This window comes from Phasianus colchicus, chromosome 20 (assembly GCF_987193195.1).
Source record: "Phasianus colchicus chromosome 20, bPhaCol1.hap1.1, whole genome shotgun sequence".
NCBI classification, from domain to species: Eukaryota; Metazoa; Chordata; class Aves; order Galliformes; family Phasianidae; genus Phasianus; species Phasianus colchicus.
In genome coordinates, this window is record NC_143455.1 from 4159183 (window position 1) to 4293058 (window position 133876).

At 47.9% G+C, this 133876-nt stretch overlaps 2 long non-coding RNA genes across 9 annotated transcripts; one reads left to right on the forward strand and one right to left on the reverse strand.

Moving 5' to 3' along the window:
• Positions 1-549: 549 nt before the first annotated feature.
• LOC149915357 (uncharacterized) lies at positions 550-93241 on the forward strand. Its single transcript, XR_016459125.1, has 3 exons — positions 550-1651; positions 9508-9580; positions 93115-93241. It is a non-coding gene; the product is annotated as an uncharacterized LOC149915357 (long non-coding RNA).
• LOC116232631 (uncharacterized) lies at positions 49412-59866 on the reverse strand. 8 transcript variants are annotated; one of them, XR_016459109.1, is made up of 4 exons: positions 59732-59866; positions 57591-57684; positions 56388-56595; positions 54482-54633 (listed from the first exon to the last, which is right to left on the reverse strand). It is a non-coding gene; the product is annotated as an uncharacterized LOC116232631 (long non-coding RNA). The 8 variants fall into 8 exon arrangements; XR_004167729.2 differs by lacking the exons at positions 54482-54633; positions 56388-56595 and adding an exon at positions 49412-49821 and having other exon boundaries at positions 59732-59848; XR_016459108.1 differs by lacking the exons at positions 54482-54633; positions 56388-56595 and adding an exon at positions 54195-54470 and having other exon boundaries at positions 59732-59850.
• Positions 93242-133876: the final 40635 nt, after the last annotated feature.

Genomic DNA, 133876 nt, shown 5'->3' on the forward strand with positions numbered 1-133876 from the left:
ATAAGCCAAAGCTAACAGACATTAATTAGCCGGAGGACTGGGACTGTAATGAGGGCAGTCACTCACACAGGTTGGCATTTTTATTTTAGATGCAAGTAATTAAAGAAAAGGGAAAAAAAAGTGTTGAAAAAGTCAGTGTTGAAAGATATATAAATAATGTGCCTTGAGTGAGAGCTGGGAGAAGAGCCACGAACTGCCCTTGTGCTCAGCTGTGGGGGATTATCACTGCAGTGGGAGGAAAGAAGAGTGGGTTTAACACAATGGCAGAGGGAAGGATGGTGTGAGTTGGAAGAGCTTTGCCATTGAATTTGGAACTGCTGTGTCCGTGTGCCTGCAATAGGAGGAGGCGATGGGCACGTGCTGGAGGTGGGTGCAGAATGCAAATCAAAGCAACGCGCCGCGCTTTGCCTTCTTCATCATTTTATTTAAGCCGAACGCTGTAGCTCATCACACGTGTGAACAGCCTCCATCCTCAAACCCAAGCAGCGAAGTCCCCGCGGTGCCATCTGCTCTGAGCTCCTCCGCTGACCCCTCCCGTGCGGCCATTTCGGGGTGTGCAAAATCGATTTTCTATTCAGTCTCTGTGCCAAGAGAAGATGGCGGCACGGAGCTGTTCCTGCCAGGTCCCCGTCTCCCACTGCTGCCACTCGCCCCGATGCCTCCTGCTGAGCAAAGCCAACGAGCAATGAGGGTAGGGTGACCCCTCCTTGGGCACCAGGATCCCCGCCCCTTTCGTGCGCATTTTCTTTTAATTAATTAATACCGCATTCATTGTCGCTTAATTCCCGTTTCCGTAGCACCCGGGGAGGGGGGGCTGCTGGTGAAGCGGGTGCCGAGGTGCCCACATCTCCTCCCTGCAGAGCTCAATGAGCCCCCAGCACAGTTTGGGACCGTTCCCTGCAGCTCCATAACAACTGATTCCAAGCTGGTTTCCCACGTGCCGGTGCAGAGCCCGTGCTGAGTAAACCTCCTCCTGTCTCCACTGTGATCTGGGGATCTCGGAGCAGGACATGGACTGCAGCCCTCCGTGCTCACAGCTTCCTCTATGTGCAACGCAGGGATCTCCTCTCCTTTCTTTTTGCTCCTTAAGCACGACCTGTAGGCACCTTTGGTGCCCTGCACTGTGGCCCTGATGGGGACGAGGCCAAGGAAGTGTCCAAGGGGCTGGGGCAGAGCAGCCAGGAAACCAGCATGTGTGAGCTACCCTAGTGCTTCTGGGGGCAAAATGGAGCACCAGGCAAATGTGTCTGCATATGTCCTATAGCAGACTGAACCAACGTGACTTAGGGAGGCTGCAATGGCAGCCAGTGCACTTGTCAGCATGGCTCTGTGGTGTGCACTGGACTATGGAGACATCTCCCTATTTTTTAGGGAGTTTCCCCCCACTGTTGGATGGGGACACATCCAAACCCCATCCACTGCGCACCACTACTGAGCTAAGGCAGATTCACTCAAACCCATGCCTGGGGAGGGCAGAAGGGAGGGAGAAAGAACGGGAACAAAAGCTGCAGACCCTCTGTTGGGGACCCCCATGGCGTGGTGTCCCCACGGTGCCGCCGTGCCTTTCCCACTGCCAGCCAGCACTGCAGCATCACCAACATGCGCCCGGCCCGCGTGACTCGCATACGCAATGCAGCCATGCTTAACAAGCGTGAGTAATTATGCCATGTGGAGGGCTGGGGTGTGGGGGGCGGTCGGGGTTGTGTGTGTTTTATGTGTTGATTTCTTTTTTCTTTTTTTTCTTTTCTTTTTTTTTTTTTTTTGGTTGCATTTTCTCCGGTTGTGTTTTTTTGGTTGTTTCTTTTTTTTTTTTTTCTTTCCTCCCCCTACCTTTCTCTCCCAACCCTTACCCCGTGTTGTTGAACCTTGGCCAGCTCCTCGGCGGTGGCTTTGGGAGGGCCAGGGACGTGGGGGTCAGTTGGCACAGCAACTGCTGGTCGGGGACAAAAGGAGGCTTTCGTGGCGGCGGTAGCAGCTGCCAGCCCGAATAGCAAATCCACACGGCTTGGCACCACTCCAGCTTCCTTGAGGGTTGCAGAGGGATGGTGTGTTGGAGGGTAAGACTAGCTAATTAATCTTCCGGCAGGGAACAATGTAATATCAGACAATTACAAAGACAGAATGAAATTACTATAGTGGGAAGGCTGGCATACGAATTTCTCAAAGGATCCATCCCTCACCCGCTGCCGTGTTACTTTATATGTGGGGAAAGCATTGGCTGTACATGTGCTCCTCTGTTGTGTTTTCGTATGAATTGAATGATATGCTTGAGAAAGGGGAGGGGGAATCCAGTCTTGAACGAGGGAGCAAAAGGCATAAAGAGTCGTTCCAGGCAGGAGGGTTCCCACCAACCTGTCGGTGTGTCGCTGATGCTGTGGTCTCATGGGACTGAGTATTTTTCCCGTTTTATCTCTGATCACACCATCGTGCTCACTAGGGAGAGATTTGGGAGGAGAATCTGGCTGCTGTGCAGAGGCAGAGTCACTGCCGTCCTCCTTCCCGCATGGAGGAGCCCTCAAAGAGCTTTGGGAGCTGCTGAAAGTTATTGGGGAAACACACCTACCAGCTCAGTGGTGGTAATTGCCAATAATTAGCTGTAATCACTGCTACCTACAGTCGGGATGCTGTGATGAATAGGGCACTACAAGCCGCATGGTGTAGGCTCCCCGTCTGTTTATTTGCAGTGGGGAAAGAATTAGGGAAGTCTCATTTATCCTGGAGCACAGGAAAGTATTGGTGGGAGCTCAGCCTGTGCAGTATTGCCACTGGAAACCACTCCTCCTCCTCCTTGCATGGCACCCGGGCTGAGCTAATGACTCTCCTCCCCCTGCATCCCTCTCCCAGGATGAGGCTTAATGTGATGGGATCTCTGTGGCTGTCATTAAGAGCCAACGTGTGACCGTTCCAGTTCTCTGCAGCATTGTGCATAGGGATGACTCTGAGACAGGTTTGGAGCAGCTCCAGCTCTGTCTGTGCCTCCCGAGGAACTTGGGTAGGTTTTGTTTGGTGCCTCCATCCAGCTGCTGGTGCAGGGTTGATGTGTAAGCACTGCTGTGAGCCCCTTTCGCCTTTCTCTTGGCACTGAAGCTATTGCAAAGCTTGGGCTGAACTAGCTTTTATTTCTTTAAGGGCATCATAATGCCAAGTGTTGAGCTGGTAAGCTGGGGTCCCTGTCCCAAGATGTAGATGAGCAGCAAGTCCAGTCCATGTCCTGCACCCTGAAAGGCATCCTGGTGGGCACCCACCACGGGTATTGATTATAACAAAACCACATTTCAGCATATTGGATATTGGTCTTAGAATCAGAGTCATTCTGGTTGGAAAAGACCACTAAGATAATCTAGTCCAACCATCAACCCATCACCACCATAATTGGAAATGGAATTGGTAGTTGGGAATGGTGATGTTCCTACTGGGACTGCATGAGGGCCCTCCCCTGCCCTGTCCAGCTCCCTCATCCATACCCAGCTCTGCTTTTGGTTCCAGTTACGTCTGTCCCAGTCCTGAGTGGTCTGAAATGTGCCATATTCAATGATTGACACCAGAGATGTTTCCGTAAAATAATGACTGCATCTTCTTGGTTTTACTTCAAAGTTTCCACTTTATGAATTTTTTATGGGATTTCTTTTGCGCAGAAAGCCCGTAGCACTGAAATTTTACCTTTTAAAGCTAATACAATATGTATTAAAAAAAAAATAATAATAATAACAACTTTCACAAGCAGTTGTCTGAATGGCAGTCACCCAATGTGGTCATGCTCTCTTGCCTGCTCGTGGTCATGCTGTAGGGTACATCCAAACTCTTGTGCTAACAATGGCCCACAGACACGAGCCCTGAAGCAGCAGAAGCTCCTTCATACAACAGGGTGCACGTCCCCTCAGGTCCTGCTGAGCCTCTCCAACTTTGAGTTAGGAAATTTAATTTGTAATAAATCTGCATTACAGTACGAGTAAATCTGCTTCAGTGGCTATAAAAATTAATTTCTTTACCCTAAACATTGTTATATAGCTTTCAAAATGAATTGACTGTGGTTGGTACCCTAGTATGTGCCATTATTGGTAATTAGTGTAACAAAATAACGTAGTTGTAATATTTCCTGTCTACCCCTCCCCCAGCTGGGAGCCATTTCCTATTAGAACATCAGAATTGCAAATGCAAGGCTTGTATGCAAAGCACTCACTTTGATTTCTTTTTGTGTGTTGGGAGGGCGATCCGTCCCTTTCTGTGTCATGGATTCTGGTTTTCCTGGCAGCTTTTCTTTCTGAAAAAGCTTAGGCACAGAGCACTGCCGGAGCCCAGTGCTGGAGGTCACAGCCCTCACGTCCCTGGGGCTCTTCCAAGTTATGGACTTCACCAATGGATCTCCTCTAAACCATCCCAACTGATTTTTTTCTTCCTGAGGTCCGAAGCCTTATCTTCCTCTGCAGCACAAAGGTTAGAAATTTGGTTCTAAGTGAACAAAAGCTGAAATTCTCCTGTGATCTTCTCGCTCTGGGATCCAGGATCCAATTCAAAAGTTGGATCAAAAGCCCAAGAACAAAGAAATGGAGAGCCAAGGGGAACAGTTCTCATGTATCCCCAGTATACGTGTTATTATTTCCTATGTTTCAATGACATGGCAGCTTCAGAAATCTGGATATATGCCCTTGACTTGGTCACCCTATTTATTAGAGCTGAAAAATGCAGGAACTAAGCAATAAAACTGAGTGAGAGATATCTTTGCCACCCTGGAAAACATTCAAGACTGAGCTACAGTAATAATAATAATATCGGCACTGTTCTTGGCCCAGATGTGGATGTTAAATCATAATTTGAAATTCCAGCGAGTCACAAAGGGAAGGGGCTGTGCCAGCTGAAGCCTTTGGTTTGGTCCAAGCTGGCTTTGGTGGCTGAGCCTGGGGTTTTGTGTTTCGGTTTGCAGTTAGCTTAAGCCTGAGGACATGAATTCCCTCCAAGCTGTGTGTGTATATGGGAGAACTCCATGCTGGAAGATGATACGTGGTGACTTCAGAGCTTTCTCCAGTGGTTTCTTTGTCAAGTGATACTGAAGTGGTTCAAAACAGGATTTTGCTGGGAATTAACAGAAGTGGCGTGGCATGTTTTTATGTAAAAACCCTATGGCCATGTCAGGTAGTACCCAGCAGTGCTGTGAAGCCATTGTCCCCATCTGCCCTGTAGGATGAGAACAGCTCTCTGTGTTTCCCTACGACCTTTGCAGTGATGGCTCCTAGCCATGGTGAAAATGGCCCTAGTCCCGGCCAGGAAAAAATGGGATATTTTCTGCTTTTCAGTTTCCTGATTGAAAGCTCTATATCTCAAGAATCTGTTCTGTTCGGAATTAAACATTTTGAAGCCCTTTGACTGCTTTTTCCCATCCTCTTTTTATTGAGAAAAATGTGACTTTTCTGCGATGCCGAACATGTCTTTCCAGCTGGAAGTTTATTTTTCCTTAGCTGCCTCTTCTCATGTCACTGGCAGTAAATTTTGCTGTAGTCTTTGTGCATAGACTTCAAAATGCTCGGATTTTTTCATCAAAGCAGAAAGTTTCTGTTTTTCTTCATACGCATATTTCTGCATTTCTTCTGGGCTCCTCTCCTCCCAACCCAAACCTCTGCATTGCTGCCAGTGCTCTCATCACTCAGCTCTTTCAAAGGACCCATCAAAGTAATTCAGCTTCCTCCTTGGGGTGAGCCTGGTTTGCCTGTCTTTTAATGAATGCTATCACTTTGCAGGAGAAAAATTATGACAACAAAAGCCATTGAAAGTCACTATGGTGAATAAGTTGGTATCGAAGCTGGGCAGGATTCAGATCTGCTGTATGCATGAAAAGCTCAGCAATGTTTGATTTCTGAAATGAAACCAGTCTTGGAGATCCAATAAAACTGAAAAAGCATTTTGGGTCAAATTAAATATTTTATTTCAATAAAATCAAAGTATTTCCAACACATTTCTTTGTTCATTTAATATTTCATGAGATAAGCCTAAAATTAATCACAAAGTTGTTTCTCAGTGGGGAAAACGTTGTGGGTTTGTTGCTTTTTTTTATTTTTTTTTAATAAAAAGCATCTGATAAAAGTACTTTCTTTTTCCTTTTCCAAGCATAACATTTCCCCACACTGAGAATTCGTACGCAAAGCTGTGTCACAACCTTCTCATAGAGGTGGTGCCTCCCTGGCACTGATCCCCAGTGCTGTAGGGATAAAGATGAGTTCTTTCTGTGATACAGAGAATCGTAGAATAGAATCATCAAATGTTGGAAAAGACCTGTAAGATCCCCAACCCAACCCACCATGCCTGCTGACCATCCCTCAGTGCCCCATCTCCATCGTTCTGGAACACCACCAGGGATGGTGACTCCATCACTCCCTGGGCAGCTGCATCACCATTCTTTTGGAGAAGAAATTGTCCCAAATATCCAATATGAGCCACCCCTTCCCTCCCTAGAGAAATAGGTCGATGTCATCTTTTCCTTTTCCCGTGCTCTTACTGCAGTAGTGCTGGATAAATAAATTAGATCAAGGCATGGTGATCACTGCAGCACCTCCTATTGCCCTGAGGACATGTAGTTGCCCATGGCTCTTTGAGTCTTTTACTTCTCATCCTACTTGCTTAAGGGACATTGCCCCATACAACAAGGAGCCGACCAACTGCTCCAGTTGTGCAAATGTATGATTTCCTTACTCTTCATGCTTACATTGAGAGATGTCCTAGGAACTCCAGGAGACAGCGAGGCAAGGTTTGGAGGATCATGTTGGAATTTGTGAATGCCTCTACCCATGGCCTGGGTGTATGTGTGCATTGTTTGTTCGGTTTCATTTTTAAAACGAGGAGATTGCACTTTGTTATTATCATTATTACATAGGCTGCTTCTAAAGCCATGTTTGTTTGTGGCACAACCCCCAATCTCTTGTCCAGACCTTTATTGTGGTAAGTAAAAGGCTTGGCTGTTTGCAGCGATAATAATCGGGCAGTGCAGGCAGGACTGATACAACACAGATCAATTCTCTTTAATGTGGGTCATTTATGCATGTGCTTGCCTGGCTGTATTTCTCCCCTGATGTTAGGCAGATGTGCTATTTATCTGCTTTCTTTGACCCTAAATCACTCTTTGCGGCAAGTTTCCACTTCACCAGGAGTTATGCAGAGGGAAACCAGCTTTGCTTAACCTCTCTGTTTGCACACTGTATTTCTGACAATATAAGTAGTTCACTGGTCAGTGGTCAGACTGGTCAGGCATTGGCACAGGCTGCCCAGGGAGCTGGTGGAGTCACAATCCCTGGAGGTGCTCAAGAAAAGGGTGGATATCACAATGAGGGATGTGATTAGTGGTGTGATGAGACGGGTTGATGGTTGGAATGGATGACCTTAGCAGTCTTTCCAACGTTGATGATTCTATGATGGTTGCACTGGCAAAAATCACCCTGACTGTCATGGTTATGTGGGTTTTTTTTTGCTGCTCATTGCTAGAATGGATGCAGACCTCCCAGGGAAGCAACAGGAGCCAATGCAGGTGCACTCATTGCACGTCCAAGCACAACAGCAATGGGATATTCCCCTTATTCCAGCTGATGCAGAGCTAGCACCACTTCCTCAGGCTGCAACCAGCGCTGTCTGAATGAGGGCAGGAGCAATGCAAACAATTTACTGCCCTGCTGCAAGGATGCCACAGCGAGGCCCATAAACGACCACATAAAGGGAATCTGGGTGGGAGCTGGGAATACACTGACAAACACAATTCTGCCTTAATTTAATCGAACGGTCCATTCAGCAGAGAATATATTGTAAAGCACTCTCAGGTTGGATGGCCTCCTATTGTGCCTGGCCTTTGAAGTGCTGATTAGCTGGGCTGGGAACACGCTGATAAAAAGTTAATTTCTATTTGCTGTTGCTTTGTAATTGGATGAACACGAAAGCAATTAAATATTAAAACATACAAACAAATAACGAAGTCACTGTAATTAGCCAAAGTTTGATCACTGTCATATTTATTTAGAAGAAGATGATACGTCTCAGCAGGTGACATTTTAAATACCCTTGGCTGCTTTGGTGTTGTCTTCAGAGAATGCTGAATAATGTACAGAGGATTTAATTAAACCCCATTGTAAATCAGCTGTGATGACAGGGAAGTGACAGCCACATGTTGAAAAGAGAATTAGGCCACGGCAAGAGAGATTAATTAACTATTTTCTACAGAGTTCAACCTAGGTAGTGTGCCCTGACCTTGTCTGAGAAGGGGAACTTCCCTTCTGATTTGCTCCACTCGAGGTCGGAGGCTGAGCTGCACCCAAAGGTGTCACAGCCCCTCCAAAGTGTGGCTGTGCTGTCTTGTGATAGGGAAACTGAGGCACACAGTCCCAGCTCCCAGCACCTCTGATGTCCACCAGGAGAATGGTGCCAGGACAACAAGCCAAAACCAACTGGGAACCTTCAGAACGCCGTGCAGGGGTCTGCAGGAGAAAGGCTGTCCAAAGAACTGGGATGTGTTTGTAGGGATCTCTGTGAAAGCAGAGATCAGGAAGCCAAGTCCCTTGGATTGGGATCCAAGCCCCCTGGGACACAGCTGGGAGATGGGGGTTGTGATGTGATGTAGGAAGTACGATTTGGGGTGGAAAAAGGCAATAGCAAAAAGGGAACGGCCAACATGTGAGGTTAACAAGCAGCGTTCACAGCTGAAAGTCATCCAGCCCATAATGATCTGTACTGATTTGGTCACTACAAGAGTCATTGTTGGCTGTGGGCAGAGGAGAGGTGTTTGTTTGTGTTAGGTGAGGGCTGATTGCTCCTAGGAGGAGGAACTGGGGTATGTTGGTTTTGGTTTGCTTATTTTTTATCTCTTGATAAGAGAAGCAGTGCTTTGGAAAAGAGGAGACCTCACTACTCTCTATAACTTCCTGAAGGAGGTTGTGGTGAGATGGGGGTTGGCCTCTGCTCCTGGGTGATGGTGATAGGATGAGAGGTGAGAGCCTCAGGTTGTGTTGGGAGAGGTTCAGGTGGGATATTGGGAGGAATTTCAGAAGGTGTGATGAGACTTCAGCACAGCTGCATGGGGAGGTGGTGGAGTCACCATCCCAGGAGGAGTTCAGGAGATGTGGCACTGAGGGATATGGTCTGTGGGCATGGTGGGGCTGGACTGGGGTTGGTTGGCAGTCATGTTTCATGATATGAGAGAGAAAACGTGTGGCAGCATAGCCAGGAACACCTTCAGTCAATGAAAGTACTGCTGCTGGGGGATGGGGCTTAACAGAGGATAAAACACAACTCTGAATGTTGCAGCAGTGCAGGGGGAAGTTGGGCTGGAGATCCTCAACTCAGCAAAATGCTTCCCAGACCTGCAGGCAGCCCCTGCCCTGAGTCTCACCTTACAGTGAGGTGTTGTGAAGCATCTTGCAGCCTCCAGCTGTGAGATAGAAGCTTAAAACACGGACAGATGCTGGATGGTGGGGCTGGCCTGATGCTCGGATGTGGGGTGATTTGGTCTCATTGAGCATTCCATTGAATATTCCACAGGGCCATTGCTGAGCACTGTGGACCCACAGGGAGGATGAGCAGAGCAGATTGGTGCTGCGGTCCCCCTGCCCAGGTAAGGTGTGCCCACCTGGGATGGCAGCACACAGCTCTCGCTGCAGGAGATGATGATTTACACACATGACTTTGCACTTCAAAGCCTGCTTCTCCCCCTCTCTTACCAAAGAAAACTGGGAGGGATTGTACACATTGCAGGGGAAAAAAAAATCATCTTATTCCCAGAGGTGCAAATTAATTGATTCAGCCCAGGAAAAAGACCTGGGCACTGTTACAGCCATCTCCCTGCAGGCATCTCCTCGGTGCTCGGGTCTGATCAAAAATGCAAATAAGATCTGAAGAGGTGGAAGGGATGGAAAGTAATGAGGAAATGTAATATTGTCATGATGCAAACGAGCAGTGCTGCTGTCTCTGAATACAAAAAAAAAAAAAAAAAAAAAAAAATTTTTGAACCTTGAAATGGTCTTGCAGTTCTGCTGGGTGTATGAAGCAGAATGGAAATAGTGATTGTGAGATGGGAAATTTCCCATTAGGGCAGAATGAATGGCTGCACCAGCCCTGGAATGGGGGGTTCAAGCCTTATCCCTATTGAAAAACTGCACCCCAAACTCTGGGGTGCATTGAACCCTTCTGGCTTCACTGTGGCCATCCCTCGGTCTTCCATCTGCAGGAGAATAATTCCACCCTTCCTCACGGGGCTGTTGTAAGGCAAATTAATGTTTGCAAACCACTCGGATGCTACAATAATAAATGCTGGGAAAGCCCAGGAGAAAATTAATAGCTCATTATTTAGAGCAGGACTTCAATTGCATGCCATGCACAGGACGTGGAGCTACGTGTTGAGTGATGAGGATAAAGAAAAATATTGAATAGCTGCTCATTAGGAGAGCACTATCCATCTGGTGTGCGGATGGGGCTTTTTCATGCAGAAAGTGGTGCGTGGCCATTGTTAGGCAATGTGTTCTGATGGATCTGTGTGAGGGGATGGGGTCAGGATTGGGTGCACAGCCCAGATTTTGGCATTTTTCTACTCCCAAGTGCTTGACTGCAACCTGACTGCTCTTTCAACACTGGGGTTGGGTTTAATATATAGCAAAGAGATAAAAATGCCAGTAGATGGCACTCAAGAATATGAAGCATCATTCTCGGGTGTGTGAGAGCAATAAAATGTGTTGTTGTGTACCACAAATGGCTTCCTCTGCACTGCTCCTTTCTGCCTTTACCTGGCCTGTGAGCTCAATGATCAGAGCAGAGAAGAAGCAAGGATGGAAGCACTTGTGAGGAGCTCTGTGCTCTTCTCTGATCTCAATTTTCTTTTTACCCTTTGGGTTTAAATCAAGTCTGGAAATCCTGGCTGTGTTCTCCTCAGCTGACCCCCCTTTCCCCTCCTCCCCCCCTTTTTTTTTCTCCTGCTTTGCTCACAGCTTGTCTGTAAAATGAGATGAGAACTTAATTTGAAAGCTGAAGTTAATTGACCTAAATAAACTAAGAGCCTTCTGTTGGCTTTATGGGTGGGGAAACCTGCATAACCCTAACTCTCCTTAGCCAGAATGGTTTTCATAGTTCAAGCTGCTGCTGTTTACTAACAGCTTTTATGGCACAGCACTGTTTCTGCCATCCCAAAATGAGTAGGGCTGTGTCCATATAGCCAGTCATTGTGGTGACTTAAAGTGCTCTTTGCACTGATGCCATTTTTCTCGACCACCCCCCCCTGGGCTAGGCTGAAGGATGCTCAGCTCACAGTGATGCAGTGAGAGGGGCTCACAAGCTTAGATCCAACACAAAGGGTGTTGGGGTGTGCCAAATAAGAACGCTTTTCTCAGCCAAACCTCTCTGTGGGCAAAGTAGGAACCAGGGGTGGGAGGAGGGGTGGGAGCCCTCTGGTGGTGAGGATTTCATGGTGTGTGTTAGGGAAGATAAAACTGAATTAAACGCACGTGTACACTTCTATACCATATATTCATGTGTTTTGTGTGGATGTGGCTGGGAATGACCAGTGACTTTCTGCTTCCAAAGCCCTAATGTGGTGCTGTAGCATCAGATGACACAGCATTTGCCTTTCCTCAAGTGAATCAGCAGGTGGAGAATTACCAATGTACTTCTAAACCTGGTTTGGTGTGACTTCCCTGGCACGTTAGCCCAGTGCTGACAGGCCACCAAAATCTGTTCAGTAGGGGATGGCAGAGCAGCCCAGCAGGAGGACGAGTCCCTCTGTGTTGGGTGTGGAGGTGTTTTGCAGGAAAATCGTGGCACTTGGTTTTGTTGAACACCAGTAGATTCTCACGTGCCTACTCTTCAAGCCTGTCCAGATCTCTCTGGATGCCATCCTTTCTCTTGTGTCAATGCACCACTCTGCTTGGTGCCATCAGTAAATCACTGAGGGTGCACTCGATCCCACTGTCTGTGTCATTGCTGAACAGCATCGATCCAACATAGACCCCTGGGGGACACCTCTTGTGACCCCCCTCCACCAGGTTGCAGAGCTGTTAACCACAGCCCTCTGGCTGCAGCCATCCAACCAATTCCTTATCCAGCAAATACTCCAGCCTTCACATCCATGTTTTTCCAATTTAGAGATAAGGATGTGGTGCAAGACCGTGTTAAAGGCCTTGTAAAATTCTGAGTAGACAACATCAGTTGCATTTTCTTTGTCAAACATGTTGGAGCAAGGGGATGTTGGGAACCATCAGAGTGATCTCAGCTTTGGTTTGGATGGGAAACACTTCTGCAGTAACTATTTCTACAAGCAGAGAGTAGGAAGGGAGGAGCCGGGCTGCAAGATGCTCAGCCAGGAGACTGGGGATGGCTTTCCTTGGTCACTGCTGCTTGTTTTTAGTAGGTACTGGGAGAGAGGGCACTGATGGCAGGATTGGCCTGGGATGTCAACTTTGTTCAGATGGAGCTCTGGGCTGTTCTTCAGTTGTAGTTTTATGGCAGGACTTAATGTGACCTCAAATTTGACTAATTACTGGTTACGTGAGAAAAGGGCAAATAATTGGAGCTAAGGAAGATGCCTTGCAGGAGGTAAAAGATCTATTGTGCAGCGTGACCTGGAGACCTGATGGCACCCTCAAGATCCTTGCATCCTGCTGGGTCTCCTGAGAAAAACATGAACTGCCCCAAATCTCCTTCTATGTCAATGAATGTAGAAACCCCTTGGCTGTGGGGTACGAAGTCCCAGGTGTGGGTGCTGCTGAGCAATGTGCTTCCTGGGCTGATGATGGCACCTCCATGCAAAGCAGAGGCAACATCTGCTTCAGGACTTTCATTTCTTCCATGTGTTATTGCAGTGAGTGAAATAAAAAGGAGCAGAGCTAGGCAATGTCATCTGCTTGAAAAGCTGGGCCAGGCCTTGTACCTGTTGCTGCAGGGACGTTGCTCTGTGACAGTAATTGCAATAATTAAAGCCCATTGTAATGGAGGTAAAATCACTGGCCGGGGATTGTCACATCAGATAGCAGTGGAAAACAGATGTTCCCCACTACATTTGCTCTCTAAGTGGAAGCACAACAGATGCAAAACAGCATTAAAATGGTATCATGGCTGTAAATACAGCTTCTAATTATTGCACCAGGTAATGTCAATTGCAACATCCAGATTTCTCCCAAGGATGCTCTGCAAGCAGGTGGGATATACAAAGTCCTTAAAAAGATGGATTTGTTGGGTTTTTTTCCCCCTCTCCCTTTAATTCAGTATATGCAAACTTGCCCACTTTGAGCAGCAGAGGAGGGTGCCACAGCCTTTTGTCTAGGGTTTCTTTGGTACATGGTACTGAGAATTACAGCACAGAACTTTGGGGATGGGGAGAGGTGAGTGGAGAAGGAATGGGGATAGCATGAGCAGGAAGGGAAAAAGGGTGCAGAAAGACTACAAGAGACCCATAGCCAGCCCCATAACTCCCAAGGGGTCAGCTAAGGGCACCCCAGTGCTATTTTATCCCTCCATCCCTGGGATGTCTTCAGCTGACCCCTGGGAAGTTATGGGGCTGGCTATGGATCAGAGGGACTTGGGATCCTCCTGGCTGTAGCAAGTTTAAAATTTCTGCTTGGTTCTATTGCTGGAATGCAACAGGGTGTGCATGCAGCCTGGTGGAGACAGATGAGGAGCAGGGATGGGTTTGCTGTTTGCACACACCGTGAGAGCTGCAGCATGCAAATGGAGCCCTCCCACTTCCCTCCTGATCAAATTAGGAGAGAACAACAACAAGTGCACTAACTAATCAAACCCTGGTTTCAAAGTGATTATTGTAAATTGCAACCATAATTCTACTAATGGCAGCCATCTAAAAAGAAAATTTCAAAATGAATAGAGCCTCCTTTAGGCAAAATAATAAGACAAAGAAATAGGTGCTGTTCCACCCCGTCCTCCTTAGTGGGCAAGAGAGTAAGGGGTGAGCACTGAACCTGGCAGTGGTGGAGCAGCTGCTTGTCTCACTGCTGCCTGCATTGCATCCTGGCCTGGGGCAGCTTCTGTGGGTGCTCCTGGTGCCAGCAGGCACTTCCCTGCCTTGCTGTGGGCAGCAGCCCTGTGCACCTTTGCAGCAGTTTCCCTGGCAACAGAGTCCTCCTGCCAGCAGGCTGCAATGTCAAAAAATAAAGCAAGATGACACCACAGCTCCTTAAAAAAAAAAAAAAAGAGAGAGAGAGAGACGATGTGCTGTGCCCTTTTTCCAGCTCCTGTGGTGTTCTTATGGGATGCCTGGGCATCCTTTTGTGCAGGGAGGAGCAGCAAGTACTGTGCTATAGAGATTCCCCACTGCCACACGTGTGACAAAAGCTTTCATCTCACTGAGGGTTTTCTGGTATCCTGGTCATCCTTATGGAGCTTCTGTGCTACCTGCAGTAGGGGCTGTGGACCCATGGCCTCACCCCAAGGCTTGTGCTGAAGGCTCTTACTGCTGTGGGGAGATGCTTGCTGTGTGTTTCTTGGAATTGCGTGGTGTTGTTTGGTGGTGGCTTAATGAGGAGCATCTCTCTAGAAGGTCTGGTGTGAAGTTAACCCTGCTTGCTGCCCGTAGCAACAGAGCTTAACTTGTTTTTGTCTTGTCCATTTGCTATTTTTTGGGGGCCGTGAGTAGATCTTGTTGGATGGATTTCCCATTCATCTTCCTGCTTTGTCTCCACTTCTTCCTCGGTGCAGTGTTTTCCTCCAAGAGTGTCGGCTCGATCTCCAGAGCTGACCACCTGTTTCTCTCCTGCTTTTTGGTAGTTCTCCCACGTGTATGAGTTCCTGCAGTGCGTGAGAAGTAGCTGGAGATTGGATGTAACTGCTAACAAGGCACTGAATCAGTTAAAGGCATTTACACCTTTCAAAGAAAATGCAGCTCATTTCTTTGACTGATGCTCCTTAGCTTCTACTTTGAGCAACTCACAGGCAAGGCAGAAGTGGTTTTTGGGTCTGTCTGATGGCCATCAGGAGGATTTCTCATCTGATTTAAGAACTCACTAACTAACCAAAACAAACCTGGAACATGTAGGGACTAGAGAGCTTAGGCAGCACAGCAGAAAGCTCTCAAGTATCTGCTGCTCCTTGAAAGCTAGACACAGGTGTAGACACTCACAGAGATTATTTGTACAGGTTAATCCCAGTGGTGCTGGGGACTCTTGTTTCCCATGCCATGCTGTCTTTTTCTGTAAGTCTATGAAGTCTGTCATGCTAAGACTTTTTATTCTGATGACTTTGACCAGCCCTGAACTCCTTTTTGGAGCTGCTTTGGGTAAATCCTGCAGATTTTACAAGGTATCTTTGCACCTGTGCCTTGTTTTCCAGTGAAACAGGGCAAGACTTTCCTTATGTTAAAAGCAGTTTGTTTAACTTTGCTTTCCAGTATACAAAACCTGGTTTCTCATTGCTGTGTTTCCTCTCAGGCATCTGGCCTCCCAAACTTAGCATTGTGCATGAGCAAAAGTCATGGCTGCCCCTTCTCCACACGTGGGGTGAAAGTGGAAACCTTCAGCTGCACACACTGGGATGTGTTGAGTAAACCACACGTTTCCCAAACACATTTCTCCTCCGAAGCAGTTCTGCTTCTTCCAACTTTCAGGTTAAGTTCACTCAGTGGGTAGAGTAGGAGCAGAGCTCCTACTTTCATTTGCTGCTGATACCTCTGTTTGTATCTAATCTGTTTTATTAAGCCAGGTACTCATAATAATAAGTATTTGGGCCCATGTTGTTTGATATTCATGCTAACCCATCGGGGTTGAATGCATTCACCTGCTCTTTTGATTACCATAAATATTTGATAACCTGGCTGTTGCTGGCTGTAGGAGAGGTCTTATCTCTGTTCTTGGGGGAATTTGTTCCTCTGGCTCAGGGATACCTCCCTAATGTGAAGAAGATAATTTCTATGGAGAGGCTTATCCTGTGTACTGGGCAAGTCTTGGGACTATAGAGTTACCAGGTAGGCACTGTTTTTTGTTTCTGTGCAAGACAAACATTTCTTAGCTAGCTAATCCACTGCTGCTGTCTTCATGTGCTTACTTGGAGGGATCCTCCTTTCCTTGGGGTCTGTTAGTGCTCCCACGACTTAAAGATCTTGTTGCCCTCCTCTGTCAGGAAGGAAAAAGGCAAGGGAAGGCAAACGAGCTAATCAGAAGGAGAAAAATAAAGGGAAAGAGAAAAGATGTGATAGAAAATTGGAACTTCTCTCAATGAGTGAGGAAACACAGAAAATACTGAGGAGAAATAATTCCTAATGGTGGTTTATTGTGTGTACAGAAAACCAAACCCAGCTTCTTTGTATGACGTGCTACTTTCTTTGTTTTTCTCCCAGATCCATTAAAACCTCAGAAATATACAGGAGTCTATTAAAGTTTCCAGGAGAAAGCCAAGTTGGGTCATTATCACTAAATGGCTCTTTTGTGGGCTGTGTTAGAAGAGTAAAGCTCTTACGTTGGTTCTTAGTGCAAACATTCCCAAAGTGCAAAACCAAGCCTTACATCAAGGCTAACATGCTGCTGAGGGGGAGTTTTTGACTCCTGCTCTGTGCTAACGCCCCATTTCCAAGACTGGTTGTGCCCCAGACACTTAGAAGGCAGCATCTCTGGAGCCCTGTTTGACTTTCTACTGATTGAGGAGACCCTAAAAGAATGTAGAGCACTGATTCTCTCTGATTGAGAAGTTTTGTAATGTTGTGCAAGACCAGCTCCTCTGTCACGTTGCCTTTCGAGAAGATGAGGGAAGCAGATCCAGACCCTTGTCCCACGGGATGGCAGCACAACCAGCTCTGTCTCTTGGAAATGAAGAGCAGGGGCAGTCAAGAAAGAGATTTGCTGGGATCTGGTAGTTTTTACTGTCATATTTCTTGGTCTGTTGCCAAGCAGATACAGTCTGTGCTTGGGGAAAACAATGGGATGAGTCAGTCTTCTCTGCTCAGGTTGTTACAGGCACCTCTTGCAGGCTCTTATATGGGCTCTTCTTAGTGGATCTGAGTGCTTGGTTCCAAGTTGTCCTGCTGCTTGTGGTAGGACAGCTCTGTAGCCACAGGGTCTGGCCATCTTTACCCATCAAATCCAGTCTTAGATACTTAGCAGACATAGGAAATTAAAACCTCTTCAGCCTCTGGGAGAACTGCTCATCTCTGAGTCAGAGGCAGACAATTCTTGGAGGCTTTTGCTCAAAAAATTGATCCAGTATTGGATCAGCAGCAGAGGAACATCATGCCTATGTGGTTTGTACAACACTTGGCTTCTCTTGCAAGGAGTGCAGGGGTCAAGGTGCACAGGGTGGTACACCTGCTGGCTCAGCTGGGTTTGGGTTTGCAAGTAGAAAGAACTGCATGGAACTGCATCGGGGGGGGGTCAGCCTGGGTATCAGGAAAAGGTTCTGCCCCAGAGGGTGGTGGGCATGGAGCAGCTCCCCAGTGGGCACAGCCCTGAGCTGCCAGGGCTCAGAGTGTGTTGGGACACCACTCTCAGCCATAGGATTTGGGTTGTGGATGCTCTTCTGGGTCACCCCCCATGCTCTAGGTGTTCAGTTTTGTGGATGGGAATGATGCCCAGGCATGCACTGACAGCTGTCGCAGCATCTTTGGTGTTGCAGCTGATTCTTGCTGAGAACAAAGCACAATGCTTTTCTAATGCTGTATTATATTTTAATGGCAACCAGCTGGTGAGTGGTATAACCTGGACCCACAAGGGTGCTGGCTGCCTGTATAACCCACACCTGTCTGCTCGTCCTTATGAGAAGCTGAGTGAATAAATATCCTGAAAATGTGAGGAGCGTGGGAAGGTCTGGGCACGGCAGCAGTGTGTGCCCAGACTGCCTGGCTCTCCTGTTTGCAGAAGAGCTGCTCCATGGCAGAAAAATAAGGCAAGCCTGAGGCTTGGTCTGCGTGGAAATTTCCCAGTCTTTTTAATCTATTGCTCATAAAGATTTGATGAATGCATTGTGATCCAGAGAGCTGCTATTCTCTGGATCATGCAGTCAGCCTGTGTAATGAGAACAAAGTTCTTGAGTGGCTTACCTGCCTAGAAAATGCACCCATTGCTTTTAAGAGGGTAGCATGCCTACCAAAAATAGAAGCTCAGGGCTTCTGTTTTTCATATATACCATCATGGTTGCTTGAGGTTGGAGATGGGACTTATCAGAACTGGAAGCTGTATCTTGCATATGGAGTTGCAAATAGCAAATCCAATGGAGCTATTAATTTATTTTTTTTTCCTAAGCCTATTTTCTGCTAAAAAAGTGAGTTTGAATGCAAGTTGTTACCTGGTTGTTAATTACCTGGTGGTTTGTAATCAATTCTACCCTAGTGGGCATGAAAACAGCCAGTTCAGTGTCATAACTGAGAAAATACAAGCAGGGAAATGTCTCTGTACTCAGACAAAAGGAGTCTCAAGCACTCACATCCATAGCTATTTTCAGTGCTAAACGTGAAAGATATTAAGATTTTCTAGATGTTTTACTCCTGCTTGGAAAGCCTGTGCTGTTTAACTCTGTAACTACCTGTTTGTTATTTGGATGAATTAAACACCGCTGCACTCGTTAGCATTTACAAGAGCTTAGTAACACAATCAGGCACTAATGCATTCATTTTCTACTTGACTGCTCATTCATTGAGATGTTAGTACATAGGAAGAATATGATCAGGGTGACTGTGGGATGAACTAATCAATTCATAATGAATAACCCGAAAATACAGATGTCTGAAGGAGACTTCCTTTGCACTGAGCGAACTCAGCAGAACTGAAGCAGGGAGGCTGGAGGTGACCCTAACAAAGAGCTCCATCTGGAGCAGGGGTCCCTGTTTCTGTTCCCTGTGGTGCTCCAGGGTTCTGGTTGCTCCTCCCTTGGGGAAGGTGTACATCACTGCTGTAAGGCTGGACGTGTTGTGCATGTAGACATGCAAGGCTCAAACATCCCCTCCTCATCCAGCCTTATTGATACTGCTGGGATGTGCTTTCTTACACTTGGACAAGGAAATGCTCCTCCTCTCTTCCTTTTGGGACCTCTTTGGTTCCTACAGACTAGAATGCCATCCGGATCATGCTGATTAGCATTGCGAGTGAAACCATTTCTGTTCACATCCTATATTTCTTATGTATGAGTAGGATCAGGGCTTCTGCCTTAGAGAAAGCTCCCACCTCCTGAAACTGGGAGTGGTGCATAAAATCCTAGAATCATAGAATGGCTTGGGTTGGAAGGGACCTCCTGGGAAGGAGTCCAGTGTTGTCCAGGAGCACTTAAATGATCCCATCACTATGATGATTCCCATGTCTTTTGCTGTGAGTGATGGCAGGGTGATTCTTGTCATAGGATCGTTAAGGTTGGAAAAGACTGCTGATATCATCCAGTCCAGGGAGAGGGCAGAGAGATTTAGTATGGGCAGGGGATGTTCAGCCTGAGCAGTGCGTGGCTGCGTGCTTCTCTCTGTGTGGGATTTTGCTTCCCCCTTCTTTCACCCCCTGGCGTTCTTTATTGTCTCTTGCAGGTAGATCACTCATTGCTATAAATTTTCTTATCTCCAGTGCTTTTCCAATTATGGATAACAACAGGAAAGCAGTCATTGGTTTCTAAAAGGTCATCAAGATATAGGGCCCGATTGGGAAGGGGATGACTTATGGAGTTAGCTTGTGTAAATCTGGGGAAGTTTTATGCACAAGTCAGGCACGAAATGTAAGTGAGATTCATAAAAGACAGAGATTTACGCTGGTTTCAGTTAGAAGGAATCAAAATGGTTATGAAAATTTCCTCTCTCTATGCCTGTGCACGCGAAGAATGAGATTCAATTGTGGTTTTCAAGTGCTGGAAAAGGGTCGTCCTGGATTGTGTACAAATGTCTGTCCAGAAGATGCGATGATTTGGTTGGTACTGAGGTGTCTGGCAGCAAAGAAAGGTGTTGGGAGCTGCCATGAGCTCCTTAACCTTCTGACTAATGCACGAAGTCACTTCTGTCACAGCTGTCTGAACAATACATTTGCCAATTAAGTTAATTCAATCAGATCCCATGTAGCCAGCAGAAAGGGCAGAGCAAATCCAGGTGAGGGAGAGAGCAGAGTCCAACTTCTCCTCTTTGTCACACGCAGGCAGAACAAAGAGTGCGCGTGTGTGTGTATAAATATTTATGAATAATTGTGGTGTCCAGTCACAGTATAATTGGTGACTCCAGAGCCTGTGTCCTCTCTACCTGCATGAATGGTGACTCCCAAGATTTTCCCCAAATCTTGGAAAAATAGCAATTCTTGGTTGGAATGCAGCATGTGAGGATCCAGGCTCCTCTCTGATCAGTTTCACCCCACCAGGCGACCCAAGTTCTGCCAAGAGGAGGACATGATTCTGCCTGAGAAAAGATGGAGCCATGGGAGCTGCCCTGTGGCTGGTGTGATGAGAACTCCATTGTGCTTTGTCCGGTTTTGTTGTGTTATGTTGAGATCTGGCTTGCTGCCTATCTCTCTTGCCTCTGTAAATATATCCATAGCCTCCAGAAGGTCATGGTCAAATCCAGGAGATTCCAGATTATCTTCCTTATATTAAACCTTTGGATGTGGTTTAGTGGGCAGTATTGGTGGTAGGTGGATGGTTGGACTGGATGATCTCAGAGGTCGTTTCCAACCATAATGACTCCATGATTATCCCACAGTATCTCAAAAGATTGTAAGAATGCTCATGGCTGCAACATCCCCTCTCCAGTATGGGGCTTGGGTAGAGCCCAGACCTGGTAATAGCTCTCTCCTCCAGACAGGAGGAGGTAAGAGCAAAATTTCTATTATTAGTTACACTTTTTTTACCCCTTTTTTCCTTGCCCTGTTGGCAGGACAAAGAATGGCAACAGCTTCCAAGTGCCGGCTTCCAGATTGACACCGAGTGAATGCGGCCACTCGTAATCACTGCCTGCGAGCATTTATCACTTCCACAGATTAGAACGTGGGGAGCAGGTGTCTGACCTGCGATGACAACAACGTGAAGTGGTGGTAGGGAGGAAGGAAATAGATAAGATGTCATTTTTCAGCACAGTTTTTTTTCCCTTTAATGCGCCCCTAGATTATGGGAAACAATCACGGGATGCAGAGCGCCGGTGTTTTATGGTGTTAGTAGGGTTTAAGGTTTTAGGTGAAGAAAAAAAAAAAAGTGGTGTTGGATTCTCTATATTATGGAGTATTTATAGCACACACTAAGTTTTTTTTTTTTTAATTTATTTACTTGGGACAAGACAGATAAATGGGATTCTATATCCTAGCGTTTTTATCCAGAGGAAATTAAAAGGAGTAGAGTCCTCTTGAACTTGGCCTCCACTTAGGGCAGAGAAATGACACAGAAATGACCCTCCTTAGATTAAAGACCTGCTCATGCCTTGAAGGAGGTGGTAGAAATCAGTCTGTGAAAAGAAAGCGTTTCCTCCTTTTGTATTTTCCTCTTCTCCTTAACTCTGTATTTTTCTCACTAAAAGTACCACAAAGAAAATAAGAAACAAAACAATTTTTCTTTGGTATCTTCTACTCTTAAACACTCCTTTTGTGACCTACGGGTGCTGCTTCAAAGCTGACTTCAGTTTTTCATCACTGAGCATATTTTAAGATGGATGCTGAAAGCAGCTTTAAGTTTCCCAATCTGCAGTTTGGAGTTTAAAACCTCATCTCTCATCTTAATAACGGTAATTCTGCTCTGAACTGCTTTGCTTGGCAAACATCCTGTGCATTTAAACATCACAACGTCACGGGGTCAATGAGTAAAAACTGCTGGAACTCAGATCCAGTTCTTAAATATTGCATGGATCCAAGCTTTGAAACCTCATTGGAGATCCAGTGTTGCAATTTGGGGGTGGGAAAAGAAGCTGAGGGGAGAGGGAGGGATGCAGGGCATCACACTGAATATGAGAGAGATGCTCATCCTCGCACCTTCAGCTTCTCTGCTCTGCCTGCTGGGCAGTGCTTTGTTGGTTAATGCAGCAGATAAGCACTCAAAGATTCTTCTTCCAAATGATCTGAGTGTTGGAAAAACATGATAGCAGGAGGGAAGGGTTTCCCTACCACCCAGCACTTGAGAACAGCTTCTGCAAGGATTGATTTCTCCCCTCTCTGTTTGATTTGGTTGACTGGTACTATGTAACCCTAGGTAAGATTTGGAGCCAGAAGCCACTTACAATGGGTCTCTATCTTCTTGTTAAGTGGAATCAAACTAGATTTTTCTTCTCTGCAAATTTCCAAGCAGTGCACCTGTAGCACATCTTGACTCTTGAATCATTAAGGTTGGAAAGAATGCTGTCGTCAAGTCCAACCATCCATCCTCCACCACCATACCACTAAACTGTGTCACTCGATGCAACATCCACCCTTTTCTTGTGCTTCTCCAGGGACAGTGCCTCTGCCACCTCCCTGGGCAGCCTGTGCCAGTGCATCGCTGCTCTTTCTGAGAAGAAATCCAACTTGAACCTCCCTTTGTGCAACCTCAGGCCATTCCCTCTCCTCCTATTGCTGCTTTTTGGGAGCAGAGACCAACCTCCACCTCATCAGAACCTCTTTTCAGAGAGTTGTAGAGAGCAATGAAGTCTCCCCTGCTCCTCCTCATCTTGTCCAGACTGAGCCATCCCAGTTCCCTCAGTCACTGCCCATAAGACTTGTGCTCCAGAACCCTCCACCAGTCACAGTGTCCAAGGCCAAGTGCCAGCATCCCCAGTGCAAAACAGGCCTCATCCTTGCCAGCCCTCCAAGCATCCTTTATGTGTTAAGGAACAGCCTGTGGGGAAAGTAGTTTGCAGCTGAGAGAGGGAGGAGCAGCGTCTCAGGAATGCAAGCCTTCCCTGAACAGAAGAAAAATCCAATGAGCCCCTACAGCAATGGAGGGTGTGGGGAGGGGAAAAGAAGTCCTGCACTACAACGATGTGCAGGGATTGCCTCTGTGTGCACCCATTTCTCTCTTGTGCAAGCAGAAGCACGGTGTGTGCAACAGCACAGCCCCTCTGGTCCTCGATGTGCTGCGTTGCACCTCGGTGCCAGCAGGTGATCTCTGCAGGGTCAGACCAGCCCACAGAGCACAGCTCTTGGTCGTTGAAGGTCGAGCTGTCAGAAGTGACAAGGGGGAAGAATTTAGAAGCACACCTCTTGTCCTTGCTGGGGTGATCTTTGATAGAAATGCTATGGGAGGTTTTTCATATCTAAATACGAGTAAGGGTAAAATTTTGGAGGTAGCGGCAATGAAACCAAGGATTTTGTTTGTCTCTGCCTATACCAACCTTCTGGCTAGCAATCTGAATAGAAATAATAACTCAAAAGGGAAGATAATTGAATTAAACAGGTAACAAAACTGGGGGAAAAAGGCTTCTGATGAAAGAGAGTGGCTTGGGAAAAAGTAGAGGAGGTGGCAGGGAAAAGCAGCGCCTCTCTTTAAATTGTCAATCTCTCAGGGCAAGGTTGCTGCAGACATAATGAGTGTCCTAGTGAATTATCTCCCACTTTTATTGTCTGTTGCTACCATGGAAAGATGGGGAGGTGGGGAAACTAACTTTTTTTTTTTTTTTTTTTTTTTGAATTTGGACAGACTTAAAGAAGTGGCATCAAATTTGAAGGGCACCCAATCAATCTGTTGTCCTAGCTGCATGAAATTGTATTTCCCTGCCACTTCATATCTTATTTGCAGCAGCTGGGCTGTAAGTCATTGGTGATAACATTCTTTATTATGCAGCCGTGTTTATGAACTGTGCCTGGAAAGAGATGATAGAAATATGCAGCAATATGCAAAGGGGGGGCTGCTGGGGGAGGGGGAATAAATGCTAGTTGCTAGGGCAACCGTGGGGCTATTTTGGGCATCAAATTTTACAGATGATGAAAAGCATTTTCATGTGATGGTTGGTCTCTCTGGGAAGAGAAGGGGAGAGAGGGCACACAATAAACCAGGAAGATAATAGTCAAGAAGGCAGTCATTTAATTTTTTTTTTTTTAATATAAATACATGTATAGTTTCAGCTATCCCAAAAGCACATTAAAACCAAAGGAGTTGGCACCTCCCAGCAAAGGAGAGGGGTTTGGGATAACCACATAGGCAATGGCATGCTGGTGGGTTGGAGGCTCTCCCAAAGGGGCCGCTGGCCCCAGGCGAAAGTCTCCAACCTGGAGCAGCCAAGGTGTTTCCCACCATGTATATGGGATGGCTGCTCTTTCTCTAGCTCCGTTGTGGTGATGCTTCTTTTAATTAGGTTTTGCTGGAATTGTGTTGGCTCTGAAGAATAACCAAAGTAGGAGCGCTGTTTGTTGTTTGAGTCACACTTAAAATCCCTGGGACTCTGCATACGTTGGGCATTGAGCTGGGTAAAATGAACAGCAACTGCTTTCAGCCTGAAACCTCTTTCAACTCCAACATAACGTGACTCCCTTATTGCTCTGAAGTTGTGTTTTTAATTAAGCCGTTATCAGGAGCGGTGAGATTCTTCTCGAATAATTAAATCAAGGTAGTTTAGTGACTAATTGTGAAGCGAATTGCTGAGACCATAAGGCTGCTGTTGAGACAGCCTGTTTTCTTTCAGAAAATTAATCCAAGTGATGTGTGCAGCTCAGAAAGTAGAGCACCCTGCTGGATACCGGGCATGCTTTGTTTCTTAGAACTGCATCTTTCAAATTCTGCCTCCCTGCCTTTCGGTTTGCTTCTCCACAAACGTGCTTTGCTGCTTTGTTGTTCTTTTTCACCTGTTGCCCTGCAAAGCTCAGTGCAGAAGGCTGCAAAGGGAGCCTGCAGCAACCTGGTTACCAAACAACATCACCACGGTCCTGATGTGATGAGATCGTGTGTGTGCATGGAGCAGGACTTTATAGTTGGGATTTCCCAGCTTCTGGCCCAGGCAGCTCTGAGCCAGCCCTGTTCCTTGCATCCCAGTATTGAATGCAGTGGTTTTGTTGTTTGCATGCCAAACTGGGACGTAGATTGCTTGCTTGGCATGTAGTGATTCTCTTGCTGTTGTACATCTCAGATATAAATAGCCAGTGGATCTCTGCTGTCCTATTAATTTGTATTTGTCAGGAAAGCAAGGGGAAATCCCATGCACATCCCCAAGTGTGTGCAGGCGTACAGCCCCATCTGTGACATCAGATCCATCCACGTGCCTTACTGCTCAGCCTTATTGAAACACAGCAGGGTAGTGTTGGATGTCCCCTTCATGACTCTGTTACACCTCACAAGCCTGCAGCCCACCATGGGGATGTTATTTCTTGTTCTAGGTAACGGTGTGAAACTCTGGCTTTAGCACCATCCTGGCTCTCTGCTGGGAGGAACCACTGCTGGAGGTGGTACTGTTAGGGAAGTATCAATTCCTCAGTGTCTTTTCCAACGCATTCCTGCTGCTGCCTTTGGGATTTTCCTCTGGGCCTCGAGGATTTCCTATGGCACAAAGAGCTGAAGCCATCTGTGCTCTGTCCTACAACAACCAATGGTACAAACACAGGAGTGAAACTTGAGAATAGCACAAATTCAATTTTTTTGTTTTGTCAGGACATGGAAGCTTCTGGCTCTGAGTTTAAACCTGAAGGCAGTCGAGGTGTCAATGACAGACAGGTCAGTCTCTTTGGTTTAATTGTTTTTTAAATGAATAAATTATGCTATTAACACTGATCATGTCCACGCCTTCTGCAAGCCCTGTTTTGCAAAAATGAATCCTTATCGTTGTTGAGATGTGTTATGGAAAAAGCACCAGACCAGGCTGATGTTTTTGACTTGGAACTCAGTTTCAGGATGGGCCCGAGCTCTCCGTGAAGCAATTTGGTGTAAGATATGGAGGCAGATCAGGGCAGATTGGTTTGTGTGAGCCTGAGGGTGCAAATCCTGCAGGAGATCCTGCACTCGTCCAGATCTCTGTCTTTGTGGGGAACAAAGGGGAGGTGTTCTATGAAACTTGGTGTGGTCTGCAGATTGCTTCTGGAATAGGACAAGAGTTCAAAACCAAACAAACCCCCCCTGCAAATATTTGTTTAAATGTTCCGCTTTTACAGTTTATATTCCATTTGCATGTGGGATGGGGAAATGATGCATTTTAATCCAAACAGTGGAAATGAGAATGAGAGAGAAACCAGCAGATAAAAATGTGTGTTCTATCAGCCCGCTTCCAGATTTAGTTCTGTCTGCATGCATATGCACTGCTATAACATCTTGGGTATGGTGTTTGCATACACACACATATATATACACACATATATATGTGCATTTTGGATAGAATTTTATGTTGTCATAACCTAAGTGGCAGCCCCACACCTGCCAGCTCTCCAGCCCATGTGCCTGGTCAGATGCTTTCAGTGGTTGTTGCCCAAACCATAAGGAATCTATCGAAGTTTGGCTTTGCTTAACAGCTTTGGGAAGATGAGTTCTTGCATCTGTATTATGCCCCATCCCTGGAGGTGTTCAAGGCCAGGTTAGATGGGGCCTGGGCAGCCTGGTCTAGCATTAGGTGGGATGGTTGGTGGCCCTGCATGTGGCAGGGGGGTTGGAGATTCATGATCCTTGAGGTCCCTTCCAACCCTGGCAATTCTGTGATGCTGTGATTCTGTATCTTGTGCATGTCAAACTCAGGCAGGTAGGATTCTTTAGGAAATCCTGGGATATGATGAGAAAAAACACCAACTCCTGCTGCTGCTGCTGCTGCTTTTAGGATGCGACCCTTTTCTTGTCTGCCCACCCCATTCCCTGGAGCTGCAGCCCCCAGTGAACGTGGGATGTGGGATCGATGCCCCAGTGATGCTCAGCACTCACAGCACAGCTTTGCCCACTGCTGGGCTCTGTCCCACCCGCCTGAGCAGCCTTTCCCCTGCAGGCAATTCAGAATTTCCTCTCCGAGTGTGCCTCCCCTCTTCAGATGTGCTGTACAATGTCTCTCCACTGGATACCCACTGAATGCCTAATTTTTAACCACTCTGGCTGTCAGATCCACAAAAGCTGTTACTGGAGGTGTTTGCATAAAAGAGCTCCACTATAGGTATCTGAGAGCAGCTGGCGATGCTCTAGACAGTATCCAGCAGTGCTGAGCCAGGCAGGATGCTTTAGTCTCCCTGGCTTAATGGTTATATGCATTTTCTTAATGTACCCTCCCCCTCAATTGGCTCTTAAATTAGCATTCAGGATGTGTCCAGCCTAGAAAGAAACCAAGTTTGGAGGCTCTTCATTTCAGGCGAGGTTTGTGATATTATTTGAAAATAAAATCATGGCTGGGCTGTGTTCAGCACTGCAGGCTTGGCCATGGCTCTGGGATGAGGTGATGCCACAGTGGTTTTGTCTGATCTGATACCATTCCCAGGCTATGGTTTAAGGAATTTTTTATGAGCAGAAGTCACCTGGGAGAAGCACTGGGCAATGGAGCCTCAGCACCACAATGCCTTATGTTGGTGGCAACCTCTGGTGTTACTGCAGGCTTTGGGATGAGATGTGATAATGATGGTAACAGTGGAAAAACGCTGAAGGATGAGTTGCCTTGATGAGCACAGAAGCACAGAGAGGCAGGTCGTGTTTTGCTGTGGCTTACAGGGAACCAACCACGTATCTCAGTGTTCCTGCTGGGCTCGTGGGGTGCTCAGAGGACAAATAACTGCTGCCAAAGTGAATATAATCAAAGAATAAGGGAAGATTGGATGTTTGAAATTAAGCTGTTATAAATTAAAGCAGCTCTGCTGAGTTCCTTGCAGTTATCCCAGGTGTTTGCAAATGCAACAGGGAGGGCTTGAATCTGTTTTTCCAGCTGGCGATTGGCTGGAAAATGGCATTTTCTGCTAAGTCAGTAAAAGTGAGTGGGGTAACTTTGTCATCAAAACAGAATAGTTTGTGTCGGAGTCTCTGTGTGTACTGCAAACCAGACAGACCTGTTGTCCTCTTACGGGCTTTAAATTACACAGGCAAATGTAATTACCCATTCTCTTTGTTATTAGTGTGCAGCTAGGAAGCTCCGAGCCATCGGCCCTTTCTTGGTATTTCAAAGCTTACTTACAAGATGCATCCTTGATATTGAACACAATGAGATGTCCTTTTTTTTTTTTTTTTTAAATTCAATTAAACATTTGCCTACTGTGACTCTTTATTCACTGCAAATTGTCTCTGTAAATAATCTTCATCAAAAGTCAGAACCAATCCCCATTAGTTGTTTAGATTAATTAATGAGTCCCCCTGGAGCCACCCAAATGAATTCAATTTAAACGTCAACAACTTGGCTATGGAGTTTCCCAGGTTGGCATTAAGACAATATTAAACCTGCAATAAGTCACATTTAAAATGTTAATTCAAAGAAGCTCTCCATTTAGAGCATTTAATTAAATCCTTAAATAAACTGCATGGGCTCAAAACCAGATGGTTCTGCATTTTCATTGCAGCAGAGAGCCTTGAAGTCATTGAGGGAAGTAATATTGGAGGCATGGTGAAGATAACCAGGATATATAGTGTAATAAAATCTAATCTTGTTTCCAGCAGGGAGATTCAGTGTATGTACACAACCTAGGCTAAAATTGTAAGTTAATTACATTAACCCCAGTGTACTCTGGTATCTGAGCAGCCAGAGATGAAATTAGTCTTTTTCCTATCATAAGATTCTTTTCAACTTCACTATATTAATTTTTAGCCAAATACTTACTCATAAGGAAAATTGAAGTTAATGTAACCAAAGACAAAGTAATGCAGTCTTAATATTCTGAAGGGATTACGGAGGGCCGTGAAAATACACTTTGCAAATGTCACTCACTTTGAATGGATTTGTGGTGGGAAGGTGGGGGGAAGAAGAATTATGGCTGTGATCCGCACCGCGCTGGGGTTTAATAAAAGTCGTGATTTCAGAAATTTGGGCCCGAGGAAGAGAAATAAATAATGTGTCGGGACCTCTGCCTGGGTGAGATGTGGCGAGTCATCTCCTCTGCTCCGCAGGGCCGTGAGATCTGCGCTGAGGCAGTGGCACAGGTTGCCCATAAAGGTGGTGGTGCCCCATCCCTGCAGACAGCCGAGGTCAGGGATGGGCTGTGAGCACTGATGGAGCTGTGGGTGTCTCTGCTCAGTGCTGGGGTGGCACCAGACGGCCTTTAGGGCCCCTTCCAACTTCAATCACCATCCCGTGATTCTGTGCTACTGATACTCTGGAAGATGATTTGGGTTCAGATGCTTCATTCTTCAGTACTGTTGTGTTTACTGTCAGTGGTTTGGTGGCAATATGCCTTACAGTCTGTGTTGTGCTTCCATTCTCTGAGCACCCGACCCTCCCCATGTGCTGCAGGGTCCTCCTGCCTGCTTTCCTCTATGGTGAGAAGGTCTTAACTCAAGAAATGAAAGTCACCACAAGAGAATTCAGCTTGCTCCCTCCCCGTGAGCTGTAAAACAACAGCTGTTGTTCGTGCAGCTGAGGGAGAGGAATGACTTTTTTTTTTCTTTTCCTGTTAATAATCCAAAAAGTGGAATTCAATTCCCCCAAAGTATGGAGCTCTTCCGGTTGGGGAATAAAGCAGATGAGGGAGGAAGGCTGCCTTGCTTCAGTGGAAGTGCAGATCTGTGCTGTTTGGGGTTTCTGGGGGGCATGAGCAAAGTCAATGGCACAGACTTCATATGTTTGATAGTGAAATGGCATAGAGCAGGTGATGCTGCTCTGCATCTGTTTGCACTGGGGCTGGGAGGACCCCCCCCCCAGAGCTGCATTTCCTTGGAGAGGCTCTGTGCTGCTCCTTGCCCTCCAACCCTTCCCTGCCCTATCCTGCAGTGCTGAAGGTTTCACCCTGCACCCCCAGTCCCTTCCTGTTGTTGTAGTGTCTGCATGATGCTGCCAGGATGTGGTCACCTCCTTCCCAGGGCCTCGTGATGAGCCGCTTGTGGTGTGCTGGGGGTGTGTGTGTGTGAGGGGGAGGGGGGGGAGGGTTACTGCTCTATGCTTCTTTATCTGGGAGGGCTGAAGGAGCATGGAGAGCTTCCTGTCCCGTGCTTTGAGAGGCCCCAGCTGAAACACTCTGGAAATCCCCTTGAATGTGGCCTCCTGTGAAAAAGTCCTCCAATTCAACCAACCCCCAGAATAGCAAATCCTGGATCTTTAAAACTGGGAGATTTTCTCCAGTGAGGAAGACATGAGAAAACATGGGTGAATTTTCCCCATTCTATCCTTTTACCTTCTCAGATGGTATTTATCAAAAGGCCACCTGGGCGCCAGCTGGTTGCTGTGCTGCAGGGTGCTTGGGTGCTCACACGAGCATCTCCGTGAGGAGCCCCTTTGAGCCAACAGAATGGGAAGCTTTGCAGGGATCAGACTGGGATGTGACTGAGAAATCGGACTTAGCACTTTCTTAGGCACTTCTAGTGGAGTAAGCTGCCCGTGGCTCCGCTTGCTCAGATGAAGATGCTGCTGTTTCCTCATGCTGGTGCAGCTCCCAGCCTTGGTAACTCCCCGTGGAGGACTTGCACTTTGTTGAGGCTTAGGCTGAGCATCGTGATTAAACATGAGAAATGCATTCAGAGCAGTGTGAATGTGCTGGCATCTCTATTAGTGTGAAGCAAAGAGGATGGACAGGTGCTGGGAGAAGGGTGCCAAAGACTTTTCCTTTCTTTGGGATGGGAGAGCAGGGCGTGGGACGTGTTTGGTTGTGGGGAGCTGGACTTGAGAGCTGATTTGGTCATTAAGAATACTGCCTGATTTCATATTATTGATTAATGAGGATTCATTTGGTAGTATTAGGCAGCTCTTTACTTATTAAAGACAAAAGCTCGCTGCCTCTAGCGCTGGTGTGCACCCTTCCCTTCCCTGCTCACCCCGTGCCAGACTCTGCAGTGTGTTACCCCACACCCCATGGCTGGTGATGTGCTGTTAGCTGATGCTGTGAGGGTGCAAAACCAACCAGGAGAAAAACAACAAGACCAGAACGCTCCTTCCATCACCCAGTAAGCTGTTTCCCTGGCAACACCAAGTTCTCACAGTGCGACTGCTCTGGGATCACTCTTCCCAGAGGTACCACTGTGAGTTGCTCTGCTTGTAGGGCTGCCTGGTGGCAGTGGGGATGTTTGACATCACACAGAGCTGGGCTGGGAGGCAGAGAGAGGAGGAACATCAGTGTGGTTGTTTAAGGATATTTTTTATTCATATTCTTTCCCAACTTCTGAACCCATCTCTGCCTGGTTTCCTTCTCACCAGATCTGGCATTTTGAACCCCCTCTCCCGCAGGTTTCTGCCTCCACATCCCTGCTATGGGGTGATGGTGTGAAGGCATAGCAGGCTGTTGTGCCAGCACGCTGGAAGAGGCACTACAAACGCCACTCATTGTGCTGGCTGAGCTCCTACAGAGCTGGCACGCTCTTCATTTCCTAACACCATTTAAAGTGCCAAAGCAGTACAAAAGCTCACCCAGCCACACAATCCTAACAGCAAGGCTCTGACTAACGAGTTACTGTGCACTTAGCTGTGCCTTCTCCAGCTCTGTTTGACCCATGCATGCATCAACCCCTTCCCTGGGCGTTACCCACTGAGCCATCACCACCTTCGGGAGGTTTTGGAGCAGCACCTTGCTGGTATTTACCTGCAATTTTCTCTGTTTGACTTCAGCAATCATGTTTGTCCTTTTCTCCACTGTTCTGCTGCTCCCCGTGCTATATGAAGTGCTAGGGCAGGTTATATTTAAAGCCTCTTTTATTTCTGCAGGACAGGGATTTAAGAGTGTCTTAAAAGAGCCTGGGGCCGAGGAGGGCTCACTCACCTCTTGGTGGCCACAGTAGCACTCCTATTATTTGGGAGTGTTCTTAAAATCTTCCCAGCTATTGGTATTTCAGAATCGTATTTGGATTTTTAAGCCTTAATAGTGCAATAGGAACAGCGATGCTCACACAACGTAGTACCAAGCTACCAACTACAGAGGCCTGGGGTAAATGGATGCCTAAATTGGTGGATTTGCTGTGTCCCACTCTGACCTGAGAACAGTGTGTTGGTATGGAAAGGTTTTTAAGTGCGGCCGTGACTGGATGAAGGGCAGGGGCACTTGCCAAGAGAGTTCAGTCGCAGCATTCAGCCTCTTCTTCTGGCCATCCAACTTCCCATCCCCTGTGTTCCAGCGCAGTTCCTGAGTTTGCTCCTTTTTTCCTTAAAAGTAGAGCTCCCTGATGGAGATAATTAAGGATTGCTGCAGGTCTGTAGGAGCTGTGTATGGTGTTTTTCACACAGGTGACTACTAATTTGCAGCACAGTGAGGCTTGCCCACTAAACACTCCACAGCCCCGTGGTGCCTACACTATTACGAGGAGGGAGGATTTTCCTACAGGGCTCTGCTGGCTCAGCTCTTCTCTTGGTGAAGTCAATGACAAACCTCAGCTTGCCTCCAGGGCTCACAATGAGCTGCTATTGTTTGCAGCTGAAAATCCCACCCGCAGTGGTGACACCCAGGTGCTTTGCAGGTGCACTGTGCCTGTTGCCTAAACAAAGCCTGGTCTGAAGTATGGGTAGGAAATAAATATTTTAGCAAAGACCTTTTGGTTGCTTTGATGATATTTCTCCCCATCCCAGCTGCATTCTTCTATAGAGATGTAGGAATGAAACGGTGGAAGGATATATTGTCTGTTTTTCCCCAGGTAATTCCTGGAGGGTTTGCATGGTGCAGTTCTGCTCATCCTGCTCCAGAAGGTTCTTCAGCACATGGAGCAGCAGGGTGTCCAAAGGCAAAGTGGAAGGACTTTTGTTGGGGCAATTTGTTTGTATTTGTGGGGTTTTGAGATTTGTTTTGTTGTTGTGGCTTTTTGGATCGCTTTGTATTCTCCATGCTTAGTTTCAAATGAGCAATAAAGCCAAGACTCTCCTCACCTGTGGTCATTAAATGTCTTGCAGCGTTGTTTGTAAGACCGGGGGATCTTGGTGAAATCCCACCTCGATTAATTATACACTGCTTCCCCAAAGTTCTGCTGGCGGTTGCAGCGCTTTCCCCTCCTTTCTGTGTTGTCAATTAGAGTCCCGGCTTGTTAGCTGTTTTATTATCTGTTTCCTTTTTATAGAGGCTCAGAGGTGGGTCTGTCAGTGCTGGAAGAAATACGCAGTAAATAGTTTGCATACTGCAACGTCGTGCTTAAGAAAGGCTTTAGGAGAGGATGAGAATTTGTTTGCTTTCCTCTAAACGAGGGCAAATGCAGCAAGTGCATCAAAGCTATCTACCACGGAGCAGCTGGCTCCACAAGTGGCAATTTCTTCCTAATATCCTGCCCATACTTCTCCTTATGCAGTGTGCATTGAGTATCCCTGCTCCTGACCCATGTCACCGTGCTCCTGGCGTTGACCCACTCATCCAAGTGCCACTGGGAATGGGACACTTGGTGACACGGTTGTGCCATGTCAAACACAGCTCAGCTCTGGTAGCTTCTCCCACCTTTGACTAATTGCTGACCTGACATCTTTCTGATAGTGACCTTGTTTCAGCGAGTAATTCAAGTATCTTTCAGTGTCAGAAATAATAAGTGCCACAGTGAGATGAACAAGCAGAGCTTAAGTTGAGCACAGATTAATGGGGTTTTAATATTCCTAATTTAATCACTCCTTTCTGTCTGAATGTGTGCAACATGATGTAGCAGCTAATTATTTTTTTAACCATGATGAGGATCTTTCCTAATCATTTTTATATTTAACATGAATGAAGGGAGGGCAGTGATTAATGAGGGAATAAATCTCACGAAACAGAAGCAAGCACATGATCAGTTAAAAATACAGCTGTCTGTTTTTTTTTTTTTCCCTCCTTTCCCTGCACAGCTCGTAGTTCACCAGCTGCACCTTCTTGGCTCAATAGCTGTCCTCAGCCCTTTGCCCATCCCTGGGTGGCTCTGCTGGCATCGCTGTGCGTGAACATCTCTGGTGAATGCAGTGTTATTTTTCTTTTGTAAAGAAAAAAAAAAAAAAGTGCCCCACTAGATCCGTTAATGGTTGGATAAGATGTCTTTTCAAATATTTGTTCCTGACAGGGTGTTTGGAATTGCAGATGAGAAGCAAACCAGCTCTCAGCATCTGTCTGTTGCTACTGTACGTTTCCATTGTGCAGAGCAGAGACAAAGCCAGGCAATTCAGAGCTGAAGTGGATACTCTTGAAAGGTTTTTCCCCCTCTTCCCTCCTGTTTCCCACGTTTAGCTGCTTCTCCTTTCTATTTTTTTCTCCTCTCTCCCAACCCCCATGGTTTTAGGAGCCTGTCCTCTGCCTGCAATTCCTCCCTTCTCCCCTGCCAGCCCTTTGTGCAAACAGATCGACCGTTCTAGGGTTTCTCCTGAGCTCTCAGGTTGTAGCACAACTCAGGCTGAAGGTTATCATGGCCAGAGGTGTGGGGCTGTTTTCCCACCATCTGAGTGCAGCACAGTGATTTGTCACCAGCATCACCCAATGGCTCCAGCCAATGTCCATGGTCAGTGCTCATGGCTCTGACCACAGAGCATTGCTGCGTGTCTTTGCTGCAAACCCAGCATCCCTGTGTTTGTTCACAGAAAGCTCTAACCAGGAACCCAAGGTGCCCCTCCATTAACTGTGGCCATGGACAATCTATTTTGTTTTTCTTTTTGGTGGGGAGATTCTGTACATGGAAGTGATGCGATGGGTTCTTGGCAGTGTGGGGTCACTCTGATGCGTCTCTCCTCCCCAGCTAACGAGCAGAATTTTAATAACTGCTTGAGATGAGTGGTGCCTGAGCAGTGCTGGCAGCTGCCCTCTAACCTCAGCATCTCTGCAGATAGTGAAATTGATCTAATTGGCTAAAAAAGAAAACTAGGCAGAAATATGACTTCTTTTGCTTAACACCTTGTCATTGCCTGCTTGTTGGGTAAGAGGCAGCGAGCTCAGGGGTCAGCATCCCAGCCACTGGTGACATGCCTATGGCTCAGCAGGCATTTGGGATCTGAGATCCCAGCTCTGTGCAAGCAGGTGGGGTCCCAAAGAGCTTAGGGTGTGAGTCCAAGTGCATGATTGTTTCCAAACTCTTAGTCTTTTTTGCGTGAGGTTTCCTCACCATTTCCTACAGCATTGCAAATAGCAAAGGTGTAATTGCATTTGTCTTCCAAACTGTCTCTTCTTGAGGGCAAGCTCTGCTTTGGCCTTAATTCGATTGCATACTTTTAATCCCAAGGAAAAGGCAGTGCTTAAGTACTCATTACAAAATTGTGCTTTATATGGTCAGTATCCCCCTTCTAATTACTGAACGTCATCTCTTTTCTCCTGTAGTCCCAGCTCTCTTGCAGCACAATGCTGATACTCCTGAAGCTTCCCCACATCCGTGTAATAAATAAATAATCACACTTATTCTGCTGTCAAAGCCGAAAGCATGTACAGCTGTTTGCCACGAGATACACTGGGACTGCAAGGTACAACATTTCTTAATTAGACTGACCTGAGGTTGTTGAGGGTTTTTTTTTCTTTTTCTTTTTTTAAAGCAGCTTCATTAACTCAGGAACTTAATTGCAAATGACTAGACAAGCTCTACTCTTGGTTACTGAGAGAGGTTAGAGCGTTTCTCACTAGGGATTTGATCTGTGGAGACATTTTGCAGCTTGATTTTTGTGAGGAAGGCTTTAGGTGTGCTCAGAGCATCTTAATGCCAGGCTCAAAATTAGCAAAGTAATTAGAGCTTCAAAGCGGAGATGGAGCTGAGCCAGAGCCTGGCCAACCTTTTTGATCTTACAAGCCATGCAGCAGAATCTCCCTAACGTTGGGAGAAATGGGACGTGGGGGAGGGGGTGATCTGGAAGCAGAGCTGGGGGTGATGGGTTAAAAAAAAAAAAACTAAAAGCTGAACAGTTCAGAAGATCCCTACAGGAGCTGTGGGAGAGCTGGATTAGGCCAGGCATGGCCATTCCCTGGTGCTGCTTCCCTGTCCTGAGGTATGGATGGGACCTCCCTGCTCCCACCCAGGTCTTTGGTGCACCGTCCCCAGACACCTCAGAAGATGATTGGAAACATCTGGAAACAGTGATTTGGAAACAGAGCTCTGTGAGGAGATGGGAGGGCTCAGGGAGTTGCTGTGGAAGATTTTTGTGTTCTTACTTGGTGTAAGCAGGCAAGGCAGATGGAGCTGGTTTTGAGGAGCACTGAGAGTCTGTGAATTTTGAAGGGGTTGTGTTGACCAACAATCTGGTCTTAGTGTATTCTGTACGTGTAATACAGATATAGAGCTGATTAAAAGACCTGGATATTCTATGTGAAGGTCTTCCCTGATATATTTTATTAGCAGGGAGTGAGGTATTGATGTCTGACCTTCACCACTTCTTCCTATCTTGTGCTGCCTTTGGTATTTGCGTGTGCAAATAGGGATGGTGTTAGCTGGTGGGTCTTTGTGCTGCTCTGCACTTGTACAGTGAGGCAGCAGCTGTGGCTGAACACCTTGCAGCTCTTCACTTGGAATAGCACACTGAGAACAACGTGAGGAGTGACACGGAGCACCAGTGCTCCTTGCACTGCCCAGCTCTGTGGGACTTGCTTGGCTCAGAGCAAAGCCAGGCTTTGCTGGGGCACCCATGGCACAGCACAGTGTGGTGGTGACATGGGACGTGGCTGCTCCTGCTGCTCCCTGCCCTGAGCAGAGCAGCACTGCCAAGGTGCAGGAAGTTGTGGTTGTGCTCAGTCACAATGCAGCCAAGCCTTTCATCTCCCAGCACCAGCTCTAGGCAAGTTCTAATTTCTGCAGACCAATGTGGTACCCATGCAATCTGTGGAGAGGAGAGAGGTTCTGCGACCCTATTCCTTCCCTACCTCAGTCTTTCAGCCCTCTGGACTGTGAGAAGCCTCAGTAATTCCCATCCCTTATTAGTCTGTGCCAAGGAAAGAGGGCTTTGAGCTGCCTGTGTGACACCCGAGTTCCGCTGCACAACAAATCTACTCGAAAGCCTTTGTCGTATATAACCCACTTGAAGCGAGAGCATTCAGGTAAGGAAATGAAGGGCTGCAGGGCTCAGCTGTGCAAGATGGAAATAATTAGGGCATGTTTATCACATGCTCAGACCTACAGAGGTGAAAAGCAAGAGACTGGTTCAGAGAGAGCGGGGTGGGCAGGGAAGGACCTGACACGAGAGTGAATTAAACCTCTCCGAAAGGTTTCTGTTATTTGGGTACACCCCCCTCCCTCCCTGTCCTTGCTCTAATGGAGGTGATCTCTGCCTCACTGCCCTTTCTTTTCAAGGTCTCAGGACCTGTTGTTTTCAAAAGGTTAAAGCCTGGGAGCTACTGAGGGATGGGAACACTGTTAAAAGGCGCAGGGTGGAGAATGTTCTAAGATTTCTAGCAGATTCAAGCTGGCAAACATAAAAAGAGAGGGGAAAAAAAAACCTTCAAAATGTGAAATCAGCCACCGGTCTCATCACTTTAAAAAATATATTTTTCTAACATAGGTGAGCTCTGGTTCAGAGGCTCCTATTTCTGCTCGGGTTTGGTGTTCTCCCATAGACCTTCTCTCTGTCTTGCAGAGCTGAGTGCACAGGTGACAGCAGCTGGGGTGAATCTCAGCAGGGCTGTAGTTTCCAATGGCACTGCCCTGCCCTGGGCTGGGTGACAGCACCGTGGGGAGAGGAAGGCTGAGTTGTGTCCTGCATCCTTCCCTCCTTTCTCCCAGTTGAAGAGCGTAGAGTTTGCAGACGTTTTTTGCAAACCCTGAATTCAAGTGCTTGGCACATCCTTTGCTTGCTGCGTGCTGTTTGTTCTTGAGCATTCTGTTCTTGCCAGACTCAGAGCAAATGCAGCCCTCAGGGTGAGCAGAACTGGTCCAGGAGCAGAACCCAGAGAGAACTCTTTTGTCCCAGGCTTTGCTATAAATGTCCCGAAGAGTTGGAGGTTTTTCCTCTCTCTTTGCCTTTTTCTCTTAGGACATTGTGTTCTCCTTGCTGTCCCTCTGTCATCTCTCTGTGCTCCGTGTTGGTCCCAGTTTCTGTGGGGTTAGCAGGAGGGGCTGCCCCATGGGTTGAAGGCAGAGAGGGGCTGCAGCCATATGACCACATTGTGCAAAAAGCTCAGAACCACTGCTGTGATTTTGGGAGCGTGGTTACCCCATTTCCAGATAATGGTGACAAGGATGACAGGAAGGGATTTTTATTTCAAGGCTCATATCCTGCTTCTGGGGCCTTCTGCATCTCCTCCCAGGAGACGTGGATCGCAGTGCACAGCTCGGGGGCTCTGCAGCCTCCCCTGCCATAAAAACCCAAGAGGGTGTCTCTCTGTTTGCACAGCTCACCTTTATTTTTGGCCAGAAAGCTAATCTGCTTAATCCCACCACATCCTCTATGAGACGCAGCTTCCTACATCAGTTCTGTGCCCCTGAGGGTAAAGAATTATTCAAGGCATCAAGCCTGACCTGGATTTTGTGTGATGTGATCGCATCCAGAGCATGGAAATCCGTGCGATCAAATGGCAAATCTCTGAGCCTTGGCAGATATGCCTCCTGCTCTGCACAAGCACGTTGCCATGGCTACGTCTCGGTGTGAGCATCTCTCCATATCCCAAAGCCATTGCTGCTGCCAGGGTCGCTGCCTGCATGTGGGCGGCCCCGGGCTGCAGCCCTGCATGGCAGCAAGCAGCCAGCGAGCTGCTCGGCAGGGAGCTGCTGCCAAAGGTGCCTGAAATAGAAAAATAGAAGGGGGGAGAGAAAGGGGAATGAACATGGAAAAATAGCTGTTGTTTGTGCCCCCCCCCCCCCCCATACGCCTGCTCTGTTTACAGGCTGTAAAGCAGAATGAAAGAATGGTAGGATCGTTTGATTGGGAAGGGAGCCTTAAAGGCCATCCGATCCCAGTCCCCTGCAGTGAGCAGGGACAACCACAGCTCCTGTGGTGCCCAGAGCCCCATCCAGCCTGACCCTGAAAGGGGAGTTCCCAAAGCAGCAAGGTGTGTCTGGGGAGATGTACCGACCAGTGTGCCCAAGATCACTACCAGTCCTCTGTCAGACCATAAACCCTATAATGAGGGGTGAAAATCTCAATGTGGCACAGCTGGAAATGGCAACGGCCCCTGTTCCGGGTTGGGAGAAGGGTATGGGACTGCCAGTACTCTGCAGGAGGACAACTGGAGCAAAGCTCAGCTTTAAAACATTCTCATGGGATGCTTGCAGCGTCAGATGGGTCCCTGTTTTGTTCTAAGGTTCATCTTTTTTCCAGTCATTCTCACTGAACGTGTGTTCTCTTGGGGAAAGTGACTGAGAACGAGCCCAGCCACTGCACCGGGCTGTGTGCCATCTCTTGGTGTGCCCAGTCCAACCTCAATCCATCAGGCCTATCCAGTGCTCAGGGTGAGCACATCCTGTGTATCTGGTCCTGTTCTCATGCTCACTGATCAGTTAGGAAGGGAGGACTTTGCCAGAAGGTCAAATGTTAAATGCTCTCAGCTGCCTGGTCCTGTGCCATGCGTACCTCACCTGTGCTGTTCCCAAACAGGACACAAAAAAACACAGCAGTGTTCTTAGGGTGACTGGGAGAAATCTGTTTGCTTTCCTCACAGGTTTCTGGAGTTTTTCCTAAAGGGAGATTATGAATATGTGTATTTTTTCCTCTTTAATGGCGTATTCTAACATGAGACTGCAATATAGGTGCTTATTAAAGTGGCCTTCTGCTGCCAGAGTTACTGTGTTTGATAGAAACCCCAGAAAATCCCCTGAGCCACAACGTGGGAATCCAATTCTTTTCAGCTGATGAGACTGTAAACACATTTCCTTGGATTTGCAAGAACCATAGCAGGAGTTTCAATCATTTGAATAAAGCAAAGGAATATCTGATGGGGAATATTCCTGCTTTGCATATTCAAAATTCGCAGCCTTATTCTTAGGCAGCATCTATTCAAAGGGATGGACCGTAAAGAGGTAAAAAAAATTATATATTTTTTGCCTGGGGGATTTAGGCAGAGATCTTCCAAAATTAGCACAGTGGGGGTTGTTCTCTTCATCAGATTTAAATCATCTAGGTTAGGTGCCTGCGCTCCAAATTTAGGCATCTGCTGTGGCTGATGGAGCCTCTATAGACAGCTCTTATTCCCCGAGTTGAACCCTGTGTTCTCACCCTTCCCATTCTGCTGGAGCTGGAAGTGCTTGCTTCTTGTGTCACTGTGATGTAGTGCCTTCAGTAGGAAGAGAGGGCTGTAAATACAGCTGTGATGTGACCCGCGGTGTTTGCCATACTGATGGAAAAATCCTGTATTGCCTGATACCTGATACTTTTCTCTTGATGCCTTAGAAAAACTAGCTGCTGTGAAGAGAATCCCCATGTGGTGAAAGGTTCTCACTTTCCCCGTCTATTTTTCCAGTCTTCCACATTTAAGTTTCTTCACCAGCTGGCCTCGAAAGCCCTTGTGTGACTGGCTGAAAAACAGGGATTGTGGTAAATCTCCTCTCCATCTTGAACCTTCACCTTTAGAACGTGAAGGGGAAAATGTGCTTCAATGTATTGAAATTGCTGCTGATGAACAGACTCTCCCCCTTTCTGGTGCTGTTGGTGAGTTCTGATTAGCATTGGTTTTATTCCATGAGGACAGTGGATGGAGGGGCTCAGAACAGCACAGGAAAGCCTTGGTGCTGCTGTGATACCTCCTTCCCACTGGGGCCTCTCCTCTGTCTCCATTTGGTACTGAAGCAATGGCTTTATTGGTATCTCTCCCCCAGTCCTTTGCTGCAGGGAATGGCATATTCACAAACAGGCAGTGATAAGCAGCCAGGTTGGCCCTGCGTTTGTCCCCTGGCATTTTGGCTGCTTCCCATCCCGCCAGCTCCGCTCGTGCCACTTTTCTGGAATCTGCTTGATCGGAGCATCTTGCAAAGCCTTAAATGGAAGATAGTAGCATTTCTGATCTCATTTTCCAGTATTTCAGCTGTGCCATAATCTATTTACCACACAATTTGTGTCACTTTGATAAGCGGCTGCTTCAAGACTGCATTTATTAAAATCAAGAGCAGGGAGAGCTTTCAAGTCTCTCAAGTATTGTAATAAATGTTTGAAATTAGTCATTACAGTGTTTGCCATGGTTCATATCATAGAGCCTATCTAAATGACAAATGATAGCAGCCTGGACACGTACTTTGTTTTGGTGGTGGGATGGAGGTGACTATGGCCCAACCCAAAACAGCACACATTGGAGTGGGTAGAAAAGGAGGAGAGGGGAAAAAGGAAAAGCTCCGATGGGAATCATTAAGGTTGGAAAAGACCACTGAGATCATGTAGTTCAACCATCAACCTCATTGGAGGCTCAAGGCGATGGCTCTGAGCAGAGCAACGCTGGCTCAGCTCTTGCATTGCTGGCTAAAAATGAAATAAATCTGAAAAACAGCCTCGAGCAGCCACCACCTACTCCTTGTAATGTGGAGCACTGTGCTGGGGGCATGCTTGGGTCCTGCAGGGTTTGGCTTTCCCCCGTCAAAGAGCTCCGGGATTGGAAATTTGCCTTGTTGCTTTGCTGCAGATGGGTTCTTAATGCTGTCTGCCTGGCCACACGCTCCTGCTGATGTGGTCATTTAAGAAGAGAGGGGGAGGGAAAAAATAACCCTCTTTGCTAAATATGGTTATATGTATGTCTGTGTTCATAAGTATATACACACAGACGTATTAAACACATACAGCATAGAGAAGAGACAATTATTAAGACAAATATTCTGTCTCAATTCATTTTGTTCTTCATTTTCCCATCAGGAACGTAATAGCTAAATTTATAGTGTTGAGTCTGGGCTATAAATTCCATTATTTTCAGTGACTATATCAATTACATCCCTTGAAAGGGACCCCAAGGCAAGGGGAGGAAATTGGAGACAAAATCTTCAGAAAAGAAGACTCAGGAGGTGGAGGGGAAAAGCACTGCTGCCTCTATTTCACCTTCCTTGTTACCAATAAGCAGCACTTCATCCCTACATGAAGGTCTGTGTGGTTCCCTGGTGCTCAGCTGGGATCCCACCCTCCACAGGGGGATGTGGAGACCACACTGCAGAAGCAATTGCAGTGCTGCAAACAGTGACTCAAAAGGGGAGCAGGAAATGGTATTGTCTGCATATAGATGGTATTTGGTTTTGTTTTAAACTGGAGAAGGAAACAATGCATCTGGTTGAAAAGAAACAGAAATGAGACAAGTGCTCATCTCCCATCCTTGAGGTGAAAATGATTTTATTTTGTTCAGAGAGACTTTTGCACCGGGGCAAGCTTGAAAAGCACAACATCAGAGAGTGCTGAGATGAGAAGCTGTTTCTTTAGAAATTCACACAACTTTTTTGTGGGGTTTGTTATTTCTCCATCTCTCTTGCCACCCATGGCTGAGCGCTATCGGTCGGTATGGACATGGCTGCTGAGGATGCATTGCTGGCTCCAGGGCTGGGCTTGCTCCTTGCATCTCTGTGTTTCATTGCTGGGCTGTGGAAGGCAGCTTGGGTATTCAATGTGAGCCAAGCTGGAGCCTGGTCTTCTTACTGGGCAGGGGAAGAATCCTATCTTAGTCCTTTGAGGAGCAGGGCAGTGCTGTGCATACGAACTGATTACAAACCTTTGTCCCCGATGCATATATTTATAAACAGAAATTATATCTTCTGTTCTTCTCCTTTGTCTCAATTTCTGCTCTCTCGGTAGCCTTGAAAGTTGGTGTGACTTTATTGGGCACGAGATGTGAGGATCGTTGGGATATTCCCCACGTGCAGTGGGGCTGTGTGGCTCTGCTAAATACCCAATGCCTTCAGGCATCACAGCGATCTTTCACACCTCCTGCCACTTCCAAGTGGCAAAATTAGCAGCAGAAATTGTTGGGTTTTGTGCAGTGCATCACACGTCCGACACCACTGGAGCTCATCTCCAGTGGAGCTTTGAGCCAGCTTCCCACCCCAGCCCTGAGCTCTCCTCATTCATTCTGCATCATCTTCAGCTCCCTGCTGTCATGGCAAGGCTTTGCTTTTCTTATGTTGTGGCCAATTCCCTCAAAATTAGATGAATTCCTGGGGATCTTCATCAGGGATTTCCTTCCCCCCAGTGCTGTGCCCCTCAGCTCCTGTTGAATCCTGTCTCCTCTGGCTTAGCTCGTGACAAATGCTCTATGGAAATCTGAGTGAAACCTGCTGCATCTCATTTGCCTGAAAAATCTCTCAGGTTGTGCTTGTTGGAAAGAGATGGGGTTTGGAGGGGGAGGTTGTCCTTTTGATAAATACTGAGCGTAATGAAGGCTGCTGATGGACACCTCAGCACACTGCAACCCTTTGTTTCTCCCAGCACAACCTGGATGGTGGTTCCCAGTGCTTCCTTGTGCCCCAGCATCCCTCCTGCTTTGCAGGGCCCTCTCCTCCAGTGTTCAGCCCACACTCCCCAGCAGAAGCTGCCAGGTTATGTCAATCCCCATTTCCTACCTCCCCCATTCCTGCTTGCAGAGAGTTGGTCTTGTGATTTTTTTTTTTTCTTTTATGTATTAGTTTATAATTAAAGGATTCTCTATTGAGAGCATTAAGATATGACCTGCCTTACCTCCATTACTTCCCTTTTTTTTTTTTTCTTACTTGCTGAGAAGGCTTTAAAAACATCCTCTTGGAAATTCATGCAGATGATATTTAGACATGCAGATATGCACTCCTGTTTTGCATGAATGTTTGACCTTGGGCAGAGCTGTTCAATGCAGGATGGATGTGTTGTGGCTGCATTTAATCATCTGAAGCAGAGATGAAGCCTTGAAAAACCACATAGACCCAATTCCCAATTCCCAGCCTCTGGATGGTAATGAACTTCTGAGAAATAGCTAATCAATAAATTGAACAAAAGACTCAGGCAGCTAAACCACTTTGTCAGGGCCTTAATTACAATTGCAGAAATAAATCGGGATGGGGGTGGTGGTTGGGAGCCTTTGCCAGACAAAACTAACCCTTTGCAAATGGAGCTAACCCTTTATCAACTGCAGTGAGCACATCTATGGGAGCGTTGGGGCTTTGTGTCCACGGGGGAATGGCTCAGGACTATTTGCTGATGCTTGCCAAGCAAAGGCTTCATGAGGTGGAAGATTGGGCTGGCCCTGATCTCTGATGCTGCTGGAGGCGTATTTAATAGGGAGAGCTGAGATCTTTCCCCAGGGTAGATGGGAAGAATGATCCCAAACATCAGGGCCATGCCAGGGCAAGCCGGGATACTAAGGAGCAGCCAGCAAAATAAGGAAGGACATCTGAAGACAGGAGGTGGGGGCAGCCCCTCTTCCCCAGCATCCCTCGAGATGCTTCCCAGTGCTCCCAGCCTGGCAGTGGGTGATGGAGCTGGAGAAGCTGTGCAGGCTGTTTGGCTGCGCCCTGGGAGGTTTGCTGGTTCTGAGTGCAATTATTGCAGCAGGCATTTCACGTGAGAATTTCCTGGCAGCAGGCGCTGGAAAACAAAGGGGTGTATCCTTGGGGATTGTCTGGGAGATGTGTTTTTGCCTTGAGGAATATTATGGAACAACATTGTGGCGGGGTTGGTGCATGCGTGTGGGATGGTTGGTGAGAGAGCTTTGGGTCACAGAGTGGTGGTGGGGAAAAGCGAAGGAACAGAGGGAATTTGGGATCCCTCAGGGGTCCTGTGCTCTCAGCACTTCTCTGCTCGAGCGCCACCTTCAGAGAGGTGGTAAAGCCCTACGAAGCCCTATTTCCCAGGACGGGATGAAACCCTGAGCCCTCTCTGAAGTCATAGAGCTGGGTTGACCCTGTGAGATGCCCCTCACCTTTGCAGGGAGGTCAGTCAGGGATAGGCTTGCTGCTGTCCTCCTCACTTTCAACAATTCTTGGGCTTTGAGGAAGCCAATCACCGGGTGCCATAAACTACAGCATCTGGGGAACATCTCCATGCCACCAAACCCCATCCTCTGCAGTGGGGTACCAGATCTTGTGCCTGTCCTGCAGGGCTGGGAATGGCTCTGTGACCAGGTGACAGCCCCTGCTCGGTGACATGAAGCTGCATAGAATAAGACAGCTTCTTCAAGGTGCTCTGCCTCCGTGGCCAGGCTCGTCCCAAAGCAGCAGATAAATCTCCAGCACAGCGCTGTGATGATGCTCACAGAGCCATCCCTGGGACATGAGTGAGCTGCTGCTGTCGGCGCTGTGTTTACTGCACAGATAAAATATTTACAGCTCCATCTTTGGTAGGAGATGTGGCTCTTCCCATCCTCGTGAAGGTCACTGGAAAGTCAGTAAAATTTATTGATGGTTATAGCATTTTTTTGTGCTGGAAAGCAAGGTTACAGTATTGTAGAGCAGAGCATGTCAGGCACAGAGGATGGGGGAGAGGGGAGGAGGAGCAGCACCATCTCTGTCTGTGCTGGTGCAGCGCACCAGGAGAATGCTGCTACATTTCTCCTTTTGGAGGTTATTTTCCTCTTCCTTATTCCCTTCCCTGCTGCCTCAAATTCCCATTCTTAGTGCAGGGCAGGGTGAGAATGTGGCTCACCTCAGCCTTTTGATGGATGTGGGGTCCCTGTGTGTCCCATGGCTCGCTGCCACTGGGGCTCTGCCCCATAGGAGGAGCAGGGGAATGGCGTCTGGGGGGCTCCTAGCAGTGTGTTTTCCAGGCCTCTGGGTCAGGAAAGAGAGCAGACAGGAGAAAGAGATGGGAAATTGCCTTTTTCTGAGCAAAACACGCTGCACTCTAAGGCAAAGCCTTCATATGCCCTCCAAATTCAGTTGTGATGGTGCTCCAGCCTTTCTGCTTTGGGGATGTTGAAGTGTTTGTTTCTGAACCATGGCTTTTCATTGAATGAGGAAGGCTGGAAGTCAGATAAATGAGAAACATAGGAAGGAGCTGGGAATTAAGTGCTGCCTGTTTCCATCAGTTCCTGGTCCTTTTTAAAGCCCGATAAAAGACAGGCTTCTCAGTGATCTTATTGCTAAGAAGGGTTGAGTCTGAACATGTCGCAAAACCAAGGCAGCCTGGCAGTTAATAACACCCATTCACATGGCAACGTGCTGCAGGGATTTCAGAATCCTAGAGTGGTTTGGTTTGGAAGGGATCTCAAAGACCATCCCATTCCAAGCCTCAGCCATAGGCAGGGATGTCAACCACTCCATCAGGCACCAGACCAGGCTGCCCATCCAACCTGGCCTTGGGAAGTTGGGAATGGCCCCGGGTTCCCACTGGGATATGTGTGCCCTGCAGTGAGTTCCTTCCATCTCTCCCTGACCTCAGCCTCCAACGTGAGCTGCTGGAAACTGAAGGCGTCTGCCTGAGCTGCTCCCAGGGAAAGGAAATCTTGAGAACATTTGACAAAGAACACCGAGTTGAAATTAAATATCGTAATGATATAAAACAGTAAGCAGATCTGCTTGACAGCCTTGACAGCTATTTGTTATAGAAAACAGCGTTTATGATGTCAGTCCTATAAGGGAATGTGTTTGAATTAAAATAATTACAGCAGATAGTACAACAAAGACTCCCTGTAGTCAATCATCCCGCACAAATACACTCTACAAAATCTTCCCAATGAGTGAGAGAAGCACAGGGATGGAGCCTGGTGAATAAATAGGGAGAGGAAGCCACTCCACAGCCAGGAGGCTGCTTTCAGAGATGCAACATCTTCCTTTGTCAACCCAAATTGAGACAACTGGCCATTTATAGCAGTAACCCTTTCAGCTTTCACCTGCTTGAGTTTGGTGCCATGTTTTGGCATTGTTTCAGTGTTCTCTGAGCATTCAGGAGAATGTTTGTGCTCCTGAGAAGGATGCATGGCTGGCTCTGTTGCTGCCAAGCTCTATCTAGTTTCACTTGGGAGATGCTACTTTCACCCTTCCAATTTTTGAGGTGCACGGAGGTTGCCTCGCAAGTGGCACCAAATGAGGCAGGAGAGGATCTTATTATTTATATATATATATATATATATATGTATGTATTTTTTTTTCCTGGTAATTTCAGACCTTTTTTTGGGTTCGCAAGGCTGGTACGTGTGTCAGCACTTCAGGGACAGAGCTGTTCCACCCAGCTTTGCATTTCTTGGCTGCAGACCCTTGGTGCTCTCTGAACGTTGGGTGGGTTGAGATTTTTTTTTCTTGGTGTGTAGTTTAATTACGGTGAGGCTGTGCACCGACTCTCCATTAATAATACAGTGAATTTCAGCAGCAGATTAAATTTCTCTAAAGTAGTAAATTGCAGGGGAAAGTGGAGGAAAGTCATGGTCGAGGAAAATAAGTACATTATAGGTCCTTTATTAGATAGAAGCCCATGGCATCAGGCAGACGGGTTCTTACAAACACACACATATGAGAAAAACAGGCGCTGCATCAATCAGCTTATCAAAATCACTTAAAAGAAATGGGCTTCTGCTGAATGTGTGGAGTGCAATAAAACATCAGTGTAAGGCTGGACGTATATTAACTGGCACAGAAAGATTATGACATGTCCATTACTGAGCTTCTTCTCACTGCTGGCTGCAGAGAGGTCCGCATTCCTGCATAATGTGTTCTTCAGCCCCCCGCCCCAAACTTTATTTTATTACCCTTGTTATAAGCAGGCACGCTATAAAATGACATTAGAGGCAGAACAGCCACATGAGAGATGCTGAGTCTGCCCTGAACATCAAATGCACTTCATAAGGGGTATGTAAATAGTCTGCTCATCTCGTACCATGTGAGAACACAAAGAAATGAGGAGTGGGAAGAAGCCCAACACGAGCCCTTCTGGCCCTGTTTGGCAGTGCCTGCCCCTCCAGAATCACTGTGCTGGATCTGGGCTTGGTGTTCTCCTTGGTTTGGCCAATGGTTGGGCATGGTTGGCCATTCCCATAGGTAAAGAGATGTGCATCAGGATGAGTTGTGCCAAGAGAGATATAGGTGAGCAAGCAGACACACAAATACAAACCACATCCATGAGGTACTGGAGGTATCTATCTAGGACATACCATAACATCATTTCTAAAGCCACTTTTTGGCCTTAGCAACTGTGCATAAAATCAAATGAGATGAAGGAATTTTTCAACCCAAACCATAAGAGACCCCGGGGGGGGACATGGGATTATGGACACTTATAACTAATGCAAAATAAACAAGGCAAAATTATATGTAATTACTCCTAAAGTCATTTGCTTGTTTCAGTAATTGACCTGTGCATTCTTTAATCTTTAATGCTCCTTTAAAATTCAGCCTCAGGGACTCATAACGTTTATTGACGTTTGTCATGGTTAGGGCTCTGGAGGAACTGGGCTTTATTAGAAGTCTTCAAAGAAATATCAATTTAGGGATAAGCAGCATTAATATTTTGTACACAACATCTCCTGCTTAGAAAGCTTTGCTACGTTTCTTTACATCTTACAAAAAGAAAGTGATAGCAAAAAAGAAAAGAAAAATAAAAGAGGGTTGTTCTGGCTTGTATCAGAAACAGTGCAGTGAGCAGAGCAGGAGGTGACTGTACCTCTGTGCTCTGCACCTCAAGTGCTGTGTTCAGTGTTGGACCCCTCACTAGAAGAAAGGCATTGAGGCCCTGGAGTGTGTCCAGAGATGGGCAGGGAGCTGTGAGGGGTCTGGGGCACAAATCCTATGGGGAGTGGCAGAGGGAATGGGATGGGTCGGTCAGGAGAAGAGGAGGCTCAGGGGAGACCTTATTTCTCTCCACATCTCTCTGACAGGAGGTGGTGGTGAGGTGGGGGACAGCCTCTGCTCCCACATAACAGTGATAGGATGAGAGGTGGGCACTGAGGGGAGGGGGAATCTAACATGCTCTCTCCATTGGATCTTTCAGTACCAAACAAGGGAATCACTATGGGGCCAGTTACAATGGGGACTCAAAAAAGGGTATTTTTGTGGAATTTGTCCAGCTTCTCTTTCAACGTAAGTGTAACCAAGTATTTTTGTTAAAGAAATGACAGAAACGAGTGCCTTAATGACTGGTGTAGCTATGGAGCTATTAGAGTAATGGACTTGTGTTTAAATTCTAGGGCCAGGCTGGAAGCCCTCGTGACTGATCTGTCATTTTCAGAAACGTTCTGGTTGCTGGGATGGATGCATGGTTTGGAGATGTGAGCAGCTCCTTAGGAAGCTCACGTGGTTTTGCTATCACCACCCATGCCTCCCATCTGATGTGATGGCACATGAGCCAGTGGCAGTTGATGGCTTTCAGCTTCTTTGTCTCTGATGGCTTTCCCTGCCTGTGCCTATACTGGAGCAGGGTTTCCAGTGGTGGCAGAGTGGAGCTGCCTCTCGCATTAAGCACCAGAGATTTCATTAAATGGCAGAGGAGGGAGCTTGTGCGGAGGGGAGGTTCACCCCAGAGACATTACAGATTGTCTCATGCTATTTAAGTGGGCTAAAATTAGAGGGAAAGAATCTGCAGCTAATTGGACTTGTGCATTAATCATAGTCTACTGCTGGAGTACTTCACCCATTAGAATGTGTTAATTTGGTAATTACAAGGTGAGGGGGAGGTCTCTCTTTGTAATCCGGAGCCCTTCTTCATGCTCCGTGCACATAACAGACACAGGTATGGGGAGGCTGGAGGCAGGATCGCAGCGAGCTGCCTGTTACCACCTCCTTCCCCTCAGCCAACACGCAGCCTTCCCAGCTCCAGACACCTATAATTAAACAAGGCTAGATATTGGGAGCAGAAGGTCTTTTGTTTTCAGTTAGCAGGTAATTTATTGTATCTCAGTCCTCATTGTAACGCTTCCTCCTTTCTTGTGATGAGAAATAATGCAAATGTTCCGTGGCCTCCTGCGCCTGGGGAAGGAGTTTCTCTTTGCTTCTTTTTTCCTAAGGCACCTTTGATGTGTTGGGGAGCTGGTGGTGGAGCTCACAGAGCTGCCCGTAGTGCAGCACACAGGCATCGATCCTTCAGCCAGAAGTCATTTCCTCCTGTGTCACTCATTGGGTTGCATCTGTGCTAACTGCCACCGTGCTTCCGCCAGCCCTGCTCCTTCCTGGGGGCTGTGTCTGGGTTCAGAGGTTCTTTGTAAACCAGGGCAGATGGAGGAATAGAGAGGAGAGCTAACAAGATGGGCAGCGAGCAGAAAACTCAGTCTGGAAAACGCAAGAGACAAAACAGTGAGACAGCCAGCACAAAATACGGATTTTCAGAGGGGTGTGAAACACTAATGAGTAAAAACACTGTGATGGATATGCTCTAATGAGCAGCAAATCAGAGTGGAGCAAAGCAGTGCAGAGACCAGCACTGTGTGTTAGCAGACGGCTCTGTTCCCAGCTCTCCCTTTGGAAGCACTCGTTGGGAAAAGGGCCCTTCATGCAAAATCTTTTTTGCCTTTTCCTGTGCATTTGCTGGGGTTGGTTGGATCTCTGCTGCACATTGCATCTGGATAGGCTAATAGCAGTTAGCAGGATCCCAACAGAGCGCTGTGCAAAGTTCCCTGCCATCACCAGCCCATCTCCCTGCAATTTCAATCCGCAAGGGTTGCACCCTGCAATGCAGTGATGGATTTGTGGGAAGTGCTGGAGGTCGCGGGCGGCCCTTGCAAACACTGACCTGAAGCACTGACCTCCACCAACAACATCATTTTCCACTTGGGCACTCCCAGATTGGCTCTCTGGATCTGCAGAACCGGGAGGCTACTCTTGGCTCAATCACAATGATTTTCTGGCTCGTTAGCACTAACTTCTTAAAGGGGCACCTCTAGTAAGCCTGAAACACGGCCAATAAAACCCCACTCTGTTACGTTTTCTTACAAATTCCTTGTCATTAATCTGTGTGCACCCCCTCAAAGATCACGGCCACATGAGCAAAAGAAGGAAGCTGCCCTAAAATGGGTCCAATGCTGTATCACAGACAAAGCAAAATTGAGAAACCCTTCCAGAAGATTTAATTTACCAATGAAGAAAAAGGGTAGATATGGCACCATGGGGCATGGTTAGTGAGCACGGTGGGGAGAGGTTGTCAGTTGGACTTGATGATCTTAGTGGTCTTTTCCTACCTTAATGATTCTATGAATGATTTTATGAAATGGGTGGTAAATGAGCACAGCCTTTCCCTCAGCTTTGCCTGCCATTTAGTGTTGTGGTTTGGGACCACCAAAATGCATCTTTTCCAGATACGTCAAATAGCAGTAAAGCAACAGCAGGGCAGGGAGTGTTTGTACAACCGATTTTAGTTTTAGATTTGAACAGAATTACAGCATATGGTAAGAAAAGTAAAGGTGGTTAAACCAGCTCAGTCCTTCTACAAAAGTTACTCCTGGAGCTCATTAAACCAAGCTGGAAGTTAGAAGGAGAGAGCGATCCATAAATGCCACAAAGTGTGTTTGTGGGCTGCAGGCTGAACCCTTCAGGATAAAGGGATTGCCACCCTTGTTAAGAGGATAAAGACCATTCACTGACTTCTATTCTGGGAATGACTAATATGAAACCTCGTTCACCAAAACGGGTGATTACGGGCTAATTTTGTTGGAACAACGCGGGCTGACTAGGTGTGAAAGGCTCTGCCTCTGTGCAAGCCACTTTGCACATCCAGGCTGTGCTTCTGGACTTAATCAGCAGAGCCACATCCACGCTCCGCATGCTGGCAGGTGTTGATCAGGTGCTTTGAGGGATGGGTGCCAGCTTTGGTCCATGAGGAGCAGCAAAGGGCTGTTTCCAAACCTGTAAAAGGAGTTGGTCTTTCATGGCGACAAAGTAGAATTGAGAGATCTTCCAAGTCTTGTTGCTCTGAAGCTACAACCGTCCTTCTCACTAGAAACTGAGCTATTTCCAAACGTCTTTCTATTTATTCATTAATTTACCCACTTGCTGAAAGTATTTTTTTTTCCCCCAAAGTTCCTCGGGCAACTTCAATTCTGAGAAATTTCTATTTTAAAAGCAGAAATGAAATTTTGGAATCCTGTGAACGTTCCTGTTGATTGCTTTATGCTTTTATTATGATCTCCCATTGCTCTCTTTCATGCAGTGTCAAATCAGCAGATGCCTTGCAGAAGGCACTATTCCTCCCAGAAGATAAGATGTTTTGATCGGTGTTCGGTAGGTTCCATTACTTTAAAAAATAGCAAATAAAAAGTAGTGCTTTGCTTCATATTTTGGTAGGTTAACACTAGTCACAATAGACAAAGTAATGCACAATTATCATAAATATGAGAATGCGGTGCTTGTTGCATTGACATTTCAGATTGTTCTTACACAGAAGGCTTTGCAAAACGCCGTAATTTCATGTGAAATTTGTCAGTAATATTTTTCAGTGATTGCTTTCCTTCCTGTCTTTTCTTCTCCTGCAAACCTGGAGGCAGTCTGCAGTGCAGCCTGGAGGGCAGAGCAGAGCTGCTCCCCACTTCTGCCCCCAGAAGCTGGCGGTTGCTGCAGAGCTGTTGGGTTCTGCTGTTCCGTTCATGCACCAGACCTGCTTATTTTTAGCAAAGAGAAGGCTGAACTGCTGTGTGTGGGGTTGCCCAAGCATGTTACAGACCCAACAGTGTGGGCTCCAGCATTGGTGTTACTCAGAGCAGCTCCTGGCTGAGTCCCAGCTTGGTGTCCCCAGCATCATTGGGACATGCAGGCAACTCACTGCTTGTGCCTCCAGCAAAGAAATCTGCACTACACTGTGACCCCAGGGCTCTGCACACCCCACAGCCAGCCACCTTCTGCTATGGAGCTGCTATGACTGGAAGGGCTGTTCACCCATCTTCTGTTGGCATGCAGCAGCCAACAAACTGTGGGTTGGGAAACTCTCTGAACCACCTTGTGCTCAGTTGTATTGTACGAGCTCTGCGTGGAAGTGGCTGTTTTGACATTGGAAGCAAAAAGAGAGTTCCTATGGGTAGATGCTGAAGTTGAGCTCTTGTATGGGCGATGTATTCCTGTGAAGCTCTTGGTGCTTGAGGGGAAGGCCAAGATTTGAGTAAAAAAGCAAACTGAATTCCTTTTCTCAAATTGGTTTCAATAATTTCTTAGTACAGAGACTGAAGTGCTTTGGGTCAAGCTTACAGCAAGTCTACCATTTTGGTTGCAAAAAATAAAACATAAAAGCAATGCCAACATAATAAGGGCAGCAAAGGGGTGGCACAGGTTGCCCAGAGAGGCGGTGGTGCCCCATCCCTGCAGACAGCCAAGGTCAGGGATGGGCTGTGAGCACTGATGGAGCTGTGGGTGTCCCTGCTCAGTGCTGGGGTGGCACCAGACGGCCTTTAGGGTCCCTTCCAACCCAAATGATTTTATGACATTAGGAATACAAAGAACCTCCTGAAAAGTGCTTTTTGTTTCTATTCCCCCACTTAAATTCATTTAAATGCCATTTTAAAATATGCATTTCAACATGCTTTTAAGGACAGACAGAGCTGAGCCAACACACATGTATGCGTGTATGCGCACTTGGGTTTGTGCGGATGTGCTTTGGAGTGAGCTATTGCTGTCTTTAGAGCAGCAGCATTGGAAACCTGTTGTGTTCTCAGCATTTTATGCAAACACGTTGTCTTGCACAGAATAGCATGTCACGTAGCATAAATCTGCAGGAAGCCAGCGTTTGTGTGGCTCCTCACTCCTGATGCATCCTGATGCCAGGTAATTAGTCTGCACCGTCTGCATCTCTTAAAACCCTTCCTGGGAAGTGTCTGGTGTTCAGTGCTGCATCTTTTTTGCTGTTCAGCCCTGGCAAATGCACTGGGAGAGAACAGGGTGATATGACATCGGGCTGTGCTGAAGGCAGCGTTGAGGTCTGAGGTCTTTGCCCTTTGCCTCCTGGCATGGTTCTGCTGGGAGCACAGCAAGCAGATCCAGCCTGTGCCCTGAGCTCTGCAGGAGGATGTCAGAGCAGATGTAGGAGCTCAGGGCTGTGCTGCTTTGCCCCTGCGCTCTCTTATCTCCATGTTTTTTAAGAGAGGAAATGAAGCAGAAAAGTCCTTTACTGTGAGCATGGCAAAGGAGCGCTGGTGCTGGGAGTGCTGCTGAGCTCTGATTCCTCTTCCTTCCCTTTAATTGTGTCCTTCGAAAGCAGAGTCCTCTAGTGCTAAGAGGAGATGATGGCAAACCGCCTTGTTAACCTATTTTAAGTAAATCTGTATTGAGTTTCCTGCTGTGCTAAGAGCTGGAAGTCCCAGTAGAGTTTTGTATTTTATCCCTACGCTGCTTTCTCTGGACTTTAATTCCCCACTTCCTTTCTCTCCTACCCCAAAAGAAATGCAAATTTAATTTCAGAGGAAATAAGAATATACTTGAATAAGAGGATATTTTTTTTGCCAGTATCTCAGTGTCTCCCACTGGCTAGTAGCTAATTCTGAGGGATCTAACATCACGCCTTTCTTAAAACAAATTCTTTGCATACAGCAGCCTCCCACAGGCTCCTTTAGCTCAGAAAGGCAATGCATTTCAGTGACAAAAAAGAATTCTGTATAGAAGAAAAGTCTGGCAGTGCAGGCCTCCTGGAAGGCATTGGTAGGCAAGGAGGGAAAAGATATTGCTGGTTGCTATTAATAATTAATTTAATTTTCTGCAGCCGTCTTGTAAAAGTTCCTCAACAAATTTGCAGAGCCTTTAATATGTGTACCACTGATTTGCAGCCATTTCTGAAGTACTTAGTCTGTTCCACTGGAGTCACAGCAATGGTGTTTCACTATAGAATCATAGAATATGTTAGGTTGGAAAGGACTTTAAAGATGATCCAGTTCCAATCCCCTGCCGTGGGCTGGCTGCTCCCCTCCAGCTCAGGCTGCCCAAGGTCCATCCATGGCCTTGGGTACCTGCAGGGATGGGACGATGCCTTCAAGAGTGGGTCAAGATGGAGTGTAGGTCTGTAAGTCATTACGAAAGTATCTACTGAAATATTGTAGAAATAATAATATTGGATATGGAACATATTTTTCAGGATCAGATTTCCTCCTTCTCTTCATGTTGTGTGCTTTTCTGTCACGATAAAACATAAAGGTTGTAGTGATAACATTAGAACAAACAGAGAAAATTGAACATATGTCTGAATTTCTGATTGGGTATCAGAAGATGAAGAATGAGAGAGAGGTTGGATATTAGGAATGATTTCTTCTTGGAAAGAGCAGTGATGCAGAGGCACAGCTGCCCACGAGTGGGAGAGTCACTGTCCCTGGGGGTGTCCAAGAACTGTGGGATGTGGTGTTGAGGGATGTGGTGATTGGGCATGGTGGGGGTGGGTTGATGGTTGGACTGGATCACAGAATCACAGAATGGCCAGGGTTGGAAGGGACCTCAAAGATCATGAAGCTCCAACCCCCTGCCACATGCAGGGCCACCAACCTCCTCATTTAATGCTGCCCAGGGCCCCATCCAACCTGGCCTTGAACACTTCGAGGGAGGGGGCATCCATAGCCTCTCTGGGCAGCTGTTCCAGTATCTCACCACTCTCTCTGTAAAAAATTTCCCCCTAACATCCAACCTAAATCTCCCCTCCCTCAACTTAAAACCATTTCCCCTCATTCTGCTGATATCTACCCTTTCAAAGAGTTGATTCCCCTCCTCTGTGTAGGCTCCCTTTATGTACTGAAAGGCTGCAATGATTCACCCCGCAGCCTTCTTTTCTCCAGGCTGAACAAGCCCAGCTCCCTCAGCCTGTCTTTGTAGTGGAGGTGCTCCAGTCCCCTGATCATCTTCGTGGTCCTACTCTGGACCCTCTCCAACAGCTCCCTGTCTTTCTTGTACTGGGGGCTCCAGACCTGGACGCAGTATTCCAGATGGGGCCTCACAAGAGCAGAGTAGAGGGGAACAATCACCTCCCTGTCCCTGCTGGCCACCCCTCTCTTGATGGAGCCCAGGATCCCATTTGCCTTCCAAGCCACAAGGGCACACTGCTGGCTCATGTTAAGTTTTTTATCCATCAAGACCCCCAGGTCCTTCTCCACAGGGCTGCTCTCAAGGACCTCTCCTTCCAGTCTGTAGGGATGCCTGGGATTCCTCCAGCCCAAGTGCAAAACTCTGCACTTTGCCGTGTTGAACCTCATCAGGTTCACCCGGGCCCACCTTTCCAGCCTCTCAAGGTCCCTCTGAATGGCATCCCGTCCTTCAACCGTGTCGACCACTCAATTGAGTGCATCACTCAGCTTGGTGTCGTCAGCAAACTTGCTGAGGGTGCACTTGATTCCATCATCGATGTCATTGATAAAGATGTTAAAGAGCACCGGTCCCAAGACAGACCCCTGGGGGACGCTGCTCGTTACCAGCCTCCACCTGGACATGGAGCCATTGATGACCACCCTCTGTCTGCAGCCTTTCAACCAGTTTCTTATCCATCGAGTGGTCCACCCATCAAATCCACATCCCTCCAGTTTGGAGATAAGGATGTGGTGGGGGACCAGGGATAGTCCCCCAATGATTCCCAGTGATTCCATGGCTCTATGATTCTATGACATAGCAGTGGTCTGTGGTGGAGCACTCTGGTCTGTGTCACTGCCAAATAAAAGCAGATCGTTGTGGGTGAGTTTTGTCACTCATCACAGAATCTGGCACAGATATGTGAGCTTTGGCAGTGTTCTTCAAATCACCATCAGGCAAATTGTAATGTCTGCACTGCCATTGACCTGGATTGCATGTTTCATACAAAATAAAGCCCACATTGGATCTTGTTGCTGCCCAGCTTGGAAAACCAGTGTCTGACCACAGAGTGCAGCCCCAAACCCATCCTTACCACCAACCTTGTGCATCTGCTCATTCCACACCTGATTTATCACCACATCCTGCAGTGCGCTCGTTATTTTTTTTAGCATTTTCTCCTCAAACCTGCAGCCACATCCCAGGCACCTGGCAGGGCTCAGGGCCAGGCAGGGGCACAGCACGATGGAAGCGTGGCCAGGCAACCGTGCAGGGAGCCGAGGAATGATCCCTCTTTGTCAGACAGCCGAGCTGTTAGAGGTTATGAGATTCTTTTATTGCACTAATTTGCAGTGCGATGTGCTGACATTCTCTCCCTGTTGCACAGAGAATATATAAATTATGCCTGCAGGACGATTAACTGTTTGTCCAGGCTAATTGTCAGTATTAAATCTTGCTCAGTCACAGTTTTAAAGCTTAATTTAAACTCTCTATCTTTAAGGAATCTGCACTCCCACTCCCCCTCCCACCGTGGGGAAAAAAAAATAATAAAGATTTAACGGTTTAAGTCAGTTCCCTTTGTAAGAGCTAAAGTTATAATTGGGTGTGTGGATAGCAGAGACATCTGCGCATGATGAGCCTGTGGAGTTTTCCTTTTGCTTTGGCCAATAATGTTCATTTCAAATCCCATTGTCTTTGCTACCCTGTATTAATTTCTGAATTATGTATTATTGTTCTGAGACCCCCGAGCCACAGCTATTCCCCACATCTATTACTGCATAAATCTTTGCTGTGTGCTTAAAACAGCAACGATTCATCCGGAAAGACAGAGAGGAACACAAGTGCTCATGAAAAATCCCACCCCTAAAAAAATAGGCAAAAAACAAGTCCTTTGGGGGGCGAGGGCCCCGATCAAGGGGAGCTGGGGCAGGGGGTCACGGAGCTGGGGCACAGGGGGCTGTGCCATGCCAAGGGGTAGCATGGGAACCATGAGGGCATAGCAAGATCACTGGGCACAGATTTTCTTCTCCCCTAATTTTCCTAATTGGTCGTGTTTTATCATTATTATTGTTGTGGATAAAGAATCAGTTGGATGGTCATAGCCAGAGGGCTAGGGCATATCCCAGAGGTTTGCTCCTGCTCTGCTTTCTGGAGCTGACAGTGCCATTGGAGAGCTGGAGGTGAGACTTGAGGCTCTGTGTGTCTGCTTGCAAAGCTCCTGGAGGACTTTGCATCCTGCTGTGGGGTGGGCAGGTTGGTACCCACAGGAGGATGCAGCCCCCTGGGAGAAAACACTTTTTGCTCACCTTGTTTCTTCTGACGCCTCGCTGAGAAATGAAGGGCTCGTGCTGTGAGAGATCGCTCTGACAGTGACAGCTTTCCTCACTTCTTTTCCGAAGTCTGCAAAATTAGGGTGAGCAAAAGGTGGGGGGAGGAAACAGCAAGCAAGGCTTGGAGAGAAATGCCTGAGAAACACAGAAACCTACGGGTAGGAGAGGAGAGTCAGCAGATGAGAAAGTATAAGGGTTAGTAATTAGCAAGCTCGGCTGCGTGATGGCAAAGTACTGGCAGTGTGATGAGAATGGGGAACCTTGGCCTTGTTTGTTGAGAGAGAAGGAGGCAAAGGAAGCTCTGTAGGGGCAGGGGTGCACCTGCTGCTGATGCACCAGGAGAACTCTACTATGGACAGGGTGCAAAAGCTGTGTCCTGTCCTTGGGGATGCCCAACCTCACTGTTTGGCTGGTGCCCCAAACGATTTATTCCAATTTCTTGCTTTTATCCCACTGGCCAGCAGAAATACCCTGCTCCCTGTTTTGTGACCTGACTCTCAGGTTGGTCAGGTCTGACTGCTCAGCTCTAACGACAGGAGATGGGGCATTGTGTTGGCCAGGCTTTAGGCCATCTGAAACCCACAGCTGCATTTTCCCTAGGGCTGTGCAATGAGGGGAAACATGGTTAAGCCACACCACACTGCTGCTGCCTTGCCATTGAGGTACCCCAATATCGTCCCCCCTCTCTGACAGGGGAGAGAAGGTAGGGCATCAGCCCTGGTGATCTGTGAGATGTGAAGTGAGGTCCTCAGAAGCACAAAAGCAGTGTGCAGGAAGGAGAAAAAAAAAGGCTTTTCTAGAAGAAGAACAAAGGACAGGGGCTGAGCTACCTGGGGTGGGCAGCGCTGGGGGAGGGCAGCTCTTTCCTTAGCATATGCTCTGCATATTTTACTGCCAGAGAAGATGTGGCGATGATTTAATATGCAAAGGTAGATATGGCATTGATATGCATCCGCACTGCATAACATGTGCATACATATTTCAAAGGTGGTACAAGGAAGTGCACAGCTGAAGGCGAGCATTTATCTGTCAGCCTCGCGGTCAGACGTGCGAGACCTCTGCAGCCTTGGGAGAGCCGGCAGGAGGAACAATAACGCGGCTGCTTAGGAAGGGTTATACCTCAAACACAAAATAGCTGAGATGCGGGGCTGCAGAGGGGCTGGGATGTGCTGGAGGAGCCCCCACTGGGCAACAAAAGCTGCAGAAAGCAGCGCGGTGCCATAGCACAGAGCATGGAGAGGAAAGCATTCACGTGCACTTTTCTCTCCGTAGCTTGTGCTCGAGTCACAGCAGATGAGCCGAGTACGCCTGAGAGCTCTTCTGCTGTGGGAGTGTTTTGTTGTGGTGGTTGGCTTTGTGTTTTTTTTCTGTCTTTTTGTTTTGCTGTTTGTTCTGGGAGCGCAGCTCAGCTGCACAGGAAGGGGAGATCTGACCCAGCGATGCTGCCCTGCAGCCCCACAGTGCACTGCGCTGTGTCTTTGCTTGGGTTTTCCCTCTCTTTGTGGGAAAGCCACCAAAGTCTCCAGGCCTGCAATAGGCTGCACCAGGCTAACAGCAGGCCTTGTGCTGAGCAAATGGGAAGCACCATGCTGGGGGTTCAGGCTGAATGCAGCATGCTGCACCAATGGGAACGCATCATTTGGGGTCTGTTTGGCTCGGCTCCAGGTGTTAATGCTTGATGGCAGCAGGCAGAAGACCGGGTCCTGCACAGATTTCAGATGATGCTCTGTGCCCATGCACTGACGTGTTTTTCTTACATAGGCTTGGGTAGGAAGAGACCTGAAAGATCATCTTGTTCCAGCCCTACATGCATAAGCTGGGATACCTTCCACAAAACCTTATTGCCATAAGCCCTATCCAACCTGGCCTTGAACACTTCCAAGGATGGGGCATCCACAGTTTCTCTATACAACCGCTTTCAGTGCCTCACTGTCCTCAGAGCAAAGACTTTTTCCTAATATCTAACCTAAATCTACCCTGTTAAAATTACAACCATTACCCTTTGTCGTATGGACCCACATTAGAGCAGCTTGTGAAGAGTTTGTGGGAATCCCATGATCAGAAAGGGCTGCAATAAATGAACACATCTCACTGCCTTGCTGGAAACAAAAGTTTACCTTTTATGCAGCTTCACTGGCTTTTGGCTTCATTACAACTATGGTTGGGTGCAAGCATTGGATACCTCTTGCTGCTAACAGGAATCTGTCTTGCTCTGCTGCATCTGTGTGGCCTCAATCTGCAGTCCTGTGACGGAACACAGCTGCACTGTGACCCCATAGGGCAGTGGCACATTCCAGCCCCTCTGCTTCCCCAAACCCTCAAACCCATCACAGCTTTAGGGACCAGGCAGTGGCAGTGACAGAGCCGTGGTGCTGGTGGCCCCAGGGAGCAGTGAGGTGTGGAGGATGGGGAGGGTGCTTTCACGCAGCACTCCCAGCATGGTGGAAGCTCTGTAACTCCATCACTCTTCAATTATCTGAAATTACAGCACTGCTCTCTCCCTTTTTATGTTATGGTGGAAGAAATCAGGACATACATTAATTATCTAATCCGTATGTAAAGTGTCACATGTAATTTTCCCGGAGCAAAAGGTTCTAGCTTTAAGACCTGCATCATCTCTTAATAACCATCTGTGAGGGGAGAAAATAACACCCAGATATGTGATCATTAGCATGGTTGGTGCCCACAGTCACTCCTGTTCCTGCTTTCAGGTCAGTATCCCCGTTATATGGGCGTAACCTGGCCAGGTCCCTTGGGAGCTCACAGCCCACTGGTGTTGCAGAAGGACAGGGATGAGGAATGGGATTCTTTAGCGTTTTTCTGTTTTCTTTGGCTGTGCACAGAAAATAGGGGAAGGCCTTAGACTTAGTCCCTCTGACTAAGACGCATGGCAGCTGAAGAAGTCGATTAAGAAAATCGGTATTGCATTTATTAGCCTCCATCTATGATGCACGGCGTTATGCTAATATGCATGAATTAATTACTGTTATTAATCCAATTGAATTAATTTGATATTGCTGTTGTACGCAGTGAGATTTGTTGAGGGTGAGGGTGAGCTGCTTCTTAAAGGTGGCACAAGCATGGGGTGGGTTTGGGGAGATCTACAGCAGCCCCAGCCCAGCTGCCAGCACCACCTGATGCAGCAGTTGATGGTGGCTTCATCCTGTTCTGCAACTGGGAAACAATTCCCTTTGCCCCTGTTTGCATCCCTGCGGGGTTCTGCTGCTGTCACCCTGCAACCCTGCACAGGAAGGTGACAAACCTGGGACTCTCATGCTGCAGTGCAGGGTGTGAGGGACAGAGCCACATGAATTTCAGTATGAGAACCTTCATGCCAAGCACCGTGCACAGAAGCACCCGAGGCAGTGCAAGGCACAGATTGCAAAGTGGTGCTGGGCTGTGCAGGATTTGCATAAAGCGTTATGGGAAATGCTGATGAAGCCTGAGAAAGCTGCAGCTTGAAGGCAGAAGTGAAACTCGTGGCGTGAATCTTGTTTGAGAGATTTGCTCTCAGTTTGTGGCAGAGGAGATGGCTGTTGTTAAAGGCCTTCAGATCTCATTGGCAGTAGTGAGGAGTGCTGGGGGACAAGCACTGAGCTCAGGGAGCTGGGGCAAGGGCTGGGGCAGTGCTGTGCCAAACCCTGCTGGGCAAAGCCCTTCTGCTGTTATACTCACGTCCCACGCTTTGGTCCTCCTAACTCATTCAATTTCAGTTTTCCATTTGGTTGGTGAGATTTTATCAAAACGTTCCCCCTCCCTGAGTGTTCTGCCTCCATTCCTTACTGTACCTTGTTCAAGGGAAGGGAACATCTCCCCTGCTGCTCTGCAACAGCAGGTGGCAAACTTCACCTCAGTGCTGAGCTCTGGTTTGCCCCAACCTGTGTAACCTCACCCTGCTTCCTGTGTCTTCACCCTTTGCACCTGGGGTTGGTGCACAGTTGGCATGGCAAGGAATGAAATAACAGGGAGGCTGGGCAGAGCTTTCTGCTTTGTGTTAGCACAAATCTCATCCTCTGGAGATGCTCTCAGCGTTTTATTCATTATTCATACCTAGATATCAAAAAGTATTTTACATTTATTAATTATGTCAATAATTTACATGTGAAAATGCATTAAATATACTAAATATATTTAGTATACAGCTGAAAATTAGTACACTATATGCATTTTTCCCCTATGTCCTTTGAGCTGATGGATTTGTGGTGCCTCGAAGAACACAGGAAACTATTGCAACTATTGTCTGTCACAGTGTGGTCCACGTGGAACAAGGAGCTTGATGATCCTTATGGATGCCTTGCAATGTGGGATATTCTATGAGTCTATGGTTCATTAAAGCAGCCTGGGTTATCCGTTCCCTCAGCATTCTACATACCTTAATGGAAGAGGAGAGGAGAGGAGAGGAGAGGAGAGGAGAGGAGAGGAGAGGAGAGGAGAGGAGAGGAGAGGAGAGGAGAGGAGAGGAGAGGAGAGGAGAGGAGAGGAGAGGAGAGGAGAGGAGAGGAGAGGAGAGGAGAGGAGAGGAGAGGAGAGGAGAGGAGAGAGACCTGCATCCTATTCAGAGTGCTCTGATATGGAGAAGGGGACATCCCCTGCCCCAGCCCTCCCTGTACACTGGGGCTGGACAGCTATTTTTATTTATATTTATTTCAAACATGCTTAATGCCAGACAGTGAGGGAGCATCTAGCCCTAATACAGCCCAAATCCAATAATTAGGTTCTTATATCTCAGCTAATGGCCATCTTGTGCTTAGAAACGGACCTGGAGTGACCTCTTGCAGCTCAGGTCCCCTTGGTTCTCTCAGTTCCCTCTGGTTTTAGGTTGATTGCAAAGATGGCAACAAAGCTGACAGACCCAAGGTTTGGGCATGGACCTGGCAACTGGACACACGGTGTCCTGCTTTCCTGGCCAGAGCTCCTGCAGCAGGTGCTCATCCTGGTGGCAGACATCCAGCACAGTGCTGGCTGTACAGAATCATAGCATTGTTGAGGATGGAAAAGAGCTGTAAGATCATCTAGTCCAACCATACCCACTATGGGTGCTGGAGCTGGGCTTGGGGACGTTGCAGAGGCAGAGGTTGGCCTGAATTTCCCAGCTATGAATGCAGCAGAAATGCCTCCTTCCTTGGCAATGGAAGAGGCTGAGTGCATGCAGAGGCATTGGCATTTCTTCATGAGGCAGATTTCCAGCAGACAGCGAGCTGTGACAAGAAAAATAGCTAAATCTTCCCGGCTGTATTGATGGCCTCCCAGGGAAACACTGTCAATCCAAAAACGAACCGTCCCCTTCAGTCAAATGTGTCTTTAATGAAAAATATATACCCACCGACTTCCAGACTGTATTATTAATGTGACCTTTACTCAACTGCTTCCCTCTCCTTTTGATTTCTGTGAATAAACGTAATTAGGAAGGTGTGTGCTTCAGCAAGGGGCTGCGGTGGTGGGGAGGAAAAGGAGCCGAATCCCAATTAGCTCCTGTGGAATACAGAGGTGGTGATGAGTGGGGCATGGGCTGAGCTTCCAGACATCCCCAAAGAGGCAGAGAGGTCCTGTGGTGGGGTGTGAGGGAAGTGCAATGCTGGGAGTCTTCAGTGCAGAGGGGAAGCACAATGAAAGCTTAAAAGCTTCGGCAGCTTTAAAACGTATGTCCCAATATCAGAATGGAGGGAAAGTTTTGCTGTGTTGAACTCAGTTTCCAGAGCCAATGGATGTGTGCAGGCAACCAGGGCACAGCTCTCCCCCAGATGCATTCGGTGGTGTCACGTTGACACACAGCAGCACCCAGGACTTGGATGTCAGCCCCCCGTCCTCAGGACTCATTTGTCCTTAATCCTTCCCTGTCCTTTGCACCGTTTTCTTTCAGGAATGCTTTTGGCTGAGGAGAAGAAATCGGGCCCTTCTTTGCAGGCTAAATTGCAGCCCATCACATCCAGCACCACCTGGGGTCCTTGTGCATTCACATGGCCAAAATATTTTGAATGGGCTTCCTGGAATTTGGCAGGAGCTGGCTCTTACAGAAAGACGTTGGCTTTTGCTAGGCTGTTTGACACCTTTGGAATAATGACCATACACGTGGCTCACTCAAAGACCTTTGGGCACGAGGCACCACTGCATGCTGCCTGGAGATGAGGTCTGCAGTATTACTGTTGTCTGCTGTGGTGTATATTGCACTCATTCATGTTTCTGAAGCACTGGAAGCTGTGGGCAGGGCTGTGAAAAATGAGTAACTCTGTCTTCCAGGCAGGGCTGATGTGCTGCTGTTAGCAGCAAGAGGAAAACAAAACGGAGAGTGAAATGAGATCCTGGGCTGCACCCAAGGCAGTGTGACCAGCAAACCAGGGAGGGGATCTGCCCCTCTGCTCTGCACTGTGAGAGCTCACCTGGAGCACTGCATCCCGATGTGGAGTCCTCAGCACAGGAGAGATATAGACCTGTGTTGAGAGGAGGACCCCAAGAATGCTCCCAGGGATGAAACAGCCCCTATGAGGACAGGCTTGAGGGCTGGGGCTGTGCAGCCTGGAGAATGAAGGGCTCTGGGGAGAGCTGAGAGCGGCCTTCAGTATCTCAAGTAGTGCTGTAAGAAAGAATGGGACATACTTGGGGCAGAGCTGGGCTGATGTGTGGTGCCAGCACAGCACTGCTGCCTGCTATAGCGAGCACCAGGACGTGGTGGCTGCTAGTGGACACTCTGCAAAGAGCAAAAGGAGAGGGGGGATCACTGCATCAATTATTCACTCTACATTATTTGCTCCGCTTCGATATGTGTATGTGGACATGAGTGTGCATGGGGGGGGAGGTGATGCTGAAACCACCCTGCGGGCCGTGGCAGAGTTGTGTTTTCATGTCCTTTCCCCCTGCTCGCCGTAATCCATTAGGGTATTTTTCTTGCCTTCTAGATCTAATCACAGCCAGCAATGCAGGTTGAAGCATTTCAAGTGTTTTTTCCTCGTCTTATCTGGCTGCCCTTTTAGCGTTGTTATTGAACGCTGGGGCTTGTGTTGATTTGCATGCCATTTTGCTTTTGATCTCCATGGCAACCGCTACCAAATGGCCTGAGAATAATAGAGGCGCTTTTTGGAGCTGTGGGCGGGCGCTGTGCAGAGCGCTGACGCCGGAGGTTTTCACCAAAATAAATAAATAACGTGGAGATGAAGATGGCTATTGTGGTGAGCAGGGCAGCCCCAGCCCTTCCCTGTCCCCTCAGCCAGCAGGTGGCTGTGACATGATATTATGTTAAAAGACGTAAATACGTGAGGATGGGATGCAGGGAGCAATGATCCCCACACCGAGCATCTCTGTCTCCTTGGTCAGAGCAGAGATGGCCCCAGTTCAGAAGTACCAGACACAGCACATGGGATGCTGGTAGGGAGAGCCGTGGGCATGGGGTCGTGCACAGCTGCAAGGATCAGTGTGAGCAAAGTTGGAGATTTTTGCTCAGAACCTTTTCCAGCCTCCTTTCTTTGCTGCTTTCACATGGCTTGAACAGCAAAACACAGGGTGCAGACAGCAGGGATGGTGTGTTTGGCAGGACAGGGGGTGGTGTAGTTTGCCTGCAGGATGGGATGCTGCAGGGGAGCAGCTCAGATTTGGCACAGCAGAAGTGGCAGAGAAGTGCCTGGCCAGGTGCCCCATGAGGTTTCCAACATCCCCATGGTGCAGTGTCCATACCAGTGGAGAAGCTCAGCTTGAATAGCCATAAAACAAGCAAATGCATCACCACCTTGGATCTGGAGCCATCACAAGTTCCTACACCCATGTTACCCATCCCCTCATTTTCTCCCCTTTGCCACCCACCCCAAAGCTCAAGGCAGGCCTGGGTGCTGTTTACCTGTCAGTCAGTGCAAGAATTTGCATGTTAGTTAAGCTGTTAACATGAGTAATTAGTGCATGGGTCAGCAGCTCCTCCCTGGCAGCCCCACGAAGCGCAGTGCCCAGCACAACGTCTCTATCCTGCAGCCAGGAAATGAATGCAAATGATGACTCAGGGCTAATTGTGCTCCTTCACTATCGCACGGGTGTGTGCTGCGGGCTTAATTAGAAAATACATTGGTCCCTCAAAGCATGGATGTGGAGCTGTGATTGGGATGGTTGGGACGGGGTGAAGGGGGATGTTGCCAAGCTGTGCTGCCCCCCAGCAGTGAGCGTGGGGAACCAAAAGGCTCCTTACCACCATCACGGGCAGATTGCAGCATCTCTGCTTGGCCAGAAAACCTCAGGATGTCTCAGGATATCTGGAAGGCTTTGATTTTGCCTGCAGTAATGTATTTCCCAAATTGCAGCAATCATGCAGGAGGTGACCCTGCCATGATGCTGGTGATGTTTTCCCCCCCACAGTGCGCAGACACCAATAGGTCACTGTGCTGATGGAGCCCTGGCTCTTATATCAGCACCCCTGACCTGCTCCAGAGCATCCCGGCAGTGTCAAGGTGCACTGTCCACGGCTGATTGAAATTGCAGATTGGTGTGCTCTCCTGGAAAAAACCAACCCCCACCTCCCCAGAGTTCATATTAGTGAGCAGGCAGGGGAAACTTCAGTTCCACCTCCGTCTCCTGCACAGGAGGTATCTCAGCAGCAGAATAAATTCTCAGGTCATTGTGGGATCAAAAGGAATGATGAAAACTAATTGGGGAGGAAGCTGCCCCAGGGACAGGTTGGGGGAAATGGCAGGCAGGGCTCCTTCCAGAAGTGGAAATCTCACGTGGATGCTTCCTATTGCGGATGTTTTCTGTAGGGCTGTTCAATGGAGCAGTGACAGAGGCTCCCTAGGGTTGGTACCCACATGTTGTGGGTGTTGTGAATTGAGACCTGAGTATTTTTTTCGTGTTATTGTCCAGTCATTTATTGGATGCTGGAATGTAGTACTGCTGGAGAGATCTGCTTCTCTAGATGAGTTTTTCTCAGTTGTGCCATGGTGGTGTTGGTGCATCCCTTCGTCTGCTTGAATTTCATGTTTACCTTCAATGGCAAGTTTTCATTGCATTGTAAATGGGGATCCCTGTGAATCTGATGAGTTTTCAGCCAGGGCTGGTAACAGCTGATCTGACCATTTAAAAATATGTACTATAGATCCTAAATTGAAATATGTCATTAAAACTCACTTCTGTTACACCAACACTACTCAATCATGTGAAATTATTATAGAAGAAGACCAAAATGTACTGGGAAAATGGCACCTCAGAACTTAAACATTTTGGAATTTTGGTTAAAGGAAGGGTTTTTCAGAGGGCATATTTTTGTGGGTATTTCTCAAGCACTGATGGGTTCTGATTCCACTTTTTCCAAAGATCAGCACCAGGTGTAAGGCAGCTGTCGTGTTGTGATGGGCTGTGCTCATTGACCACACTTACCAGGAGCCTGAATGGTAAAGTCCATTTCTTTCACCATTCACAGCAGCACCAGAATCAATCTTTTTAAGGTGATGTTTGTTCTGAGAATAAATCGCAGTTGTTTGGAATGCTTAAACTTTCAAAAGGACCTGCTCTAAAAGCCCAATTTTTAAACAATTGGATCGTGAGTGTAATATGAATGTAGTTAAGATGATAAATGCAGCTAATTTTCTCCCTCTATTAGCCCCTTTCACATGCTACTTACAAATGCCAGTCAAACTCAGCAATCCTTTCGTTTTATTATGCGGTGACGAGGCGGTCGGATTAAAAATACATGATGGCATTTTCCAACTTGGATTTATAAGTACTGCTGGGCTATCTAATTCTGGGCTGACATTTGCTGCGTGTGGGGAAAGGAGGGTTGGCTGGGGACCATCAGGCAAGGCCACCCCACTGGGGTACATCCTAATGTGCTCCAACCCTCTGCCCATCTTCGTTAGCTCCTCTGGACCAACAGCTCCACATCCTTCTTATGCTGGGGACCCAGGCCTGGATGCGTTGGGGTTCACACATCACACTTTGCCAGTGGCCATAGCAGCTCTTGCCCTATCCCAAAGCTCCACCTGCAGCCCATCTCCTTCACCCCTTCACCACGTTTCTCCCATCTCTGTTTTCTTGTAACACTGTCCATATGATGAATGCCAAAAAAGATCCCAAAAGGAAGGTCTCTGGTCTGCTTGCTCTTGTTATTATTATTATTGCTGCCATGCGAGTAAGGCACTCGCCATTCTGGGTTCATCCAATTATAGTTAGGTCTGTGACTGGGGTCCCAGAGGTGAAAAGCCCTGTGTCCAAGCGATCAGCTTTCCAGATCAGCTATTGTTTCTTTAAATGAAAGGGACACTAAAGTCCAATTATTGCAATAGAATGGGCTGCTTCTTTAAACTGAAGAACTTGACTCAGCTCAAGGGATATTTGTGATTGCCTCTGGCTTCCCTGGAGCTAAAAAATTATATGCTTTCCCTCTTCACTAAATTAAAACATAGTTGGATTGGTAGTGGGACTGAAGGAAGTCCCTGCCTGAAACCCCAGGTGTCAGCCTGCTTTGCAATCGGTAAGCTAGTAATTGGTTTGGAAATACAGAGTGAATAGGTAAAAGGGCTTCTGAGCGATCTGTGCTGGATAATACAGTCTGCCTGGAACGGAATTTGGCTTTCTTGCAGGGTTTTGCAGCATGAGTTGTTAATTTTGGGTTTCGATAAGTAAACACAATTAACATTTATACTCTGCAAACACTGGATTCTAATTCTATTTCAATTGCGCCTTATCATCATTACAGTTCCCGTTAAGGAATTCCTTTGTTTCCCAAATGTCAGACCCATGCTACTATTCTAACTCTGACTCCACTAAGATAGCATCTGGGCTGGAAGGGGACAAAACCTGGAAAAGCCTAAAGGAGCTGTAATGCTCTCAGACAACCAATACCCTTCCAACATGGGGCAATCATAAGCCTGGGGGAAGATGGGGGTGGGGGCACCTACCCACCTCCAGCCCTGCCCTGCCCTGCCCCTTCCATGGCTACTGGAGGATGGGGAAGATGAGGTTCTTCCAGCAACTTCTGTTATTTTGAGGGGAAAAAAAGATCAAAACTTTTATGAAAATATTTATTTTATTAAAATGCTCTGCATGACCTCCTCTGGGTGGACGTGTATGCAGCCATGACTAACTCGAAAGCTCTTTGCTTTGAGGTCTGGGTAGCACCTCATCTTCGTGGTGGTGTCTGAGGCATTCAGCAAATACTGAAAAAACTCAACCTTGAGGATGAACCAAAGTCTCAGGGAACCTCCTGCTGAATGTTTGGAAAGGTATCATCCATAGGCTCAAATGAATGTGGTTGAGCTGAGGTCACCATGAGCTCCAGAAAGCAGCAGAACAGGGCTGAGTCCTGGCCATTCTCTCAGCTACAACATAATGGCTATGCAAAATAGTTTCTCTTTTCTTTCTTCTTTTTTTTTTCTTTAGTAAGTGAAAGTAAGTCTTCTAAGCCAAGGTTAACAATATATATTTATGAGTTGTAGCCAGCTGCTTCTATGTTTGCACATGTGTTTGTTAATGAAGGGTAACCTAAGGGTCAGGTTATTATGTAAATAACCATTGTCAAGGGTAAAGGTGAAGAACCCAGTAATGAGTTGTGTCTCTCTCACTCTCTCACAAGCCACTAATGAATATTGGATATTGCCATTTGCAGGGCTTTTTACCCTCATTTTTTGGGGGGTGAGGGGCAGGGGTGGGGAAACAGAAAGAAAAGGGAAAGAGAAATAAGTACTTTTGTAATTAAGTCAGGTTCTTTTTTCCCTTTCTCTTCAAAACAGTTAAAGCATGTTATTTCTTCTATAGGAATTATATATATATATATATATATATATTGTGTGTGTGTGTGTGTATACACATATTTGTAAGGCTCTTGTAGTTATTATGTTTTATAAAAAATAAGAAGGTATTTGGGCAAAAATCATCTGCTGCTGCTGGCTGCATCCATTTCCTTTGAGCCTCTGCAGCTCACTTTAGGAGATGCCCACAAATCAACAGTCTGCATCTTTGCAGATAATACTTAGCTGAGGCAGAGCCAGCAAGCCACCAAACAGACTTTCCATTAGGAAGGTTAACAGCAAACCTGCCTGTGCGGGATTACTGACAGAGTGTGAACAGAAGGTGCAGGCTCATTGCATATGCTTTTAATATCGTGGCACAGACAGGGAAGCCTTCAGCTCGCAGCCAGCTGACACCCGGCTGCTGTTAGGGTAATAGTGCAAAGAGCCCTTCTTGCTTCTGTGTGGGAGCACAGATGCCGGATGGCACAGCACTGATTTGTTATCTGCCGTGAGGGATGTGGCCAGGTGGATTTAGCAAGGAAATTTAGAGCAGCTTTGCCCCCAAGCAATACAGCTCTGCAAGCCTCTGCTTCCCGTTGCTGTTGGAGTCAGAGGATTTGACCCCCTTGTGGTGGGGGTTGCTCTGCTCATGGGGCATCTAGAGATGGGATCTCCCACCAGGTTTGCAAGTTGGTACCAGCTCCCCATAACAGCCCTGGGATATGGGAGCCAGACTGCTCTGCTGGTAAAACCCACTGCCTTCCTTCCTTTGCTCCGTGCATCCTTTGGCTCCCTGTGGTTTGTGCCCTTACAAATGAGGATCAGCAACGTGACCGTGATTGATCCTGCAATCCCTGTAGTGCTGTTTGTGGCCAATGTCAGAACCCCAGGGAGCAGCAGGCAAAAAATAAACCACAAAAAATCATAATAACAAGATGCAGCGGTCAATAATTACCCACCAGACAATGGCAGCGTTGCTTTTTTACGTGAAGCTTTGCTCACTCTCCCTTGAGTGTCAAAGTTGGGAACCTGTGGCCACAGGGGGATGTTGTGAGAGACACAGCATGAAGCAGCAGTGGCTGTTGTGAGTGATGTTGTGTTGCCACTAGGGTGTCTCTGCAAACAAGATATTGCGTCTCCGAAGAGTTCCTAGCACAAATAAAAAGCTAAATAGGAATGATGGGCTGACTAGCCGAGCCCGGGCTTTTTACTTTTATGATTGAGAAACAGTTGTTGGAATTGTCAATAAAAATAAATAAAATTAAGTTTCCCTAGTTAGGTGAGGGAAGGCAGCCTACCTTTCTTTGCTGACAGGCTTTTTTGTTCTGTGTGGGCTTTTATATATGTGGAAAAAAACACCACTGAGAGCTTCCAGGGAGCTGCACTGGGACGGTTATAGCCATTTTTACATCCTTTATATGGGCTTAAATCCATTTACAGATGTGCAGTAGACAGAGAGACATTTTTTACAAGTAATTGTCATGTATACAAGGGTCCTTATGTGTCACAAAAAGATCTCACTTAAAAGAAATAAATGTGCTTCTCATCCTTCGTTGGCAGGAGCTGGTGTTTGGAAAGAGGGTAATTGGTCTTTTCCAGTGGATAACCAGGACATATAGAGGTGGCTGCTCCCTGCCCTTTCTTCCCTATGTGTGGGTGCTCCCCAGCCTACTTGTGAGCCATGGGTGGGGGAAATGCCCACAGCAGCCCTGGAAGGGAGTGAGGGAACTGGGGTGACCTTGGCTATTCCTAGAATAACCAGGATCTGTGAAGACATTGATTTCAGCTCTTCTGTAGCTCAATGGGATGTTTCCTCTTGTTCTGAGGCCATGATGGATGCAATTGGGAGGCAGGGAATGTGCTGATCCCTGGTTTGCACAAAATGTTCAGCAGCATCAGGGTGTTTTCCCCCAGGAGCATTTTTCAGTGATACTGCTCCAGAGGAAGACAGTCAATAATGCAATTGGGCTGCGTGGAGGGAACCCCAGTGAGCACTCAGAGACTGGTTAGGGAAAGAAAATAGCAGATGGAGGTTGCCATTGCTGATGGAGGGTTAAAAAAGGCCGTCCTTTGGGCCAAATAGCTGAAGGCAGGTCTTCCATTTCTTAGATTTACTTACAAGTAGTTGCTTGGTTAATAGGAGGCAAAGCAGGAGAGGGACCTGAGAGCCGAGGCTGAGAAATGCAGGATGTTTAAAATGCTACAAAATCTCTCTATGCAACACAGCAGACCATAATTTCTGCTTAATAAATGCTTTAGGCAGTAGGGGCTTCATGCCATGAGCATGAGTTGGAGGTGCATGCAGGTTTTAGAAGTAGGATGGAGCATGGCCTTGAAATCAGGGACAGGTGAACAGTAAACTTGCCCTGCTAAATAATGGATGAATTGTGCTTGGTTTTGCTGATGATGTGGTGACCTTTGGGGAGGCAAGAAACAAAGAACCAGCAAACGGCCAGCAATACTGATGAACAGGCTAAGTGAACTGGACACATCATTAACACCAGCATACCAAAATAATTACATGCAACTGGAAGCCACGCAATCAGCAAAAACAGGAACGAGGAAAGAGTTCAGTGTAAATCTGTGCTTACTGCCATTCAACGGGGAGGAGAGTTTTGGGGATACGGCTTCATGGGGAGGGTGAGATTGGATATTAAGAAGAATATCTTCTCTGAAGGAGTGATGAGTTTCTGGAACAGGCAGCGCAGAGAAGTAGTAGAGTCCCCATCCATGGAAGTGTTCAAGAACCACGTGGAGATGTGGTTGGTGAGGGAGATGGTTGGTGGGCATGGTGGGTGTGGGCTACTGGTTGGATTTGATGACCTCAATGGTCTTTTCCAACCATAATGATTCTATGATTCTGCTGTGGTTGATGAGATCAGCCTTTGGCATTTGCCCCGGAGCAGAGATGGGACAGAGCAGCAGGGGTCTGCAGAAATCCCACTGGCCAAAGCAGTACAACAAGAAGAGGGAAGCACCCAGAAGAGAAGGAGGGATCCTGCCTTGCAAGGAGGAATTGCCAGTGACCAGAAAAGACCAAGAAAACCAAAGTACTATGTAGCTAGTCAACACTTAGTGGAGACATGAGGACATTATTATTATTACTATTATTATTGTCCCCTCTTTGACAGCAACTCAACCCTCGAATGGCAAAATCTGTATTTCAAGCAGATGTGGAGGTAGTTTTGGTAAGATAGGAAAACTGAAACTTGTGCATCACCAGATATTGGAGTGAATCAAGCATTCATCTGCTTTTTCCCAGTAGAGAATATCATTGAGAAAGGGAGTCTGCTGGCGAGAAATGGGAGAGCCACAGCTTTTCACATGCTCATCTGTTTTCACATGAAAACAAGAGTATTCATGATTGGTTATTCATTATTCTCCTGCCTAGCAAACTTTCTGCCAGTCAGCAAGTGGAAGCAGCAGCATGCAGCCTTGTGTAGGCCGTCACACATCCGGAATAGCAGCTAATGAATAGACAAGTCAAACACGCTGCCCAAAAACTCAGCCTGGAAATTATTCAAACAGGCAAAAGCTCTTGCATATGCATGTGCAGAAATTAGGCTCTGTTATGGTGGACTTGCAAACAGAAGACCTGAATTTGCAATGACTTGATGGAAGAATCTTTGCTCGGCAGTTCCACTTATGCAAAAGTAATGCACTTTGTTTAGCAACATCCATCCGAAGGTCTCCAAACACTTTGCAATCCCAGTTGCTTGGGGTAAGATCTGTAATTCTGGCTGTGCATGCACCCATTTGATGCTTAGAGTAATTCCTTATATCAGCATGCAACAAAGGAGAGCCAGAGCTGTGGGCACAACGCAGCTCTTTTCCCTCCCCAGTTCTATTTCTTCTACTTCCAGGCCCTATTTCTTCTCTGCTGTTTGAGCTGACCTCAAACTTCCTTGTAAGGTTAACACCATGGCAAGTGTGCACCTGCTAAGGCCACATTAAACCTACCAAAACAGAATGCAAAATAGTCATTATTTGAGCTAGCTGGGCAAAACCAGAAAGGAAATTGTAATGTCTTTAAAAAAGCCATTTTTTTTTGCATGAAAGCAGCAACAATTTCAGTGTTTTTTCCCCTTTGAGAATTCTGAATTAAAAAGGCAAGCAATTTATACTAAATATTCTGTGGAAAATGCAGTTTCTTCTGAGTTTTCTGTGTATTTTAATGCTGCGCTTCAAAACAAAACCCAGAATCAGCACGTATTGCTCAGCACTGCTCTGTGGTCTGGATCAAAACCTCTGTATGTGTCTCATGGCTGTTAAGAGGCTGTGCCTGCACTTGGGTTGGGATGAGTGCGTTGAGCAACCAGCACTGGCTGCGTTGCAAGAGGAGTTAATCCAGGGCCATCTATCTTTATTATGCTCCTATTGTTGGACACCACAGCCTGGAAATCCAGCAATGAAACCTAGTTGTTCATTGTCATTCATCATAGTTATTGCTGGAGTTGTGTAATGAAGAGGGGAAGTGCTGTTTATTGCTCTCCCCTCTTTAGAAACTATCCTTAGGGGTGGTTATGGATGGTTATTGGATTCAGGCGTGGGGCTCTGGGAGGTCCTCCCTACGTTCTGCATTGAACATTTATGTGTTGAACCGTGAGGTTTAACATGGTTTTATGTTTCCTTCTGCGCTGAGGCTGCTCTGCTGCCTGCTTTTGTTCTCAGTGGTACGAAGGCTGCCTGCCTGGTTCCTGGCATGAAGGCAAATTGAAGCTGCTCAGAGCTACTAATGCGGCAGAAAGGCAGAAGGTGCATGACCTCCATGGAAGGCAACACTGCTACACAGAAATGCAGCAACCGTGGACCGTGGTCAGACTTCAGGTATCAGCATGGTCAGGAATCAAGTTCTCTGAGCCTTTGAAAATAGCAAATTAGGAATATAAATGCTTCTGGCTACAGCTCTTATCCCTAGTGAGTGGTGAGGGCTGAATCTCAACCAAGGAATGGAGGTGGACCAGCGAGATGGAAAACCCAAACATGGTTTCTCAGTGAGATGTGCAACACATCACACTGGGGGCTGAGTGGATAAAAATTCAGAAATAATTCCGTAATGAAGTCTCGTGATAAAGTGGATAGACGTAATGCTTGTTATACAGGAGATGGAGATTTGAGACGATTTGGGGTGAAATGTGTTCCCTCTAGGTTTTGAGAGGGAGTTCCTGGAGTAGTGGCTGATCAGTCTGCTTATGTGGGTTGCTTCCTTGGAGCTGCAGATTTCAGGGAAGTTTGTAGAGCCCCAAAGCTGATGGATGACAAATGAGTACAAATGTGATTCTATGCAACAAGTAACACTTTGTTGTGGATATGTCTGATATGCAGACAGGCATATGTATGATGGAATTATCGACAATTTATTTGTGCAAGCAAGGAGAGAAGGGAGTAAGGGCTGTCTTGGATGATTGTTGTAGAGGAAAGGAGTCACCCGTCCATGTGTCTGAGCCCATGCTCTGGCAGCAGTGCTACGTGTGATGTGCAAAGCGGATGAGACAAGCTTCAAGAGTCTAAAGGCATGGAAATAGTTGGAGATCTCAGTTCTGCTTCCAGATAGCAGATAGCCCGCACCTGCCAAGGCTGCTGCTGATAAGGGGATTCTGCAGAAAGTAATTAAAACTCAAACCTCTGGTATTTATTGAAAGGGGAAGCTCTTGGGACTTGATAGAATTTTGTTGAAATGGACCAGGAAGCTGATTCTTAGTGTGTGATGGGAAAGCTCAGAGAATTAAATCTAAAAAGAGAGGCCAGGCAAGTTTCCTGCTGCCTTCCCACAGCAGGAGTGCTGAGTGCTGCAGAAGCCATTAAGGTCTCTGCTATGTGCCAAAAGGGCAGGATAAGTCAAACAAAAAAACAACATCGGTGACACAGGAGAAATTCCTTCTTGGAGAAAAGTGTCGATCTGTGTACGTTGACTTGGAAAGAAACCTGTGCAGTTGTTTTGGAGTACAGTTCCCTTTTCCCTGAGGTAGGTTTACTGGGAGGCAGGTAGATGTAAACAGAGAGCTTTGCATATTAAGTACATTTTTGCTAGGCTCTGGTTGTCTGAGAAACTAATTTGTGACAATAGGTGATAGTTTAGCAGACGTTATCTTCAACGGCGTGCTAAAGTGTGGGTTCAGTGATACAACCCTAAGTCTCATTTGAGGGGTGGTGGAAAATTATGCCCCAGTAATAGAGTCCTTATTGATGAGGTCTGCAGACTGCAAGCCTGATATATTGCTGGCTCTTTCAATTATGGAACGGCACCGATGAAGCATGGATTGTTATCCACTGACATCTTGTGCAGCAGAAAAAATGAAAAGCAGGAATTCCTAGTCGGAGTCACCTGGGACGTGGAGAAGTATAAAGAAACAGATGAAGCAAAACAAAAAACCTCAGCGTGGCTCGAGTCCCAGGAGCTGCCATCACTTTATTGCTTCCCACAACACAGAACCCCAGCCCTGGGGAGCAGCAGCTGCAAGGAGAAGTGGTGTCACCTGGAGTTTTGCACAGCCGCACGGTGCTGTCCCCTCCAGCAGGCTCAGCAAGGTGCTGGGTGATGCTGTCACCAGCTCCCAGGTGGGAAAAGAAGAAGCTGGCAGGGTGAGGAGCTGGGATGAGCGGTCCCATGGCTCCCTGGCAGCCATAAGGCTCATGACAGGAGCCTTGCATCAGCCCCGCACGCATTCCAGGCTAATCGGCAAGTGTTGTGTGATGGTTTGAGTGCTGCTGCTGCTGAACGTTGGAACTGAAGGTGTTGGAAGAAGCTGATGTTGGAACCTGTGCCTCCAAGGGTTGAGCTTCCTAAGCGATGGGTGGCCGCAGTGCTCTGGGTGTAGCAGCACAATCTCATCTTGATGCAGATGCTTAAGGAAGCGAGCGCTTTGCAAGAGCTCTTTAAGCACTGAGAAGCTGCTGAGCTGCTTGAGAAAGGCTCCTTTGAAGGAGAAAAGGGTGACACCTCACAGATCCATCCCAACTCCAAGTGCGGAATCTTGCATTTTTTTTATATGTTGCACCCTAATATTTTATAATTTAATTCTAAACATCCATGTCCAGGAAAGCAGCACGAGCAAATGTCCCTGCAGACACCCAAGGTCAGGCTGGATGGGGCTCTGAGCACTGATGGAGCTGTGGGTGTCTCTGCTCATTGCCAGGGAGTTGGACCAGATGACCTTTAACGTTCCCTTCCAACTCAAACAGTTCTATGATTCTTCCTAAGTAAGGTCTTAATCATGGGAAGATTTGGGTACACATTCATCTTCTAGTCCATGGTAATTCTTTTAAAGTTGTAAGACAAGACATGCTTCACATCTCAGCAGGACTCAGACCCTAGGCTGCTGTTCTTTTGAATCATTCTTCCAGTTTGCTTTGGAATTAAAAAATTTTGTAGGAGATCAGTTTTAGGAGATACAGTCTTTGAATTCTTTCAATGCATCCACGTAATTACCATAAATTCAGAAAATTTGTCTGAAAGAAGCCACTGGAAAGTGTATTTGAAATAAGTCACTGGACTACAGCTTCCTCTCTCCCTAATTAAACATGACATATATTGTTGCACCTACCTGCACAATTGTTCTTGATACTTGAAATTAAAACCCCTGGGTCACACCGATAAAGATGGTAGTTGTACCTTGATGTCCCCTTGACAAAAGTTGCATTTTCTGGTTAAGACAAGGGTCCAAAGCAGCTTTTGCAGGAATATATTGGACGTGATAAACTACAGATGTGTAGGTAGAAGGCAGTGATTTCTGTAACACAACAGAGTGGGGTCTCTGAGCCCTGCAAATTCCTTTGCCTCCACCATCTTGCTGCTTGATCTCATCCCTCCTCAGCTTATTCATCTGGAAGATTCACTTAATTATATTAGTCAACTTCACAGAGTTGTCTTGAAGCTTAATTAACGTCTGGCAAGGCTGTCAGGAGCTGCTGGCAGAGCACTGTGATGGAGCTTTGGGCTCCAGGGCTGCCATGGGAAGGGGGATGCACTGCGGTGGGGTTGGCCAGGTGGAGCTGCAGTCCTCTGTGCTGGCATTGGGTCATGGCTTTGGGTGAAAGCCATGAGCTGAGGAACTCTGAGCATGCTGATGGGCTACGAGCATAAACTGCACTTTCTTACGGTATTGTAGCCGAGCTTGTGTTACTCTTCTGTTTCCATACAGCTCATTTTGAAAGGGAAGTGCATACCACCACAAATGCAACAAACTTTGCTCCTCCTGGCTCGTCGCAAAACTGGCCGAGGCTGAGAAGTTTGACCAGGCACCTGTGGCTGGTTGCTGTCAGCTCTCGTTTCACCCTCGGGAGGGTTTTCACATGACGCACCCCAAGGGGTGAATTGACATTCATCGCTCCTCCAGGGGAAGAAGCATATGGAGGCTCCGCCGGGATAGGCTCCGTGAACTGAATTGCCAATCAGTGCGTGTCTAAGCCTCAGCTGGGAAAACCTTGCTGCTAATAAGCCTTCATGCTCCCCCAGTTCCTGCTGCAATCCGTCAGCTGCTAAATACGGCTTCAGCAGCGCGCGAGCCAATGAGCAACCTCCAGCAGCAGCTTATTATGGAGAGGTGGGAGCCTTTGCATATGTTAGGTGCAACCAGTTCCTATTATAAAGACCTGCTAGGTCTTCCCTGTAACTTGGTAAAATTAGATTAGCCTTAATATGGAATATTTAGTTGGAAAGTAAAAGAGGACGTTAAGCTTGAAAAGAATTTCTCAGATTGTTTGTGTTTGGGGCATTTAAAAATACTACTCTCCTTTGAAACTCTGGGTTTTGTCTATTTGCTTATGCTTCTTTTGCTCTGGACATGATATGTTCTTGTTCATTGCAGGGGAGTTGGTCCCCAGAAGGGACCTTTAAGAGTATCTTCCAACTCAAATGATTCCATGAGTCTATGATTCCTTATGGTTTGCAGAGAGCTTGAAATTGCTGGCTATACAGGAGAAAACAAGTTTTTAATTAGAGCTAAGTTATTAACAGCTCCCATGGTGGTCCCACTGCTTAGGACAAGGTGCCATGCTCTGCCCTGGCCACAATGGCCATTGTGCAACCACAAACATGGGCAGGGCTTGGTGTCTTTGAGGCCCTTATGCCCCATCAATTAAAGACAATGTGATTACATCAAAACCAGATGACAAGGAGACTGTTGAGATCATACACCATCTCATCAAAAATGCAGTGCAGGACTTCCAGCTCCACAGTGCCCAAGGCACAGGGACTGCTGTTGGCACACACTCCTTGGTTGGGCAGCCACTATTTGAAGAAATACAAACAGGATAGGGATTGTATGGTTGCAGACCCTTGTTCACTTGCTTAATGGAGTCCCTTGAATTCCCGGTGTGAAATGATCTATTTTTATGCTGATTTTGATTCCCCTTTCACAGTTAAAGATTTTCATGCTTTCACGTTGTGGATGAAGTCTTGAGGGCAGCTGGAAAATGTACTGAGAGTTTTCTCCATGTGACAAGACTCACGTAGTCGAGTTCCATGAGTGTGCCCCCTGCTTCCCTTACAAACGACAAAATCTGCTGGCTGCTTTCTAGGCACCTTGGAAATGGTGATGGGCATCAAATATACACATAAGTTGTGTAAAGTTGAGCAGCAAGCTGCCTTCCTAGTGCACAGATACCACGGTCACAGTTTCAGTACCTGAGTTTAATGGGAGAAGGGAACAGATGTGGATGTTTGAGTTCAGACTGTGAGAAAAAAAAATCTCAGCAGAAATCCTTCTTTTCTAAGTGACCTCAGCACTTGGCCAGAGTCACACATAGTTGGTTCCAGCTCTGGTGTATGCACATGATCTTGCCCTGAGTCTGGGATATATTGGGCACAATAAGTAGCATTACATACTTGCATGCTTTTTATGTCTGAGCCATGGTCACTTTCCTGAGCATGTAAGTCACTCTTTGAGAATGGAATGTAGGCTAGCTTCAAGTGTGCTTAGAAATCTGTATGCAAATTATCAAACTGAAGGCTTTCACCCAGCTCCTGTCATGTCCTACAAGCACCCATGCTTTTTTTTTAATTATTATTATTATTATTAATAGATCTCAAAGCCTCCCCAGAGCTTTCTGCCCTCAGATCTGAAGGGTTGGCTGCTTGCTCCTGTCCCCACCAGCACCCTGAGCACCAGAAAACTTCAACCTCAGCTCTGCCTGCTTGGAGGATTTGGGAACACTGGAAGGGGTGATATTCCTTCCTATTTCGCTCCTTTTGGAATAGGCTCCCCAAGGAGGTGGTTGAGTCACCATCCCTGGATGTGTTTAAAAACTGGATGTGGTGCTCAGGTTAGCTTGTGGTTGGACTCCATGATCTCAAAGGTCTTTTTCCAACCTGAGCAATTCTGTGACTCTATTGTTGAGATGAACCCATTTACCTGGGTAAACAACTTTGAGATCTATAGATGTAAAACAGTGTTAATTATCAGCGTTAATTATCATATGGTGCTGTGGTGTTTGGTGAGTTCTGAAAAGATCTCCCTCTGAAACCGCCTCTTCACACTTTCCCTGAGTGAAGTATTTTGCTACTCAGATTTGTGATTTAATAATCATAAATAATGGAGCCTTTAGTGCTGTATTTTTAAATGACTGAATGGTGAGAATCTACTTTAAGAAACTGTATGAATGCCTATCACTTGTATGCATATAAATGTATTCAATTAGCACTCAAATCTTGAGTTATCTCCTGATGGAAGGCAAAACCTTTTGAATTCAGTCCCATGCAAGAAATACTGTGTCATTTAACTCACAAAAGGATGCCATGCACTTAACAGATAATGACTGAAGAGGATTTTGCTGTATTGCCTGCTCAGCTGCTTGTGAGGACAAAGAAAATAATTCCCCTTTTAGGATCCTATGGGGGTAATGAGGAAACCCTCGGTACTGATCTCACTTAACACTGAGGAAGGGGAAGGAAATAGCCCAATGGGCCAAACTGGCTGTGATTTCATTGTTGTGCTTTCCAAGCACTTTCCATGTTTTGTCTGTGGTGCTAAGGCAGTGGCTAACCTGTCTCTGAACCTGCCACCAGCACACGGAGATTACTCACCCTGGATACTGCACTTCAGCAAATGCAGAATTAGCCCTGGCTAAGTAATCTTGTTAGCGTGATTCAGTGTTAAATGGATCTCGATTAAATGGGCCTTTATATTGTCCCAGCTGGAGATGATAAGCCTCCACGAGGAAATGGCAGGAGACCGAAGGAAATTGCTTTACTTCAGACTGGGACGTTTAACCCCATAAAACACTTCTTGCTCCCCTGTGCCTCTACTTGTGCTCCCTTCCATCTGCTTTTGTCCTCGTTGGCCATGAAGGACGGCAGGGACAGAGCATCACCTGGTGCCACCCATCGGCTGGGACAAGGGCAGGATGGCCCCGATGGGCAAGTGGGGATGGGTGCTTCATTTAGGACACTAATCACTCCTTCATTAGCATGTTTTCAAACTCTCACTCCAAATGCTGGCATCAGGTTGCCCCATCACCCTGGAATCAGCACAGCCAGTGCCACCAATAAGTTTATTAAGGACCAAACCCCAGGAGAGCAGAATCTTGAGTCTCATCTTAAAAGAAATAGATTACTTAAATGTGCCACCGGGACTTATTGGAATGGCTTGGGGGTTTATCTGAGTGAGATAGAAATCAGCACTGTGCGTTGGTGTATCAGAACCTGACACTTCATTTCTCCTCGCTATTAGCTTTGGCAGCACACTCACAGGCTGGGTAAGAAGGAAATGGCATTAAAATCCCCAAGGGGCTTCCAATACAGAGGCAAGGCATGGGGCTCTGCTGTGACAGGGCCAGGAGAGATGGGAACAAAGTTTGCTCTCTGAGGGGTCCTCACCTATGGCCTCTGTGAATGGGCACAGTAAAGAGGCTTCATGGGGCAGGTGATGAGGGAGGCATCAATTGCCCATCTCGCCCTACACCCATGGGTGCTCTCTTCCTGACCTGACAGATTTCTTCTCAGTCCAAAATATGGATTATCTCTGGACCAAGAGAAACTAAGAGGACACATGGGAAACCTCAACTCTATAGCATTCAAATGGTCTGGTCATGCAGTTACATGAATTTTCCCATCAATTTTGCATTTGAGCTGGATTTACATGCTTGTGATATTTTCCAGTTGTGAGTCTCAGCACGGTGAAGCAACCAGTTTGAGAATGGCTGCAGAAGGGCAAGAAATTATATAATCTATTAGAGATTTCCTTCATTATCCCTCTAATCAAGGCTTCTATCAGTCTCCTTTGATGTGCTCGCTGCTGGAAAGAAAAGATCTTCAAGTAAACTGATGCTGGAGATAATTAATTAACTTGCCATCCTCCTGCCTTACAGACAGAGACAGCATAAGAAAGAAGTGTCCTTTGCAATTACCCATCTGCAGTCTTCCATCGTAGTGCTGACAGCTTCCAGGACATGAAGTGGAAAAGCATTTTACCAAACTTTCAGGCTTTGACCATCAATTCCTTCACTTGAGACTATTTACTCCTGCTCGTGTTTCTCGCGCTGTTAGACATCACCCTTGATGGTGAAAAATGGGTTTAATACTTGAGGAGTTAAAGTTGTACGCAGTCTAAGCTGGTAATGTTATTTTTCTTACACTTTCCTTATAGCAAATACCTCACCTCTGCTATCCTCAGATTATTGTACATGAAATCTACCTTTATTAGGATAGGATAGAAAATCAAGAATAAGAACTGGGTCAGTGGAGTGGTATTGATGCTGTACATTGCTATAAGCATTCCCCAGAATTTTTCCTAGGGCTTGTCAGTCAGCAGAGGACCATTTCCATCCCAGGAACCAGCTTGTCCATGCCAACAGGTAGATGGTTTCCCAAATACCAAGTCTGGAAGACACGGTTTATTTCTCTAATGATGTAAAAGCAAGATTTAAATTCCCAACTCAAGCCAAGCCTGAGGTGGTAGAGGCTCGCTCAATAGGTCTTCAATGGCACGCCCAATGCAGCTTTGGTCTCTGAAATTGGAGGTGAAAGGAGAAAGATGGTTTTTGGTAAAAGTGATCACCTTCAGAAGGTCTGGGAGTTTCCCTTCCTGCCCACCTGGCGGGGAAAATGTTTTCATCTTTCAAAGCATCTCTGTAACCTGCAGCAATTTGGACTTGATCATTATGAAAGCTACTCTCTCACAAGCTGTAATTCCTCGCTTAGGTCCATATGTACTGAAAAGCTCTTAATGAATGTCCTTTCTCCCACACTCCTTGTATGCATAACTCTCCCTCTCTCTCCCTTTCTCAAAAAAAAAAAAACAACCACAAAAAACAACAACAAAAAAGCACACAAAACACACACCCTGCTAATTAATTTTAAGCCTCTTTGTGGCAAAGCCTAAGAACAGGATTTTCCAAAATACCAGGGGGTCCATCTGGTGCAAAAAGCTCACTCCCTTGCCAAAGCATTTGTTTCACTGGAGCTTTTAGGCCCGAAATGATGCAGTTGTACTGACCTGGGGCATCGCATGGCACTGGGGATGGTGGGGATGCTCCTCAACCAGAGCAGCCTTCTCTGGGCTGCTCCCATGCAGAAAACCCAAGTGCAATGGTTTCATTGTCCGGCGTTGTTTGTAGCTATCTTTGTTAGTGGGACTCTGAGCTTGGAGAGAGACGAGGAGAGCTGCTTACTTTAACTTAATCTGTTTCTCGGAGCTAATTAGCCGTATGCTTGCTCATGGTGAAAGAAGTGTTTACTGAATGGAAAAATAAACCGACAGAGCATTGTGTGAGTTTGTGAGTGGCAAGCAATGGAGAGTAACAAAAGTAACTACGAAATGCATCTTTTCTCCCCATGTAGGAACACTTCATCCTTCCTCCCCAAACTGCTGCTTGACGATCTTTTGCTCTTTCTGTCCTTTTCTTCTGTCTTTCAGCAAAGAGTGAACCATCAGATAAGTCTTTTCCAGACAGGAACCTTTGAAGGAGTCGAGAGCAAGTAGGGATTCTGTTTTTCTTCTTTTTGCATGTCTGTGATGCAGACAGTGGGCAGGGAAATATGGTGTTGTATGCAACACTCACGGTGCTGTGAGCAATGTAGAAGTGTGGTAATGTTGAAGGATTAAGCTTGCACTTGCATTAGGAGAAATGGAATGCTGTGCCATGTGTTGTGCAAATGGTTACCCAAATGTTTGCAGTCCTGGCAAGGCTTTCTTGCCATGAGGATCTGAAGCAATTTTCATTATGTGCACAAAACAGTCTGCGGAAGCAATGACATTGTTAACAGCAACAAAAAAAATAGACCTGAACATGCTGCTGAAATTCAAGTGATTGTGCCCATTGTATTTGAATTTTTAATTCATCTCCCGCCAGCTTTTCCTTGGTTAGTGGTCAATCCAGCCTCACCTCCAGGCTCAGCTCTGCGACACACAGCGTGTGGCTGATTGCGTCTGATGGGGAGAAAGGGGCTCACACTGGATCTTGCTTTAATCTCTGGATAAATGGAACAAATAAGGGCCGTGTGGGCCGGCAGCTGGTGACAGCTTGTCCACAACGTGATGTCGGAGGAGCCTCACATCAAACAGTGCTAAGAGGGATCCCAATGGCACAAACCAGACCCGTGTAAGTGAGGACAACCTGTGGGTTACGTGAGCTGTCACTGGGGCTGTCAAAAATGGGCCAGGCCCAGAGAGCATCACTCCAGAGAGTGTTTTAGTGCACGTGTCTGGGTATTGTCATGGGAGCAGACCTGGCTCAGGGTCACCTGAGGGCAGGCAGATTGCCTCGGCTGCCTTTAAGGGGTTTATCCCAGCAGTCAGCTGGCTGTTGGGAATGCAGCCCACAGCCAGGTGGGTCCGCTCCTCCCCAATGCACCCAGTGCTCCCAGACCCACGGCAGTGTTGCATTGGTTGCCAGGGTCATGGCTGGGTTCTGGGCTCTCCTGTTTCCCCCCCAGAGGACAGCACTGAGCTCTTAAGAACTCTCCCGGTGCAATGGATTAGAATATGCTGAACTATGGAGACTTGTCTTAATTAATGCTTTAAATAAGGTTGCAGCTAGAGCTGGAGAAATAATCAATAGTGAATCATCTACTCGGCACATTCAGCTCTTTTCGGCTGGTGAGTTATCTGTAAACAGCTTGCAGTTTTCTACGTTCATTCATTATTTAGAATTATTTCCAAATAATTCCCTCAGATTGCTCTTGGCTTGCAGGCAGCATGTTAAGCATGGCCACGTCATAGAATCATGGAATCACAGAATGGCTTGGGTTGGAGGGGACCTTAGAGATCATCCAGTTCCAACCCCCTGCCCTGGGCTGGTTGCCAACCACCAGAGCAGACTTCCCAGTGCCCCATCCAACTGGGTTTTGAATGCCTCCAGAGATGGAGCATCACACCCCCGGCACACAGCTCACCTCTCCCCATTACAGCTCCATGCCATCATGGATCCAATGTGCTGGTGGCAGTTTGGATGATGAAAAGAATTTCTTCTTGATAAGAACTGGAGCGAAGCTCATTTCAAGTAGCAGCCCAACAGCTGCTGGATGGCACCTGGTTTCATTTACCGCTGACACAAACTGGATTGTTTCAAGTGGAGGAATAAATAGGCTCTGACATAAATCAAAGCAAACACCAGCTGAGGGTCAGCAGAGGGCTGGCTGCCAGGGCTGTGCAGAGGTGTGGGGAACAGGAGCTGGCTGTTTCCGTGCTGGGCACACTGCTGGTACCAAGGATTGCTGGGGAACTGGACATCACCTCCAATGCAGATGGTGATGTGGGGAATGTGGGAGGTAATGGGTTTTCTGGTGCATAGAGTGATGTCGTCTAGAGGGAGGTAGAGATGGCTCCAGCTCTTTGGAAGAGGGAGGAGAAAGGAGTGCTGCCTCAAAGGGATGAGCCCAGCACAAAAACCACCCAACTGGTACCATTGCTGTAGGCTGGCTTAGCAATAGTGATCAATACAATAGATTAATGACCAAGCCTCCTGTTCTCCAGCAAAGCATCCCTCCACTCTCAGGAATGTCCCAGGGCTGCAAGAGCTGCCTGCATCCCTTCCCAACTGAGGCACAAAATAAAGCCTGCATCCACCCTGCCCCAAGTCCCCCTGCAGCTGAGCCTTCCCACCCCGCTAACAGGGGGAGAGGGCTTTTTTTTTTTTTCTTTCTTCCTTTCTTTTTTTCCTTAAGTCAAAATCAATGATGATGACAGAGTTATAAGGTGAGCGATGGGAAAGGAGAAGAAAGCACCCGGTGTCAAATTTGATGCAGGAGGCAGTTAGAGGAACCTATTACTAGTTCTGTTGCCTTAGGGTATGTTGGTGGGTACATAGGAGAGTGTAATGTCAGCGAAACGGGAGAGCAGTCTCTTTCCCCTTGAACCCTTATCATTAATGTGGAAGGCATACATTGTCAGCTATTAGTCTGGAGGGGAGGGAGAATAGCGCGTGAGATGTCTTAGTTTGGAAATGGAGTTTGACTCAATGCCAACTGCAGTGCAAGGGGCAGAGGCAGCTGGCGGTGGTACGTGGGGAGCTTTTGGGGGTGATGGCACTGCAAGGGTCCCAGTGCTGCTGCTTTTGGTGGGATGAAGACCCCTCAAACCTTGTGCCAATTCTGACAGCCCTTCCCGATGTTCCCAGTGGTTCCTGCAGCATTCCCCCTCCCACATCTTGGCTCCTTCTCTCTGGCTTACCCACTTGATGCAGTTTCCCTCATTTAGGAAATGTAAATAATTTTGAGGGCTCTGCTAACCCCTGGATTACACGGGTAATTCCTCTTTGTTTTAATTCTCAAATTCTCTGCATGTGAATGAGCATCACTTGCACACCAAGCTCCTCCAGCAGCAGTGGTGCTCAAGAGAAGATCAAAAAGAAAACACAAAATAGACCTTTTCCCTCAGGATGTTCCATTTTTTCTCTTTATCTGAGAGGGGCCCACTGCACTGCTGCCTGTTGTCACCTCTGCCCATTAATCCCTTCTTCCTTTAGTTTGTCACTGTGGCTCCAGCAGCAAGATGTGGAGTTACAACATGTGTTGTTGCTGCAGCACAGAGAGGGAGGTGGAAAATGTGGTCCTTAACGAGGAGAAAAATGGATTCTGAGCAAGTAAGGCAAAACCATCCCTGCTATGTATCTGCCTGCTGGCATGTGGCACACACGTGCTTCCCAAAATCCCCCATTTTGCATTCCTGCAGCGCGTATCCCAGGATGCCATGTTATAGAATCACAGGATGGTTGGAATTGGAAGGGTCTCTTAGTGTCCATGTGGTCCAATCCCTCAGCAATAAGCAGGGACATCAACAGCTCCATCAGTGCTCAGCACCCCATCCAGCCTGACCTTGGGTGTTTGCAGGGATGAGGGGATTGCCCACCTCCCTGGGCAGCGTGTTCCAGTGCTTCACTGAAGCAATGCAGGTCCCTCACTGCAACAGCCTGTCTGGATAGGAGAAGACAAATGTCAAAACAAATGGCTGAGGCTGCCTGCCCTCAGCCCACAGCTCTCCTCCTGTCCAGACCCCAAACCCCAAGGAAATGCCCCATTGATTCCCAGCAGCAGCCTGTGCTCGCTGCTGCTCTCGTCCAAAGCTCCCGCCACCATTCACAGGGGAAAATAATGCATTAATCTCGCTAATGAAGATAAATTAGAGTAGCAGCTTTGGAAAAATACCATCGGTCAACAGCGAGCTGCTCCCTGGGGTGGGCGCAGTGCTCTGCCCCCGCAGCGCTCTCCTGTCCTCACTGCTGTGTGCGCGCTTACGATTTAAAGCATCAATAAATAACCACCCCCCCCCCCCAGATTCTCCCCAAATTCCAACGCAGCAATATGTACTTCTGGTATGAGCGTGGCAGGGCCGCTGGCAGCCTCAGGGGCTGTCACTCAGCTCCTTCATTAGGAGGAAAAAAGTGCTCCGGAGCCTCCGCTTCCCACAGCGATTTCATTTCAAAGCTGTTGCAAATCAGGGGAGAGTGGATCCGAAGGTTGGCTTGCTTTTGGGTTACGAAATGAGGGGGAAAAACGTTCATAATTTGGGGAACTGTTTGGTGGTTTTAAAGAGTGGGAATCCCGGTAGGAATGGCAAATCTGGGGGCTTTGGTGGAGAGGAAGAAGAAGAAAAGCCAGAACGCGTTGTGTGCTGCAGTGCTGTGAAATCCTGTACCATCCTTGTCTGCTGCAAAAGAGGAAAAACAAAACCATCCAAAAGGCTGTTAGCTGTGCGCAGAGATTGCTTTTCTTGTATTACTCCAGAAACATCGCTCTGCTATTTATTTCATTAGAGTAAACCTTCCTGTAGCTGGTAAATGAATTCCGAGAAGTGCGAGGAAGCGCAGGATCAGGGACTTTGCTTCATTTGGGATTGTGTGCAGCTAATATTCTGGTTAAATAAATACATTTTACTAATTGGATTACTCAGACAGTGTAATATACTGCTGGATTTCCAACACGATGCTAATAAATTGTGTGAAGAACTTAATCATGTTAGCCTCCAAAAAGCTTGTAAGAGATGAAATTAAAAAATAAGTAGAAGTTGACATCTATTGCATTTCACAGTGTCTTCATTTCCCTCATCCTTCTTAGAGTTCTCCTTACCGGAGCGTGGCTGATGGGGATTTTTTTTAATCTGCAGTGATTAGGGAGGAGGGAGCAACGGAGCAGCCCCTGTTGGGTGGCATCTGTATGAAGGCAGAGGGCTGAGACCTTAATGTTGGATTATGGAGGCAAGAGTGCTCTGAGATTCTGAAGTGGGTGGTGGGGATGCACAGGGAGCCATGGCTCCATGGTCTAGGCTGGGGGCTGCACGTGCCCAGATTGTGGGGTCATGGAATCACTAAGGTTGGAAAAGACCTCTTGGATAACCAAGCCCAATCCCAGCCCACCTGCATCATGCCTACTGATCGCATCCCTCAGTGCCACATCTTCATGGTTCTGGACCACCTGTAAGGAAAGTAACCCCACCACCCCTCTGGGCAGTCTGTGCCAATGCATCACTACTCTTCCAGAAGGAGAAATTTCTCCTGACACGATGCAGCACATGGTACCACTGCCATCACCCACCTATAGGAACACCTCTTCCTGAACACTCACTGCATGTCTCCACTGCATGAAGAAAATGAAACAAATCCCTTTCCTTCCTTCCTTCCTTTTTTTTTTTTCCCCTTTATTCTTTGATAGAAATATAGTGAGAGAGAGAACGGCTCTCCCTCTCCAGGAATCGGTGACAAATGGTCTGTTGCAAACAGATAACCTGGAGCCCCACCAGCAGAGCAGCACTGTGGGTTATGGAGAGAGCTGGAGATGTATTATTTAAGCCGCAGCCAGCTGTCAATAGGGTCTGCACTGTAGTGAGACATAAATACCAGGCAAAGGGAGTTCTGTGCCTCGTGTTGCAGGGCAGCTGAGGAATCCTCCAAGCAATGTGTCTGCGTTGGGCTCTGAGCCCTCTGCAACTGCAGAGCTCCATGCGTGCTGCGCTCCCCGCTCCTATAGATCTGCTCCTGATCAAAGTTCCCTTTGGTTTTTCATTCCCCCTTTAAAAGAAGCATTGTCTACATGAGGCCTCACCCTGCATTTATTTATATTTTTGCTCACAGCGGGACTTAAAAACAACAAACCAGCCCCTGAAATGGCAGCAGCTTCCCCGTAACCCGAACCTCATTGAAATACTAATAACCAGGTTTTGATGCAGCTTTGAGGGTATTAATGCAAATGTTTTTCTGACTCTCCAGGTTTAATAGCAACAGCTTATACAACTCTAATTAGCATAACAAAATTCAGTGATGAAGAGTAAAACGCTTGTCTTGTTTGATGTTTCCTGGTAATTAGCAACAATCATGATGTGTGCAGTGTTCCCAGCTCAGAAGATGGCAGGGAGCACTCGGCAGCTACCTGGGGTCTTATGGGGGCCAGGGCTGATGGAAACATGTTTGTCCATGCAGCCCTAACCCAAGGCATGCCCTCAGTGCTGTGTGAGCACAGCTGCAGCCCAGCAACACGGCAACATTCCCATATGAATCCATGTAGATTCATGAGTTCATGATTGAATGTGTACACAGCATGGGGACACAAATGCCCTTGCCACATCCTAAATGCCCTTTTAGATGCCTCTGTTTGCAGGCATGGGGCTTTGCTTTGCTTTTTAGTTTTCACTGGCTTTGAGTTGCAGCAAGAGAGGTTCAGGTTGAATGTTAGGAAGTACTTCTTCACAAAAAGAGTGGTGATGCAGTGGCACAGCTGCCCAGGGGAGTGGTGGAATCACCATCCCTGGGGGTGTTCAAGAGCTGTGGAGATTTGACACTGAGGGATGTGGTCAGTGGCCGTGATGAGGATGGGTTGGGTTTTAACTGGATGATTGTAGTGGTCTTCTCCAACCTAGTGATTCTATGATTAGACTTCTTTGCAGCTACAATTCTTTTGCATTGGGTCTATGAGGAGCAGTAGGCTTTTCCCAGCCAAGGAGCCTCCTTCATCCCCATCTTAATGTGCATGAGAGGGGCAGGATTACAAGGTGCTGGTGCTGAGGTCCAGAGCAGTGCATCACCCTCTGCTGGAGGTATTGGCATCCTGGGGATACTTCATTTCTCCAGTTGCTCACCCCTGCCACAAAGCATGCCCCCAGCCCTGGCCTTCCCATCAGCCCCACATCAGCCTGGTGTCTCTGCCTCCTGCCAGCTCCTGGTCCCCAGCACATACAAAAAGCTCTCATTGTGTTAAGTGATGAAGCAAAGCATCCAGGGTAATAAATCCTGAACCGGTCAAAAGAAACCATCTTTTCATGTGGTGTGCAGTTGACTGTATGGAGGGCAGCACTGAAGGTGCTTATTGAGATAAATGCTCTTGTTGAGTTTTTAAAAGGACTCGATAACGTCGAGTACAGAAGATGACAAAATTAGGGGAGAAGTTAAACTACCTGCTACCGAGAAGATGAATTTCTGTGGCAATCTGGAAGCAATCTGTGGCTGTGCACGTGGGGACATGGCCCATGTGGTGGAGGAGCAGCGTGTCCTGCTGAAGAGCTGGACGGAGCCTGGCAGCCAGCAGGCGTATCAGTGTCCTGATCCAACACAGCACATCCTTTGTTTCCTTCCTAAGAAAGCTAATTTTGTGAAGCTGATGTATAATCTGCGAGCGCCTCTGGTCTGTGGCACTCCTGGGAGAGAGAAATTGTCTGCTGAGGGATAGGATGGATGCAGGTAGGGCTGCTCAATTGCCTTTCCCCGTCCCCTCCGCCCTCCCACAGCGCTTCTGAAACGACTCCTGCCATGAGGCACCCCGAGACAAGATGCATTCATTCATATTAATAGCACTGGAGTATTTGCATGGGTAAGGTGGCTCAGACAGAAGCATTCATGATGAGAAGAATAATGTGGTCCAGGCAGCCTTTGCAAACCACTCTGGGGAAAAGCTTCCCACCCGCGTGCAGCGGGAAGCTCTCGCTGTGCTACTCATATAGGAAAGCACAAGCCAAACTGACAAGCTGTGAGCACCAGCCTGGAAATGTCCCTGCATGCAGCCTCAGGCTTCCTGCATCTTCACACCAACAGGCTGGGGGGCACATGGGGACTCTCAGGGGGGCCTAGGGTTACCTGCAGCCCCTTTGGGCAGCAATGCAGGGTGCTCCAGGAGAAGGCATTGAGCTCCCATCACTGCACGGCCTCTACCAGAGAGGAAATTCCTTCTGAGTGAGATCACATGCAGAGCCCCTGCCCGCAGAGCTCCTGCAGCCCCAGCTCCTGCAAAGCACAGCAGAATCTCTGCACATTCCATAGTGACACGTGTTTGTTAGCCAGCAATCAGCAGGGAGAAGTGAGGGGCTGCACTGCTACTGATGGTGGCTTGGTGGATGCAGCAGAGGAGCATCATGAGATGCTTTGGTGGTCTGTCACATCAGGTTGGATATTAGGGACAATTTATGCTCAGAAGGAGCAGTGATGCAGTGGCACAGCTGCCCAGGGAGGTGAGGGGTCACCAACCCTGGAAGTGTTCAGGGACCACGGAGATGTGACACTGACGTGGTCAGTGGAAATGGTGGGATGGGTTGGAGCTGGAGTTGGGGATCTGAGGTTAATCCAGAAAGTTCAGTGCCAACAGAAAAAAGAACCTGAAATGGCCAGAGCGTGGTGTGGCCAAGCAGCAATCACTTGCACAATTGTGGGTGGATGTGATTCTGTACTAAAAAAATTCTAGAATTTTTTAAATTCTAGTCACATAATCTGTTGCAAAGGAGTGTGACGCTTATTGCTACTCCAGATCTCAGCCAACATGCCCAAGCTCCCAGCAGAGTAGCACCAGTGCCCATGGGTTTTCAGCAAGGCCGGATGGTCAGGCAAGTGGTGATGGGCTTTGACCTGAAACAACAATGGGTTCTGTCGTGCACAGAACAGATCTTCGGAAGGGATGGGAGTGATTTCAGTGCAGCTCTCAAAAAGCAGAAGTCCAGCCTCTGGACTCGGCCAAGCTCTCTCTGCAAGCCATCTACAAGGCGGTCATCCCCAAGGGGTGCTTCTGCAGGCAGCAGTGTGAGGTGACAGCACGGTGTGGTGAAGAAGGTTCAAACAGCTCTGCTCCTCTCTGGTTTGGAGGAGTGCAGGTTGCCCAGAGCCCCCCCAGAGTGGGTGTGAGCAATTGAAATGCAAAGTCGGCCTTCGTGCGTTCTGAGGAGAGCGGTCTGCAGCTGGAGATGGATCACCAATCTTCCAGGGAATGGTGCTCTACAAGGTTAAGCATGTTTGCAGAAGAAATATGGATAATGCTCTTATCATGTATGACCTTTACTATATGTGTAACATTGTCACTGACAAAAATGCCATTTTTTAAATGGTTTTCACACTATGGTATCCAGCCATTAATCATGATGTATGTGAGCGACTCTATATTGTTTCTCTGAAAATTGCAGCATTAGATTACTTTCCATCCCGGCTGCTCACATGAATTGTACCCCGTTACATTGAGCAAGGTTCCTATTTCAATGCCTGATGTCCTTCTGGCTCCACATTTAGCCAGAGGAACAGAGAGAAACTTCCAAGGCACAACGCTGTTGCTCCCCTCCCCTTCCCCAGCAGACACTTTGTGCATGTGTGTGTATAAATGGTGCACTTACTTGAAGATGTTTCTCTAACCCAGGAGTTGATAAATGACTCTTTCAGACACCTCTGCTGATGTTGCATTTTTAATGTAGACAAACTGTAGCTCTGGCTCTGGTCTCTGCCTCCCCTCTACTGCCATCTCCACTCTTCGTGTCTTGATTGCGTGTTGCGTGCTACGATTTGGAAGCTTTTACTTCCAAAGTGTATTTTGATTTACCTTCTGTGTGTGCAGTGCATTTAGAGGCAGCACATATGCAGGTGGAATGCACTAGGAGGCAGTATGCGTGTGCATGCAATGCATTTGGAGGTGGCATGCATGTGTGTGCGCAGTGTGTTTGCTGCTGGAGCAAGATCGAATTAAATGAGCCTAAGGGGAGTGAAGACTTTCCAGTGGAAATGTGAATGTACTGCATCCATACATATTCACGGGGGAAGAGGGATTCCCTGCATTTCACATCTGGAAACTTAACTAATTAATGCCTAGTCCTGCATATGCTCATCAAACAGGAGGAAGGGCACCAAGGTGGCTGGGCGGCAGGAGCAGAGAATTGGGCTGTTGGGATGAAAATGGTTTCAGAGCAACAAAAAGGTCTGTGTTTCTGCAACCCATTGGCATCACCGCAGGTGCACCAGAAGCACCTCTGTCGCAGGGCACTGCTCCCATTCACCTGACCCCCAGCAGAGCTTTTTACCACTCCCTCTCTCACTACTTGCAGATGTTCTGCCTGACACTGTAGGGGCTGATTTCCTTTATGCCACTTCCATAATCTCAGTAATGCCTTCTGCTTTCTGTCTTCTGCTCCCCACAGCTTCTCCCACCACCTCCCCTGCGACCGCACTGGAGCATCTTGAGATGAATAAATTATGTGCATGTGGGAGCAAATGCAAAACAAACTGCAGACGCACGTGAGACCAGGCGTGTCTCGTCTCTTTGTCTCTGTATCACTGCATGCTTTTATTTCCAACTCTTTGCTTTTCTAATGAGCCTCTCTGTGCCACATGTATGGTACTTCCATGCTGATCGTCTTCCCATTTGGTGGGGCCATTGATGACAGCTGTGCCTCTCTGTCTGCACGTCTCAAAAATGACTTACAGTAATCCCAAAGCCCATTTTCCCAATGTACCTCCACTTTCCTTTCCCTTGTTTTTTTGCCATAGTGATAGTTTGTTGCTCAGACCCATTCTGGCTGCATAGGGGTGCAAGGGACAATTTGGGGACATAAAGCTCCTCAATGTCTCCCCTCTGCCCATGGGTTGATGCTGGAGGCATTCTTGTTCCACACCACGCGGTGAGTCAAACTCTGCTAAGTAACTAAATAAAGATGTAATTTTAATGATGATTAAATTGAAGCACCTCATTAATTTCATGTGAGAGGTGGGGAAGTACACGGCAGCGCTTTCCTAAATTCATTGTTTGTCTGGCTGCAAGACGTCCCCTCTCAACGTCTGGTTGAGTCTAATTTAAGTATGTAAATTTAATGGTTCAGTAAGTAAAATTGCCTTTATTGTTTGGAATGGTTTGCACAGTAATTTACGAGCTAGCAAGGCTCATTTGATAGGAGTGTATGATGGAGTAGGTGACTACAGTGAAGGACATGTTTATCTTAAGGATACAGGAGGAGAGCACAGATAGCAGCATCCCACGGCTGGGACCGGAAGAGCAGCACCGCAGGACAGAGGTGTGGATGATAGGAGCCCAGACTGGATGCAGAGAATTGGCACGGGGTGGTGAGGTGAGAGGTGCATCGGCTGGCACAGGCAGGGCAATGTCACCCCAGTGCTGTGAGCAGTCCTGGTGCCCTCTGTCTGCCACCTCACTGCTCCTAGTTGCCATCACCCACTCCACAAGGCTCCTCCGTGCCGTAACCAGCTTGTTATTACAGCATCCCTTATTTAAAACAACTCTTGCTGAAGAGCTTGGAGTGCTTTTCAACTTTAATTAATCCTTACAGCCCTCTTGTGCTCAGGAAGCTGTTTTCACCCTCACCCTGTGAGCTGGCACTGGAGGTGGCACGGCTCTGTCGGGGTGCACAGCAGGCAGGGATGGGGCTGCACCCCAGGATACCTCAGCATGCATTTGCACTTTGAGTAGCTTGCAGATGGGTTCAGAGTATGAAGAGATCACTGCCAGGGAAGCTTTCTAGGCTGGAGACATCCTCGCTGTGCAGCCATGCAGTCACTGCTTGAGCACTGCCTGCAGCGGGTGGGATGTGCTTAACCCCAAGGCTGCTGCACTGCAATGGGAGGGCATTGGCAGGGCTCTGTGCTGGGGGCACGGCCATTTGTTCTGCTAAGCAGACAGCGTGTAGCAAAGAGTGTGATGAGGAAGGAGGGAGCTGGATGATGTGGAGAGAGGGGTAATTAAAGAAATTGAAGGAAATCTCCTGACGTGCACTCTCAGGGCTGCTCCCAGGGGCTGGGTGGGAGCTGTTGGGGCGTTCTCTGTGTGATGGGGATGGGTAAATGGTTGGACTGTCTGATCTTAGTGGTCATTCCAACCTTAATGGTTCTATAATTCTATGTTCCACTGCTTGGCAGGCAAGAAAGGGACGGGGCACCTTCAGCTCAAGGGGGGGAAGCCAGGGGAGCTGGGAATCCAGGCTCTCATCCTGTACCCATGGTGAGCAGAACACACCAGCCAACTGCTTTCTCTCCGTGGTCATCTTTAGCAGGAATCAGCTGGTGCTTTGCTCCCAGAGGCTTTAAAAGCTGAGTTTGGGAGCTGTGCTCCCCATTCGCCCCCACTACTGATCCCTCACCAAAACCAGATCAAGCTAGGAAAGGATTCCACTCTGCGGGAGCTGCTTTGGTTAAAATTTGGGGAAGGGGGGCGTTGTGGGTATAGGGGGTGGTTTTTTGGTGTTTGGTGGTGGTTGTGTTCATGATGGTGGGAGGGTGCTGGGGGTTTGGTTGGGTTTGTATGGAGAAGATACGCAGTTTAATGATGGGAAACAGATACGGGAAACAACAACAAATGTTCTGCTGGAGTTGTGCTGCTTTTTCCTGGGCAAAACATAAATAATGTGCATACATGGTAACAAACTAAGATGTCAGTAATTGAAGAGCTGAGTCACATGGACAGGGAAACTTTTGCACTCACTATCAAAGCCTCAATCTCGCAGTCTCCTCCACCAGCAGAACGGCTTGGGCTTTTGAATCATTTCTCGATCCTGCAAGCATCCATTGAAATAAATTCATTTTTCATCTGGGCTTTTCAGCTCTTTTCCATAGCCCTGGGACGTGGCTGTCTTTATATTAATAGGAGCTGCTCCCTGACAACCATTAGATGTGCATTTAAGCCTTTTGCATACCCCGAACATGCTGTAGCTGCTGCATGTCATGACTGCTGACGAGTGGGGTCAGGCCCTTTCCTCAGTAGATATTGCTGAGCCCATTAGGCTCTAAAGGGGTTGGAGCAATTGATATTTACAGCCCTGCTGCAGCCTGGGCGGGGGTACGGAGCAGGGGCAGCGGGCGATGCGCTGAAGGTTGTTGTTTGAATTCACGGTGGGTTTTATTTCTTTGGATTCAGCTAGAAGCAGAAAGCAGGGCACAGCCTGACCTGGTTATGTAAGGGAAAGTATAAAAATAACCCAGGAGAAGGGAAGTGTGGGAGGAACGGGTGTGTGCAGCCGCTGCTGCTCCAGTAGGATCCCAGTGCGTCCCAGTCTGTGCTGGGGAACTCCCAGTGGGTGCTCATTGCAGATTATGGGAGCCCAATGGTGCAATTGTATGGACTCAAAAGGGGTGGGAAACAGAAGGGAATAAAGCAAATAGAGCAGGGAGAACTGGCTGTGGTGTTAGTTATGTTCTGCATTGAAGGGGTTTTGAGCCCAGAATACAAAGCAAATGGGGGAGACAAAGCTTTGGGGGGTAGAAGAACAGCCCTACAAAGTGAGACCCTTTGGGGATTTTAGGGTTTGGTGTCAGGATGGGACCTGCAAGGGCAGTGGGTAAAAGTTTGCTTTACAGCAGTGGGGTCAGGGGGTTTCCTGCTTGATAGAGGGAGGGGCCGGGTGGCCAGCAAGCAAGAGAGCTGTGCATGGGAGAACAGAAAGCAGAGCTCTGGAGTCTGAGGCTGCCCATCCAACTAAACAACACAGAATATAGAGGGCACCTGAATAAAACTCATTCTCCTAGCAGGAGAGAGGTGAGTGCTTTCCCAAGGCAATGACTGTCCTTCATTCTCCTCACTTTCTCCTTCTTGGTCCTTGAGCCACCATCTGGTTCCCTCCCACTGGGACACAGATGTCAGCCAGGACAAGGGGTCTGAATCCCTCATGCTTCAGGCAGTGGTTTAGGAGAGAGAACACGGGCTTATCCGGTGCCCTTGGTGGTAAAGAGGCATGGAATGGACAAGCAGGCATCAGCCCTCGAGCTGCGCTTGCTGCTGCAGCAAGAGCCATGGATGTGCACATCGCTGGCTACTTTTCTTTTTTCCCTTTTAGTTTTTCAAATAGATTTATTTTTGGAGTTGTGGGCAAGGTGGAGATGGGAAATTGCATTAAGAGAAAGCACTCTATCTGTGCAAGCCATTACCCAAGGTGAGGGATGCACTGTGGCTGTTGGCTCAGGTATCACTCTTTGGTGATGTTGCAGGGATCAGGCTGGGGTCTGTGCCCCCCAGGTGCTGCCCGTGTTGGTGAGCATCAACACTGAGCTGCCACCTCCCTCCCCACTATCAACAGAAAGCTTCTCCTCCAGCACTGTGTCCACCAAGGGAGGCAGATCAACAGGCAAAATGTGGGCACAGCTCACATTTCTTTATACCTCCTCCTCATTTATTTATCCTGTTTATATTTCCCATACCGCTTCCATCCACTGCATCTCCTCTGGCTGGGGAGGTAACCAGAGTTGACCATGGAGGCCAATCCCAGTTGGCCATAGAGGCTGATCCCAGTTGGCCATGGAGGATGATCCCAGTTGGCCATGGGCTCAGCATAGCAAAATCATTCCTGAAACCCTGCAGTCGCTGCCCCACAGCCCTCATCTGCTGCCACACACTGTCACCATGATGCTGCCCATCGGGGCCACTCTGCTGGGTGCTCCCCCCGCCGCCACGCGCCTCCCCTGCTCGCAGCATCGCTCCCCTCCGCATCTGCCGTAATTGACATTTTCCATCTGACAGGTTCTGTTTTCCCTTCACGCAGTTGCTAAGGAAACTGGAGAGAGGGCCCGGGAGCCATTAGCTGCCGTCATCGCCTGCCCGTCCGCAGAAATGTCACTTCTGCTAACGAACGCCAGGGAAAGGCAAAGAAAAAAAAAAACAAAAAAAACCACCAAAGTTAAAGCCTGAACAAAATGCACCACCGAGCTGCTGTGCTGTTAAAGGAAAGGGAAGACGTACGGAGCCCACCTCCCACCTGGTGCATCCCCAGGGCTCAGCATCCTTGCAGCTGGAGATTAGGAAAGATTTCTGCCCTTGAAGAGTGGTGATGCGTTGGCGCAGGGAGGTGGTGGAGTCATCGTCCCTGGGGGTGTTCAAGAAGCATGGAGATGTGGCACTGGGGGATATGGTCAGTGGGCATGGTAGGGATGGGCTGGGGTTGGGCTGGAAGATTTTAGAGTTATTTTCTGACTTTAATGATTCTGTGATTCTATGAAAGCACACATTCAGCCTGTGGTGGACTCAGGGAGAATCATCTGCATCCCGTCTTGAAGCATCTTCCACGACCCCTTAACTACTCATTCCTCCATCCAGATCTCAGTGCAGAGCCGGGCTCCTTGGGGCACTGCACACCCTGGGTTCTCTTCTACAACAGCTCTAAATGAAGACAGAAATCCCTCTCTCTTACACCGAGGCTGTGTGACCAATGCGATTACTGTATATTCAATGAAAATTTATTTCTTTTGCTCCTGGAAGTGTTCACATGCAGCAAAACCTTCAGGGACTTTGGCTTTATTATTTGACTTCACTCGATGTGCATTCAGAGTACGTTTCAGGTATTTGTCGCAGCTCAGGTGCAGCATAGCACAACCTCACCAACATCCAAAACCAAAAGCTGCATCTTTGCCAAATGTTGAGCTTTAAGCAATAATTGCACTGGGTGGAGGCTCAGAGATTCGGGTGCCAGGTGAGGCTCAGTGCCAGGTTTATCATAGTACATGCAAATGGTTGGAACTGCAAGGGACCCTTAAAGGCCATCTGGTGCCACCCCTGCACCGAGCAGGGACACCCACAGCTCCATCAGTGCTCACAGCCCATCTGACTTCGGCTGTCTGCAGGGATGGAGCACCACTGCCTCCATGGGCAAGGTGAGGTTGGTTTCCATCCATCCCATGCTTTTGGGTGATGCATGAGAAGCAGATTTGCTCCTCTCCTCCAGGATGGGCACAGGCAGGGGCCCCGGGGGCTCATTGCCTGGAGTTTGGGCTGTTTGCTTTCTGATTTTATTTATTTTTCCTCGCGAGCCCCGAGGAGAACCCTGATGTATAGAGCTTTATTTCCATCTCCCGCCTGCTTTATGGCGTTCTTCCTTACCTCTGTGGGTAAATGTTGGCTCTTTAGTGGCAATGACTGCATCTATTATGCAAGGCTGAGGAAGTGGTGAAATAACAGCATGAGAAATGTGCTCGAATGAGTATTCAAATGCGCACATAACGAGTGCAGTCAGTGTAGCAGGGAGTCCTGGGGGACGCGGGAGCTTTGGTTCGACTTTTATTTCCTTAAAAAGAAAGCCTTAACCCTCCCACCCCCTGGGTATTATTTTCAAATTAATTACTCTCATTACACTAATTGTGTGAGTGCCTGTTCCGTTTTCCCCCCTTTCACTGGGTTACACCAGAACAGGGCTGCTAAAAATATAAAACCTTGGAATCGCGCGGCGACAATTAATCCAGAAAAAGGAATGCTATTGCTGCACACGCTGTCCTTGTTTAACAGATAATAAATAACAATTAATAAATGATCCCGCACCGGAGCCCTCCCTACCCCCAGATGTAATGCTGATAAATTTCTCCCTCGCTTGGGGGTTAGGGAGCGCTGCCTGTTTAAAGGCAAACTACAAATCTAAAATGAAAATTGAGTTCTGCCTTGTCATATGGCTCAACTGCCCTCCGCCTGGGCTGGGGCGGGCATGCGGCGCGGCCGTGATGTATGTTTTAATTTACCTAGTATATGTTATTAGATTATAAGCCCCTCAGGGCAGGGATCTCGTGTTTTATACCTCTAAAGCAGTGCACACACCTATTGAACTATATAAATACCTTTTACAAAATGAATTTGTCCTCCTGCTGTGAGATCCTGCCGTGCCTCCTGGTTTGCATAAATATCCGAGGTCGCATCAGTCTGCAGCTGGTTGGACGTGGGGCTCTGTGCAGCAGTGCCAGTGTCCCAGATGTGGTGACAAAGAGAAAAGAGGGATCCAATGTATGTTTTTATTATTATTATTACTATCTTCTGTCTTATCCTAGTGCTTGATTCTCTCTGCCTTCGCACTAAAGCATCCCTCTCCCATTGGATGTAGGTTCTAAAGCACCAGTGGGGCCAATGTAGGGAGCACCATGGGAGCACGTGTGCTGCACAGGCTCACCTGACCCCAAGCACTGTCCATAACACCTCTGCCATATCCACAGCTTCTGCTGAAGTTATGAGATATCTTCATAAAAATATGCCATGCCGACACTTCAGAATCTACTCTATCTTCTATCTATCAAGTTCTCTACAGAGAGAGTGGTGAGGTGCTGCAACAGCTGCCCAGAAAGGTTGTGGATGCCCCGTCCATCCCTGGAGGTGTTCAAGGCCAGGTTGGATGGGGCCCTGGGCAGCCTGGGCTGGTTTTAAATGAGGAGGTTGGTGTCCCTGCATGTGGCAGGGGGGTTGGAGATTCATCATCCTTGAGGTCCCTTCCAACCCTGGCCATTCTGTGATTCTGTGATTCTATCTCCTAAATTTATTTTCATTAAGCTTTTGGTTTTTCACATCGATTTGCATCTCTGTTTAGCAAGCACGGTGGGCTGGTGGTTGGGCTAGATGATCCTTGTGGTCTTTTCCAACCTTAAAGATACTGTGATTCTATGATTCTGATCTGGTCTAAATGTCTGGGCTCTCTTTTTCCCGTCTTTCATTTCTATTGAGTTGTTAAGCAGATCAGTTTGCTTTTCATAGACTTTCTTCTCTGGTCATGGCCATATGTGGGCTGCATTTCCTTGGTGTAGGAATGCCAGCACGGAAGAGTTCATTAGTTTGTTCTCATCGAGTCAAAATATTTATTTTTAGAGCAGAGGAATGTGGAATTAATCCCTGCTTGGAGTGGAGGTGCTCGCTATTTACTCCATTCTCAATGTCATAATCCTTACCGAGCTCACAGCCCCGCACCCTCAGCACTGTGAGCAGTGAGTGATGGCCTGAGCTGCTGAAAGGATACGCAGAATTTCTCGCTGTGTGAGAAAGCCAGAATAAAAGTTGAGCCAACAGTTATATGGGATTAGATGGTAAAACATCATTGCTTGCCCTGCTTCTGGAAATACGGCTCATGGGGCTGCCGGGTTCTGGGGTGACTGAGCTGCCCAGTGGGAAACTGGAGAGTGTTTCCAGTGGGCAGACTCAGAGGTTTGGTCTTCCCATAGCACTGGGCTGAACACAGCCCTGTGCCCCTGGTTCTCTGGTGCATCCTCAGCTCTCAGGGAGTCCCTGAGTGAGAGCCTCTGCACAGTGCACTCCTGCAGTGTGATGGCGTAATTAAATAATCCTTGGGATATTTTAAGAGGATTTTTACAACAGTATTTATTATCTCAGCTCTGGGCTGCTCTCAGCATCCTGCCAGCTGTCTGAAGGGGAGGAAGGGGAAAGCAAGAGCTTGCCCTTTGAGTCAGACTTCACAAGTAGATGGGTTGTTGGGAACTGGCAGCAGAGCGGGTGAGGTGAAGGAGTGGGAGGTGGCACAGCCATCCTGCAGGCAAGGAGCTGCAAATGGGATCCATCCTCCCATTTTGCCTACAGAGAAGGTTTTCATTTTGGCAGTATCAATGTGACTGAGCTGCAGACCTTGCAGGAGCATTGGGCAAAAGCTTCTTCCAGCAGTTGGCTCCTACACCTCTTCCTCTGCCATAGTCGCTCTGTCGATAGCGCCCTAAAGAATATTTACAGGAGTACCTGCACCAATACAGTGTCAAGGCATTGCTTGCATGAACCTTTGCCAGAAATGTAAATCAAACCTTTGCTAAGCCTCAGAACTTGAAAGTTAGTATTTAGACTTAATTAGGTTTCATTTCATCATCTTCTGCACTGTCGGGTGGAGTTGGGAGCAGAGATGATGGAATCCTAGCAGAGACCTGAAATGCCAGAACTCACAGCCTGTTTTCAAGGATTGGTGACACTTGGCAAATCCAAATGAAGCCAGGAGAGGTACAGCACAGGAACCCAAAAGATTCAGGTTGTATATTAGGAAGAATTTATTCTCAGGAAGAACAGTGAGGCATTGGCACAGGCTGCCCAGAGAGCTGGTGGAGTCACCATGCCTGGATGTGTTTAAGGAAAGGATAGATGTAGTACTTAGGGACATGGTCAGTGAGCAGTGTTGGTGGTAGGTGGATGGTTGGACTAGATGATCTTAGAAGTCTTTTCCAACCTTACTGATTCTGTGATTTAATGGCTCAATGAAGATGTCCAGGAACACGTTTTTCTATGGGTCACTTATTTTCTGGATCAGGTGTTCCTAGGCTTCACATCTATGCTAATTTGCTGTGGTCTTAGAAGATGAAGATACATCTTGCCAAACAAAGGGCTTTTTGCAGTCTCAGAGCAAGAGCCCTGGAAGAGTGGGGAGGAGAACAATAGGTGCTTAAAAAATCACCATTTCTTTTGTATTGGTTGCATACTTTTGCAGGATGACTCTCCCCCTTTTAAAACTACCCAAGTTTCTTACTGGGCAATTAACATTCCTCAAAGGCCAGTCGTGTCTGTGGGAAAGGATGTTGGAAGAAAGAGCTATTATTCCAAAGGGTTGGTTGGGTTGTTGTTCTTTAAAGGGAGGATATTTTCTATTAATTATCTTTTATATACTCAACCACTGTCTCCCATTACTCTTCCAAGTCAGGGACAGTGAGGGATGTGTCAGGGCTGGAGAACAACACACGAGCAGTAAGATTAATTGACACTTATAAATCAGATTGTGATGAATAGATCTCAGCCTCCCAAGGAGATCCATCTTCTTTAGGGTGCATTTAAGGCTCAGGCTGCCTTTAATATATGCAAAGAAGCATCTTTACCTTGCATGATACTGCTGCTCACTCTATGACATGATATCCTTGCCGGTGTATGGCAGGTGAGGAGAGATTTTCCAGTCCACCACATAGCAATTCCTTGCTTTTTCAGGCACTTCCATTTGAAACTGATACACGAACCCAGTGGCCAACAGCCTAAGGGCTTATGAACCTCTGGAGGGGCCAAAGATCTTTCTCTTTTCTTTGCTGCTCTTCAACACAGACACATTTCATTTCAAGTGTAAGAGATGGTGTCAGCCTCAGGCAAACTGCCCCCTCCCCAAACTCCATTTTAATCAGGCTGTTTTCTGATGGACCAGCTCAGTTCAGCACTGCAGATGCTCCTATGGCAGCGATTACAATTTCATTACCGTAAGAGCTGGGTAGGAGGGGAAGAGCCACAGGAGGGGCCCGATTCAGCATCGTGCACGGAACTATCAGGGAGAAAACAAAAAAACCCTGAGAGTGTAAAGCCGTGACAAAAAGCAATGACAATGGTGACATTGCAGGAACAGATCCCCCATGGAAGCCAGTGCCTGGATACGCACTAGGGATCTGCTGCTGATGAACTGGGGGTTGTCTTTGAGGTAGTGGGGTTGTCTTTGGGCTGTAGGGTTGTCTTTGGGGTAATGGGATTGACTTTGGGGCTGTACGGTTGTCTCTGGGGCTGTGGGGTTGTCTTTGGGCTGTAGGGCTGCCTTTGGAGCTGTAGGGTTGTCTTTGGAGCTGTGAGGTTGTCTTTGGGGTTATGGTGTTGTCTTTGGGGCTGTAGGGTTGTCTCTGGGGCTGTGGGGTTGTCTTTGGGCTGTAGGGCTGCCTTTGGAGCTGTAGGGTTGTCTTTGGAGCTGTGAGGTTGTCTTTGGGGCTATGGGGTTGTCTTTGGGGCTGTAGGGTTGTCTTTGGAGCTGTAGGGTTGTCTTTGGGGCTATGGGGTTGTCTTTGGAGCTGTAGGGTTGTCTTTGGGGCTGTGGAGCTGTCTTTGGGTTGTACGGTTGCCTTTGATGCAGTGGAGTTGACTTTGGGGTTGTGGGGTTGTCTTTTGGAGCGGGGAGATGACTTTGGGGCAGTGACATTGTCCTTGAAGCTAACCCCAGCCCATCCCAAATGTAAAGCTGTGGACAGGAGAGTACACACCATCTGGTGGCACCTGCACAGTGTGCCTCTACCCATCCATCACTGCCTTCACCCAACCAAGCATCGCTGCCTTCCACCAGGCTCTGTGCACACACTTGCTTATTCAGCTGCATGCTCCCCTGTAACAACCTCTTTGGAAAACAAATAAGCAGTTGAAAACAAACACATTTAGCTCACCGTTTACATGGCACTTGACAAACACAGATTACAGCGTGTTCCTGCCCCCAAAGGCTTTGCTGTCTGGGGATGGCAGTGGCTATGCAGAGCGGGATGCGCCATTCCCAGCATATATTTTCCTGCTAATAACGCCGTGTTTTAATATCCAGCAGTGACAAGAAGGGAGGAGAAAAGGATAGAGCATTTCAGCATTAACACTGCTCTCCTGTTCATAATAACGTGCTGGTACTTTTAGGAGTATCTCGGAGCTTAAGGGGTGAAAGGTGAAGTTATCTTTCCAGAACAGCGCTAACACTACAGAGCTACTTAATGCAAGCTGGGAATAATGCAGGGCCGCCAGCTGAACCGGACGGTGTTGTACAGGGTTGGTTTCATCCCGCCTGCAATGGATTGCAGTGTTTCCCACTGAGGATGGGGTTTGGTCTTCTTTCCCCTCTCCCTCTCTCGGTTGCACAGACCTGGTTGGAGCAGTGCTGCTTTGTGGTCCTGGTGCTTCTGCCAGCCTTGCAGTGCCAGCAGGAGCTCACAGGGCACAGGGATTTGTGTGTGTGTGTGCCTCTGCACAAGAGGGAAACTGCAAATACACTCATCATTTTTCTCTGGTTAATTGGGCAGAATGCAAGCAGGCTCTCCCAGAGATGCCTTGCAGTGTTGCCCTGGGAAAGGAGCTGGGATTTTCCTCCTCTCTGTTGCACTGGAGAATTCATCTGCATCCTCTGCTGATGCCTAGCAGGAGGAGCAGATGCATTTGTAACTATTCATATTTCTCAGTGCTGGGACAAGTCAAAACCTTTGGAACATTTCCAGCTGCTGCTTGGGATGTGGGAACAAGTGAGGAAACTCAGCAATGCTGCAATATTCATAGAATCATAGAATAGCTCGGGTTGGAGGGCACTTTAAAACCATTCAGTTCCACCCCCTGCCATGGGCTGTGTGCCCCCATCTCAGGCTGCCCAGGGCCCACTCATGCCCTCAGACGCCTCCAGGGATGGGGCACCCACAGCTCTGTGCAGCCCCACTGCCCTGAGTAAAGGATCTCCTCCTTACATCTGATCTAAATCACCTCTCTTTCAGTTTAAAGCCATTCCCCCTTGTCCTATCGCCATCAGACCGTCTAAAAAGTTGTTCCCCCTCGTGCTAGTAAGCAGAAGGGAAATTCCAAGTCCCCCAGGGCTAAGTGCTCCCCTGGGTTGTGCTGTGCTGCTGGGGCTGCGAATGCTGTGCAAAGGGAAGAGCACTGCGGGTCTGGTGGCAGGAAGAGACTTTGTCCCTTGTGCCCGATGCTGCAGAGGGATGCCTGGTCCTCGCACAGCTCTGCTTTGTATAATCCCTCTGATGCTCTCTCCTACCCGCAGCTCCTTCCCACTGGCTTTTCGTGAGTGAGGGCAGCAGTAACCTTAGGTAATGAAGGACAAAGTCTAATTGTAGCTTGATCTTGTCTTTGTGAGGCAGCTCTGTGGCCGGGTGCCCCACACCTGCACCTTGCTGCTCGCCCTGGCTGATGAGATGCTGCTCAGGAGGGCCCAGCCCGCGCTCAGCAGCTTAAGGCAGATTAAGATCTTAATTCTTCAGAGAGTGATCTTCTGATCTCCTTCCCCCCCTGCCAGCCAGCAGCCCCCTGTCACAGCTCTCCATCTCCAAGGTGATGCCAGCAGTGATGGAGATGCACATGAGGAAGGAGAGCTGGTCCTCTCCAAAGCCACAGCTCCTATCTGGGGGGAAGGGCTACATGATGTGAGTGACCCAGAGCCATGTGATGGAGATGGAGGACAGGATGACCTCCATGCTGAGTTACTTACAGTAACCATGCATCCTATTACTTGGTCGGGTTACCTGCAGTAGCCATGCACCCGTTAGCTGTTTGGGTTACCTGCATTAATAATGGATATTTCTGAGCTGTGGACTGGCATAACCTCACTGTGGGATCAGAGATGCTTTAGGCTCTGAGGGCAGAGGGCTGCAATGATTTCCAAGCTCGCCGGGTCCTCACTGTGAACCCAAAGCACAATGAACAGGCTGCTCGCCCCATCCTTTTCTTCCTTGGATCACAACTTTTGATTTTGTCATAAAGCTGCTCGATTTGATTGAGAGCACCATAACAATGATACTTACCAAGGGGTTTCACCCAGCGATCTGAAATGGAGGTGTAATGAGCCTTTTATTGGGCCCATCCGGCAGCTGCGCTCCGCCCGCCTGCATAGCAGCCCTGTGCACTCTCTGTGGATCTGTGCAGGGTTGTTTCTGTGTTTGGATGCACTGAGCTCGCCCACATCTCTCTTTGCAGAGCCACTTGCAGGACGAACAGCCACTGGTAGAGAATCAGCCCCAGGAGTCACCCAGCTGAGGACACTGCAGGTGTTGCCAGAGCTCAGTGCACAGGAGGGCTCATTGTCCATTGGCTTGCATCAGCCCCATTGCAAAGTTCAGGGCCATGCCAACGGGTCACAACACTGGGGTCTTGCACAGGGTCAGAGCAAACGCTTTGGGAAAGCCCAATTTCCTCACATCTGGTTGCATTTGCATGCTTTTTCCTGACCCTTTACTGGGAGAGCCCAGATACCAGCTTTGTGCTTTGGCTGCCGGCACGCAGAGCATCCCGTATCCCTGCTGCAGCTCACAGCAGCTCCCATCTGACCGTGCTCTGGGCTGGCATCCCTGCTCAGACACACAGCATACCTGCCTCCGTGACAGCCTGACGGCCATGTGGCATTATAATAGGATTTGCTCCGTGTCTATAAACTGTTATCCTAAATATCATTCCAAATCCTTTGATGCCCGGTGACAATCTGTCTCTTTAAATCTTTTCCCCCACCCTGAGTAGAGTGGCGTGCTCTCAAATCATTGGGAATTCCACGTATCCACCATATAATTGGATTATATTTTAGATGTCTCCTAAAATAATGATATAGTTACATCTTATTCTAACAATGAAGTGACTCCGAGCAGAGCCGAGGCTCACCGTGCTGCATTATAAATAATGCTGCCAAGCTGGTCGGGATTATCAGCACAAGGACTTGTTAGCCTCTTGGAGAGCAGATGCTTAATTAGAGCTGGCTGACACAGATGGGTGCCTAATGGGGGAAAACACCTATTTTGGTTGTCAGAGCTGGGCCCGTGGGTATGGCTTTACCAACTTGTGCTTGGGTGATCCCAAACTGCTTCTCCCTAACCCTACAGGGTCTGACTCCATCACTGACCTCCCCACTGTTTCAGAAGACAAGGAGTTAAGGTACTTGTTAGGGCCAGGTACCATTCCCAGGAGGGATGGACTCCTTAGGATTAACATTATCTTAGTTTTCCTATACAGAACAATCTGTATAACCTGGAGCCTATAGAGCCAGCATTTGGGGTAACGTCAGTCTGGGTCTCCTTGCCCTTTGTGGAATGACTTGGCAATGAAAAATAGCAGACCCTTACATACTGCTCTTTCCTCTCTTACAAATCTTATTTTTGCAGTAGAAGAAGCTGTGCATCTTTGGATGGTTGCCCTGGACAAGGAGAGTATATTTTTCATGGTCCCACTCCTAGCTGAGAATGGAGATTTGCTTTCATCTGGGCAGAATGCAGTACAACGATTACCCCAGGAATTCAAACATAGCCCTGCGTTGTCACATCAGGCTTTGGAGGATGAATTAGAACAAGTTCCACCAGAGCCAAGGGTGAAAGTGTGTCAGTGTACAGATGGCATTTTCACCAGAGATTCCCCCCAGTAAAGTCAAAATAATGGGTGATCACGTCTCAGTTCATTTGGAAAATGAAGAGATCACAATCCTGGAACCTAAACAACAAGGGCCCAGCAGATGGCTTCAATTCTTAGGCACAACCTGGCAAGGTGACAGAGGGTGTTTTCCCTCTGATACTTTGCAGCAAATATCTGAGATAGACTCAGCCTGCAGTAAGGAGTTCTGGCAAACCTTCGGAACTTCAGGGTCTGGTGATCCCACACTTCAGGTTCTGTATCATTCAACCCTGTCTGCTAAAGCAGTGCCTGGGCATGGGCATGAGGAAGCCCTAAAGAAATCAAACCATCAAAGGTGTTCTTACCTGTTGGTGTTTCAGAACTTGAGCTTAAGGAAAAAGGAAGAAAAAAAAAAAAAGAACGGGTTTTTTGAGGGAGAAATGATGGAAAGCATTTGGCACTGAGTGATCTCCAGGCCATTGTCACTGCTGGAGCTTATCAAAAGAAATGGTTATTTCGGTCCTAAATACGGTGGGTGGTGTGAGTTTCTTGGCATTTATTTGGCTTTAAGATGAACAGATCTTCCTGTAAAGGGGAAAAAAAGCTCACGACCAAACCCAGCCAGAAAGGCAGGTAATCAGCGTGCCGGAGTGAAGGGCTGATTTCAGAATAAACGAGCAGAGCTCATAACTGCGTTCGGAGCTGTGTTTGTGTTGGCTGAATACACGTTCCCGTGTTGGAAACGAGAGCTCCTGCCCGGCTGTCCCTTTGTGATGCATTTCGCAAAGCAGCGCTTGGCAATGAGCGCCGCTCCCGTAGCCTTGGCACGGTGCGGAGGGATGCCAGATCTTATCATCCCGATGAGCCCCGTTATCATACAGATCACAGGATTTGCAAGACTGTGGCTCCTCTGATGGCCTTTGGATGAGGGCTGCTTCACACCCGTCTCCAGCCCCATCGCTTCCCTTTCACTCTGGTAAGCACCGGGCGTTTCCTATTCATCTCCCAGCTGAAGACCCGTGCTCTGGAGGCCGTACTTCGAGCTCTTCCCCATTCACCCCGCAGGTCAGGGGTGGCTCCGCGCATTGTCATGGGTTTGCCTGGCATTGGGAACACAAAGGCTGAAATGAGCCTCGATCTCCTCCAGCTGGGCTGTTATTTTGCATAGGAAAAACCTCCGTATCTCCCGGCAGCACCGTTTCCTCTGGCCCATCCCGGTCTCCTAGAGCAGGACAAGAAATGGGGTACGGGCTCTACCAGGGGCTGGCAGGCCTCTGCTGCTGGATTTGGGGGCATAAATTGAAGAAAAATTGGGTTGTTTTCACCCATTGCCCTTAGCATCGCAGGAGAGTCCTGGAGAACAGCAGGGCTTGGGATCGCAGGGGGATTTGTGTAAGTCGGATGTGCTCCTCAGGAAAGGAAGGGCAAAGGGGGACTTTGGGACATCTGTACTGGGGGTGCAGGGTGAGAGCTGCAATTGGTACTGAAATATCTCCCGGCTGGCACTGCTGGATGTTAAAGAGAGTATTGTCTTTTGAATGGGAGTGATTACATCTTTGCTATTTGTGGTTTTGTTGCTGGGTACCTTGCGTGGAGGAAAAGTGACGTCCATCCACACCACAATGAATGCCCTGGCAAATAAGAACTCCCTATTTCCCGTATTTGCTGACAGTCGTGAGTGCTTAAAATGAGAGGTCTTACCAACCAAAACCAAAATCATGCAAATGTCACCAAGGCACGGAAGGCTGATCTGAGCTGCGTGCATCATAAATGAACCAGGTTTGGGAGTCGCAGGGCAATGGGAGCCCAGACTCACTGCAGAAATCGGGTCTGTGAAACCACACTGTGCTGAACTGCTCAGGTTTGCTGAACGGTGCACCCAACCAGTGTGGCTGTGGCTATTCCTGGGTGTTGTCCTACAAGGATTGCTTGGGGAGGATGGAATTGGCTCTTAGTGGCCCCAAACATCCCAAATAGAGTATTGGAGGGGATATGGCTTCCCAAGCTGACATCACCATGTCAAGTTTGGCACACATAATGGTTGGGTACCCATGGAGCACAGTAGGTGTTGATGTGGGCAGTATGCCCAGGGAGATCCCCTGGGGCTGCCCTCAGTGGGCTCCTTGCTGCAAGAATGCAATTACACGATAACGAGCACCTGCAGTTCTTGGGTTCACTCACCAGGAGCGTCCTGGCAGAGCAGAGGGCTGCAGAGATGCAAAGTTAATGCATAATCACACCGAGGAGATCAAGCAGGTGGTGGGCGCTTCCCCTCACATCCTGCTCTGCAGTAGTTCTGAGATTTAATTACTGCCTCTAATGCACTTCAGGACTTTCAGGTGGAAACTACTACACAGAGGAAGGGGAGAGTACAAAAGCAGCCTACGTAATTAAGTGCTGCTTGTTTAATTTAATTTTCTCCTTCATTTGATCCTCTTCTAGAATCTTGAAAGTAACAGTGTCTGATAGCAGCTGGGTCCTTCTGCAGCGTGGCACATCCACGTGCTGGCAGCAGGAGCAGGGCTGCAGGGCTGTAGGGCATGCTGCCCTTGGGGATGGCTCTGTGCTGGGACACTGTGGCCATGTGCTGTGACAGCATCACCATGGGGTTGGAAGGGCATCCCCTTCCCAAAGGAAGGCTTGCAACAGTGCAGCCTTTTAGGGTCACAGAATCATGAATGCTGGAGAAGACCTCTAAGGGGCGATGCAGTGGCACGGGGAGGTGGGTGAATCAGCATCCCTGGAGGTGCACAAGAAGCATAGAAATGTGGCACTGAGGGACGTGGTCAGTGGGTTTGGTGGGTGAGGTTGGGGTTGGTGACCTTAGAGCTCTTTTCCAGTGATTCTGATTCTAGCTGTTCCCCCAGCAAACTGCAGGGATGGAGGCACACACCTACATGGGGCTGTCCCCTCCCACGTCCCTTTATTTCTCATATGCTTTCAGAGAGCTGAGTTCCAGAGGTGAGCCAAGGGCTCTGCCTCCTCCCCACGTCCCCAAGCCATCTGTGGCAATGCCACCATTCCAGGCTGCTCCAGACACAACCCAGCTCTCTGCCTTGTGATCTGCATGTCAAGGTGAACCTGCAATAAGATAATAATGTCAGTATCCCCAGAAGGCAGGCGGTAAAAGATACTAATTGCATTTCACTGAAGGCTTCAGAAACACTCAGCAGCTGGAAAGCTGAGGAGAATTTTGATGCTATTCTTATAAGGGAAGATTTTTTTTTTTTCCCCTTTACGCTGTTTGTAAATCTATTACAGAACACAGGGAGTGGAAGCGGGGGAAGGGAATGGATAAAACCAGTTAAAGGCTTAATGTTTCCCATTATATTTTGTGAGCTGTAGGTGGTCTGGAGCTTATAAAAATGTAGCGCCTTCCCCTGTAATCAACCATAATAATTTATTATTTATTATGATTTGCTGTTATTTTGCACGTATAAAGGCCCCTGCCAAGGCACCAGGAGCTCTGCGGAAATAGTTAACATTTATTACAGTGGTAGTAATGTTTAAAAATATTAACTAAATAAAATAAAAATACCGGCTCTAAAGAGCAGAGGACAGCTTTGTTATTGGAAAATGAATGCAGGAAGGCAAATATCTTGCAGAATGGCTGATAGTGATTTGAATAGAAAGATGGTGGGGGGGAGCACTGAGATGCAGAGGGTTTGGCTCAGAGACGCATCCAGGTCTGCACCCACCTCTTCACCCAGGACATTTGGGGACTGCATTTGGTGTGGAGCAGCATGATGTCCTTATGGGTTGTGTTGAAGGGTTCTTCTCGAAAACAGAGAGTTTATTTGGCCCCAGGTGGCTGCAATCCTGTTTCCTATCTGTACATTCTGCCTTCTTGCTGTGGTCTTACTGTCTGGGGAAACTGGAGCTCCAGCCCAGATCCCTGCATGGTATTCCCAGCATCTCATCCTGTGCAGTTGCTTTGCCTCAAATACTTTATCCTGGAGAGGACAAAAAAGCCTTCAAGCTGAGATTTACCAGCAGGATGCTACAGGGGTGTGTATGGACCTGGTCCTATGTAGGGCACTCTTTAGTGATCTGAGAATAAACAGTAGCAAAAATTGCAAGTGCCATGGATTTCCTTGGGCTGGTCGAGGAAAGAGGTGGAAAACTTTGCTTGTGTATGGCTGGGCAGGGAGGAGGCAAAGCCCTGTGCTGCAAACAAGAAGAGCAATGGGAGCGCAGTGCTGGTTCTAAATGGATTGGGGCCACCAGAAAAGGGGACAGCAGCTCCGACAGTGAGCAAAACTCTGCTGGTTTTGAACAACCACCACCAGATATCTGAAGAAAATTCGGGGAAGAATGACATTAAAAATATTGCTGAGAGCATTATAGTGCCAGCACATAAATCAGTGCTGCAGACTTGCCTGGAATGGTGTGCTCCCCTCTGGTCAATCCACCTCAAAATGATATAGCAGGAACAGAAGGGGTCAGGAGATAGGCAACAAAAATGATTGGAGATACAGAAAGGCTTCCACAGGAGGGGAGGCTGCAGGGGAAGGGGGAACATTTATTTTAAAGATGAGATAAATACGAGGGGATATGATCCGTGCACATAAAGAAGTCAGCAGTAAATTGTGCAGGGGAGGTAAATCAGGGGCTGACAGCCACCCTGTCCTGTGGGATGGGAACCAGGGGGATGTTGATGGCACCAAAAGGCACTGAGGTCCCCCCAGGTATCAGCACCATTGGCCACAGGTGTCACATTGTCAGAAGTGTTTTTAACCTACAGAAAGCTGCTGATTGCACAAGCTGATTGCCTTTCCCTGGAGGTGCCCGAGGCGATGGAGAGCCTGAGCTTGGGGCACCCAGCCCACAGCAGGAGATAGGATTGACTGATCTTTCAGGTCCTTTCCAACCCAAGCCATATTATGATTCTAAACTTTGGAGGAATTTATGGAAGTTCCTCATCTGCCAGGTGCTGGAGATGTTTTAATAGTGTGTAGGAACCCACTTAGAGCTTCAGAGCCCCTTGGGAATTTCCTCCTGAACGTCGAGGCGTTGTCCTATTACCAGCATTAGACTTTGGTTTAATGATAGATGGTCTTCTGTAGCCTAAATTACGGCAAATTTACTTACAGCTTTCATTACCCTGAAGTTTGGGAGAAGGAATTATCCCACCAGGGAGTGCTGTTTAATTTCTAAGGAACCATTTTTTCCCGTTCTGATATTAATTTGAGTGTAATGGCAGGTAATTGTGACAGCGGTGTAACAGCAATAAACCACAGTGGGAACAGCAGCAGTTGCAGTGCAACTTTGTGAAAACCCTTCAGAATGGAAGCTGAACTAAACGGGAAAACCATCTGATGGAGGGCTGGCGTGGCGTGCTGTGCCACGCTGGGTTCACTCCTCCCAAGGGAAGAATAAGATAAAAAAGAGGAGGCACTGACTGTGAGCTGGGGCCAACCTCAGCGCTCAGCCTTCTGCTTCACTGTGGCCATTGCAACCCGTTTTGAGATCCAGAATGGCCAAACATTCCCCTTTTCCACGCACAGCGGTTCCCAAATGGGGCAGCAGAAGATGGGAGAGGTGCAGTGAGGTGTTGCACCCATGAGCAGTGATAGACCCCAAAAGCACAGCACTGTCACATATCTGCATTTCATGCTGGTCAAAAAGGCAGAGGCTATGTTCTAGCATGCAGAACTGAGCAGGAGCTCACAGGTTTAAATTAGCAGGCAATTGGGGCTTGAAAGGAATGCTGAGAAAGCATACATTTTGGGGAAGGAACGGGACAGGCAAGGCGTGAGGTTGGCAGGGAATTATCCGATGAACCTGTTGGAAGGGAAAGTGAAGTATAAATGCTTTCCTCCGTGTTTCTCTGTCACTGTTGCTAAAATATTGAAGTCTAAACAAGGAGGCTTTTAATGGAGGGTTGTCTTGCAGGGTGTATTGTATTCACTGGAGTTTGCTCTCTCCTTGGCTAATTATATATATTTATCCATCTTATTGAAAGCTTCTCCAGGGCAAAGAGATGCCGGATTATTTCTTTATTTAATAAAGAGAAGCATAGCAGAGAAGATCTGTGAGACACGGAGACAGCTCCGTGGCACTGGTTCTGGGATGGGGCACTGTGGGATTGGTAGGGCTGGGATCCTGGGGACCCGAGGGTCCTTCCACCAGCACTGCACCTCCCCAAGGGCTCCTGGTCCTACCCAGCATGTGTGCTCAGCTTTACAGGGCTCCATCCTGCCCTAGAGCCCAACCAAGTGTGGGAAGGTGGATGGAGGCTGTAGGGGTGTCCCCTCACCCAGTGAACAGTGGGCCTGGCAGTGGGATGCTGCTGCGTGCCTTCAGTGGCACACACATGGGGGCTTTATTTTATGATTGCTTTCCTCCCTCCCTCCCTCCCTCCCTCCCTCCCTCCCTTCCTTCCTCCCTCCCTTCCTTCCTCCCTTCCTTCCTTCCATCCTTCCTTCCTTCCATCCTTCCTTCCTTCCATCCTTCCTTTCTTCCATCCTTCCATCAATTAATTAATAAATTTTGTTTTGGAGGTTGGTGAAAAATGTGTGATATTCACTCAAAGCTGCTCTTAGCTATGCACTGACTCCTTCACCTTATTTATATCCTAATGATGCCACTTTGTTTTTTTTTTTTTTTTTTGCCTGGCTACCCATCTGAGCACCATATGTTTTCTTCTGCAGGAAGATGAGCCCTCAGGAGTACCCTCTGCTTTATGGTTTTGTGCAAATTCTTCAGCATCGCTGTCATTTCTCCATTTTTGACTCAAAAGGAACTGGGGCTTTGTACTTGGAACATTTATTTGGGAATAACCAACCGAAGGGGCTTGGGATTCCCATTCTGGGAATAGATCCCCATTAGGGAATGGGTCCCCATTATGGGAATGAACTCACCTCTGACATCACACTGGCATTGTGAGCACACAGTGATGGTTATCATCATTTGTTCCCTTTCTGTCATTCCTTTGGCCAGCCTTTATGGGGAGCTTTGCCATTCATCTTTGCCCTCAGTGAAAGAGGTGCTGGGGGGTGGCAGAGCACTGTGCCCCCCCAGCTCCCCTCCAGGTTCTCACCCTCAATCCTGCAGCCACTGAGTTCCTCTCTGCACCCATGCGCCCACAATCCATGTTTATCTGTTTCAAAAGATTTGGGAGGATTTCTGCTTTTTCTACACAGCTTGTGGAACTATTTTAATGCTAATTACCAGCTAAGAGAGGCAATTCTTCTGTTTCCTTAGGAAAGAAGAAGGGAAATGGAATAATTCTGAAGATACCCATGTCAGTGAATGTCATTATAAGCAAATGCATCTTAATTTGGCAGGTTTCAATCTCAGATCCCAAATTTCTATATCAGCAGATGGGAAAATTGTGCAGAAAAAGCCAGATTTGTGTATTCTGTGTGAAGTAATTCAGCTGAGGAGCCCGGCGCTCTGATTTCAGTGCTGTTTGAGCTTAACGCCTTACATGAGCACCCCTACCATGGCAGGGGGTTGGAACAAGATCATCAGACAGGGAATTGGTGGGGTCCAATCCCTGGAGGAGGTGTGGAGATGTGGCACTGAGGGACGTGGTGGGGCTGGGTTGGTGTTGGACTTGATGATCTTTGAGGTCTCTTCCAACCCAAACCATTCTATGATCCTATGACCTCTAAGGTCTCTTCCAACCCAAACCATTCTATGATCCTATGACCTCTAAGGTCTCTTCCAACCCAAACCATTCTATGATCCTATGACCTCTAAGGTCTCTTCCAACCCATCGTACAATTCAATGATTTTTAAGCTCTTTTCCAACCCAAACCATTGTACAATTCAATGGTTTTTAAGCTCTTTTCCAACCCAAACCATTCTACAATTCTACAACCTTTAAGGTCTCTTCCAACCCCCAACCATGCTGCGATTCTCTGATCATCAGGTCCAGTGGCTGTGCCACATCCCTGAGCTGCTACACCAGTCTAGTTCACACCTCAGAAACACAACAAAAACATAGCTGTTCCCTCTGCTGACCAAAGAGCTGGATGCTTGTGCTAATGAGCCTGCATGCATGAGGTGCACACAGCAATGCTGGCATCCCCTGAAGGCGCAGTGGGTGCAAGCGGAGCGATGCTCTGAGCAGCACTGGGTTATGAGCAGGGCAAGCAGCTGACAGCGACAGGCTATTGTCTGCAAGAGGAAATTTATTGCAAGGGCACTGTGCAGAGCCCAAATTAGGCTATCCAGGAGAAGGGGAAAAAAAAAAAACCAAAAAACCCTTGGTGTGTGTTTTATGTATGCAGAGCTTGTCATATCGGGTAATGTAGTGCAATAAGGCTGAACAGGGCAGTAATGGGCTGCGTGGCTGCTTTTTTTGCTTCTCTCTCTGGTGTTTTGTTGTTTTGTTGTTGCAGTGGGATCTTAATGGGCCGCTTTAAACAGACGTTTTGAAGAGTCGCACTCAGCGTCCGGCGATTAAAAAGAAGAAAGAAAAAAAGAGAGGAGAAAAAAAAAAAAAAAAGAAAGAAAAAGAAAAAGAAAGGGGGAAAAAAAAAAAAACAAAAAACCCAAACCCAACCAAACGTTAAAAGCACAAGATTGGCAGAAATCATTTTTCAAAAGAAAAGAGCTTGGGGGGTGGGGACAAGCTGGGAGAAGACTGTCAGGCTGTGGAAAAGTTTAATAAATTCCATGTCACTCTAAAGACCGTCGTGCGCAGAGTTGCCCAAGGCCAATAAAACCCGATCAACCTCTGATAGGCTGCCTGCGCTGCACGGGCACACGTTATTGCTTTGATACTTTACACAAAAATAGGGGGCTGCCTTTTGTTGTTTTTGATATGGTAAGAGGCCTTGCGGTGTGCTGTTCTTTATAAGATATATATATCTAAAATCCACGATAAAAACACCAAAGGATTTCAGCGCGGAGCTGTCATCAGTTGCTATTTAACTGAGCGAAACATGTTAAAAGCAGCAACAATACAATCTAGCAGTGAACGCATGAAAGCTCAGGCAATCTTCCTCCCACATTTAAGTGAGTGCTTTTTAGAACTGCAATCTTGGTGGGATCTGCGGGGAGGGGAGCGGGCAGCAGGGTAGAAGCAGCCTTTAGTTTAATTCCCACCATGGCAAAACTGGGGGCATTGGTTCCATTTTCCCCCCAGGAATGGCTTGGTCATGGTGGTGGGGGACTGTGGGTGTCATCTGCACAGCATGGGGCTCACATCCAGTTTTTAGAAGAAATACTCATCTCCTGAGCATGTACCAGCTCTAGGAGCACAAGCAGGTTGCCATGTCCGTGCCTCAGCTGAGCTCTCCATAGTCCTTTTCATGGCTTTGGGTTTTGGGGCATCTTGTGGCACACCCTGCATAGAATCATAGGATCGTGGAACCATAGAATCAGAGAATGATAGAATAGTAGAATGATAGAATCACAGGATCGTGGAATCATAGAATCGTGGAATCGTAGAATGATGGAATCTGAATGATAGAATCATGGAATCATAGGATCATGGAATGATGGAATTGTAGAATCACAGAATCACAGAATCATAGAATCATTTCAGTTGGAAGGGACTTTCCCAGTGCAAGCACATGGTTCATGCATTTGAAAGGACCTTGGCTACCGCAGTGATGGGAAACCTGGTGGCTTCTCCTTGCTGGGATTCGTGACAAGGTTCCCTCCAGCTCTGGAGTGGTTTTAGGTCTCTGCCATGAGCTGGGCACGCAGTGAGCTGGGAATCACTGCTAAAACCAGGTAGGCTGCAAGCAGGGCTGGCCCCAGGCAGGGCAGTGGACACCTTGCCTGTGCTGATGTCCTGGAGCAGTGTTGGGCTGAGATTTGGGTACAGCATTGAATCATTGGAATATTTGTGTAAGATCACTGTCTGGCATTACCAAAGGCAATAAAATAAGTTATTTTCTTTTATTGTGTTATTTTCCAAAGACAAAATTTGGGCTGGGAAGAGCTTTCACTTGGAAGTGCTTCTCAGTGCTCTGACAGAAATCGGGTTTGATTCGGCTGTACCATGGACCTCTGGCAATCACATGCTTACTGTGCTCAGGACATTCTGTGATCTGAACTGCCCTCTGTTTTCTCCATCCCTCCCCACACAGATGTGTCACAGGGGAAGTCCAGAAAAATCCTCCTCTTCCACCAGAGCCACTCATAGGCAGCAAAAGTACCTGCTCACTAAATGAGCTTGTTGCCTGGTTTTCTTCTCTGAAAAGCACTGCTTTTCTGTGATTTGGAGCAAAAGTTGCACAGCGTGAAATTTATTTCCAACAAATGGAAGATCTTGGTTGAATTCCCCTTCAGCTGGGTAGGTTTGTGCAAGTCACCCAACCCCTTGGTTTCTTCCCAAGGTTCTTCTCCCACCTCCTCGCTGCTTTTCCTTATAGAAACCCCAAACCTGTGGGTCTGAAGTACCAGAGCCAGCTGGTTCCTCTCTCTTATGAGTGTTAGTAATGTCTGTCCCAGGACAAACCATGAGCATCCCAGCAGCATTTTACAGAGGGGAAAAATAATGTGGTTTTATCTACCAGTTTGCTTCTGGACAGATAAGCAGTGCTTCCCTGGAAAACTCCCACTTCTACGCAGTGCCAAAAAGCTTTGCATCCCCTCTTCATGAGCCACAGCTCAGCAGAGTCAGTGCAAGGGGATGCAGTGGGATCACTCATGTACCTGCAGAAAGGAAAGGTAGAGAAGAGAAGCTGCAAATGTTTAATGCTGTCCACATATCAGCGGTGTTCGCTCTGTTCATCATAATCCCATTTTCTGCCTCAGACGTGTCATTACTGTCCACTGGATTTGGGGAGATAGCAGCACAGGAAATGAGCTGGAAAAACATCAGACAGTTTGGGTCTTTTTTAAAAAGTCATTAGCACCTTTAAGATATTTAATGAAGTGCGGGCAGCTCTCGGAGTGGAGAAGGATGAATTTGCTATGGATATGGCAGCGCAGCGAGGTGAGTGGAAAGGAGCTGGGCTGGAGGGCATGGAGAGCCCTGACCAAGGAAAATGGGAATAAAGAGGTGGAGAGGTGGCATTCCCCCTCCTCAATCCCCCATGGCAAGTAGGGTAGCTCCCACATGTGCTCCCCTACCTTGGCATGTAGGCTTCTGCCATCACCCACTCCTCTGCAGCTGCAACGCTCACTTCTTATAGGAAGTTTCAAATTCAATTAAATGCCCAAAGGAATTTCCCAAAGCACCCAAACAGGTTTGCTTTTGCAACTCTTGCTGGGTGTCTGTGTGCAGGTTTAGGTGCTCTGAAAGCGTTGCAGGGCTGTGGTGAGCAGTGGGATTGGGGCAGAAGTACAGCACATCCCACCTGGAGGCAGTGGTATGGGTTGGATGTCACCCATCCTCATAACAGAACAGCCATGGGGGAGGCAGAAAGAGGGGACACAACTCTTCCCCAAGCCATGATTGTGGTTCTGTTGGATAGCATCAGCAAACTTTCAAAAGTGACTGCTGTGCTGTGCTTGGAAATCTTTCCCATAACAGTAATTGCTTCATGTTACCAGAGCTCCAAGTCATTGAATCACAGGATATCCTGAGTTGGAAGGGACCCACAAGGGTCACTGAGTCCAACTCCTGCCCCACACAGTACCACCCAAACCCTATGTCAGAGAGCAGTGTCCCAGAGCTCCCTGAGCTCCCTGAGCTTGGGACTGTGCCCACTGCCCTGGGGAGCTGCTCCATGCCCACTGCCCTCAGCCCCACCTGACCCTCCACTGACGCAGCTCCATGCTGTGCCCTCGGGCCCCATTGCTGTCACAGACCGGTGGGAATGGCAGTGAGACAGCCCCAGCCCACACAGCCGGACCCAACCATGAGTCCCCAGGCCATCCCCCACTCCCTGGGACAGTCCGTCCATCTGTGCTCCCATTGGGTGACCCCATTTCCTGACAAGCTATTTCCAGTGCAGTAATTGCAGCCTAGAAATTAGAGCCCTTCAAAGCACAGCTCCAGCAGGATGTGCCGCCCAGCCCCGCTCAGCTCCCACCTGCAATGATGTCTGACTACAGGGCATGAAATGCTATTCATCCTTCCCCACCTCCCTCCCATCCGCTTTTATTCAGATCCAGCACTGAGTGGCAGCAGTGGCAGGTATATGAAAAAGATGTTCAGGTGTTCGTGTGCCTTTTTCTTCCCTTTCTTTTCCCCCTGGTTCCCCTTTTATAGATGAGAAAGCGGCATGAAAGGCAAAGCAAATGAGAATCGGAGAGAAAGCGCAGGGTTTGAAGCAATCTGCTCACATGTGGGTTTTGCTACCTGCTAACACGGGGCTGTGGTGTCAGCCCCAAATCATAGAATCATTAAGGTTGGAAAAGACCTCTAAGATCATCTAGTCCAACCACCACTCCCCTTACCATCAGTATTGCCCACTAACTGTGTTCCAAACCCACCTGGCCCCGGTGTGCTCCCCAGCAGCAGCAATTTCACGGCTCCTGGCACCATGGGCAGGAAGGGGAGATCGGAGATGACAAATGTCCACATTACTTCTTGAGATTAAAATGCCACCAGACGTTCTCTTAATATGAAAGTGGTGATGGTTCTGTGATGCGGGTTGTGTAAGAGACAGATTTCTGCTTTATTTACTTGAAAGAGCAAAATGGGACGTGAACCCAGAGGTGGCTGGAACTGGGAGGCCACCATGGGTATCACTGGGCATCTCCCATTTGCATGTGTAACTGATAACCACCTGGTTTTCCCACCAGATGAATGCAGAGTGCACGCTAAATAGGAGTGGCTCTTGCCATTTTCTTGTCAGCATTTTCTCATTAGGATCAATACTTCTCTTTGCCTCTCTGTAAGCCTGGGAAAATCAGGGGGATGGATTTTTTCCCTCCAACAGGATAAAACCTTGCAAAGTGCTTTGGAGAGGTGAGATAAGAAATTAACATTAAGAAAGGTGATTGCTATCGCATGCAGAGGGTTTGCTTCTGAAACCATCTGCAACCCATTTTCCTGTGTGGAACATTCAGAACAAGCAGTGCTCAACTGATCTGGAGCAGAAGCTCACTGGTGCATTGGTCTGCTCAGACTGCTCACCCTGAGCAACGTCTGGAGCCTGCAGCCCCTGCAGCTGGGATGTAGCATTTGGGCAGGTGGGGGATACTGGGATGTGCATGGGGAGCCCTGCTGATGGGTAGGGAGAGAGCAGGAGGTGGAGGATGGAGCACAGGGCGGTGGAGCCGGCAATGAGGGGTGGGATCTGACAGCTCAGGAGCAAACGAGACATGACAGAAAGTGGGGAGATAATTTAACAGGCTTGGCCTGATGTTGTCCTTCATAGTCAGGCCTCGATTTTCTCTTGCTTTAGATTTGTCAGATGTGATTTTGCAGAGAAGATGGAGGGGCCAGGCTGTGCCTGCACAGCTCTTCCAAGCCAAGAGATTTTAAGTGACTGGAAGCCCTTTAGCTCTGTTAAAATGCCTTCTTCTGCATTAGTTCCCTCCTTGGGAGCAGCTCTGGGTTCACCTGGGGATATGGGGCTGTCACTGGGATACTGTGGGTGGGAGGTGATGTGGTGGCAGATTGGATGCTGGCTGCTCCCTGTTCTAACACCTCGCTCCTCCCACCCACCCTACACTCGCCAGGGCACACCTCTGTCCCCACACATCCCCTGAGGAGCTACAAGGGGCTCACTGTGCTTCTTCCCACCCTGTCCCAGTTCTCCAGTGCCCAAAACACGGTGCTGGCTCAGTTGAATGGGAGCAGGAACTTCTTCACTGCTTCAGCCCTGTGTACATGGAGCACTGCTGGGGAGATGAAACCCCACCATCAGTCCCTGCTGAGCTGTGCTGGCTACTCAGGGGGGCAGCCCTGCTGCAGCTTGCTTCTTTAGCAGCCCACTCCCAGTCCAATACCAATTGTGTATTTGTCTCTGATGCCCACTGAGGTTGGCTGTCACGCAGGAGGTCGAGGTCTTTGCTTGGAAGGTGATTTTTCATCACTGTTGAACAGTTTTGCTGATGCTTTTATTTGTAATTGGCTCCCATTGGAAAACTGGGTTTGAAGCTATGTCCATGTAGTGCTGCCATTGATGCCAGGCACCAGGCATGTAGGGAGCTGAGGTTCCCTTGGTCTGCCCCTGCTAGGCTGGCATCATGCAAAGGGACTTTATCCTATGGTGGGTGTGATTCTGGCAAAGATGCCACACATTGTGTAGTGCAATAGGTGCAGTGATGGGGAGGGATGATTTGTCCACTGGAAGAAGAACATGGGAAGGTGTATTTAGCCTTGCATGGGGCTGCACAGCACTGTAGTGCAAGAAGTGCTCCTTTAGAAGGGGTGGGTTTGCAGCAAAGCAGCAGAGCAGCATCCCTCACCCCGCAGCACCATGTCTGCTGCCAGCTGTGATGCCCAGCCTGCGGGCTGCATTTTAGGGGTTGCATTGCTGGGCCCCCTCCTCTGCAGCCAGACCTCTTGGGAGGGTTGTCAGGGTTCTGTGCTGGACCCAGCCTGCCTCAGGATCAGAAGAGCCCCCACATACATCTTGGAAGGATATGGAACAGGATCCGACCACTGCTCACTGCTCCTCGTGCCCACTGCAGTGCCCTGTCTGGGACCCATCCCCACCACCTTGTTTGTGACCACAGCTTTTATCCTGGGAAGGGGTGACCTAGGCAGGCAATTGCTCTTCCAAAAGGAAACAAATATCTGCCCTCCTGGTGCCATCCACACAAATAGCAAATGATGGGATGTTCTTCAGAAACTGGGAGCAAAGCAGGGCACTGGGGGGAACCAGGTCTGCCCCCACGCAAAAGGCCCCCATGATGGCAGTGGGAAGCAATTTAGGAAACCCAGTGTGTGCAGTGCTGTGTTTCTTGTCAAGCGAGCTCGGCCATGTGCAACACAGACAGGTTTGGATCAGCAGTGATATTTTCACTGTGTGTGTAGGTGCAACAGGACATCACCCACCCACCCTCACTGCCACCGTCACCTGCACAAAGCACAGCCCTCGGAGCAGTGCCTGCTGCTGGAGCAGAGGCACGGATTGCAGCTGAGTGCAGGCAGCAAACAAAAAGAAATCCTTTGCACGGTTCACTGCTTCGCCCCGCTCTTCCTGCTGCTCTGCTCTCCCAGCCCCCACGTTGGTTAGAAGCAAAGAGACCTGTTGCTGTGTGGCTGTGGTTATGGCACGCTTGGGACAGAGCCTGAAGCCACCAATGTCCCTCTGTCCCCTTTTGTCCCCAGGCTGCTGCAGCACGCACACCTTTAACCACTCGGTAAAGAAAATGAGAGGACCTACAAAGCTTAGTGTGACTCCAAGTGTTTTCAAGGCATGTCAGCTGCCACGCGGCTCTATTTAAATAGAAAAGGCTGGTGGTTTTTTTTCCAGCCTGCATTTGCAAAGCAAAAAAACACACTGCTGCATTAATTCATGGAAATGTCACGGAAAGGGGAGGTGAGAAGTGAAAGGGGAAAAGGAAGAATGACCACCAGGGCTGAGAGCAGCACTGAGGTGCTGAGCAGAAGGCACAGTGTGTGCAGGGACCTGCGAATGGTTTAACCCTGCTCTGTGCACTGCAGCTCCTGTGCCATTGCACTGCACGTCTGAACACAGGTGATGCTGTGCCCTGCCTCTCCCCAGCTGCAGGAAGGAGCAGCACACGTTGCAGCAGGAGCGTTGCGTGCGGGAATTGCCCACCATCCTTCTGAGTAAATGGAGAACCCTCCGCTGGGACTCACTGCTTTTTATTGCAGGAGCTATTAAAACTCCATCAGAGCAGCAGGGTTCAGGGCAGCGGGGTTTGTGTGTGCAGCCAGCAGTTAACCTGGTTATTTAGAGTCCAGCTGTAGGCGTTTCTCCATATTCTTCTGCTCCTTTGAAAACGTGGCCTCTCCTGGCTAATGAAGTGTCATTATTGCAGCACCATCATTCCCGGTTCCTCCTGACGTGCCAGGCTTTATGACAGAGGTGGTATTGCTTTATGCATGCCCAATGAGCTCCTATAGCGACCGGCAAGCCGTTGGGATGTGGATTGGAGTAAAACCCCCTCCTCCCCATCTATCTTACGATTTTGCTAAGGAAGTAATGAGCACAATCACCGCTCGGCCTGCCCTCTCCATTAGGAGTATCCATTGCGGGGACTTTATTACGCTGCCAAGGTTAGGGAGTGTGGTCAAGAGGTGACGTGATCCTTTATTCATAAATGCCTGCAGAAGTGTGTCCTGGGAAGCACAGGTCTGATTCACAATTGCTCAGAGGACACGGGAGAGAGAGAAACGAACAAATCAGCTATGAAAATTATACCCTTGCCTTCCCACTTAGGAAAACATTATCAGTTCGCCCTGGCAGAGGTCTGCCTAATGATAAATGGGTGCTAATGTGAAGGAGTGAGCAGAGCTGCCAGTCATCGTTATGTGTTTCCCATCCCTTCCCCAGCACCAGGCTGAGATGGGGATGGTTTACACCCAAAACTGAGCCAAACCCAGCCCTCATCGACCATGCAGAGCAGCTTCCTTTCTCCTTTCTCCTCCATTAAACATGCAAAACCCATTCTTTAACAATTAGTCTCAAACATATTCGCTCTCTTCCTATCTATTATTGCTTACCTTGGTAATCTCATGCCATTGTATGGCGCTGCTTCTCTCAGGCATTAATGCATTTCTCGAAGGTAATCTTTAAATACCCAGCCTGGCTTTGTGCTGGGGAAGATACTGTTGGTCTTTTCTAAGTCGTTTGTTTTGAGGGAGTCTCGAAGAAAGGGTTGTGTGTGGTTATTATGAAAACACAGCAGCATTTTAATGCATTAGTGCTGTGTTAAATAAGTATATTGTTCAATCTCTGGGTGGAAGCTGAGCACTTGTAGTGGTTACCTGGCATGATGTGGCCCTGTGACAGAAAGTCAAATGAAGATCTTCTTGATAGGAATGTAATTGTAAAGGAAAAAAAAATGATTAAAAAATTGGTTCCAGTGCTCTGCGATCCAAGAGTTCATTTGTTTCCTCATTCATGCACTAAACAAGTCCCTAATTAATCTTGAACCTTGGAGAAAGGAGACTAGATTGGCATCTTCTGCATATGAACATACTTCTCATTTTGGAAAGTTTGAAGAGGCTCTTAAGCATTCTCTTTTAATGGTATTTTTGCAGGGGTTTAAAGTGGCTTCATTAGCCTGCCAAAGCCACTAATTGCATTACCATATTTTTAAACTTCGGAGGTTCTTTTTTTTTTTTTTTCAAAAAAAGAAAAAAAAAAAAGGAAAAAAAAGAAAAAAAAAAAAAAAGGAGATTAATTTGCTGGCTTGGAGTGCCTGAAGTGCTCAGGGGCTCCAGCTCAGGGTCTGTGCAGCACAACCAGCAGCGCTCAGTAGGAACTGCAGTAGGAATTGCAGTGCTGGCTGCTGGTTGCTGCTCTCCTGCATCTGGGGGTTGTCATTGGCACAGCTGCACTGCGGGGTGGGGGGGGTCACCGTCCCTGGGGGTGTCCAAGAGATGTGGAGATGTGGCACAGAAGGAGGTGGGCATGGTGTTGGGCTGCGGTTGGGATCGGGGGTCTGAGAGCTTTTTTCCAGCTGTAACGACTCTGTGATGTTCAGCAGGAGCAGCACAGGTCCACCGGCTGGAATGCTGCTGTAGGACTGTGTGTTTGGGGGGAAAAGTGGTGGTGGTGCTTAATGCTGCTGCTGGGAGGTCCCGGATGGAAGGTGTCAGCCATGCTCACAGCTCGGTGCTGCTCTCATTACAGCAGATAGGTGTTGAACTTAAACGAGGGCACTGCCTTGAGTCTTGCTTGTGTGCAGCCCCAGGTGGCTTATCAAAGGTAATATGAATAATACAACCAAGATAAGATAAGGCTGTTAGCCCCAAACAATACTATCAGTTAAGTTAGCTGCCAACCGCCCCGTGCTGACAGCAAGGGATGAAAGAAGAACTCAAACTCAGCCTCAGAGAGTTCTGAAAGCCTCACTGAAACCCACGGGCAGCTCCAAGGAGGAATATTATCCTGGTGGGGAAGGGGGTGGAGGAGAGCCAAGGGCACCGGGAAGAAAATTGGTTGTCGGAGGTTTTTTTTCTTTCTTTCTTTTCTTTTTTTTCTTTTTTTGCTTTGCAAATGTGTTCTTGCTCGTTTCATTGTGAGCACTGTGATATATTATCAGCTTTCACGGAAGGGAAGAGTCGTCAGGGTTTCATTAGTTATGTTTATGCCAATAGAAATAAATCTCGGCCGCCATCAGGAGGTTTTGCTCACTCCCGTGGCCCCGTCTGGGGAATTTGCCCAGCCACGTCCCCGTTGTGCTGCTGGAGCAGATACAGTTTGAGATATACTTTGGCCTTATTGATTTGAAGGCTTCTTCATTACTTCTCCAGCGCTGCGGATCGATAGCCGAGCCGAGAGCAGCATAATAGATTTTTTTAAAAAATCAATTAAACAGAATATTTTGAACAGAGAACGGAGCTGCGTTTTGCTGTGCGTGGCCGCAGCTCTGCTGCACTCACTGCCAACCGAGCAAACTCATGGACACGGCTTTTGTTTGGGCTCCTTGTGCACCTCCACCGAGGGAGGGAAGATGGGAAGTTGCAGATGGGAACCATCCTGTGGAACCCAGCTCCATCCCCTTGGCCTCGATGGGAAGGGAAAGAATGTCTGTGGTCTTTGCTCTACCCCCGGTGGGCTGTTGTTCAGTTAAAATATACCCAGATCTGTCCTGCTTTTTCCGTGCTCCGTATCTCCAAACACACGGAGATGAGATCCTGGTAAATGAGCTTTCATGCTTGAAGGGTTTCCTGGTGCATGCAGAGCCCACTGAGCCCCCCCCCAACCCCCCATCCCCCTGGGGATGAGGACAGTGCTCCCCATTGATTCCGCCCAGGCCAAACCCCCAGCAAGGAACCCAACTGCTTTCCAACAGCTTTTCCTCAGCAGAAGGATGATGGAAGGAGCCTGGTGACCTGAATGGTGGCACTGACACCTCCCTTTGGTCACTGGTGTCCCCAGTGGGGCCAACCCGAACCAATTGCAGGAAAGCAACCCCGCATTTTCCATTCCTCCTTCTGCCTTCTCCCCAGCTCCAGCAGCACATGCTGGGAGGTGGCTCTGTTTGCTTTGGTGATGGCAGAGATATTTGGGAGAGACAGATGGAAGGCACTTCTTCTTTTCTGCAGACACTTCATGCTCCAAGCTGCTCATATTGTACAAGAGAGGCCAGATGCCTTGTTAATTCATAGACATGTTTACAGCACGGAGCTTCTAATAGGTGAATATGAATACTAAACAGTGATTAGTGCTTGTCTGACAGACGTCTCCCTCCTGGCTGAAATTGGATCTAAGTTTGACCTTTGATGAGGGAGGAAGGTATCCTGGTATACAATAAGACTCAATGCAGTGCAATCTGTACATGGCAGAAGGGGCTGGTGATGCTTAGGGGGTGGCCACAGAAAGCAGGGAGGCGCTGGTCCCATCTATGGGGCACCCTGGCAGTGAAAGGCATCTGGGAGCACCTTGTGGGTCATTTATTGTCACTGCAATACGAGCCCTGAGAGCAGGAGGTGACTCAGTGCCATTGGAGGGAAGCGATGTTTGGGGTAGCAGTGGCAGAGCAGATTGTGGAAGTGACATTGAGCAAGGAGATGTGTTCAGTGGTCAGGGCTGGGGTGGGTTGATGGTTGGTCTAGGTGATCTGAGAGGTCTTTTCCAATCTTTTGTATGAAAGGAGAAGAAGGTCTCCAAAGTAGGTTATGGGGTAAACTGCCCTCTGGGGATAAGCACGTGCCTCTTGTTGGTTCTGGAGCAGGGATTCAGTTGGTTCAGTGTGGGGAGTGCAGCCTTTGGGTGGCTGTGGGGTCAGGGCTGCAGAGCCCCCACGTGTTGGGATGTGGCCCCATTCTGTGCCGGGAGCACCACAGACACACTGACCTCACAGCTGAGATGCTCCCAGTGTTTGAAGCACTGGGAGGGATTTCTCCCTATGGCAGCACCAGTGCAAAGCACCCGGGATCCTGTTTTGAGCCTGCAAACCAGCACTGCCAACTCCATGCAGGGGCCGTGCAAAGAAAAAGCAGGAATTGCTCCATCACACCATTACGAGCCTCACTTTAGGTGCCAGCTGAGCGTGCTGCTTTGATGGCTATAAATGCAACTATGTGCACATATAAAAGTGTTGCAGGTCCTTCAGAGGTGCCCAAACAGCTCCTGGGTTCGGTACCTGTAACACTTGGTTGTGGTGTGTGATTCCAGCCCTCCTGCACTCATGGTTTGGGTTCCCATTCAGCCTGATTGTTTTTCCTTCTCCATCCAAATGCTGAAAACCTCCAAATGCTGCGTGCAGGGCTCCATCCCCTGCATGGCACTGGGGGGGAGGTGGGAGCAGGGTGGGATGGGAGCGTGGAAAAGCGAAACAAAACCCCCAGCAGCTGAATAGCAGCGAGTTATGAATTTTGTCAATGAAATTAACCAACAATGTTGGGGAAAAGAATAAAAAGAAAGCAGCTTGGGCTCAAAGGGACGGCAGAGGGGCCAGGCACTGAATGGGGGCTTTGTTTGCCCTGAGTCCTCAATGGGAGCCCCACACACCACAGAGAATGCGCCTTGCTCCGGGCTGGGCAGTAAAGGAACGGTGTTAATTTGGTGGGGAAGTTAATTTGGTGGGTACGGGGAGGAAACCAGCTGCACATGGCAATAAATGCATGAGCAGAGCTGCAGGAAGGGGAGGACGGTGCATCCCCAGGGCTGGGCTCACTTTGCTCAGCATCCAGGGACCTGCCCAGAGCACATCCTGCTGCTGCCCCATGGACGTTCAGCATCGCATCCCCTTGTCCTGTAGCCCAGCTCAGATACAGCAGAGCCACCAGCACGGTTTTGAGATCACACGTCATTAGGGAGGAAATCTTAATAATTTGCTACAATGGTTTGGAATCTGGGTTAAGCCTGGAAACAACAGCACGGAGGGAACCGTGGAGGGGCTCAAACAAAACCTGACATCTCCGTGCCTCACACCGAGCCATGTCGTGACCGACGCAATCCTCCCTTCTGCTCACATCACCTTTCCGGATTTATCATTTTAATGTTCTCTGGGCCACCGAGCCCCACAGCTGTAAATTAATTTTTAAAGTAATACAGGTTCTAAAACTTCCATCTGCTTTAATGAGCTTGGGGGAATCCTGTTGTATTAAAAAACATGCATGCAATTATTTTTCCATCTCGGGCTTCGCCATCGCGGCACCGCTCAGCGATGACATCTCCTTCCCCTCTGCAAAGCATTTCCCAGTGACAACGTGGCACCGGGTCCTGGTGGAGGGGACATCTTTGTGGATCATTAGCACGTCCCTGGGCGCCTTCCCAGTCACCTTTCCATCCATCCAGTTCTGCATGGTGGAGTTACGAGGTGGTAATGAACAGCCCGGCGCCTGGAGGTGCCACGTGAACCATTCGAACCGCCTGATTTCTGGAGGGAAAACCCCATGCAAAACTGAGATGCTGTTTGTTTTCACTGCCCTCTGTGCCTGTTTTTAAATATTTGCTCACGGTAGTTCAGGTTGGTTTTTTTATTTTATTATTATTATTAGCAATTAGCCTAATAAGCCACCTTTCCATTGCTCCACATGTAGATTAACCACTTCAGAGAGTACAAAATAAACATTTTGCAATGCGGGCATGTATCTGCTGGAAACGATGAGTAACCTGCTTCCACAGAGACCCAGTCCTCCCAACGTCGGGGCTTTGCTCTGATCATTAGCGCCCGTGTTGGCTTTTTTTCTTTCATTTCCCTTAAGACAGCTTCTTACAGCATTCGTTAACCTGAATTTTGAACACAATTAATTCTTGTTTAGGCAGCGCGTTCAGAATGACGTTCGTTATGAGCATCAAACAGCAGCCTGGGAATGTGTGACTTCGGCGTGATGCATCAGCTCTCAGAAGGTGCACCCCCACAGAGATCACACACAGGTGAGCAACAAGCACAGATCTCAGCTGTCACATTGCAGATGAGCACACGAGAAGTTTGTCCTTCTGCACGGCCGTGGCATTTGGGTGAGCAGCGGTGCTGATGGGGCCGTGCGGAGCAGCCTGGTGCTGCCTGGTGCTGCCATGCATTGCAAAACATTCCTTCTGTCTTCTTTCCCAGTATGTGCAGAGCCTGAAGGAGCTTTGCATCCTGCTGTGGTAAAAGTTGTTTCCCAAACCAAGCGAAGGTCAGTGGGAAGAAGAAGGTGTTAAGGGCACAGGAGCCTGAGATGTCCGGTAAATCAGGAACAAGGAAATCATTTGTGCTGGTTCCAAGCACAGCCACTCCTGCAGGAAAGCAGAGGTTTTGGCACAGCAGCTTGGATTTCAGGCTGATTTCTGAGCAACCAGAGCTACTCAGTGGTAGTTCAGAGGGCACAGAGCACCTCTGCAACCAGCAGAGCCACGCAGCTTCAGCCCTGGGCTGACAGCACCCCATGCAGCAGGTATGGGGGTGATGGATTTGGTGCTCAGTGCTTCCCCTTGTACCCATTTGGATGGCTGTGATGGAGGGCTGCAGATTTCCATCCAGCAAAGAGCCACTGTGTTTCCTTCCAGCCATCACCACGAGGCTGCTACACATAACCTGTCCTAAACTGTGCATGGATGATTTATAGTGCACTTTCTCATGCAAATGGCATTAATAGGCTGTCACACGTAGGAGAAGATGCTGGAAGATTACTGAAAGCTGCTGCACTTCAAATGTTTTGGGAGGAAATAATGCCTTATGAATGTGATCTGCAGAGTATCTCTGCCCACAGGGGCAGGTCAGGAGGGAGCAGCTGAAGGCTGCATTGCTGCATTGTGCACTGAGCACAGTGGGGCTCCAGCACAAAGCCACAAGGGTTGGTTTAACGTGTCTCAGCACACTCTGGGCTCAGGCAGCTCTGCTCTGCTGAGTTTGGGATCGGGCTGCAGAGAGAACCCAACCCACACCAACCCTGTCTAATTAGTGGAACATATTTACATGTGTAAAACTCTCCTGTAGTCCTCGTAATGACTAATGCATAATTATGCACAGACAAATCCCCACAGCAAACACAAATATTTTTGTTTGGTTGATCTCAGGAGAGCCCAGCAGTGTGTCAGGGCTGCACTGTGCATCCCAGCTGAGACAAGTGGGTGCCTGAGGCCATGCAACCCCATGGCCATACCAACCCCATGGCCATACCAACCCCATGGCCATACCAACCCCATGGCCATACCAATCCCATGGCCATATTAACCCCATGACCATATTAACCCCATGGCCGTACCAACCCCGTGGTCATGCCAACCAAGGCCATAACAACTCTATGGCCATAACAACACCATGGCAATACCAACCCTATGGTCATGCAAACCCCATAGCCATCACAACACCATGGCCATAACAACTCTATGGCCGTACCAACCCCATGGCTATACCAACCCTATGGCCATGCAGCCCCACAGCTATGTCAGCCCCATGGCCATAACAATCCCCTCGCCATGCAGCCTCTTTGTGCTGCACCAAGAAAGGCACTTTTCGGTCAAAACAAAGTATTTTGCAGATTTATCCCAATTTCACAGAAATATCAGGCTTTCTCCAGGTTTGAGAAACATCCCCAATCTTTCTGTGACCATACAGGATGAGAAGCCTTTCCAATCCAAATCCCAGTGTCAGTCCTAGCCCCAGTCCGAGTCCCAATCCCAGTTCCAGTCCCACCAGGAGCTACCAAGATTCTGATCTCTCTCCATGCCATCTTAGCTATGGCACCTCCAGTGATGAATTCATCACTTAGGCAATGACTTTTCTCCTAAAATCCTCTTCAGGGAACAATTTTCCAATGTCGGATACGGTGACTAATTGATAACTTTCTTTAAGGGGACTGCATGATAACTTTCTTTAAAGCCGTATATTATGATCAGCAGGTTTTCAAAGGAACATGCTGCTCTCTTAATTCTCACCTTCATTATTTTAATACCTCTGTAAAATGGATTTCTAATGGTTCCATATTGCCATAAAACTTTAGGGATGGTGGGTGGGTGGTGATAAATTCTTTGCCATCCCAGCGGCTCTGTGAGTGGTGTAGGGAGCAGGGATGGATTCTAAGGAGCAGCTGGGTCCTGGCTTAAGGCTGTGCCTATCAGCACTGCAACCTTCCCTGGTGTGACCCCATCCCATTTCCTTGAGCACCCTATAGAGCTCTGTTAAACAGTATAACTGGTATCTGTCTCACACAATTCCCTGTGTCTCACTACTACCCCAGGGATATATCCTATCAGGAAGGCAGAAGATACCGCAGGTGCAATCCTACCCCAAATATGGGGAAATCTGTGCAGCACAGTCATCCCAATAGTAGAGCATTTTCACCCTGAGATCCCAAGGCATGCCAAAAATGGACACTAGAACCATAGAGTCATTGTATTGATATCACCCCTTCAAAATATCCTTTGCCAGCAAAGCAAACTCTGTCTCTAATTTAATCAGAGAAGGGAAGAAATGGGTGTTATGGGCAGCTGGAAATGCAGGGAGTTGTTGGAGAGTTCCTATGATGACCTTCAAAGGTCCCTTCCAACTCAAATGATCTTATTTTTTGTCTCCCAGGTCATTAGGCCATACCAACTCCTGTTTGTCCTGGACATGAATGCAGGGGCCCAATAATTGCTCAGCACTGAACGTTGCCACTTTGGCACCTTTCAGCACCTGGTGTAAAAAGGAGCAGGGCACGAGGCTGGATGCATGGGCTGCTTCATTGCTGCCTTCTGAGCTCAGCTACCCGGGTCACTGATGGGGCCCTGCTGCAAAATCCCACTGCAAAGCAGTGTCTAAGGATACCAAAGAAGGAAAAGAGCTCTGGTGCTCCCCGTGCACACATGAGGTGCTATGAGATGAAGACAGAACCCAGTTTCTCCTCTCCTCCAGAGCACCCTCTAGGGCCAGGGCTCTGCCCCTCCATTCAGGGCACGCTGTGTGTGATGTTAAGCAGCGATGGATAACAGGCAGAATGTGTTATCACAGCTGCTGTGTGCCACAGCACGAAGGGGAGAGCTGTGCTCTCCTTGCTCGCTGCTTGGCCTGGGGACATTCATGTTCTTGTTTATACAATAGCTCTGCTCCGAGAGCAGGAATAAAACATACCTTGTTTTCCCCTTTCCCAGATGCTGTTTAGCATCGTGCTACATCTCCCCATGGGAAATGCAGGTTGGAGCCTCTCAGGTTGGGGGGGGGGGGGGGGGGATTGAATCCAGATGTTGCATTGCTGGGCAGCAATGGGTTATTGTGCAGAAGTGGTAGTGTACGTAGCTCCCTTCACATCCAGGTGCATAGAGAAAATGTAGGTGCGTGTTTGTAGAGACATGCTTTTATCTCTTACCCCAAAACATAGACCAGCTCCAAATTTCAACAGAAAAATACAGAAATCAAAAGAGTTTGGTGAAGTAATTTGCTTCGGCCACGTAAACCTTCCAGGTATCATCCTGTAGGATTTTTGCTCAGAACTGATGGGCACCCTTGTTTTGGGGCAGCTGCTCCTCAGGGCTCAGCCCAAGGCACGTTGCCAATGGACACCCATGCAAATGTGCCCAGATTGCAAAAATGGGGCAAAGCACTGCGAGTAGATCAAAGCAGGGAAATGTAACACAGAGCTCTGTGTTTAATGATGAGCAGCTCAGGTAAAAGGGAATAATTGCATTACTAGAGAGAACTTTTACAGGTAGTATTTTGGGGCCGTGGTGCGTTGGGGGCAGTGGGTGCTGTATCAGCAGGTGAGGTCATGTCACACTTCTGATTGTGCCACGTGAATGCATTGGTGCATAAATCACTCTCAGGTTTGCTCTGCCCTGCCGATGCGGGGTCTGCAGCCTCTTGGCATCGCCGTGCTGGGAGATATCGGTGTGTGCGAGCAGCACGAGCCCCGCTGTGCAATGCTGCTCGGTGCTGGCGCTGCTGCTGGCACCATGTGGGCTCCCTCCAGCGGCCGTAGGACAGCCCCGGGGTGCCCGGTGCCAGCCCTGTAGGGACCGTGCAGAGAGAAGGGCTGAGGGAGTGCAGGAGGACGGCCCCGAGCAGTGCTGTGCGTGCATACGTGTGTGCGGTGCACGGGCAGATGTACGCGGTGCGTGTGTGCACGGTGCATGTGCACATCTGTGCACCAAGTGCATGTATGTGTATGCAACACCTATGCTGTGCATGCATGGAACGGAGCTGCAGATGCATGCAGATCCACGCACGCACGGCTCCAGCTGCTCGGTGCCAGCTGTGTGCGTGTTGCTCCCTGCAGCTCCGGGGTGCAATGGGCCCAAGCATCACCCCTCCCACCACCCCCACCCCGACAGCACTCTGTGCACCCCTCCCACTTTTTGCAACGTGCTGCTTGTTGGGGGGTGTGTGTAGTGATGCACCGACGCCTGCTTGAAATATATATATTTTTAATATATAAACGGGCACGAAAGCCCATTTGCATGGAGTGTTAATGCACAATCGGCCATGGCACCACCGGGGTGGGGGGAAAAGGGGATGAA